This window comes from Ctenopharyngodon idella, chromosome 24 (assembly GCF_019924925.1).
Source record: "Ctenopharyngodon idella isolate HZGC_01 chromosome 24, HZGC01, whole genome shotgun sequence".
NCBI lineage: Eukaryota > Metazoa > Chordata > Actinopteri > Cypriniformes > Xenocyprididae > Ctenopharyngodon > Ctenopharyngodon idella.
The window spans coordinates 9,448,235-9,566,272 of record NC_067243.1 but is presented as its reverse complement, the minus strand read 5'-3'; the positions used below and the strand labels follow the sequence as shown (position 1 = coordinate 9,566,272).

At 36.9% G+C, this 118,038-nt stretch overlaps 7 protein-coding genes, 1 long non-coding RNA gene and 1 other non-coding gene across 13 annotated transcripts; 4 read left to right on the top strand and 5 right to left on the bottom strand.

The window, feature by feature from the left end:
- Window positions 1–5,418: 5,418 nt before the first annotated feature.
- rhcgb (Rh family, C glycoprotein b) lies at window positions 5,419–18,297 on the top strand. The gene is made up of 11 exons (XM_051884846.1): window positions 5,419–6,024; window positions 9,366–9,555; window positions 10,039–10,189; window positions 12,007–12,154; window positions 13,993–14,159; window positions 14,780–14,917; window positions 15,085–15,221; window positions 15,744–15,868; window positions 16,162–16,235; window positions 16,731–16,807; window positions 17,447–18,297. Exons 1-11 carry the CDS (start codon window positions 5,808–5,810, stop codon window positions 17,475–17,477), a joined length of 1,455 nt encoding a protein of 484 aa, XP_051740806.1. The 5' UTR covers window positions 5,419–5,807; the 3' UTR covers window positions 17,478–18,297.
- A 13,108-nt stretch (window positions 18,298–31,405) lies between these two features.
- LOC127507678 (uncharacterized) lies at window positions 31,406–44,617 on the top strand. The gene is made up of 4 exons (XR_007928407.1): window positions 31,406–31,677; window positions 33,203–33,415; window positions 35,073–35,376; window positions 44,153–44,617. It is a non-coding gene; the product is annotated as an uncharacterized LOC127507678 (long non-coding RNA).
- A 3,445-nt stretch (window positions 44,618–48,062) lies between these two features.
- trnar-ucg (transfer RNA arginine (anticodon UCG)) lies at window positions 48,063–48,135 on the bottom strand. Its single transcript has one exon. It is a non-coding gene; the product is annotated as a tRNA-Arg (tRNA).
- Window positions 48,136–48,330: 195 nt separating this feature from the next.
- On the top strand, window positions 48,331–65,967 carry polg (polymerase (DNA directed), gamma). 3 transcript variants are annotated; one of them, XM_051884501.1, is made up of 23 exons: window positions 48,331–48,533; window positions 48,905–49,507; window positions 49,593–49,788; window positions 51,409–51,576; window positions 51,661–51,807; window positions 52,765–52,844; window positions 54,231–54,413; window positions 54,605–54,753; window positions 55,501–55,624; window positions 55,716–55,940; window positions 56,023–56,140; window positions 56,216–56,290; window positions 57,419–57,535; window positions 57,605–57,765; window positions 57,877–57,930; window positions 58,018–58,135; window positions 59,601–59,736; window positions 59,855–60,101; window positions 60,402–60,524; window positions 60,618–60,795; window positions 63,429–63,637; window positions 63,718–63,878; window positions 65,151–65,967. In XM_051884501.1, exons 2-23 carry the CDS (start codon window positions 48,939–48,941, stop codon window positions 65,234–65,236), a joined length of 3,624 nt encoding a protein of 1,207 aa, XP_051740461.1. In that variant the 5' UTR covers window positions 48,331–48,533; window positions 48,905–48,938; the 3' UTR covers window positions 65,237–65,967. The 3 variants fall into 3 exon arrangements, with proteins under 3 accessions (XP_051740461.1, XP_051740460.1, XP_051740459.1); XM_051884500.1 differs by having other exon boundaries at window positions 48,331–48,555; XM_051884499.1 differs by having other exon boundaries at window positions 48,332–48,545.
- fanci (FA complementation group I) lies at window positions 64,780–80,385 on the bottom strand. The gene is given in 39 exon segments (XM_051884498.1): window positions 64,780–65,453; window positions 65,539–65,646; window positions 65,739–65,834; window positions 65,964–66,041; window positions 66,137–66,196; window positions 67,735–67,791; window positions 67,949–68,133; window positions 68,564–68,660; window positions 68,742–68,807; window positions 68,955–69,082; window positions 69,503–69,554; window positions 69,636–69,752; window positions 69,888–69,973; window positions 70,057–70,223; window positions 71,528–71,606; window positions 71,609–71,706; window positions 71,791–71,955; window positions 72,053–72,174; window positions 72,448–72,639; window positions 72,720–72,821; window positions 72,895–72,963; window positions 73,075–73,197; window positions 74,132–74,246; window positions 74,337–74,407; window positions 74,635–74,765; window positions 74,867–74,954; window positions 75,052–75,229; window positions 75,312–75,448; window positions 75,744–75,824; window positions 75,913–76,045; window positions 76,117–76,202; window positions 76,283–76,406; window positions 76,488–76,529; window positions 76,707–76,764; window positions 77,239–77,392; window positions 78,609–78,739; window positions 79,177–79,249; window positions 79,364–79,479; window positions 80,247–80,385. Coding segments are annotated over 38 exon segments (4,014 nt in total). The 5' UTR covers window positions 79,466–79,479; window positions 80,247–80,385; the 3' UTR covers window positions 64,780–65,390.
- A 1,177-nt stretch (window positions 80,386–81,562) lies between these two features.
- LOC127507725 (mucin-2-like) lies at window positions 81,563–94,666 on the bottom strand (the record flags this gene model as incomplete). The annotated part of the gene is made up of 19 exons (XM_051885020.1): window positions 81,563–82,059; window positions 82,542–82,659; window positions 82,935–82,974; window positions 84,236–84,355; window positions 84,459–84,557; window positions 84,803–84,922; window positions 85,014–85,054; window positions 85,259–85,348; window positions 85,788–85,935; window positions 87,002–87,033; window positions 87,125–87,249; window positions 87,351–87,420; window positions 87,510–87,691; window positions 88,099–88,276; window positions 88,509–88,692; window positions 89,500–89,735; window positions 89,875–90,049; window positions 90,178–90,335; window positions 90,451–94,666. Coding segments are annotated over 19 exons (6,498 nt in total), but the record flags the coding sequence as incomplete, so codon positions are not given.
- A 4,563-nt stretch (window positions 94,667–99,229) lies between these two features.
- Window positions 99,230–101,691, top strand: LOC127507723 (uncharacterized PE-PGRS family protein PE_PGRS46-like). Its single transcript, XM_051885019.1, has 3 exons — window positions 99,230–99,948; window positions 101,017–101,570; window positions 101,659–101,691. The coding sequence occupies exons 1-3, from the start codon at window positions 99,345–99,347 to the stop codon at window positions 101,689–101,691; spliced, it is 1,191 nt and encodes a 396-aa protein (XP_051740979.1). The 5' UTR covers window positions 99,230–99,344.
- Window positions 101,692–102,073: 382 nt separating this feature from the next.
- LOC127507722 (mucin-2-like) lies at window positions 102,074–107,781 on the bottom strand (the record flags this gene model as incomplete). The annotated part of the gene is made up of 16 exons (XM_051885018.1): window positions 107,718–107,781; window positions 107,393–107,527; window positions 107,087–107,254; window positions 106,867–106,961; window positions 106,608–106,737; window positions 106,245–106,491; window positions 106,099–106,139; window positions 105,889–105,992; window positions 105,592–105,743; window positions 105,231–105,369; window positions 105,025–105,135; window positions 104,630–104,809; window positions 104,296–104,535; window positions 103,955–104,111; window positions 103,663–103,794; window positions 102,074–103,437 (listed from the first exon to the last, which is right to left on the bottom strand). Coding segments are annotated over exons 2-16 (3,309 nt in total), but the record flags the coding sequence as incomplete, so codon positions are not given.
- Window positions 107,782–107,973: 192 nt separating this feature from the next.
- On the bottom strand, window positions 107,974–112,282 carry LOC127507544 (mucin-2-like). Of its 3 annotated transcripts, XM_051884745.1 has the most exons (12): window positions 112,173–112,282; window positions 111,993–112,064; window positions 110,780–110,815; window positions 110,401–110,665; window positions 110,117–110,228; window positions 109,544–109,631; window positions 109,370–109,449; window positions 109,027–109,240; window positions 108,671–108,796; window positions 108,470–108,587; window positions 108,247–108,385; window positions 107,974–108,153 (listed from the first exon to the last, which is right to left on the bottom strand). In XM_051884745.1, the coding sequence occupies exons 1-12, from the start codon at window positions 112,264–112,266 to the stop codon at window positions 107,974–107,976; spliced, it is 1,524 nt and encodes a 507-aa protein (XP_051740705.1). In that variant the 5' UTR covers window positions 112,267–112,282. The 3 variants fall into 3 exon arrangements, with proteins under 3 accessions (XP_051740705.1, XP_051740707.1, XP_051740708.1); XM_051884747.1 differs by lacking the exon at window positions 107,974–108,153 and having other exon boundaries at window positions 108,213–108,385; XM_051884748.1 differs by lacking the exons at window positions 107,974–108,153; window positions 108,247–108,385; window positions 108,470–108,587; window positions 108,671–108,796 and having other exon boundaries at window positions 109,104–109,449.
- Between the last annotated feature and the right edge of the window lie 5,756 nt (window positions 112,283–118,038).

Genomic DNA, 118,038 nt, shown 5'->3' with positions numbered 1-118,038 from the left:
CGAAAATTATTACATATTGTGCCTTTAAGGCTAGTCTGTGTAACCGGGGGAATAAGTGACAGTGCCATCTACAAACAATAATACAACAAACATTTCAAACAGTTTATCTACGTTTATTTATTTTTAAAGAGACAATGCACATTAATCAATATGAGGCTTGTGTCCATCATGTAAATGTGACAGATTCAGCCATACAAGCTCATTTTCATCTGCAGGCCTTATCACGTGTGTTTAATTCACTGATCATTTCTTGGCATTTATTTTAGCAGATATATTTGGTGATCTGGGTATTCTTTACATACATGCATACAAAAAAAATCATGTTCACAACATGGTATAGCCGATACTACAGCAATAGTAAAAGTACTTCCATTCAGCACAATACTTGAAATCCTTCTCTATAGCGCTCTCTAGTGGTCTGAGGTGGAATCGCGGTTAAAATATTTAGATTTGGGGAATAAAATAAGCATTTGTTTGCTTTGTAGGCTACATTAATGTTTCATTATTTTATTTATATTTTATTTCCAGTTTAAACTCAGTTATTAAATACTTCATGTATTTAATTATAAAATTACATCAACCATTTGTCTCAGGACAAGGCGTGCAGTGGTGTTCTGAAATAAGGAGGCACATTTTTTTATTTTTTATGAATAAAATGTTAATTCATGTGCATTACTTTTAACGTTGACACATCTTCCTTGTTAAATGAACATTACTTTACATCAAAAAAAAAAAAAAAGAAACCAGATACAATTCTATTTTGTAATTTTACATTAACAATGTATTTTAATAAATGTTCTATTTATCAAAACCAAGTCAATCTCATCAAGTTAGTCTTTTAAGCATTTCTACATTCATTCCAAAATAATAACTAAAGGCTGTAACAATTATACAATGTTTATACAAACATGTTTTTCTTTTTAATAGTCAACTTAGGCTATTTTGGATCATCAGTCATGCTCCATAAACACCGTCTGTCACAGACACGAAGATGTATTTTTAATTTCACCAAGCTGATTGCACTAAAACCCGCAGTCATCGTGTTTTCAGTCCATTTCAAGTTTGATTTTGACATGACATAAAGCGGTGATATCTAACTGGGTGATCTGTTCACTTACTTTTCAATTAGTCTTCCCATTGACTCCATCATTTGTTCATTCAAACTGACGCGCGGAACGTGCATGTAAACGAGAGGCGGGATTTATCACACAAACCAATCATATCCAATCATAACCATTTACATCCAATCATAGCGCGATGGAGACATTGCCGCCTCTCACGTGACTTTCCCCCATTCATTCTCAATTACCCAATTATTAGGGGTTCTAATGGTGTTCTATGAGTAGAAAGGGAGGCATGACTCCTGCTGTAACTTTACCTGAGGGTGTCGCTGTTGGGCAGTGTTCCTTCAGAAATACGAGTGACTTGCTCTCTTTTTAATGTCATAATTTGTAATATTTGTGTTGTTTTATATGTAATATGGATTAATTTCTCATCCTATTTTTATTTTTTATTTTTTTTTGAGGAGGCACTGCCTCCCTTGCCTCTTCAGAGGAAACGCCCTTGGCCTACACTATAAACATGATTCCTGATAATATCACGGTTCCATTACAGATTGTTCCATCCCAAACAAACAGTCTGACATCTGAACTGTACATAATGGCAGTATTCCATAGAACGCCAGGTAAGTGGACACCGTTTTGTCTGAATCAGTTCTTGATCAGATCGAACAAAGCTGGTTCTGCTACACGACACGCGCACCGCCCCAACTAACGACGCTCATTCAAGCCAGCTGTGTATGTTTCTTCATTACAAAAGGAGCCTGAAAGAGAAGCTAGTTTGATGGTTAAAAGATATTAATCTTCCCTTGTGGCTCATTATAGTTATTCGACAGGAATTTCACCTCAAAGCGCAGTTTGACTGTCCCATTTACAGCTCACTGAGGTAATATCCCTCCCGCGTGTCGAACCGAAACCGCACGCCCGAGAGGATTCAACCCAGACAACGTAAAGTCACTCTGGCGTCGTTTAAACGCTCTCTGTGGCCTCAAATACCTATTAATTCCAGGTGATGGTTGCTGTAACTAACACTAAACCGGTCTGAGGAGACCTGTGTCATCTGTTTCACACCACAACAAAAGCCCTGCTGTGCATCTTGTGTACAGGTCCTTTTATCTGCCTTCTAACCTGGTACCACAAACACTCAAGAGGTGATATATTAGCCTTTTATCTAGCTGATTCTAGGCCTACTTGTTGCTGTGGGGTTTGACTCAACCAATAGAGGTCAAACCTTGACTTTATTTTAACCTCATTCAGCATCAATCAATGGGACAGTGATGACTAAACATTCAAGGTGAAAATAAGGGTTCAATGGCCCCTCTTAACACTTAAACAGAGGACACATGTTTAAAATGCTCACATAATTATGTGAGATTACCTTACGCAATCAGTAAAACCCATATTTAAATGTTCCATCGTTTAACATTCCAGTCAGTCCAACAAAAAGGATTTTTAATTGGCCAATACTGAAACAACTAAATGGCCGTAATTTATGATTACTTATCATTTTATGCTAATCTCTTAAATCGGGTACAATGCATTACATAAGAGAAACAAATTAAAAAGAGGCATATTATATTATATAAAGACAGAGTCAGAGGAGACATACAAAAAACTAATGATCACTTAACAAATGCTCAACGGAGAGGGGAAAGAGTTTGCTTAAACAGAACGAGCCCCTCTCCTCACAATGACCCTTAGGACTTAAACAAGGGAAAATAGAAATTGAATTCAAATGGAGTGAGTATACATGAACCTTAAAAGCAAATAATAATGCTTTGTTTTTACATTTGCAAAGATAAAGAATACAACAAGAAAAGTCTTACTCATGCATAAAGCCACATATTACATGAATCAGTAACAAATTATATTTAGCACTCAAAGATCTAGGATAACCAGAACGTCCACCGAGTGATGCCTGCAGCCAGAAGACCGTTAACAGAGCGCGACGGATAACATTTACAGTGCACATGTAAGAACACTACGTACTAATTACTATACACGAAACTGGTGGAGGTTTAAACCCTCCAGTGAAAACCTTCAAAATAAACTGTCTGGATCTAATGGGAGCATAAACATGTCAGTGTCTAGGCTGGGTATAGTGGCTACAGCAATTCCCTGAAGCATATCTAGTCCACTTTGTGGTATAGAGCGCAACAGTCGGGTTCCGGAAATAAGAACATTTTCTCCATATAAACCTTTAAATACAGACCTCCTGTGAGCTACGAGGTTGATAATCAGTGTTATTTGCTTCTGTTGACCATGTCAGCCCGCATTATTTCAGCTTATTTTAAAATAATCATGTTTAACAGTAGAATTCTTGGTGAAAAACTACATTACCCATGGTGCTGTTGTCACGCTGGCTGTAATGAAGCGTGCAGCGATGGAGAATTCAAAACAGTCTTTAATAAACAAAATCCAAAGGGAATACGCAGGAGCCGCAGTGACAAGCATACGAAGTGGAGACCGAGGACCAAGGCAGAGTCGGAGGGAAGGCGATGCCTGAAGGAGCAGAAGGGGCGGAGGGATGAAGCGCATCTGAAGGTCTGGAAGTCCACGGTACAGGTAGAGGGACGACTGACCAAGGCGGAGCCGGAGGGACGAGGGAGCCTGGTGGAGCTGTAAGGACGGCGGCCCCAGGTGGAGCCAAGGGAGAGGGGAGCCAAGGCGGAGCCGACTGGCCAACAAGCCAAGGTGGAGTAAAGGGGTTTGGTGGCTGGAGGTGGAGCCAGGGAATCCTGGAGACCGGAAGACCCAAGGCAGATCTAAAAAACTAAACAGACTAGAACATAATCTTGACAGCTGTACAGAAAATTCCACAAATCAAAGCCTCGAAACAAGCGAAAAATGCCAAAGTTGCCAAAAGATCTCTTTAGCTCCACCCACTCCCTCAAAGCACCGCAAATTATGTAATCAAATCGGTCTCCCTACACTCTCAAAATATTTAAATATTTGAATATATGCATATTTTGCAATAATCTTAAAATATATTGTTTTATACAGCCTATATAATCAACATTTTTAAATGAGTAGTTTTATATTTCTCCATCGTTTTTAATTCGATTATGCTGTTTGCAATGCTTAATGGGATTGTAGTTCTTTCCCTCACTAAATCCGTTAAGTACATAGTCTTGTACCTTTATATTTTTGTCCGATTTTCAAAAACTTTTTTTCTTCAAATCAAAGTTGGCTTGGTTCTTAGCTTAAAACATTTTAATGAAGGCTATTTTGAAATCCCCATGGGAGAAATGAATGGACAAAATACTTCAGGAACTAATGCAGCTGAAAAAGTGGACAAGCACTGTTGCACTCTATAACCTCTGCCATAGGAACCGATTAAACATGTCGTCCTAAAGCCTTGCCCGTCCTTCTCCGAGTCCATACTTCGGTAACATAATGCCAAATAGACTGTCAGAACAAATGGGACATTTGACAACCATCGTAAGACCACAAGTACACATTAAGTGTGCCATTTGGGACAATGTCAAATACCCAATGGAGACAGGAAATGGTCCGTTTAAGCAGGATGTGTCCCTTTTCTAAAAATATTTTGAGCCTCAGGAATTACACTTTCATCATGTCAAAGTTCTCAATCTTCACTATTAATTTCAAGGGGCAACAGTGAAAATTAATGGTCTCATTCATGCATACAAGCACATATTCTGTCTGATCAATCATTAACAAGTTCAGCCCACTGACGTCCAGCACTGAGTCAATGCCTGGAGAAAGAAAAGCTTACCAAGCTTAACTGTAACATACATGGACATTGCACAAATGCGTGTATTATGTACCAACGAAAAAAATGCTCCGCAATTAGGGATAATTGCCTCCTTTAGCAAATTAATTAAAAAATAAAATAAAATAAACTGACTCCTCCTTGGCCAGATCCAGTTACAATGACAAGAATCCCAGCAAAAACAAAACGTTCAAATGTTCTATGTGCAGGGATTTTTGTCTGGGCAATTTGTTAATTTATTTGATAAATGTGTTTAAATATTTGAATGCATGAATGAAACAAAATCTGAGCATTGAGTTTATTTGTAGGTTATCTTTCTCTTAAATAAAATAAAAAATAATTCAAGGTTATGTTATGATTTAAGTAAAACCAATCGAATAGTTATGAATCTAAAAGTTGACTTATCAACTCAAACTTAGTTCTTACAACAGAACAATTAACAAAAAAGTATTCTTAATTAACAAAAAATTAATGAATAAAATTATGCTTAATTTAAAACGCCATGTGACACATAAGTGTATAGTATTTCTTTGAATTCAGGATGTAGTACACTAGCTGTTCATTTTGAACGTAGCCAAATAATTTCCCGCGTAAATGGCGACATCTTGATAGCGTTCTGATTTAAGGCATATGGCGTCAGACGTTCCGTGGCGGAAAAAAAATGCGGTTTCGCCGAACAGATTCATTCTAAATTCTAAAATTAAAAGTTTTACCATGAAATATCCAAATACACATATAACAACTGAACTGATTCCAGATATCCCAGCAACAAAACATGTGCTTTAAATTCCAATTCGCATCATCAACCTGTGTCAAAAGCAACATGTGGCATGACTTAGCAATCAGTCATCCAGACGTTTCTCGCAAAGATTTTTTTCTTTTTCTAAAGAAGGGGGCCGAGAGATGGAGATACAGACACACCTCCGCGCTCCCGCTGCGTTTAAAAGTGACTCTAATGCGCGTCCACATCTCTTAACAACATCACCAGTCCTCTCAGTGAACGACCTGCAGACATGGGGAACTTCATTGCGAACATGTGCTACCGGCCAAAGAATACTAACATTAAATTCAGTTTACCTGCCGTGTGTTTCGTCTGGCAGTTGTCTATGATTATTCTTTTTGGGGTATTTATACGGTATAATAAGGAGTCAGATACACACTGGGTTGAACACAAAAAGGACGAAAATATCTCAAGTGATATTGAGAATGACTTCTACTTCAGATATCCAAGTAAGTGCATCATTTTGTTTTCTTTCTTTTTTTTTTATTTTTTTTTTTTTTTAATTATTGCCTATTTAAAGTAATTTATCATTTTATTTCCCTTATTACAATTTTGTTATGAGTGTTTAAACCTATCTAGGATATAGTATTAAACTACAAAAATAATCTACAAAATAAATAAATGATATAATATTTGTTGGTGTAATGTCATGGTCATATTATCAACAAATTCATCACCATTCATTGATTGTGATATTAATATTTATCAGCTTTTCTCTTGCTTATACACTTGGAAACATGCGTACCTCCTTATGCACTTGGGACTGTGGTACAGGGGATGGTAGAGGATTCATTTGCTCTTTGATTATATAAGGATCAGTATCCATTGTCGTCTTTTGATTCTTTGAAGGTGTGGTTGAATTTTTCAGTCATGTATAGATCTTCAGTCGTCTAGCCAGACTCTCCACTGTTCTCCAAATATCAACGTTTCAAGTGTTGGATGACAGGTGGAGTATGAACTCAGACACAAACTATTGTTTGCGGACCGATCAGATGTCATTGAACGAGTTTTGTCATGGTTGAGGTGTGACTGTCGCAGAAGAAGTCTGTTGGAGTTCATCTTCTAGTAGTCCACTTGTGTTAGTTGTAATTGGGTGTAGTTTGGTATAAATACAGAGTGATGATGAGCTCCATGTACCTCATTTGTTGGTGTGAGATTTGATACCATTTAATGTGCCTGTAAACAAATGTATCACACCTGCTATATCCGAATGAACTTGAGTTACTTGGCACAGAAAATGTTCTTTATGTATAAACACCGTCCAGACATCTTGTAATTGATCCAGGCAGATGCTACTGTGGGAGTTCTGGTTGTTTTTTGACACCGAGCTGAAAGCTGGAGTTTTGTATCCCCTGCATCATTGGTTGAGAAGGATTTCAAGGTGAAGCTTCATGCCAGGCCAGAATGAAAGGATAACCTTTCTAAAGAAGCAAAGTGTTGTCAGTTTCCAGAAGAGATTTCATGGTAACAATGGCCAGCAGGCTCTTTTTTTATCTGTGCAAATAAGGGCTTGTTCAGAAACCACAGCACTGTCTGTTGTCATTAGCAGTTTTTTTTTTTTGTGGTGTCACCAGCATCTAGATGTCCTTGCATGTATACTGTGGGAGAAAACATCTCCACAATTACCAGCCCAACCCCTTCCTGTTCTGAGAAACTGTGGTGTCGTTCATTTTCATCTCTGCTACAATTTAGTCAAATTTGCTGCTGCTTTGACCTCCGTTATGTCACCAAAAGGCTCAGATTGCAGTTGTGTCCTTAGTCATATGAGAGTGATGCAACTGGATTTTTTTGTTGTAAATATACATTTTGTCTTAAATCTTTTGTCTTCTTATTGCTTATGGCAAGAAATGCTAAAAGTATTTTCATATTAATGAAATATGCTTTAAAATCATAGTTTATACATTTTACATTCAACGAATTTGGTTAATGGTACTATTTCATTCTGATTTCTAAAGTCTATAAGTTAAAAGTTTAAAAAATAATAAATAAACATAAAATCTGTTTATACTGTATATTCCATAAATTAACATTTTCATTCAGCATGAATGCATTCAATTGATTAAAAGTAACAGTGAAGATATTTAAAAAAAAAAAAAAAAAAAAAAAAAAAAAAATCAAATAAATGCTGTTCTTTTAAAATTTCTATTCATCAAAAATATATCCCTAAAAAATATCACAGTCTCCACAAAAACTGTTTTCCACATTGATAATAATAAGACATTTCTTGAGCACCAAATCAGCATATTAGAATGATTTCTGAAGGATCATGTGACACTGAAGGCTTAAAATTCAGCTTTGCCATCACAGGAATAAAATACATTTTGGTCAGCATAAGAGACTTCTTTCAAAAACATTCAAAAATCTTACTGACACAAAACGTTTAAACAGTAGTTTACATAAATTCTCATATATTATAGAGAGAGAGAGAGAAAGAGAGAGAGAGAGAGATGCCGGTGTATACAATGTTTGGTAAAGATACTTTTAACAGTGATGCGTTACAATATTGTGTTACTCCCTAAAGAAGTAATTAATTGACCCATCGCAAAGACCCGCCCCTTAGTTACTGTTGCTTTGTCCGACAAGCCATGGTGCTGTCATGCCACAGAGTGAAAAATACATCGCGGAGCAAAGAGGACACTGACAACACGTCAACAGACAGGACAGAGCAGGTTACTTATGATATTAAACAAAGTCCCAGCTTTCAAATTGTGTAATTTTTTTTTTTTTAAAGAAATTCGAACAATAAAACCGTTTTGTGGCTCTTTAATGTGTCGTGACAGATTGCGGTAGCGCCTCAGCTCAAGCAGCTCGTGAAACGATCTTCTCTTCCTACTAGTTAATTAATAGCATCAAATAAACATGAATGAACATGAGAAGGAATGTTGTGTCAAACGTGGAAAGACGTCAGTACACACCATTTTTCAAGTTCAAGTCCCACGAGGTTAATCTTCTAACTCCTGACTGCTTTGTCGGACAAAATGGCGGACTCTGCGTTATGATTGGTTAGATCGCTTGTCAATCAAGCTCCCAGCGAAGGGTTAATTGCGTTACTTTGTTACTTTTTACGGAAAGTAATGCGTTACGTTACTTTTTCTCATCTGGGCTGGACTTGCTTGCTTATTTTTTTTTTTTTTAATAACAATGTAAATGTAAAGTCCTTTCACACCAAAAGTGAAATAAATATAAGCCTCAGGCTGAAGGAAATGCAAATTCATGCCTGTACAGTAGGGGGCGCAGCTCTTACTCTTACTTCTGCAATAAAAACAAAAACTGAAATGTGACGTTTTCCAAGTCATTTTTGTTTATTTGTACGGTTGAATTGGATCATTGAAGATTAGCAGCAAAGACATTGGTTAATAAAGTGATTTTAAATACAGAGAGGAGTGGTGTCAGTAAATAAATGGGAAAAACAAAGTAACTTGCGTTACTAATTAGAAAAAGTAATTTGGATATTTAGTTGTGAGTAATTTGTGTTACTTTTAATGCATTACCCCCAACATTGCCTATATATTTTAGGAAAGGGATCATCATATTTAGGGGTCCTTGGCATCAAAAAAAAAAAAAGTTGGTCCAACAAAAAAAATCCCTGGTCTAAAGGACATCCGTCTTAATGGACCTAATCACCATAGAACAAATATTCAGATTATTTTTCAACCGTTCTGGGTTTTTCCTGTTGTGAATATGTGTTTACACCCTTGACAACACCTCTTTCTATTTCGGCTGATTTCCAGTGATTCTCGATATGATCTTGCTTAAGTGAATTGGACATTTTTTGTTTGTTTTCCTGCAGGTTTTCAGGATGTTCATGTCATGATCTTTGTGGGTTTTGGGTTTCTCATGACCTTCCTGAAGCGCTATAGCTTTGGTGCTGTTGGATTCAACTTCCTGATTGCAGCTTTCGGCATTCAGTGGGCTCTTCTGATGCAAGGCTGGTTCCATTCTCTGAAAGAAGATGGAAAAATCCACATCGGTATAGAACAGTACGTTTATTCTCTTTTGTGAGCTATTACGGTTGCCAAAGGGGCCAAAAAAGTTTTATTTAAAACCAGATACATTTATACTGTCCAGCAATTAATACTGGTATTTGATTCTCTGCACCAGAATTAGCTGATTTAAGGTTTTATTTAGAAAAGCAGCAGTTTTTGCATGTGAATCTAGTGTTGATAACACAATACAACTTTGCAGGTGTTATTTCTCTGTGGGAATGAAGAATTTGTTTTGATCCTAGAATGCAGATGCAGGCATTTTATACTGTTTATTTTGTATCCAGCACTGTTTGCTACTTTGTATGAAGGATATGAACCTAAAAAAAGTTATAAAAATGCCAAATTTTTAATCCAGCTCTTTAGTGTGGTTTGTGTACTCTTCACCCTGAATTGGACTGCTTCAAACATAATGCAAATTCAGGGCTGAAAAGAAAGGTAGAAATGTTTCATTTAAGAGTTTGTTTCCTCTGTGTTCAGATTGATCAATGCAGATTTCTGTGTGGCGGGGTGTCTGATCGCCTACGGTGCCGTGCTAGGAAAGGTCAGTCCTGTGCAGCTGTTGGTGATGACGCTGTTCGGGGTCACGCTGTTCGCCATTGAAGAGAACATCATCCTGAGTGTCCTCCATGTGAGTCTGATCGCTGTTCAATTAGGCTGTCAAAGTTAACCTGCACCTAAGATATTAATAAAATGTTTTAACATCAATAAAGTGTTTTATACATATACAATCACCGAATTGTTCATGTTGTCAACTTAAAAGTACAAATATTTTTTATTATATTATCATTAATAAAATAAAATAAAGTATTTTTACTCGATCATTGTAAAAAAAAAAAAAAAAAAAAAAAAATTGAATTGAACACTACTTACCATTAATGCGAGTTTTGGTGCTGCATGGTGCAGTGCGTTGTAGTCAGTTAACATCCATTTTGTCAGCGATGCAATTTGATTTATAAAATGACACAAACCGCAGAAATCGCTCCACAAATGCAGGAGCTACACATTCCAAAAAAGTTGGGACAGGTAGCAATAAGAGGCCGGAAAAGTTAAATGTTCATATAAGGAACAGCTGGAGGACCAATTTGCAACTTATTAGGTCAATTGGCAACATGATTGGGTATAAAAAGAGCCTCTCAGAGTGGCAGTGTCTCTCAGAAGTCAAGATGGGCAGAGGATCACCAACTCCCCCAATGCTGTGGCGAAAAATAGTGGAGCAATATCAGAAAGGAGTTTCTCAGAGAAAAATTGCAAAGAGTTTGAAGTTATCATCATCTACAGTGCATAATATCATCCAAAGATTCAGAGAATCTGGAACAATCTCTGTGCATAAGGGTCAAGGCCAGAAAACCATACTGGATGCCCGTGATCTTCGGGCCCTTAGACGGCACTGCATCACATACAGGAATGCTACTGTAATGGAAATCACAACATGGGCTCAGGAATACTTACAGAATACTTCCGGCTAAAACTCTATAGGTCAAAAAAGAAGCCATGTCTAAACATGATCCAGAAGCGCAGGCGTTTTCTCTGGGCCAAGGCTCATTTAAAATGGACTGTGGCAAAGTGGAAAACTGTTCAGTGGTCAGACGAATCAAAATTTGAAGTTCTTTTTGGAAAACTGGGACGCCATGTCATCCAGACTAAAGAGGACAAGGACAACCCAAGTTGTTATCAGCGCTCAGTTCAGAAGCCTGCATCTCTGATGGTATGGGGTTGCATGAGTGCGTGTGGCATGGGCAGCTTACACATCTGGAAAGGCACCATCAATGCTGAAAGGTATATCCAAGTTCTAGAACAACATATGCTTCCATCCAGACGTCGTCTCTTTCAGGTAAGACCTTGCATTTTCCAACATGACAATGCCAGACCACATACTGCATCAATTACAACATCATGGCTGCGTAGAAGAAGGATCCGGGTACTGAAATGGCCAGCCTGCAGTCCAGATCTTTCACCCATAGAAAACATTTGGCGCATCATAAAGAGGAAGATGCCACAAAGAAGACCTAAGACAGTTGAGCAACTAGAAGCCTGTATGAGACAAGAATGGGACAACATTCCTATTCCTAAACTTGAGCAACTTGTCTCCTCAGTCCCCAGACGTTTGCAGACTGTTCTAAAAAGAAGTGGTAAACATGGCCTTGTCCCAACTTTTTTGAGATGGTTTTTATGCCATGAAATTTAAAATCCAACTTATATATAATATATATATATATATAAATTTTTTTTTTTTTCAAACCCAGCAGGTAAAACTATATGGAATTGCATTCATATCTCATTCACAGTGTTTTATCTGCTCAAGGTTAACTCTGTCAGTATGTTTGTGTACACTAGCATGAACTGTTGATGAGCTCAAAGCTAAGAGCCATTAAAAGTATTGAGTTCAGATGAAGGACATCAAATAGCTTCATGCTAACCTTTGTTTATTGATTCAATCCCTGTTAGGCTAAAGATGCTGGCGGCTCCATGGTGATCCACACTTTTGGAGCTTATTATGGTCTGTCCATTTCATGGGTTTTGTATCGGCCTAATTTGGATAAAAGCAAACATATGAACGGGTCTGTCTACCACTCGGACGTGTTCGCCATGATTGGTAAGAGTCCATAAAGGGGTGATTTCACTTTATTTAGTGTGTAATGTTGCTGTTTGAGCATAAACAACATCTGCAAAGTTACGACGCTCAAAGTTCAATGCAAAGGGAGATATTTTCTTTTAAAGAAGTCGCTGTTTAAGGACTACAACAAACAGCTGGTAGGGACTACAACGAGCTTCTTCCCGGGTTAGTGACATCACAAACCCTAAAATTTACATAAACCCTGTCCCAGAGAACACGCAACAAAGAGGGTGAGGTCATGTTGGGCTGCTTTAGAGAAGAGGAAGATTTGTTGTAGTAGAGTGTTGTTACCATGCCATCATTTAACACAAGACTGCTTCACCGACGAGGGTCAATTCAACCCTGGATTTGCACAAAAGATTAACATGACGGCACATGCTAGTCGATGAGTTGAATCAACTCCACAGCAACTACATAAATTTATCCACTAACCGTTCAGAAACGTCCAGTTTCATTCTAATAGTTGTAACTTCATTCTAATAGTCTCTCCATCAGTGTCCGACTCCAGTTTGAACAATGTAAGAAAAGTCTCATCAAGCCTGCATTTATTTAATCAAAAATACAGAAAGAAACAGTAATATTGTGAAATATTATTACAGTTAAAATAATGGTTTTCTATTTTAATATACTTCAAAATATAATTTATTTCTGTGAAGCAAAACTGATTGAACTTAAGAGACTTTTTTCATAATGCCGCATAATTATCAAAAATGGTCATATAATACAGTCCTTTCACGTCACCATTTCGCCAGCCTACACTTCACATAATAGGCCTGTAGGTGGCACTTGGGCTTCATTAACAATGATAATTTCATCAAATAGTAAACGGTGTATCTATATACATAAATACACTAAATGAATTGAACACTACTTACCATTAATGCGAGTTTTGGTGCTGCATGGTGCAGTGCGTTGTAGTCAGTTAACATCCATTTTGTCAGCGATGCAGTTTGATTTATAAAATGACACAAACCGCAGAAATCGCTCCACAAATGCAAGCTCATCTGTCCATGTAATTTTCAACCGATTAATGAATTAGAATGGAAAACTACCGCTCTACTTCACATTGTCCAATGAAATTTGAACTTCTTGTGCCATATTACGATTGGTTGGTGTATTATACATGACAAACTGGCATTGATGAATTATGTAATATTTTAAAATATATAATGTATAGATTTTTAATTAAATCGACACACTAGCTTTGATTATTGATGGAAAAAAAAAAAAGTTAAATTGTTTGATTAATTTTTTTTTCTTCTCATTTGCATTTAAAGGGACACACACAAAAATGGCATATTTTTGATCACACCCAAATAGGGGCAAATTTTACAAGCTATTATAAACGATCTGTGGGGTATTTTGAGATAAAACTTCACAGACACATTCTGAGGACACCAGAGACTTATATTACATCTTGTGAAAGGGGCATTATAGGTCACCTTTAAGTATATTTAAGATAAATTTAAGCTTTTACAAACGTGCCTTAGAAAAAAAAAACATTACTGGTGTGCATCTGCAAAACAATGGCACTGACATATTTTAAGATACGTCAGTGCAAGTTGCTTTCAGCTCAAACATGCATTTTAGTCTGGGACTAGGCTTAAAGGGATAGTTTACCCAAAAATGAAAATTCTCTCATCATTTACTCACCCTCAGGCTTTTCAAACATGTATACATTTTTTTTGTAATGTTGAATACAAATGAAGATATTTTAAAGAATGTGGGAAAGTGAACAAGTGAAATACACAAAAGGACACTGATGCAAAGATTCACTGAAGGCTCAGATAGTGTTTGCATTCTGGTGTCTTGTGCAGGAACCCTCTTCCTGTGGATGTTCTGGCCAAGTTTCAACTCTGCCATTGCTGATCATGGAGACGGTCAGCACAGAGCTGCCATCAACACATACCTGGCCTTGGCCTCCACCGTCCTCACTACAGTCGCCATGTCCAGCCTGTTTGAGAAAACAGGGAAACTAGACATGGTAAGCATCCTTTATTAATAATAGTTGTTTTTGTTTGTTTTGTTTTTTTTGTTTTTTTTTTTGCAGACCTGACTCACTTATTTGCAAGATGAGACATGATCAAAGTAGAAATATTTTATTTTATTTTTTCACAGGGTCATAAAAAAAACCTGGAAATTTTAGATTATTTTAGAAATGTGAATTCCAGGTCTGGAAAGCTTACAGAAATTAATACAATAAAATATTGTGTCATGGCAATGCCATGGAAATGATTCATATTAATATACTGAATATATAACACATTTTTGTAGTTATGATCTGTTTTAATTATTGTATTGGCTAGATAGTAGTAGTAGTAGTAGTAGTAGTAGTAGTAAGTAGTAAGTAGTAGTAGTAGTAGTTTTTTTTTTTTTATTACTACATGCAATTACTAGCCATGGAAGTTTATTGGAGGCTTGTGGTTGGCCACTGAATTTCCATGGCTTGTCCAGTCAGTAATTCAGTTCCTCATTTAACCTGTTTTGAAATGCAAATGTGAATTTGAAACTAAATGATGCATTTTTAATTTAATGGAAAGAATCCCAATCCTGCCAGAGGTTGATGCTGTTTAAAATGGCATGGGTTTTTTTTTTCCCTTCCAGGTTCACATCCAGAATTCCACACTGGCAGGCGGAGTTGCTGTGGGAACAGCAGCTGAGTTTATGCTGATGCCATACGGTTCTTTGATTGTGGGATTCTTCTGTGGCATCATTTCCACACTGGGTTACATTTATTTATCGGTGAGTCTTACATGTCAGAGGAATTATTCCAGATAATTCTCATAGACAGTGAGAGTTATTTATTTAGCTGGATTTTTTTCAATCAAGAATTTTGTTACAGTAAAAACTTTGCTGAAATTGTCTTCTGTTATGATTGCATAAACCTCTCATTTGTCTCTGCTCCTCAGCCGATCTTGGAGGAGAAACTGAAGATTCAGGACACGTGTGGCATCCATAACCTGCACGCTATGCCAGGGGTCATTGGAGGAATTGTGGGCGCCATCTCAGCCGCTGCCGCCACCAACAGTGTTTATGGAGATCTAGGGTCAGTAAACAGTACAAAAAATAAATATAATATATATATATATATATATATGTCATAGTAATGAAAATACTACTTTTTCTTAATAGTATTTAATACTAATATTAATAATGCTATTTATTATAATTAGCAATATCATCATCATCATCAATATTATTATTATAATTATTATTATTACTAATAGTAATGTTTTAAAGCTCCACTGCTCCTGAGTCGTGTGTCGCGCTCGTCTCTCATTATCAATCACTCCAGCGGCCTCGTTCTGCTCCAAAGGTTTTCAGCCACACCCTGCTTCATACTATAGTAATGTTAATAATTCTTTAATACGTTAGCTCATCCATGAATATGATTTCTGCACGAGTCCCGTTGGATTCTTTTCCACAAGCTGTAGACGTGAAGACAACACGTCCCATGATTCCGCAAAATCAAGGCATCAGCAAGCTACTTTTTTTTTTTTTTTTTTTTTTAATAAGTGACCTCTAGCGGCGAAAAATGTATATATTGTGCCATATTTGTCCATTTCAGGTTGAAAAATACATTTGACTTTACGGAACAATTTGAGAAACGGGTGCCCTCTGTCCAGGGAGGATACCAGGCAGCAGGACTGTGTGTGGCCTTATGTTTTGGAATCGGAGGTGGCATATTAGTTGGTAAGAGTCTTTTGAAAGATTAATCCATTTTAAGTGCATATTGTGATGCAGCAGCACACCTTATAATACTTATGAAAAGCTTGCGGACCTAAGGGCTTTGTTGCAATTGTTTGTCATGTAATGGCACAGGTGTGGTGTTTGTAACATGAAAACTAGAGAAGACAGGGTCGGATGACATTCTACAAACACACCTGATCTTCACCTGACATGAATGGACAGGTGTATTCGATTTCAGTTTGTAATGGAAATGTCACATTTATCATGTTGACATAACTGTATTGTTACACCAACAGGCCTGGTTCTGAAGCTGCCCATCTGGGGTGATCCTGCAGATGAAAACTGCTTTGATGACGAGATCTATTGGGAGGTCAGACTTTATTTAATTTTTTTTTTTTTTTTTTTTTTTTTTTTTTTTTTTTTTTTTTAAATTTGGTGTTTTATTTTGATTTTATTTTTTATTACTTATTAGCTTATTATTAATTATAAATTACTTAATAGCTTTTCATTAAACCCACAAACCCCCTGTCGTTCCATCATGAACCTCATTCTGGGAAACCCTGACATAATGTAATATTTAATGCACTTCATATTGTTGATAACAAAGAACGGAATATAAAATTCTTTCTCTTTGTATTTTTTTTATATCAATATGGTACAAGATTATCCTATTCAAATCAATGTGATAAACGAGTTAGATCAAAAGTCCGATTATATTACCTTAATATAATGTAAGGAATTACATAATCAACCCAGCACAATTATTTATTTATTTGTATTTTTTTGTATGTGTGTGTGTATATATATATATAGCTACATTTTATTTAATTTGTAAATATAATGTATTGTTATTATTTCATTGCAGGTTCCTGAGGATGAAGAAAGTGTTCCTCCCATCCTGGCCTACAACAACCACATGATCCCCAACAAACATGCAAACATGTGAGTACAGAAATAAAGCGGTGACCCCTCCTTTTAAAATGGGACACGTCTTCTTCAGTTACTGTTTCTTCAGTTAGTTGTTTATGTGAGCTCTAGACCTTTTAATCTCTGGCCGAGTAAAATTATAACTGATATCCTAAATAACAATTTCTTGTCATGCATAAAATATCCACCAGGGGGCACATGAGGGCTCAGAATACCAATGGAGGCATTGGTAAAGCATTTAAAGTTCAGGATGCTTTTTGTACTTTCAGAGACATTTGTACACTTAAAAAGTGTAATCATTTAAATGTAACAATTGTTTAAAGCTTAATTATGAAAATGTTAGACATGCATAACAGCCACTGAATTGAAAATGCACAATGAATTAATTCATAGATAAATGAGTATTTATAATTATCTCTTTCATAATAAAATGAGTAATAATAATTTATTATTATTATTTAAATGTTACATTTATTTTAAAGAAAGAAAGATTACATTTAGATGCATAGTATTTCTATGCTGCCATCTCAGATCATGTGACATTAGGAGTCGTTTTCTTCTCTCCACCACAAGGTGGCGCTTAATGACCGCGTTGAGTTTAGGACCAGCAAAATCAAACTGAAAGCTGAAAGTAACACATGGTTTCTCATACAGGACAGAGACAAACTTCGTGGAGCAGCATTAACACGTGGAATCCGATCTGCAGTGATGTGAATCCGTGTCACTGGGAAAAACATCTGCTTTCCTGCTGCTTTCCCTGAAGATAACAATACTCACTACCTGCCAAAATTACAAAGGAGCATTTCTTCTGCTTTCCATGAAGCACAGACCCATACTATCTTAATGATACAGAGAATACATTTATTTTATCCAATTTGCAGATCCAAATCTGATCAGATTAATCAGAATGATAAAATGAAAAAAGATCAATTTTTTTTTTTTTTTTTAAATGAGATGATTCTAGATTAAAGTGACTTTCATGTGAATGTGTTTGTTCAGAGAAAATGTGACCAAAAAAACCCCACAACCTCTAAACCTCCAAGCTGTTACATTTTTAAATGAATTTTACAGGTGTTCATTTAAGCATTTGTTATTCAAACATTTTTTTGGTCATTGTGATGTAATTTTTGTTTTATAAGATTAGAAATTGTTTGTCTTAATATTGTAGGTGAGAAACCACACATTGTGTTCACATTCTTAACAGCAAAATTCTATAATCTCTTATTTATAGATTTTACCCAATAATTTGCCTGTCCATGTCAATCAGCATGCGTGCACATCTCTAAATCAAATATTTATTTTCTTAACGCTTTAACAAACGGCAACAATGTGCAATATCTATATGTAAATATTCCTACATGTTTCTCCTGTCTCTTATAATGTAACATACACATTTAATTTGTTTTCACCTTTCAGTGTGTTATCTTTATTGTAAGATTATTAAAAAAGAAACTAATATTAAATCTTTCACTACTGTCCAGATTAAATTATCGAAGTGATTCTTACCTTAAGTTAATGTGTTCCTTTTTTCTCCACAAATCCACACTCATTTGTAGAAATACTTGAACTTCCAACACACACACACACACACACAAACCAAACGCAAACATGAACTATAGCATATTGGAATTAGTTTTAAAATAAATATGATTATGCCCACCGGTCTTAAAACATTTAATTTATTTATTTATTTTTCCGTTTTGTGCTCAAGGCAACTTTCTAAGGCTGTTCAGACTGCCAGCAAAATTCAGTTTATTTATTTATTTTACATATCCTGATTGTATCCATGTTTTTTTAAATGTCTGGACAGCAAAAAAAAAAAGTGTGTGTGTGTGTGTGTGTGTGTGTGTGTATATATATATATAATCTCATTTATTATTATTATATATTTTTTTTCCCAAAACCTGATTCAAACCACATTTAGAGGTGGTTTTAAATGCAATTCCACTCAGATTTTTACAGATGTGTCTGATTCTGGACACTTTTTACATATTCTGGATGCTTTGGCTGCTCAAGTCAGATTTCAAACGGTCTTCATTCTTAATGCAACACACAACAATAACGTCAAAACCAGCGGCGGAAATGCCGGAAGTGTTCATACTGTATTCAAACGGTATGTCCAAAGATTTCGGCCCTGACTACAGCCTGGAACATAACAATATATACCAGTCTCCTCCATCGCTGAGTTTTCTCAGAGCGCTTATTTGGCGAGCAAGATGATGCACTTGCAGTTAATAGTGCAGACAGTCTGCCTGAAAATTTCTGATTTGAGGAAAAAATCTGATTTGCTTGCATTCTGAACATATGCCTTTGAAGAAAAGGTTCTATATAGAACCTTTAAAGGGTTCTTTTAGGCGCTTTATATGTAGAACCTTTGAGGGGTTCCCATCATGGGATCATTTTATGGATCTCGTAAACATAATTTATCACTAGAAAAAGTTGAAATAACCCATTAAACATGAAAGTATTAAGCAATCGTTTAACACGTTTTTAACCTTTTTGGCATAAAGAGTTCTTTAAAATTGAGTCAAGAACCCTAAAGTTCTATATAGAACCCCACTGAACTTTCTTTTTTTTTTTTATATCCCAGACTGCTGTGTAAACTTTGTTTGAACCCTTTTAAGTAGTCCAGTCCTTTTTGTTGGCCAGTGACCATCTTGATGTCCCTTGTAGACTCATGGTGGGGTGAAAGGTCATGACATTTACTTGTCTGGGGTCGATTGGTTGATGTCAGAGGTGATCATGCCACATGTCTGTCTCATTAAACACAAGACCAAACAGATATCTGTATGTTTGGAGGTCAAAGGGCAGATGGATGCCACAGGTGAATGCAGTATAGAGTATAAGACATTTCAAACCGAAACAGCATAGAGTATATTTTTATTATTTTTACAGGAAATGATATAGTAGAATGATTTCTGAAGGATCATGTGACACTGAAGACTGGAGGAATGATGCTGAAAATTCAGATTTACATTACATGTTAAAATATATTCAAATATAAAACCGTTCTTTTAATTATTTTACAATATTACAGTTTTTACTGTATTTTTTGATTAAATAAATGCAGCCCTAGTGAGCATAAGATACTTCTTTCAAAACATTTAAAAAATTGTTTCCAAAGTTTCCAAACTTTTGACAGGTATTTTATTTTATTTTATTTAAATGTGGTATTTGAAATAAATGAAACTAACAACAGCCGAAAGTTTGGAGACACTTGATTGAATTTGTTTCTCGTTTTGAAACATTTTGATCTGAAGGTTTGTTTTTTAAAGGGATGAAATGGACATTATTGAAGAAAAAAAGCCAACAAATGCCCAGCACATATGAACTCTTTCCTGAAATTGGTTGAAAAGTTAACATTTTGGGTCACTACACAATTCTCGTTCCATTTTGTTTCATTTCAGCTTCAAAACAATAACATATTTCATTTTATGTTTCTTTTTGCTTCATTTCTCGTTTCAAAACAGTAAAATATAAGCAAACTGTCGTCCTGTCTGTATCAGTGAACCTTTAATTTCCCCTCTCTGGGAAGTCAGCATGTGACATACTTAGATCTTAGCTCCCATCTCGTCAAAGGACGTGAGGAACAAACAAACGTTCCAATTAACTGCTTTGGGTTCCTGCGGAGGGAAGCGGGAAACCCCCTCCTTTCTATTTGCACTCACACACCCCTTCTCCACCTTCTCAGCATTCAGAGGCCTCGCTCTCATTCTCTCTTCCCTGCAGGCCTTTCGCGGCTAATGTATATTCATTTACCACTTAAAGGACGGACACAGCACCCTGTTAAAACTAAATCAAGCTCTATTCATGACATGATCCTTTTCGCCGGGCTCAAAGGGCTCCGGTCTGAGGGGGGCCGTGACCCTGAAGACGTAGAGTGGGGTAGAGCGAGGGAGGGGTGGGTTTGATCCTATAGCCTCCTAAAAAAGACAGCACTGTCTGCCTCGATGGTGATTAAGCCGACCAATGGCAGACGCGGCGAGCACGACGGCGGGAATTTAGAGGAGGCGTGCTGGAGATTAAAATATGTCACGCCCATTCAGAGCCGCTGGGATAAAGGAATAAAGGAACATTATAGGAGGGAATGAAGGGATAGTGGGACAAGGTCTTTTCACGGCTGATGACTGATTGCCCGTCTTTTGATTGACAGCCAGTGTGGAGCTGAAGGGTGGGAAAGTTCTGGGTGGGGATGATGTTGAGCTGTGAGAAATGAAGGTTAGGACATTGTGTGCGAGAAGAGAGGCTTTGGTGAGAATCTCCACGCCGGTAATTAGCTGTGACCGTTACAGACGCTCAGTAGCGCGCTGAATATTACAAATAAATGTTTTTATGAAGATTAGAAAGGATAATGTGGAATTAAATGTGTGCATTGTGTACAGTGGCCACAAAATGTCTTGAGATGGCCAAACTATAAAAATGTCATTTATTGCAGTCAATAAAATATCAAAACCAACATTTACCTATATATATATATATATATATATATATATATATATATATATATATATACTGTCTTTAGTGTCTAGTATAATATCTTAAATGTATTATTATGTGAATTTGTGGAGGAACCGACTTCATACATCCAATAAAATCACAATGACACGAGATAATTAAGGGGCCTTTAACACCATTTTCAACTAAAACAAAAAACTTTTTATGCTTTTGGCTGTTTATTTACGCAACAGCGGTGTTTTTGGGGCCTGAAAATGCAAACTTTTGAAAAGCATTATTGTTAGCGTTAGCGTCTCTGTGCAAACTACAAAAACACGAATTTGTGAAAATAAGGTGACGTCTTGCGCATGTGTATTACATGTTCAGTCTATAGGCGCGTAGTGTTTCTTTACAAAGTCAAAAACACGAATTTGTGAAAATAAGGTGACGTCTTGCGCATGTGTATTACATGTTCAGTCTATAGGCGCGTAGTGTTTCTTTACAAAGTGACATCGCCATCTACTGGCTTGGCAGTAGAATACAGCGTTTTTAATCTTTTTTTATAGATCTTTTCGTCTGTACACAAAACATTTTTTTCCGTTTTTAATACATTGTTGTCATGTAAACATACCCTTAGTGTCCAAATACTTGTTGCCGTGGCCTTGATGTAGATGCATAATAGAAATTTGTAGTTATTTATTTAGTTATTTACAACCCGAATTCCGGAAATGTTGGGACGGTTTTTAAATTTGAATAAAATGAAAACTAAAAGACTTTCAAATCACATGAGCCAATATTTTAGTCACAATAGAACGTAGATAACATAACAACGGTTTAAACTGAGAAATTTTACAATTTTATGCACAAAATGAGCTCATTTCAAATTCGATGCCTGCTACAGGTCTCAAAATAGTTGGGACGGGGGCATGTTTACCATGGTGTAGCATTTCCTTTAAAACAGTTTGAAGACGTCTGGGCATCGAGGTTATGAGTTTGTGGAGTTTTGGTGTTGTAATTTGGTCCCATTCTTGCCTGATATAGGTTTCCAGCTGCTGAAGAGTTTGTGGTCGTCTTTGACGTATTCTTCTCTATAGGTGAAAGATCTGGACTGCAGGCAGGCCAATTCAGCACCCGGACTCTTCTATGATGAAGCCATGCTGTTGTAACAGCTGCAGTATGTGGTTTTGCATTGTCCTGCTGAAATATACAAGGCTTTCCCTGAAATAGACATTGTCTGGAGGGGAGCATGTGTTGCTCAAACCTTTATATACACCTTTCAGCATTCATAGTGCCTTCCAAAACATGCAAGCTGCCCATACCGTATGCACTTATGCGCCTCCATACCACCAGAGATGCTGGCTTTTGAACTGAACGCTGATAACTCGCTGGAAGGTCTCCCTCCTCTTTAGCCCGGAAGATACAGCGTCCGTGATTTCCAACAAGAATGTCAAATTTGGACTCATCTGACCATAGAACACTTTTCCACTTTGAAACAGTCCATTTTAAATGACCCACAGGACACGACGGCGCTTCTGGACCATGTTAATATATGGCTTCCTTTTTGCATGATAGAGCTTTAGTTGGCATCTGCAGATGGCACGGCGGATTGTGTTTACCGACACTGGTTTCTGGATGTATTCCTGGGCCCATTTAGTAATGTCATTGACACAATCATGCCGATGAGTGATGCAGTGTCGTCTGAGGGCCCGAAGACCACAGGCATCCAATAAAGGTCTTCGGCCTTGTCCCTTATGCACAGAGATTTCTCCAGTTTCTCTGAATCTGTTGATGATGAGATTACTGTAGATGATGAGATTTGCAAAGCCTTGGCAATTTGACGTTAAGGAACATTGTTTTTAAAGTATTCCACAATCTTTTTATGCACTCTTTCACAGCTCTGCCCATCTTTACTTCTGAGAGACTCTGCCTCTCTAAGACATTCCTTTTAAAGCTAATCATGTTACAGACCTGATATCAATTAACTTAATTAGTTGCTAGATGTTCTCCCAGCTGAATTTTTTTTTAAATTTCTTGCTTTTTCAGCCATTTGTTGCCCCCATGTCAACTTTTTTGAGACCTGTAGCAGGCATCAAATTTGAAATTAGCTCATGTTCTATTGTGAATAAAATATTGGCTCGTGCTCGTCTTTTAGTTTTCATTTTATTCAAATTTAAAAAACGTCCCAACATTTCCGGAATTCGGGTTGTATTTACATTTAACGATTTAATCTTACAATGTTTTCCACTGTATTTGTGCTGGTCTAATGTGTAGGAACCCAGTAAGATTGTGAGGTCATGAGTGTTTCTGTGCTCTACACTCATAAACCAGCCTGTAAATCCAGACACAGCTCCATAAACACATTTACAAAGGCGCCAAACTGGTCTTTCACTGTCTTCGGTCTGAGCCCTTCGTTTGTATTCCAGTTTCATTGAGGAATCTGTTAGTATTATGGGATGTTGTTGTAAATCTCATTCAGGAATAGCTGCAGTAAAACCTTTTACTGATGCTGGCCCGTGTTAGGATGCAGCTGTGGATTCGGGTGAATATACCTTATTAGTGCTAGTTTTAACAGTCTTTACTGAGGTTTTTTCTTTGCTACATTTTTGGTGTGATGGACCAGTATATCGACCAGCCTGATTAATTGGTCAATATTTTGAGATCCAAAACATCAGCTGAAAACTGCCCTTTCATCCAATCAACAGAACCAGTATTACAATAAGCCAAATGCTTTTTATGTTTTCATGTTTTTTAAGTCAATCTTGTGTGGGGAAATTTTATTTTTTAGAGATTTTCATTTCTACCATACACTCTTAAAAATAAAGGTTTCTTACTGGCATTGATGGTTCCATGAAGAACCTTTAGAATCCATAGAACCATTTCCATTTCACAAAATGTTCTTTATAGTGGAAAAGGGTTCTTTAGATTTTTTAAATGTTCTTCACACTAGAAAAAATGTGTTTTTTAAGAACTGTTTACTGAAAGGTTCTTTTGGGGAACCAATATTGCTGTGAAAGCCCCTTTTGAAACCTTTATTTTTAAGAGTGTATATGTGTGTCAGCATTTTTCCATTTAGAGAGCAACAGCAGTTTGTAAAATGCAAATTTAAAGTAAATGTTTACTCTTTTTGATTGTTTATGACGTTTCCTAGCAGGCAACCTAAAGTGAAAAAACTAGACCCTTTGGAAGGAGGATAAAGCTTCCAAAAAAGACCAATGTATAGTTTAAACTAATAAGACCATATTTGATCAATATAATATTGATTGATAACCGTATTAGCTTGGCCGACTGACAATTTCCTCTTATATTAGTGCCATAATGTACCAATAGGCTTTTTCTGTTTTCATTTTAGTGAATTCGAAATTATCAAAAAAAAATTTGTTTTATATACTGTATACTGTATGCATTATATAAGCCATTGACCACCCCGTTTTCTAAATATCATTATCAGCATCTGCCACTGAATAACCTCTAAATCATTCACTAATCAGTTTTTACATGCTATAGATTTTATAGCCTACTATAGTTTGGGGTTGGTAAGATTCTCATGCTCACCAATGCTGCATTTATTTGATCAGAAATACAGTAAAAACAGTAATATTGTGAAATATTATTACAATTTAAAACAACTGTTTTCTATTTTAATATATTTTAAAATGTAATCTATAAAACGGATAGTTCCGGCCCTTGATTCTGATTGGTTGCGCCGCGTTCGAAGCCGTTGTAAAATTCCCGAAAACATACAGCTGACCGCATTACATAAGTATCGCTGCGCCACTGAGTGTGTATGTTGCTGCGTCTGTCTTAGCAACCACTCTTAGCAACGTAAACATATGTTTGTTCTCTATTGATTTTGTTCATTGAAGCGTAATGCATTATGTAGAAGAGTATTGTGAGAGAGATATCGAGTGACCGAGTGTATTACCTGCATTCAAATTTAGCATTTTCCTTCAGGTCGGTCCTATGTTCATAATAAAAATCCGTTCGTTGTCCTTTTAACAGTTAATGTGTTTTCCCGTGCCCTGCTGACACTGACAGCGCTAGTCAAAGCATTTGTCATTTGCGTCTTGTTCCGTATTTCAAAACAAGTTTCAATATAAAAGTCTTCGCGACTGAGTGACTCCCTCATTGCCGCCATCTAATGGCGTAATAACTTCTGTTGCTGTTCACGGTCAGGGACTATTTTTTTCCAGCGGAAGGAAGGCTTTTAATGATTTTACTTCATGAAAGTTGCATTGATACATATTTTTTTTGGCTTTAACATTTGTATTGTGTGGTAACCGAAGTTTTATAAAAGCAATAAGCCCCGTGAAGCCATGGTTTACAGTGAATTTACTGTAATTCACTGTAAACCACAGCTTCTTGGGGCTTATTGCTTTATTATTCCTGTGATCAAAGCTGAATTTTCTGAATTTTGATCAATTTAATGCATCCTTACTGCTATTATATACATTTTTGATTGAAGTTTCTTAGCAAGAATATGTTTAAGAAGCTAGATCCTGTATTGTCATGAAGATGTTAGATGCCACTGACTCCATAAGCTGAGGTGTTCCTGCTTGATTTATTTATTTATTTGTACAATGTCCTCCTCCTGATCTCGTTCCTGACACTCCCCCCCACCTGTCATAATTGGCGACCCGCCGCCGGCTGTGCGTCTCGCACACTCCAGGTATCCGGTGACTCAAAGGGTCGGTAAGTGCCCCTGTCAGCACACCGCGGTGAGGAACAAGAGATTAACCCTAATCCAATCCACTCAATCCTTCTCCTGCGTTCCTCTCGCTGTTCCTTCAACCTGGAGGAGGAGCCGTGGCTTTCAGGTCAGCGTTGGAATCCCTGGTCTGAATAGAAGCCCACCAGAGGAAAAAAGCCCTCGCTTTAGCACGGTGACTACGGCTGGTTGGCTTCTGAATGGCGCTCTGTGACAAAGGGCCTCTTTCACAGGACGCTGGCTGCCAGCAAAGGCAGAATAAATGAGGAGGATGCCACCGCAGATGTCTGAGACGTCTCTGTTAGTGTTTGATTGACATGAGGCTGCACGCTCGGCTCCCCGGCCCCTCCAGACCCGAGGCACCTGTCTGAGAGAGTGTTGCTTTGTCTGACCTGAAGATGGTGTGGATGCCATGTTTCCCATCAGAGAAGGCATCGGCCTGGGCATTGCCTCTGTGATATATGTGGCAAGACTCCTTCCTTGCTGATCCGATACTTCTCTGAAAACACAGGAGCCAATTTGTTTCAATACATCACATTTAGGATCTTCACCATATGTTGTGTTTATAATGCATGCTTGTGTATACAGTATTACATTTAATAATGGAGGCTTGATTTGTTTTTTTATTGCATTTTTATAGGCGAATGCTCTGGTAGTTCTAATAGGAGAGTTAAAAATGTAGGCCTCTAATTTAAAAATAATAATAATAATAAGTATGCAAGAGAACATTACTGCTGCAAGCACAACTAATAATAATAATAATAGATTAGAAAAAACTGTTAAAATGTTTTTTAAAATGATAAAAAGTCAAAACACTATAAATGTAATAATAATAACAACAAAAATTTATAAACAGTTTAAAAAAATTGTTTTTCATTATGTTTTAATATTAACACTCAGGTAATTTAATAATAATAATAATAATAATAATAATAATAAATAATTAAATATTCATTTTAAAGTTTAAATAACATTGAAATGTTTTAAAAATGTATGCTAATATCAAAATACTCAGATAAATCAATGTAATAATTTATAAATATTAATTTAAAGTACTTATTTTTAGATATAAATTTTTCTTAATATCTTAATATCTCAATACACTCAGATAAATGTAATAATAATAACAATTTAGAAACATTGATTTAAAAATGTTATTTAATAATAATAATAATAATATAAATATTACATTTTAAAAATAATGTTAAAATATTTTTGTATGCTAATATATATAAATATATATTACTTTTTTGTATAATATATATATATATATATATATATATATATATATATATATGTATGCTAATATCAAATAAATGTAATAATAATTTATAAATAATCATTTCAAACAATCATTTATAGATATTCATTTTTCTTAATATCTTAATATCAAAACACTCAGATAAATGCAATAACAATTTAGAAACATGTTTGAATATTAAAACACTCAGATCATTAAATACTACTAATACAAATATATAAATATTAATTTTTAAATTTAAAAAAAAATATTTGTCCTAATATCTTAGATAAATGTAATGATAATTTATAAATATCAAATAATATAATAATATTGCAATATTATTAGTAATATTTCAAATAATAATTTATAATTATTATTTTTTTCTTACTATCTTAATACCAAAACAAACAGATAATTTAATAATAATAATAATATTTGTAAATATTCATTTTTTAAAATGAACATTAACATACTCAGATAAATTTGTTACAAAACAATCTGAATTTTAATAAAATATTGGAAACAAATTTGATTTTTTTTTATCAAAATGTATCACCTGTCTGAAAGATTATGACCTCATAAAAAACAGAATATTTACTTAAACATCTGTTTTTTCCTGCATATTGTACATTTTTCAGCATATATTTAAATTATGTAAAATTGAAATTTAATAATTTAATGTTACATTACTGAATACATTCAATGGATACATAAAAAATAGTGGGCACAGTAAAAAAAATTATTATTTTGAAACTTTCTACCATTTTTAGAAAGCATGTGCACAAGAGTCTGATGTAATATACTAATAATGGCTTTGTAAAACTAAACCTCTGCGAGTAATACTGTATTACGTCATATCATTAATATCATGCCATGAATAAATGTAGCTGTTTTCCCATGTAGTGTCAGTGTGTGTTTGCTCTTGTGCTCTGGTGTGTTTGTGTATGCTGATCACACTCATGGTGTCTGGCCCCCGCGCCCCAGTCAGGGCCCTGAGGTGGGGCGTCTCACTCAGACTTGGGGATATATGGGTACCACATTGTCCCGAACATGTCTCCTCTCTCCTCCCTCTACCCAGGCGTGTTCTAGGACTGTCTGGATGGCTTTTCCCAGACAGCCACCCTCCCTACAGGGGCTGAGAGAACCGTGACCCCCTCTGTCACCACAGCCCTCCAGACAGCAGGGGTCAGAGGTCAACACCAGCTGTCACTTTACCCCACGGCTCAGAGTCACTGTTGCATTATAGTCCTGATTAAGGGATGGAGGAATGCAGACGCACATTCCTCGGGACATCTCATCAGAGAGAGTCAATAATACAACTCTTATTTACAACAAATAAACTTGGTCATGAAGTAAGGTCTGTAGGTTAGCCATAAAAATGTAGTGTTTTTATGATGAATAGAAATAGATTTTTTTTTTAATAAAATATGTTCCAAATATAAAATCTGATATGTATTATTCATATTTGATTTGTTAATTTTATTATACGTCCTACGCCTTCCCTATTCACCTAACAGAAAAAACTTAACTGATGCGACGCCAGTTTACACTTTCTTTGTAACTTGAATATGGAAGGCCGTCTGCCGGAAGCTAGATATTTTACTTCATAACTTGTTAAATATGGATATTTTCTTTTTACACAAACGCTTCAGAAGGCCTTTATTAACCCTCCGCAGCCGTGTGAAGTATGTTTATGATGGATGGAGGCATTTTCTTCAGCTCATACTCGTTGGTATCGCTCACTGCCATTATAAAGCTCGGATGCGTCAGGATATTTATTAATATATCTCCGATTGTGTTCATCAGAAAGAAGAAAGTCATATACACCTAGGATGGCTTGAGGGTGAGTAAAGCTTGGGCTAATTTTCATTTGAAAGTGAACTAATCCTTTAAATGAAGTACAATCAACTTGGATGTTTAAGTCATTTCAACTTAAATTACATTAAACTGACTTAGTTTAATCTTGTATAACTTATTCTGATGAGTTAATGCAATGTAAAAACATATGTTGTCATAACTTATTGATCATATATTTTTTACAGTGTATGTAAAATATACATTATCTGAGACATGATACAAAAAATAAATACATTGTTGTTTAATTAAGTGTATAAATCAGTGAAAATATGATTTTTTTCCCTTTTTGTTAAAAAACTACACAGCAATGTGTATCTCTACAAATATAAGGGTTTTTAGTCAAAAGTTACACAAATATGACCACAAAATAAGTCGCACGGGTATATTTGTAGCAATAGCCAACAATACATTGTATGGGTCAAAATTATTGATCTTTCTTGTATGCCAAAAATCATTAGGATATTAAGTAAAGATCATGTTCCATGTAAATTTCCTACTGTAAATATATCAAAAATGTATTTTTGTGAGTGGATATGCATTGCTAAGGACTTCATTTGGACAACTTTAAAGGCGATTTTCTCAATATTTTGATTTTTTTGCACCCTCAGATTCCAGATTTTCAAATAGTTGTATCTCGGACAAATATTGTCCTATCCTATCAAACCATAAATCAGCTTTCAGATGTTGTATAAATCTCAATTTCACAAAATTGACCCTTATGACTGCTTTTGGTGTCCAGGGTCACATATGTGTGTTTTCTATGCATTTGTATGTTGGTTTTAAAACCCTATGATCATTTTTAATCATTTTTATGAATTCTATCCAAACTAAAATTTTTATATACTTATAATATACTTATACTTATACTTATTATACTTATAATATCATACTATTCGATTTATCAGTTACAATATTTTTTGACCAGAGCAATGGATTAATATGTTTCCTTTCACACTTTTGCCGTTTCCTGAATTGTTTTATGATACAATTTTACAATAGGTCAATGTGTATCTGAATTTTTCCCGGGCTTTAACGGTGAAAATGTCCAATAGCTTTTTTTTTAGGCTATGCAGAAAATATCTTTCGGATATAAACCCACCCTGAAAAATATTCACAGGAGTAAAAGTGTGACAACTAGCCCCGGTCTCCCTTACAGCTTGAAGAGCCGTAGTTTTAAACGTATTTCCTTTCATAAACTCCTCCTACTTTTTTCACTCATAATTTTTCTTTTTGATTTTTTTCACCCTCCTCTTTTACCTGGTCAGGCATACGTTGGAAAAAAAAAAATTTTTTTCGATGGTTTTAGCTAAAAATATGATCAACTAAAATGTGGAAATACGAAAGTTTTGACATCTGACCATTTTTTTTCGATCTCTAAATATATTGTTTCTCTCATTTGTGTAACGAAAAAATGCTTAAATTCTGTTTTCAGCACAATTGTTGGTCTTTTTTGTTCAGTCTAAAGCTTCTTAAATGTAATGCTGATGTGTATGAAAGGAAAAGACACGTGTAAGGAAATATATAATATAATAATATAATAATATAATATAATATAATATATAGGCTAATGATTCAAACGAAAACTAATAACGACGTTCAGAGAAAGATAAAATTTAATCTTTTTACGCACAAACTATAAAAATGCTGATAGTCATTGACTTGATAGTTCATACTTAATTTTGGTTTTAACTATTATATTTATAATGTTTTTTTGGTGTTGAATGCAGATGAACTTTTAACAATTAATCCAATTCACACAAAATAACCCCTCACATTTCAACCATTCTTTCTTTTCCTTTTTTAGAAAACAATTATAAAAGATAAATTAGTATATATATATATATATTTTAAAATGTATATTTAAGTAAAATATTATTTTTACACAGTTGTTAAAATCACCCCATGTTTGTCTTCTGTGCTGATTTTAATATAAAAACCTTGTTGATATTTTGAAGAAAGCTGCAAAATAATCTGTTTTGAAATGACACAATCACAAACACTTTGTATAGCCAGTGTGTGTTTATTTTTTAATAATCAAATACGGGATTTTTAATAGATTTGTCCGATTTATCCAGAACATTTTGGCACCGTCGCGTTTTTTATAACCAATAAATTGCGTGTTTATTTCATAACCATTTTTTTAAGCCACAAGAGTGAGTAAATGAATAAACAAGCTCATCAAAGCGCTGCCACATCTGTTCATTAAGAAACGTGCCATCGGCGGAGCCTCGATCACATCGTCTCACACCCGCTCACAAAAGCGACCTGCGTCCTCGCGCTCTGATTGGCCAGTCCGCAGCACTGCGCTCAGCCTCGGCTGTGATTGGCCGGTCCGCGGCTCACGTCACTGCAGGAGAGCACATACTGGGCAGGATGCTGTGGACTGGTACCATAGCTGCGCGACCAGCATCACCATAATCAATATAATCAATGCTGCTGTGGAGAGTTTGCCACCTGTTGTAAATGTTTCAGTCAGCGCGCGTCCAGAAAGAGTAGAGCGGCTTGTTTTGAAGGGAAATCCATTGTTTGGTGAGACATTTATAGGAGACATTGTGGATTACAGACATGCTGCATGTTTCGTGTGTTCCATGTGCGGCTGCACGAGGACGCTGATGGTGATGCCATTTGCACGGAGGGATTCATGAGGTAAACTGTGCACTGTTTCATCTGAAATACGTTTTGTTTTCAGTCCATTTGAATTTAAAAAAAGAGAACCCAGAAATAAATATCATAACCTCATTATCGATAGATTTATCATGTGAACTATTGGCTCTTTACGAATTTATTGGTTAGAATTCAAGTGGATTTCTTTATAAACACGCCTTAATTTGTACGTTTGATAACAAAAAAAAAAAAAAAAAAAAAAATGCAGAAACCCATTGGGTGTCGTTCATCCTTGACCGTTGAGCCAGTGTGAGGTAACCTTCTATTTTCTCAGACATGAAAGTTGACTAATATCCTACATATTGATGGTGGTAATAATAAATGTCATAATTTTTAGTGGTCAAAGGTTGTGTATAGTTCATTTTTAGACCATATCATCAAATATGATTTAATAGAAGGGAGTTTGCTTGTGTTCTTGATGAAAGTCGTAATTATAAACAACTTTCCAAAGAGGTCTATATCATTAAATGATGTCCTCTTAAACTCAAAAATGTAGGTGTGCTAGAAAAACAATCTTTAAGACACAATTGTGGTGGTGTGTTATATAATAATGCCATTAAATATGATAAGGCCTACAGTATTTAAAAGGGGATTTAGTGGTGAGATGACCTGCCATAAGGAAAGTGTGTGTAAGTTTTTTTCTTTATTAAATATGTGCAACAGAGTATAGTTTTTGCAGATCATAATATCATCTTTTTTGGGAGAAAAAATGGCAGATATCTTCTATAGTATGAATCTTGTTTTATTATAGGAGTGGTTTGTTTTGTGATATGTTTAGTCTGCTGAAAAATCTTGATTTTGGATTACAGGAATGGCATTAGATTTCATTAGAATTAAGTAAAGATATGATCAATGTTACTTGAGCACTATAGAAAAAAAACTTTTGAAGTAATAATAACAATATCTATATCAAATAAACATCAACCCTGGACCACAAAACAAGTCATAATTTTTTCAAATTGAGATTTATACATCATCTGAAAGCTGATTCATGGTTTTAATATTTGGTCAAGATACAACTATTTAAAAATATGGAATCTGAGGGTGCAAAAAAATCAAAATATTGAGAAAATCGACTTTAAAGTTGTCCAAATGAAGTCCTTAGCAATGCATATCCACTCACAAAAATACATTTTTGATATATTTACGTTAGGAAATTTACATGGAACATGATCTTTACTTAATATCCTAATGATTTTTGGCATACAAGAAAAATCGATAATTTTGACCCATACAATGTATTGTTGGCTATTGCTACAAATATACCCGTGTGACTTATGACTGGTTTTGTGGTCCAGGGTCACATATATATATTAATGTAGCCATTTTGTCAATTGTTTTAGCAAATATATGATTTTTTTTTACATTTAAATTGCTCTTTTTTAGGATAATTCATTGATAAACTCTGAGGCATTTCATGTGTTTTAGTTCTATAAGGCTTGCTTTTTTGTCATTTCTTTTGGCTGTTGATAATTTATTTAACGAAATGCTTGCAATTTCTTTGTAGATGTGTTTCTGCGGTCATAACATCCAGACCAGCAATGTACGACTAGAGCAACTCGGGCCTGAAACCTCTTTCTGAGGGTTGGTTTCTCTCTTTGGTTATCTAGCTGTATGAGTTTTAACACTTTTCATAAAGCTAGATAACCGAAAGTAGAAATAATTCTCAAAATCTGTTGCAAGTAGCCTGAAAGCTAGAGAACACCTGCTTTTACCTCAGGTAATTTCACATGTTTGTTTTCATTTAAAAAAAAGAATCAAATCAGATTTATTGTCCAGATTGTGATTGGTTTTTCTGAATGTGTTCATTCACAAATGATGTTTCTTAAGTTGCCATTAGTAACTAGTCAACAGTCTAAACCAAATCTGCATTTGTTAGGAGAATCTTTTTGTTTTTTTCTCTTGACAATCTTTTTAAAAGACAGACCTGCACAATCAGTCACAGTGCTTTTAAAACATTTCAAGAGATTCCCATTTTGCAGATTTTCAGCTCATTTTGATCACATCGTCAGGTGAAGGCCATTGATTGTGACTGGTGAGATACTCACTATAGCTCAGCCTTAAAAGAGGTACTTGAGGGCTATTTGTTGGGGTCTGTAGCCTAAACGGAGGCCTCAGGATTGTCCTATAGTCCTATTTAGAATCGTTGTGCTGGATTTCCCCGTGTGAAAGACAGAAACAATGGCAGCAGTACAAACACTTGTTCATTCTCTGTATATACACACAGGGAAAGCGGCCTATCATTGCATTCAGTGGCTGCCTAAATGAGGCTGCATTTAATTCTGTAGGAAAAACCTCTCGATAGAACAGAAATCCATTGCAGTAGGTAATGATACACACTGCTGGCTAATTGGTTAGATTCAATGGAGTGCATTTATAGCTTTAAAAGCCAGTGAGGATATTCCCATGCTTTCTGCAGTTTCTGGATTGGATAAAAATGCATGTTTGTTTTAAATAAAATTAGCTTATATATATTTTATATATATTTTTTTATAATAAAATAATAGAATAGAATTATATATATATATATATATATATATATATATATAATTTTATTTTATATACATGAATTAATATATTCATTATATATTTATTTTATATCTAATAATAGTTTTTGATTTATTAGTTTTAATAAATCAAAAACAACTATTATTAGATATAAAATATTATTTACACATACATACATATATATGTGTGTGTGTGTGTATATATATATACTCTGTCAAATCGATTAATCGCATCTTACATTAAAGTTTGTAGATATATAATGTGTGTGTATATATATATATATATACATACATACACACACACACATGTATATTAATTCTGTCAAATCGATTAATTGCGATTAATTGCATCTAAGAAAAAAGTTTGTAAATATATAATATATGTGTGTATGTATGTATGTATGTATGTATATATATATATATATATACATTACATACACACACACACATATATACATGTATATTGGTTTTATCATATCGATTAATAGCGATTAATCGCATCTTACATAAAAGTTTGTAAATATATAATATATGTGTATATACTGTATGTATGCATATATATATTTATATATATATACAAACACACACACACACACACACATATACAATACATTTACAAATTTTTATTTTAGATGCGATTAATCACGATTAATCGATTTGACAGCACTATATTATACATTATACAGTTCTAGTATATGGGAACAAATTTTCCCTAGTAACCAGCTTGAAACAAACAAGGAGATTGCCATGCCAATAATAACAAAGAGTGTCTTTTAAAGCATGTTGTATCTGTCTTTTTGGTACTTTCCATTTCCTTTTTCTCTCTCTCACTTTCTTGTATTCACTCTTTCCCTCTCGCCTTTCATACAGACTCTTATTTCCATCCACAATATGGCACAATAAAGACAACAAGGGCACAGCCATCAGTGAGAGAGATGCTTGGAGGAACATGGCAGTTTCCATTTGCTACATCTTCCTTCCTCCGCCTATACCCAGAAACCCCCAGTGCCATCTGTACCCCTGTGGGGTGCGGGAGAATTTGTGCCAGTGCCAGCGGCGACAAAAACCTCGTCAGCGTCCTGGAGCCCCGACACAGACGGCACAGGGAGAGAAGGGAGGCCATCTTGACGGAGATCTTACACAGGAAGCTAAGATGGCTGGGCTGGCACATGAGGTGAGTTGCATCATGGTCTGTTTTTGTGCGTGTGTGTGTTTATGGGGGATATTATAGCCCCCTTCATTTGCCCCCCTTGCTTCTAGCCTATCTGATCTTACTACACTAATTAGCGAGAGGGTTTTGGCGGGGGCTTGGCGAGGAGGGGGGGGGATGTGGGGGGGGGGCAAAGAAAATAAATTAACTGGCAATGACTGTAGCAGCGACTGCCATCTTCCTTTGTTAAAGCAGCACTGTGCCTCCTTAATACATTAACAGAGACTGTTCGTTAAGGTCGACATTCAGATTCATCGGCAATAAATCTAAAACTCTATAATTATGTTTGTCTCATTATCCATATATATATATATATATATATATATATATATACACACACACACATATATATATACATATATATTTTCTCTTTCTCTCTTTCTCTCTCTCTCTATATATATATATATATATATATGCTGTGTAGTTCAGTCATCAACATTAAATCCATCTGATGTACCTACAGAAGGGAAAAATGGTACACTTTTTTTTTTGTCCTTTTTATTCCCCACAAAAAGAGAAATGTACTTCTATAGCAGGCTTATTTACAATTCAGATTTGTTCCTTATAGCAAATAGTTTTGTAGCTGAGGACGGATAACGAGGGGTGGGAGGATAAAAAGGAGAAGATAACGAAACTAGGGCTGCTAATGAGTGGTGCTAAGCTAAGATCCTCTTGACATAGATGCAGTGAATGAGACTGAGAGCTGGTGGCGTGTTTAAAGAGACAGGCGACGTCCCAGCATTCTCGTGGGTGATGATCCTGTTGCATTCGGCGGGATTTATTTTGATTTCGATTTCAAAAGTTTAAGAACACTAAATCAGGCTACATAAATGCGAACGAACAAATGCATGAATTGTTAAAAGAATGAACACATTAGTGAATGTATGAGTGAATGTATGTAATCTTTTGAAAAATGCAATCAATCCGAATGTAGATAATACATAATCACATTTTGTCAAATTCATGCAAAATTTAGAATTGCTTTTCTCCCATTCAAAATAGATAATTTCATATTATACCACTTGCCAAAGAAATAAGGAGATATTCATGTTGACGTGAAATACTTTTGGAAACTTGGCCTGTGAGTTGCTATGTGATTTTATATATATATATATATATAAATATAAATATTCCAGATAGTCTCTCAATTGACCTGAAGTCATAACAAAAAGCATGAATCAATATATATATATATATATATACATATACATACATTTATCACATTTTTTCTTTTGTCAAATCAACTTAGATAATTAATGTGGTTCAGATAACATAATATTTTGAGTTTCTGTTGATTAAATCAATCACCTTCATTGTATTAACTCAAAATTTTAATTTCAGTGAACTCAAAATTTTAAGTCAACCAGGTAACTTTTTTAAGTTAAACCAACAATTATTTTTTACATTGGTTCATGCTTTTGTTATGACTTCAGATCAATTGAGAGACTAGCTAGAATATTTGTATTCTAAAATTGCATTTATCACACTTACTTACAAAAATAACCCACACTGTAAAAAATATTTTTTAAAGGTAATAAAACAAAGGTTATTGAGTAGGTTTTACTTCAAAATTTCATGTTTAATTGGTAACACTTTACAATAAGGTTTCATTAGTTAACATGAACAACGAATTGCACTTCTACAGCATTTATTAATCTTAGTTGATCAACATTTACTAATAAATATTAAAATCAAAAGTTGTATAACATTAGTTAATGCACTGTAAACTAACATGAACATGAGCGTTTGTATTAACTAACATTAACAAAGGTTAATAAATACTGTAAAAATATATCGTTCATTGTTTGTTTGTGTTAGTTATTTCATTTACTTACCTTATTGTAAAGTGTTATCGCTGAATTCAATGTGTTACTTGCTGCTTACTAGCAATTTCTGAGTGAAAATGTTTTCTACACCAAATGTTAAAAAGGTGATTAAAAATAGTCAAAAATAATATTTTTACAGCTATAATATTTTAAATGATTTTATATATGCATTCTCTAATATGACTTCTTGATAAAAAAGCTTTTCACTTCAAGTGATTGTGGAAGTCACAGTATCTTGATGTTGCTCTTTGGCCTTCACACAGACACAATGCAATTTTCCAAACAGCATGGGTCTTCCCTCTGCCTCCCCCCAGTCTCAGGCCCTGGCAGAAACGGCACGTCGTGCCCCTGGCGATCTGGTTCGGGGGTTTTATGAAGGGTGAAGCTGGTATGAGGGCCGGCAGCTGCAGCATGCGTGGCTTTAATGAACAGAACGTGGTGTCGGCCATTAATATTCTGCCCAGCTCGCGGCTGGTCCCTCACTCTCAATGGAGGCCCCCGTCCTTTATAAAGAGCTCCGCTTTCCCACCATTGTCAGGGCCGCTGCTCCTGCGGCACGACTGGAGAGGGGGCAGGGTGGGAAACACCGATGCAGACCAGACACCACCAGATGCCAAAGACACGAGACGGTTATGCAGATCGCAGGGCCCTTTGTGTGTGTGTGTGTGTTTGTGTGTACAGGGGTGTGTATGTTTACAGACGGAGGCTGTACGCCACCTGATCATCTTAATTAGTTTGCATGTAGTTAATACGTGTCTGAGTCTGAGTGGGATGCAGATGTAAATGTGCCAAGTGTGTTTTTGTGCGTTACAGAATGTGCTGAAGGTGATTTTGTTCTCTGTCGTTTCTTGATCGCATCCAAATTTAATCATTTTGAGTTGCTTTATTGTTTTAGATGTTTACATTTTACATTAGATACATTTTTTAAAGAAATTAAAAAATGTATAAGCTATAATTCGTAAGTTTAAAAGTTTAGGGTCAATAATATATATATATATATATATATATATTTATAAAGAAATTAATACTTTTATTCAGCAAGAATGCATTAAATGAACTAAAAGTGACAGTAAAGACATTTAAAATGTCACAAAAGATTCAATTTCAAATAAATGCTGTTCTTTTCATCTTTTTTTTTTAAAGTGATAATTATAAGATGTTTCTTGAGCAGCAAATCAGCATATTAGAATGATTTCTGAAGGATTTCTGGATTAATGATGCTGAAAATTCAGCTTTGAATCACAGGAATAAATTACATTTTAAACTATATTAAAATAGAAATCAGTTATTTCAAATTGTAATAATATTTCATAATATTACTGCTTTAACTGTATTTTTAATCAAATAAATGCGGTCTTGGTGAGCATAAGAGACTATAAAACATTAAAAAGTCTGACCAACCCCATTTTTTAACTGTAGTATGTGTGTGTATATATATATATATGAAAAATCATTGCAATACATAACAAAATATTAAGCCGAGTTACATAATTTATTTTACTACACAAATACATTTTTCAAGCACAACTTATCAAACATATTTAAGTGCGACTTAGTTGTCCAAATACTTTTTGGGGCCACTAAATATCATTTTGGCAGTGTATATTATATGTTTTACCGGTACCAAAAAATATAAGTTCAACTGCAGTGATGTACGTATTGTACTACTGCGGGTGAAAATAATTGAGAAATGCCCTCAGATATCGGTCTTTTCAGATACAGTAAAGAGCGACACTGTTTGTTGATGAAATTAATAGACCTCTGGGAAACGTACAAGGCTGCACGGGTTGGTGATTTGCATCGGCACCGTGATGAAGGTCATATGACATCAGAGGCGGGCACCTCGTGCACTGTGAGCTCCGCAGAGTAAAGAAGCCATCAAACAACAAGCCCACCTCAGTTTCACCTCATCAAAGACAGGGCAGAGAGAGACAGAGAGAAGTAAAAGAAAACGATGATGCTGATAATATGGCATTACAGTGATAAAGGTTTGAAAATTAAAAAAGAAAAGAAGGAAAATAGGGACGGGTTTGTAGTGACATGATTCGAGATTGATTCAGAAGGAGGGGCGACACGTGACGAGGAGCCATGTTTGACTTCCTCTGATGCTTACGACTACTGTAAACCACAGTTACTTCCTTTGGTCGTGATTGGACACCCTTAGAGAAGGGGAAAAAACATTTATCAGAATTTCTTTTAGTTAAATTATTTAAAAAGTATGGGTTTGTTAAAATTTTATAATGATTTTTTGAAAGAAGTTTCTGTTATGCTCACCACGGCTGCATTTATTTAATCAAAAATGCAGTAAAACTGTAATAGTATAAACATTTTACTATTATAATAACTGTTTTCTATTTTAATATATTTTATTATGTAATTTATTCCTGTGATCAAAGCTGAATTTTCAGCATCATTACTCCAGTCTTCAGTGTCACATGATCCTTCAGAAATCATTATAATATGCTGATTTGATGCTCAAGAAACATTTATTATTATCAGTGTTTCAAGGATATGAATATTATCAAGGATTCTTTGATTAATAGAAAAAAAAGACAGAATTCATATGAAATAGAAATCTTTCGTAACATTATAAATGTCTTTACTCTCACTTTTGTCCTTGCAGAGTAAAATAATGAAAAAACAACAACTTTCTGACCCTAAACTGTTGAACGTGTGATATGTAATATCTGATAATAATGGTAATCTTCTTTTGAGATTGATTTTAATGGCTGGTTTCCCAGAGACCACAGTGATATATGACTTAAAATAATAATAATAATAGCAATTTTAAATGAACTTCTTATTTGGCCTTCAGATTCTTATAATAAGTTCCTCTGACCTAATTAAAACCCAGCAGGCAGATATTATTAAAGCTTTAACCCTTTGTTTAACCACAGCAATTAGATAATCTTAAAAGAAATACAAGACATGAAAAAGGTTTGTTTGGTTTATATCGATTTCAGTAAACATTAATCATGCTATTTGCATAAAAACGTGCTGTAAAAGCTGTGATGCAGTGAACTGACTGACCTCTCTTTCCTAAAATAATCTGTCTAATATCTAAAATAATAATAAAAACCCCAAGGAAAAAGTCCCAAAAACATGCTAATCACTCAGTATTTCAGGTTAAAAGCAAGTTAAGCTCATTACCACAGATAATTATACTAAACTCTAAACTGTAAAGACAAAAATACATTGACAGTGCACTTGCAGTGTAAAAGAATTGTTGGTTTAACTTAAAAAAGTAAGTTACCTGGTTGCCTTAAAATTTTGAGTTCATTGAAATTAAAAATATGAGTTGAAGGCGATTCGTTTAATTGACAAACTCAAAATATTATGTTATCTGAACCACATTCATTATTGAAGTTGATTTGACAAAAGAAAAAATGTTGTGATAAATCATTTACAGTGTATGGGGAAGCTGCACAACAGCTGCTTATTTTCTTTCTAATTACAATTATTTTAGAAATTGTTTAGTATTTCTCTGTAAACCCAAAGCTTGCTAAAACATGCCTTTCGACAGAGCTTGGCTTGTATTTGCCTAGTGATATTCAATCAAAAAATCCATCCGTCGCCTGCTTGACTAGACAATCGGCACGCTTTTTGATCGTGAGCTGGATTAAGAGAAGCGTCTTGCATTATCTGTTAACACAGTCCAGTAAGATTAAATCAAGATCATGTCTGCTGTGTATTTAGGTCAACAGCCATGAGCAAAAGTCTGTCGTCTTTATGTCTTTGACTGTGTGCTATTAAACTGGGCTAAAGTCACACTCTATCAACTGTATATCTGCTCTTAAACAGTAACAAGGGATGCTGTTGAAGTGTTAAAGTCATTAACTGTAAGTGGCAAAGTTACTTATCACCATAAAATAGTTTTTCTAATAATAATACAAGTTATATTGTGCAGTTCCTTTAAATATCATCAGATCTTTTAGGTGTTTATAATGTAAGATAGATAGATAGATGGATAGATAGATAGATAGATAGACTGCATCTCTTATATATGGACTACTAGAGAGCTATAAGGTTTGACAAATATATTATGAATCTGTCATGTGTCATTCAGAGTCCTGACAGTAATCTTAGTCTCTTAATGCAACTTTGGCCAAGAACTAATCTATCAAAAAGCCCAGATCTTAAGGATCTTTAAAGTAAAGGCGGATATTCCTCCATCCCCAGTTTTTGAGATTATGACACGGGGGGAAACCCTTAAGATGAGCGGCAAAGCAGAATAAGCTCACGACAAGCACTTGACCTGATTTTTGAGTCGGATTTCGCTCAGTTGTCCGATTTCTTCTGGGATAAGGTCATTGTGTCATCCTCAGATGTATGTTGGTTTGTTTATGGTTTAATCGCTGGAAATGTGCTTTAACACATGAGCCAATGAAATTACCAATGCATTAAAAAAGATGTTTATAGTTTATTTATTAGGGCCGCTCATTAGCTGATGCAAAGCGCCTGTAACCCTTGAGGCCCGTGAGTTTAATTGAGCCTCTGTGGTGAAATGCAGGAAAAGCCTGATGAAGACAACAGCTCAAACATCAGCTAAACTAGGATTTAAAGGGATAGTTCACCTAAAAATGAAAATCCAGTTATCATTTACTCATGTTGTTCCAAACCTATATGACTTTCTTTTCCCCCTGTGTTTTGTCCATAATGAAAGTTAAGGGGAACTTTGAGACATTTTTTAAAATGTCTTATTTTGTGGACAACATAAGAGTGAGTAAAAGATAACACAATTTTCATGTTGGGCTGAACTATCCCTTTAAGGCAAGACACTACACTACACATTCACTGGTCAATTTTAAGATTTTGGGCTATTTTTCTTCCCTATAACATGTCTTCTTTCAGACTAGTAGAAAGAAAACAAGTGTTTTATCTATTTGTACCTGTAGATTTCAAATATAATACATATCTTTAGGCTGTTTTCTGAAACTGATTCCCTGTGCATTTTTGAAACGTTTCGCTGACAGGCATCAACATTGTCAAAACGAATCGTGGATCCGCGAAAACGACTAAAAATGTTGTATTATTCATGCCAGGCCAGTAGTTGGCGATGTCACTTTGTAAAAACACACTATGCGCCTATAACCTGAACACATAATACGCATGTGCATAACGTCACCATTTTCACAAATTTGTGCTTTTGTAGTTTACACAAAGATGATAGCGGTATTGTTTTAAAAATCTTGCTTGCCGTTTTCAAAAGTTTTATGTTTTCAGGCCCCCAAAACGCCGTTGTCGTGTAAATGAATGGCCAAAACACATAAAAATACGGCACCTAATACATCAGCAAAATTAAACCAATTTATTTTAATCTTTATCCAATGATAAGATCAGATAGTTCTGGAAATGTATGCAAATTACTGCATTTTTAATGAGATAAATCCTCATTTGCATATTTAAACAACTTAAACTTATAATAATAAAGTTTTATTTTTATAGTGCCTTTCTAAAACCCACCCTTATGAAAATTATGGTTAATTTTTGTAAGCGTGGTTTTTATCATAGTAAAACCATTTTTTTTGGCACATTGACTACCATTTGTATAACCACAAAAAAAAAAAAAAAAACATAGTTAAACTATTACAAAACTATTTGTGGCTACCATGGAATAACTACAAGAACCATGTTTTATTCGTAGTAAAACCATGGTTATTTTTCGTAAGGGCTTTGTTATTTTTACAAAGTTAGATTCCAAAAAAACATACAACTGCTAAAGTATGGTGATTTATTAGTTAAAAATGTATGCTACCCTATCCACCTGTGGTGTCTTGCCTTAACTAATTTAGCTACTTTTGATTGATTTTACGACAGGTGAAATGATGCGAACATTCAATGAAGTTCAAGTTCAAGATGTCTAGACCCGTCCCGTCCTATACCGTCCCTCTTTCTTTACATTCAGGGGGTCTGTTTGCCCTTTGACCCGTGCGTAAGTTGCTATGGAACGACGGCGAGAGGGTTCAGTAATGTTCCCGTGAAAGGGCCGTGCTGTCAGGGCTGTCTTGTGACGTCCCCCCTCCCCGCCTCCCTCCGCAGCTGGGCACGGTCCCGGAGCCTGGGAATCTTCGGGCTCAGACCTGGTCCACCCCCCACCGAGACTCAGTCTAGCCGTATTCTCACCCTGCCATCTGCACGATCCCACTCCGAGTCCAAGTTCAAATCTAGTCCCATCTCCCATAATGCACAACACTGAGGTGCAAAGGTTCAGTTGTAATTGCGATAATGCGTGTTGTGTTTTTACGCACTGTTCAGTAAATATAAATGGAGATCTGCCAAGTAAGACCGGCGTGGCTTGTCGGTTTTGTAATTGGTTGGCGATGCTCTGAAGGTGTGTGTTGGAGTCGGAAAGAGAATTACTGTGTGTAAGAATGTGTGTGTGTGGCTGTCGGGCAGCAGGAGGGTATAATAAAAGGAGTCATTTGCATAAGCTGCATGGAGCCCAAAGAGGGTGTTCGGAGGAAAACAACAAGAAAGAAAAAAGGACAAATCCTACGTTGTGTGGGCAGAAAGAGAAAGCGAGAGCTCGCGTATAGGGGAGAGGGTGGAAATTAACAGAGAAAGACTTGAGGCTGCTCCCCTGTGGTAATGAAAGGCATCAGGAACCTCTATGCATAATATTTGAACACTGTGACAGAGCGCTTACACTGTTTACAAAGACCCATTGAAGAAGAGAGAAAGAAATTGATTACGGATCATTTATTTTGCTTTTGATGAGCGTGAAACGTGAAAATATTAAAATTGTATCATCGTCAGTCTCTGTACGTCTCTGTGTGAAGCTGTAGCGGATTGTGTTTTGAGCGGCAGGTACAACGACACTGATCATTTGACTAATGTCTGTGCAATTAAAAAAATCACTGTTTAAGGAAGTTAATGCACCTCTGGTAAAGCATTGATGTGTTTCTCTTTTACAGATGTGGGCTGAACTTGATGGATACACACACTTGTGGGATGAAAATCGACTAATTATGCATAACGAGAGAACAATGGGAGCCTAAAGCACCTGAAAGTTTAAGAGGCACATAAAATCATGTTGATGGTGAAGTGTGTATATGAGAGCAAAAGTATTATGTCTTTAATAAAAAAAATGTATTGTACTGTATTGTATTTTCGTTTAGATCATGTGAACCATAAGCATACAGTTGCTTAAAGATATACACATATTTGTAGAGTAAAAGTAATTTATTCATTTTTATAAATGTATTTTTTTTTACTCTGACAGGTTTTAAAAATAGAACTATAATGTACATTTTATATACACACATATTTTATATTTTTGACCATGTATTTTTACTTTATTTGTTATATCTATATATAAAATATGTATTCTTTGTATTGCATTGTACTGATAATTTAATAAAAAATAAGTGTGATTCAAACGTGAATTATATAAATAAGAATACATTTTAAGCGTTGTATTTCATTGAGTCAGGTTTTGTCACACCTGGCAAACGTGTGAAGAGTTAATTACTGTAAGATAATTGGTTATTTTTAGGCTAAACACTTGTATAATGTTGAGATGATCATCTTAAACGGCAGTTTTCAACGAGCAGCGATGCTTATGCAAATGTATGTGGGTTATTCACGAAATTTTGTAAAATATTTTATTAAAAACACTTAAAATATAATAAATTATTTTAGCACGATTTATTTAAAATCCAAATTTGTTAACGTTAAAAAAAAAGACTAGCTACACCTTTAAGAAATAGGAAAACACCCTGCAAAAATGTAGCTTATTTTAGCTAATTTGTCATGAGAACGCTGTCTTTATAAATTTAATACTATAAATTGGAGGTTGATATCTGGATTTTTTTGTCTATATTCATTATAAAACAAATTTCACAACAAAGCATGTATAATTTTCTATCTGTGCAAGCTATATCAATTCCTCTCATTCCTCATACATCCGTGCAAATGACTGTGAGAAAGTCTCTATCAGTGACCTCTGAGCCAGCTAGCATTAAGTGTTAATTAGCCAATGAATGGAGGAGATGTGACGACCAGACGCTAAAACGTGCCGGGAATCCCACACGCGAATTCACTAATCCTACTATTGTGAAGGATCGTCAATTAATATTCATAAACCAAGCCTTCGACATTGGAAGGATACCGAACAACCTATTTAGTATTCAAAACACAAACGTTTCCCATTGGACAGTTACGAATCAACGTCAACGAGATCAAATGAATATTCAAAACACAAGCTTTTACCATTGGACGTTTTAGCAAGAGACGTCAGATGTATTTTTTTTTTTAATATTCAGCTTTCGCCATAGTAGGAATCGTAAATTCTCCTCAGGAAAACGATTTTCGTACACAGTTGTGTGTACAGTTGTGGAAATGAGGGAAAAGGGTAACTAAGTACCTTTACACATAAAGAAAATTATCGCCTTTAAAATATTTTACTTACAACGTCAATTTCTTAAAAGAAAATGTCTGAATTGTGTCTCAGTATCCTACCTAAACAAACCTAAATTTGATACACATTCATTCACGGACTGTGTTGACGCGTTTTAACGGTCGTCATCGTAAATCTCGAAAAGTTTTTTATATTTTCATTTTTTTTTTTTAATGTATGTACATATATAACACTATACTTAGTATTGTATTACCTTTTCATCAAATTACAAAAAAAAAAAAAAAAAAAAAAAAAAAGTTGTGAGGGTGTTTCTAATACAGTGGCTGTGGGAGCTCGGTAAAGTTGACATCTTTCTCTCTTCTGACTGCCGTTATCAATCTCTCTCTATTTTTCCCTCTTTTTGAAAGTTCTGAAAACACTGTTGTTGATTTTTTCTTTTGCTATTTGAGAAAATGGGGAATATATTTAATGTATTCTCATTCACCGCAATTGAATTTTACCCAAATATGACGACTTCCGCTTCGAGAAACCCGGACATGTGAAAAGGGTCTATAGTTCAAATAAGTAAAATCTTGAAATTTTAGATTTTGTTGGATCTGTAATGGGTTCTAAACTGAGAACAGTTTGTTGAAATTAGAACAATCACACCTTTCAGGCATTTATAACCTATAACACAAGATTTTCAACCTCACAGACAAATGTAATCTTGTAGAATAAATTACATTATTAATATTACAGATAACAAACTACTAGGCTATTAATGTTTCCTGTAATATATATATATGTATATATATATATATATAAATTTTACAATTGTTATTGTGCTAAAAACAAAACCACAAAGTAAATGAATAAAAACTAACAAAAAAACAACAGAAACATAATAAATACATAAGAAGCATTTTGGTTCTTTACTGGTAATGACCTTGACTCCTTTAGACCAGACCACTAAATGGACACTTAATGGAGTCCAGATGAATGAATATCAGATGGACAGGGACCGGCTGGTCACTCCCTAGAGGACAATAAACTGGACCAAAGCCACAGGTCAGAGTTCAGAGTGACAGGTCGAGAACTGCTAATTGAGTGGCCATTTCCTCTTTCTCCCCAGTGACCAGTGAGGGTGGATGACACCGAGATCCCTAAAACATCTGCATGTCAATGAGCCCATGACCATTACTGATAGATAGATAGATCTTTTTTTCAGCAACAAGGATTTCTGTCTCTTTCTGAGGATATATGTGTATTGCACGTTAGCATACCAATAGAGCCGGAGCCTGTGAACCCCCCTGACCCCTTGACCCCTCTCCCCCAAACATGAATAGCATCACTCAGGGCCCGGACAGGCTTTTCAGCCGGCCTGAGTCGTGCCTAAGCTCCTAAACATGATGATTTAATGTATCCTCAGCCCCCCGGGTAGCTTTTGCAGGGACTAACAGAAGTTTGTTTAAGACACAAACCCCCCTGTAAAGACATGCCTCCCCTTCTAACGCTCTCTCTCAGTTACTCACACACAAACGTCCCGCCCCTCCTCTTCTTCAGACTCCACACTTGGCAAAATTAAGGGTCTGATCTAACAAGGGCTCTTTCATCCGCTGAGAAAGTATCTGTTCTTCTGGCTTCTATACTGGCAAAGAAAAGAAAGAACATTTACTCATTCTGAACTGAACCCATAATAATCTCACTGGAGAAGACATGAGAGAATGACCTGGATGTTAAAGACAAATAGAAGAGAGGAAAAGAGAGAGATTTATAAATATAAGGACATGGTAGAATTGACTGTATTGTTCTAAATTTACAATATTTAGGTTTCACTATATCATTACATTTATTATAAACTCTAGGATTATATGGAATTAAAATATAAGCAGTCTTTATAAATCAAATTTTAATTTTTTTAACCTCTTGTTGCTTTATTCCAATGAATAGGCATGTTATAAATATATAGCTATGCTAACGTGTTGTTATTTTTGGAAAAATATAAAATTATTAAATCGACGAAAAAGAACATTGACAGCTTAGTATAGGCCTTTTTTATTTGATGTTAAAATACATTTTGTTTCAGTTGCTATATTATAAAAATGTTAAGTTATAAAAAAGTTATTGTGCAAAATTTCATAGAGGTTCATTTCCTATGACGATAGCGCCCTCATGCGACAATAGTAAGAATACATTTTGGACATTGAATTCGACTAAAGTTCCTCGACAAACATTTGCAGAGCGACTTGATAAATTAACGCAGTTAAGACTGTTTTAATACAGTGTTTTGTTTCTTTTTTGGGGAGAACTTTGTATTTTAAACTCACCATAAGCTGTATCAAAGCCGAGAAGTGACATAAAAGCGCGCAATATTACTGACTAAAATGAGACGGTTATCGCGCAATTAAACGTTATTTGTTCAATGTGAATGTAGCTCAAGTCTTTTACTGATATGAACAAGAGTACAGTCCATGAAGGCAAAACTGCGACCCCGGCAGGACTCGAACCTGCAATCTTCTGATCCGAAGTCAGACGCCTTATCCATTAGGCCACGAGGCCACTTCCTGTATCATTGAAAATATGATACTCATAACGTTGTTGAAGACGAAACTCTCAGAGACATTACATTATATCTGGAAGAAAAACAATCAACAGAGGATGTGAAAAAAGCGAGGATGCAAACGTGGGTGAAGATGAACGGAAGTAGATTCAGATTTTTTTTTCCCAGCGTTAGCACGTGGTACCAAAGCACTGGGTGTCGCTGTGAGGCAAGTCGAGCTTTATAGAAACACAGTATTTCTTCGAATAACACTGTAGTATGCATGTGTGGTGCATCAGAGTGTTTCTGTTTAGGGTCAGTTGCTGCATTTGAGAGCAAAATGTTTACATTACTATTAAGAAAGTGGTTTGAAAGTACATCAGCACGGACAACGAGGCAGCGTCATATTTATCCAACGGTGGTTAATCAGGTATTCTGATGTAAGGTTGTCACAGCTGAGTTTGTGAATTCTCAGATTAAATAAAATAAGAAAGATGTTTTATCAAAATATTTTAAATCCTAGTATTTATGTCTGTAGTAAATAAAACCGAACTTCTCATTGTAGCTCCAATTATGTTCTTCAACTTTTACCTCAGAAAAATAATAACAAACCATTAACCAATAACAACAACATCATATATTTAATATTATTAAATATAATATAATGTAAAATTAAATGTGAAAATTTAGTATTAATTTTTATATTAAATTTATAAAACATGATTAAACTTATACATAGTTATTTGTGGTCTGTGAGATGCATCTCATTGTTTATTTTTCATTTACCAGGTTCTTCTGAGTATGTTTCATCCAGTGCCCTAAAATGATGCTCCGTCTGATATCATGCCACCGGTGGCGGACCATCGTACAAACTGGAGTTTGGTTAAGGTGTTGCTCCACCTCAGTGAAGCCCAAATCCCAGAAGGGCTCAGATCAGACCCGTCTGAACCCTCTCAACATCCAAATGCTCTCCAGGAACCTGCAGGAGCAGATATTTCGGGGCCAGATACAGGAGTACACGGACGAGGATGTTGAACGCAGTATAAGACACTTGGAGCAACATAAACTCTGGGGAAAAGGAACAGACCTGTTACCTGACGTAGAACTCAAATTACCTGAAATGTACGGCAATGACATTGACGAGCATTTCCGATTACTTGCCCAAAAGCAGAGCCTTCCTTACCTGGATGCGGCCAGCCAGCTTCAGGGAGCACGGCTTCCCAGGATGCCCAAGGAATGGGCTTGGGAAGTGGGTTGGACTCGGTATGGGGCGGGTGGAGAGTGCCACAGAGTGAATTTCCCAGATGAGAATGCTATTGTGTTTGATGTGGAAGTCTGCATGGCAGAGGGACACTGTCCTACGTTGGCCGTGGCTGTTTCCCCAACTGCCTGGTGAGGGTTATTTACTGTAACAGGTCAGTATTTACCATTCATGTCACCACTGACTCCAGACAAACTTTTTAATTTGGTGTTTCAGGTACTCGTGGTGCAGCGAGAGGCTCGTAGAGGACAGATACACCTGGTCTAGTGATCTGACGCTGGCTGATCTCATCCCCCTGGAGACTCCCACAAACTCCAGCCAGCCGCGGGGTGGTGTGTGGCAGGAGAGGCTCGTGGTCGGACACAATGTGAGCTTTGATCGGGCACACATTAAAGAACAGTACTTACTGAAGGTGAGATCCATTTCAGACTCATTTGAGTCTGATTTCAGATGTTTCTTCCTTTTTCTGTTGATTCTAAGGGCGTGAGTATATTAAAATTCTACATTATTTGGTCTTAAAATATTGATAAATTAAAACTGAAACTGTAAAATTTAAAATTCTAATGATTTTAAATGCTAAAAACAAATGTAGGCATCAGAACATATTGTAATGAAGGGTTTCCCAAACTGGTCAATTGGAGTTAATAAAAAAATGAATAATTAATTTAATCAAATGAATAAGTTACTACTTTAAAAATAAAATTATCATAATTATTCACTTGAAATATTTTATCTGTTTTTTTGGATGTCATGTGACCATTAACCAGCATTAGAAAACCGTGAACATACCAACGTTTTGTTAAAATATTTGTTAATATTTTAATAATTTATGTAAAAGGGTTGTTAAATGGTAACTAAAATTAAATTGATTAAAAATCATTGCTGAAGCTAAAATAAAATAAAATCTAAATATATATTATATATTTAGACTTTATACTTTGAAATGTTGCCTTGGCAACTAACTGAAATAAAACAAGTTAAAGTAATTAAAACTGAAATACAAATAGAAATTAAACTAAAATTAAAAACTAATAAAAAAGACAAAGGCACATAACAAAATTACTCAAAATTAAACTAAAACTGAAAATAGAACTGGAAGTATACAATTAATGTTTTTTTTTAATTTAATAAAAATATGAAAATAAAAACTAATTACAAATATTAATAAATAATATAATATATAAATAATATTACATTTAAATATGTTATTAAATTATTAGTATGTTTAAAGAGTAACTTCAAGTGAACATGCACAATTAACACATACAATTAAATAGCGGGACGCGCTGTTTTTATTTATTGCCCTTTTTTGTATCTCATATTTTAGTAATCATCATAAATTAGGTAACATTCGAAAGCTTAAAAACTCAGAATTTATCCTGTGAAAACTTTTTTAAAATTGGTCATTGCTTTACCTTGGAAACAGTACTTTAAATCCTTTTATCAGGCTCCTCCCCCTAGTGGGCGTTGTCATGTTTTATATTACAAAATTTCTTTTAACTACTTTATAGTCAAAACCTGACAAAACACATATCGTCGGAAAGGTCTGAATCTCAGGCTTCCATATTTGGCGTCTGTTTAGTGATAGAACTGATATTTGGACAGAAATGTATTAATTTGTTACAGGAGAATGCATCAAAAAATTTCAATGGAATGTAGATGACACCCGGTGGCTATTTTTGGTACAACGCCTAAACAAAATCTCAAGGGGACTTCAATTTTTGTGATATCAACAAAAAAAAAAATGAGTACAGTACATTTCATTTACAGTAAATTTAAACTTCTATAACTTTTTCATACTTTTATTTTTTGAAGTGCTTTCAGTGTACTTCAGCAACAATCTGCTGAGTGTCTTCTTTAAAACAAGCCCAAACTTAGGTCTGTATTCCAAAGCATTCTTGAATTACATCGATTTAAGTTTGGATACTGCATTTTAACGTCTGTACGATAAATTAGACAAAATCTCTAATATCAGCTGATAACAATATGATTCTGATATATCGTGCATGTGCTTTTGGGTTGGTCTGTGCAGGGCTCCAAGATGCGTTTCCTGGACACAATGAGTCTCCACATGGCGATCTCAGGGCTGACGGGATTCCAGCGCTCGCTCTGGATGGCCAGCAAACACGGCAAGAGAAAAGGCCTACAGGAAGTGAAGGAGCACATGAAGCGCGTCAGCCGTCGCTCCGAGAGCCCGATGGTTTGTGCAAACCTTTTGTCAGATCAGCCTTAATAGTTTACTGTATTGTAGAGAATATTAAATTGTATGTATTTTTTCATGCAGATTGGCTCATGGGAATGGCTTGATATCAGTAGTATTAATAACCTTGCTGATGTTCACGCTCTCTACGTGGGCGGGGAACCGTTGAAGAAAGAACCTCGGGATGTGTTTGTGAAGGGCAGCATGTCTGATGTTAAGACCAATTTTCAGGTAAGCAGGACATGTAAAGAGGCCATATTATGGCAAGTTTTTTTGGGTCCACTAGAATAGGTTTTCATGCTTGAATGTTTCATGATGTCAGAAACGCTCTGTTTAGTTTCTGTCTCTATGAAGCCCCTCCTTTCGAAAAGCACAATGTTCTCTGATTGGTCAGCTGTACCAGTGTGTTGTGATTGGTTAACTGCTTTGAGCGTGTTTCGAAAATGTCACGCCCCTTACCATAACCTCGAGTTTCAGTTTCTCAGGTGTAAACACTAAGGCTGTGTCCGAAATCACATACTTCCCTACTATATAGTAGGCGAAAAACAGTATGTGACAAAAGAAGTATGTCTGAATTCACAGTACACATATAAAAGTAGGCAAAAAGTCCGGAAAGATTCTGATGAGTGCATATGATGGACACTTTACTGTATAAATTTATCCACTAACCATTCAGAAACGTCCAGTTACATTTTAAAAGTTGTAACTTCTTCCTGAGTCTCTCCATCAGTGTCCGACTCCGGTTTGAACAATGTAAGGCTGAACACCGTTACTGACAATCCTCATTTTGGCTGCGTGAGATTCTCCAGCTTTGTTGTTGTTGAGCAACAGAAGCGCGAGCTGTTAAAGCTCCGCCGTCTTCTGGAAAGGGGTCCGGGAGCAGCAGCTCATTTGCATTTAAAGGGACACACACAAATACAGCGTGTTTTTGCTTACACCCATATAGGGGCAAATTTGACAAGCTATAATAAATGATCTGTGGGGTATTTTGAGCTGAAACTTCACAGACACATTCTGGGGACACCAGAGACTTATATTACATCTTGTAAGGGGGGCATTATAAGTCCCCTTTAAGGATGCTGCATGTTATGCTGCATATACAAGTTATACTATTTCATAAATTAATAAAAGTTCAAATAAAGGAATAAATCAATTAATAATGTTTCCTCTGTTTGTTTGATGCTTTAGGAGCTGATGCAGTACTGTGCTCTTGATGTTTTAGCCACACATGAGGTCTTCACAGAGCAGCTGCCTCTCTTTATGGAGAGGTATGGCACTTAATTTACATAAACCCACCCACAGCTTAACATTGTGGCATATACAGAACCATTACACAGGTGTCCAGCAGACAGTTGACTATAAAAGGGTGTTAAAACCCCTTCCCATTTCATGCTGTCAGCAATGGCACCACATGGAAGAGAAATGTCACAAAAATAATTTCTTTACACCAGAAAGGTGAAGGCTACAAGAAGATCAGCAAAGCTTTACTTATCAGTCAGAATACTGTAGCAAAAGTGGTACAAACATTTAAAAAAGATGGAACTGCAACCATCTCACAGAGACGTCCAGGTCATCCACTGAAGTTAACACCTCGACAGCAGCGTCTTCTGATGAGAACGGTTGAAGAAAATCAGCATGCAAGTTCACTGCAGTTATCTAAAGAAGTAGAAAGCCAAACTGGGGTGACTATTTCCCGTGACACAATACGGCGTACACTGCAGAGAAATGGCATGCATGGGTGCCGTCCAGGCACAAAAAAGCCCACCTAGAGTTTGCCAGGGCCCATGCTGAAGACTACTGGGACTCTATACTCTGGAGTGATGAGACCAAGATAAATGTTTTTGGAACTGATGGCTTCAAAACTGTATGGCGTCGCAAAGGTGAGGAATACAAAGAAAAATGCATGGTGCCTACAGTGAAACATGGTGGTGTCAGTGTCCTTATGTGGGGCTGCATGAGTGCTGCTGGTGTCGGGGAGCTGCATTTCATTGATGGCATCATGATTTCACAGATGTACTGCTCTATACTGAAATAGAAGATGCTACCATCACTCCGTGCCCTTGGTCGTCAAGCACTTTTCCAACATGACAATGATCCTAAACACACATCTAAGGCCACTGTTGGATTTCTGAAGAAGAACAGGGTGAAAGTGATTTAGTGGCTCCTGATCTGAACCCAATCGAACACCTATGGGGAATTCTGAAGAGACAAGTTGAGCATCACTCTCCATCCAGCATCCAGTCTCTAAAAGAGGTCATTCTTGAAGAATGGAAAAAGATAGATGTTGCAAAATGTCGCCAACTTGTTCATTCCATGCCTAGAAGACTTGGTGCTGTCATTAAAAATCATGGAGGCCATACAAAGTACTAGATCTTAGTAGTTTTTGTTGTGGGGTGTACTCATTTTTGCATCACCCTAATTTGAGTAAAACTGAAAAATGTGTAATCTAAGTTATATTATTAACCTTACTTTCATGTTATAAGTTAAACAGATGTTATATTAAACTTAGTCTTGTCAACATTTTGGAAATTGTTTTTGTGTTCATTGAGATATTGTTTAAAATGTTACTTTTCAGAGGGGGTGTACTCATTTACGCTGAGCACTGTAATTGTTTAAGTGACTTGCTGTCACTCTTGTCATCTGTATTTTTCTAGGTGTCCTCACCCAGTGACACTTGCAGGTATGCTAGAAATGGGCGTGTGCTACCTTCCTGTCAATCAGAACTGGAGGCGGTACTTAGAAGATGCTCAGGGCACTTATGATGAGCTGCAGAGAGAGATGAAGAAATCGTTGATGATTTTGGCTGACGATGCCTGCCAGTTATTGGAGGGTGATCGGTAAACATGCATTAGTTTCTTTCTCTTTCATTCATAACATTCATTGGAGTCCCTAAAAGAAAAGTATCCACTTCTACAGACCATACAGTTCTTTATTTGCTTACTTATAACTGGACTGGTGTAAAATAGATTACAGTTTTAGTGCTCAGTGATCCAATATTTAGTTATTATTGGTGTGGTCTGCTGTTCAGGTACAAAGATGATCCTTGGCTGTGGGACTTGGATTGGGACGTTCAGGACTTCAAGCAGAAGAAAATGCCTGTAAGCAAGAAGAAAGCCAAACAGGAGGCCGAGGCAACACCAGCAGCCAACGAAAACGTACCCAAAGACTGGGACGAGGGTAAGTGTTTTAATTCGACATTTGATCTTGCATTATGATGATATATCATTGCTTGAACATTTTTAATATTTTTCAGTAGCTGGCTCACAAGATGAAGATTTCAATGCTGATTTACAGTATTTTTCTTTCTTGACATGTTTGAAATAGTTTGCTGTCAAAGTAGTGAAGTAGTTTGCGTTAAAGTTCTTTAAATACACTACAGTTCAAAAGGGGACCTATTATGTCCCTTTCACAAGATGTAATATAAGTCTCTGGTGTTTCCAGAATGTGTCTGTGAAGTTTCAGCTCAAAATACCCCACAGATCATTTATTATAGCTTGTCAAATTTGCCCCTATTTGGGTGTGAGCAAAAACATTTTTGTGTTTCCCTTTAAATGCAAATGAGCTGCTGCTCCCGGCCCCCTTTCCAGAAGAGGGTGGAGCTTTAACAGCTTGCGCTTTGGTTGCTCAACAACAACAAAACAGGAGAATCTCACGCAGCCAAAATGAGGATTGTCAGTAATGGTGTTCAGCCTTACATTGTTCAAACAATGTTTGTATTTGAATATATTTTAAAATGTAATTTATTCCTGTGATGCAAAGCTAAATTTTCAGCATCATTACTCCAATCTTTAGTGTCACATGATCCTTCAGAAGTCATTCTAATATGCTGATTTGGTAACTCTCATTATTATTAAATGTCATGGAAGTTAATTGATCGAATAGTGCATAAGGGTTAACAATAACATTATTAACCCTCTGTTTCAGACCCAGGTCCTCCTTTAGAAGAAGATGAGGCTGGTCTAGACCCCAGAAGAGAGCTTTTACAGAGACTGAAGGAAACCATCAGCTGCCTGCCAAAGAGGAGACAGCACTTACCGGCCCACCCCAGGTGAGTGCCGCCCCCTGTTATCCCATTTTTGTAAAATAGCACAGGGTTCCACATTGCATGTGTGCACATTTTGTATATTGGTTATGGTCAGCTGGTACCGTAAGCTGAGTGTGAAGATGTCTGAGGCCGAGGACTGGTCTCCTGGAGCCAGTCTCATCAGTCTGCAGATGAGGGTCACGCCCAAGCTGATGGGCCTCACGTGGGACGGCTTTCCCCTGCACTATACTGACCAGCACGGCTGGGGTTACCTGGTACCAGGCCGCAGAGATAACCTGGACATCTCAGAGGATAGTGAAGGACCTGTATGTCCATACAGGTAAAATAAAGCAATGATAATAACGTGTTTAGTAGGAATATACAGTGGCTTGACAGCATATTTTCTAAAACTTGGTTTCCAGGGCAATTGAGAGCATCTATAAGGAGTATTGTGAACGGAAGGGGAAGGAGCAGCCCCAATATCTGGACATCCCACCTTCTGATGACTTCATGTTGACGGACAGTGCCGTGTGGCAGACGGTTAGAGTTTTGCATGTTATTAAACAGGGTTTTTAGGACTGGTGTTTTCCGTGAAAGTGTCTTGTTTTTGTGTAGGTTGAAGAAGTGAGTCGATTGGAGGTGTTTGATGATGAAGTGCTGAGTACAGCAGGCCCATCCAAGAAGATCAAGGTTCGTTTCATTTAAACCTCATGATAACCAAAAAGAAAACATTAAATTATTAAAAAAAGTTATTCATAAAAAATTATTAAATGTTATATTTTTTTAATATCATTAATATTACATGATATTAATAGTATTAAACTATAATTAAATATTTTTAAATATTATTAAAAATATGAACATATATAATTAATGTTATGATATATTATAATTTAATACTATCTAGTATATCATTTAATATTAATGGTATTCTTAAGTAATAACATTTTATATTTGTAATTTTTTTCCCCTAATTTAATACTATGATTAAAATATTATTAAAATTATAAAAAAATATTTGAAAATATAATTAATATTAACTTATATATTATAATCTAATGCTATCTAATATATAATTTAATATTAATTATATTCTAAAATATTTTTATAATTTAGATATTTTAATCATAGTATTAAATTATGAAAAAATATTATTACAAATATAAAAAATTATTACTTAAAAATATCATTAATATTAAATGATATAAAATATGTTAGATAGTATTAAATTATCTAATATATTTTATAGCATTTAATATTAATGATATTTATAAGTAATAACTTTTTATATTTGTAATATAATAAATTTAATACTGATTAAAATATTATTAAAATTATAAAAAATATTTGAAAATATAATCATTAAATGATATATTAGATAGTATTAAATTATAATATATAAGTTAACATTAATTATATTTTTAAATATTTTTTATAATTTAGATAATATTTTAATCATAGTATTAAATTATGAAAACATATTATTACAAATATAAAAAAATACTTAAACATAAAAATTAAAATATATAAAATATATTAAATTGTCTAATATATTTTATAGCATTTAATATTAATGATATTTTTAAGTAATAGCTTTTAAATTTGTAATAATATAATCAATTTAATACTATGATTAAAATTTTACATTTTAAAATGATTTACATTATAAAAAATATTATTTGTATTATATGATATATTAAATGGTATTAAACTGATATTTAAAATAGTAATTAAAAATTTTTATGTAAGTTTGCAATTGTTTTTATAAGAGGAATTTCACCTTTTTTTTCAGTAATAATACTTTTATTTGCTTATTAGAAAAAACAAAATTCATTACCCAAAAATGGGAACGGCGAGTGCTCCTATCACCATGGGAACGGACCATACAATGATGTCAACATCCCTGGGTGCTGGTTCTTCAAACTGCCTCATAAGGTACAGGATTGCGTTTCTATCCTCGTCGCACAATACAGTCATATAGACTCAAACTGTTTAAAATCACAGGATGGAAATGAGAACAATGTGGGCAGCCCATTCTCAAAAGACTTCCTATCCAAAATGGAGAGCGGTACGCTTCAGGCAGGACGTGAAGGTACGAACGCCACACGGGCGCTAGAGATCAACAAGATGATGTCCTTCTGGAGAAATGCCCAGAAACGTGTCAGGTTTGAGACTTCCAAATATGCTATTTTAAATATGATGATGTTTTGAAAGGTGTTGAAGGTGCTTATAGCTGATGTTTCATCTGAACTCTCTTATTTTGTCTCTCTATGCAGCTCCCAAATGGTAGTATGGCTCCGCAGGGCAGAACTGCCGCGCACCGTCAGACTGTAAGTTAACAGCGTCTTCTAGTGTTTCTTCTTCATTTGATTACAAACTTTTCAACTTGTCTGACGTTCTCTTTGCTTCTTCATCAGACATCATGACTATGATGAGAATGGACAAAATGGTGCCATTTTACCACAGGTCATCCCAGCTGGAACGGTCACTCGCAGGGCTGTAGAGCCCACGTGGCTGACTGCGAGTAACGCTCGGGTACGACAAATACAGTGGAGTGAGCAACCGATTAAAATGACAATTCACAATTAATGATGATAATTAATGATTTCCATTCATTAACTATTTTAAAATATGTCCACTTCTAGTCAAAGATTGGAATGATTAAGATTTATTATTGTTTTTGAAAGAAGTCTCTTCTGCTCACTGTGGCTGCATTTATTTGATCAAAAATACAGTAAAAACAGTAAAATTGTGAAATATTATTACAATTTAAAAGAATTGTTTTCTATTTCAATATATTTTAAAATGTAATTTATCCCTGTGATGCAAAGCTGAATTTTCAGCATCATTACTCCAGTCTTCAGTGTCACATGATCCTTCAGAAATCAAATATATTATATTATATTATATTATGTTATATTTGGTCCTCAAGAAACATTTTTTATTATTTTGCTGCTTAATATTTTTTTGGAAACCCTGATATACTACCATTAAAAAATCTGAGATTTAAAAAAGAAAAGAAAGAAAATTAAAACTTCTATTCAGAAAGGAAGTATTAAAATAATCAAAAGCGCCAGTAAATAAATGCTGGATAAATAAACTCAGGTCTGCCATCACAGGACTAAATTACATTTTAAAATGTATTCAAAAAGTTATTTTAAATTTTAATCATATTTGGCTAAAAGTACAGTAAAAAGTCATATTATGAAATATGACTGTTTTTACTGTATTTTTAGCCAAATAATTGCAGTCTTAGTGAGCATAAGAGACTTCTTCTTCTTCTTCAAAAAAATATTCCAAACTTTTGATTGGTAGTGTATATAATACATATTTTTTATTGTTTATTATATTTGAATATATATTAATTATTTTTAATATATATGTTGTTTTTATGTAATTGTATAGTTTATCATCATTGCTGATTTAACTCGATTTCGTTCATAATATGGAAGCGCATATCTGCCACAAAAAAAAAAAATCATGCTTTGGTAAATCATAATTATGACAAAGTTATCGAAATTGACAAAAGAAATCTAAATTATGACATAAACTGAGTCAGTTATAACAAAAATTTTGCTTTTTGACAAAAAGTTAACTTTTTAAGTTATCATTTTGATGTTTTATCTCATTCTGACTTATGTCATAAGTTTGACTTTTTGACAATTTCGACATTATGATGTAGTATCTCATAATTTGTACTTTTTCCAGTATTTTTCATAATTTTGACTTTTTTGTCAGAATTTCAACATTTTTGTCTTATAATGTGATCGATTTATTGTTTTGTTTTTTTAAGCTATTTATGTACAGCACTTTGGTCCATTTTTATGGTTTTGAAACTGCTTTATAAATACAATTTGAGTTGAGTTGAGAATTTCTACTTTTTATGTCATAATTATGATTTGCCAAAGGATTCTTTTTTTCCTTATGTGTGGAAATGTGCTTCCATAATGATGACATTGAAGTGGCATTAAAAAGCTAAGCAGTGTGTGTTTGTTTGCAGAAAGATCGTGTAGGCAGTGAGCTGAAGGCCATGGTGCAGGTGCCTCCTGGTTATCACCTGGTGGGAGCAGATGTGGATTCTCAAGAGCTGTGGATCGCTGCCATGCTGGGCGAAGCACACTTTGCAGGAATACATGGTATTCCAGAAGCTGTTTCCTAGCTATTAGATTTCAAGAGGCAAATTCCTTGGCAATTCATGATGCTTCTATGGAACAAACCGCACCCCGTAGATCATTCTTAATCTCTGATTTCCAGGATGCACAGCGTTTGGATGGATGACGCTCCAGGGAAAGAAAAGTCAGGGCACGGATCTGCACAGCCGTACCGCAGATGCTGTGGGCATCAGCCGTGAACACGCCAAGGTCTTCAACTACGGGCGGATTTATGGAGCCGGCCAGCCGTTTGCCGAGCGACTGCTCATGCAGTTCAATCACCAACTGAGCCAACAGGAAGCAGCCAATAAAGCTCGGCAGATGTACGCACTTACCAAAGGACTGCGCAGGTAGGCTAAAAACCTCAAAACATTTCTAAAAATGTACATTCTTAACCTTTGAAGAAATAAAACATACAATTGATTTAAATTACTTTATTTAAAATAACTTGTTTTTAAAAACTATTATTTAAAAAGTATAATTAATATTATATTATGTATTAAATACTATTAAAGTATTTTTCAATTATTTAAAATATAATATAGTATATTAAATAGTATTAAATTCAGAATGTATTGTTTAAAATATTATTAAAATATATTAAAATGTTTTCATTTGGTGCTTTGCATTAAATAATTGAATATGTGCAGATATCACCTGTCTGAGGAAGGGGAATGGTTGGTAAAGAAGTTGGATGTAAAGGTGGAAAGGGCTGAGGATGGCACCATCTCGCTCCAGGATTTGCGTAAAATCTCAAAACTGGCATCCCAAAGGTCTGCTGACTACCCTGGCTGCTACACAAGACATTTTATGAACGTTTATGTTGGACAAATCTGCATGTTATACTTTTGTTTTTATCCTTGAAGTACCACTAGGGGGAGCAAGAGGAAGTGGAATCTCACTGGGAAGCGTGTGTGGACGGCCGGGACAGAATCAGAGATGTTCAATAAGCTGGAAAGTATCGCCCACTCTGAGGAACCAGCCACTCCAGTGCTGGGCTGCAGGATATCCAGAGCTCTGGAACCGTCTGCTGTTCAGGATGAGGTGAGGGAACACTTAAAGGGTTAGTTTACCCAAACACACTCGTAAGACCTTTGTTCATCTTCAGAACACAAATGAAGATATTTTTGATAAAATCCGATGGCTCAGTAAGGCCTCCATTGACAGCAAGATAATTAACACTTTCAGTGCCCAGAAAGCTACTAAAGACATATTTAAAACAGTTCATGTGACTACAGTGGTTCAACCTTAATGTTATCAAGCGACGAGAATACTTTTTCTACCGCAGTTTTATTCGTGCTCCGAACCACTGATTCAAAACAAAAGATTCGTAAAGCTTCAAACCTTCATGAAGCAGTGTTTTGAAATCGCCCATCACTAGATATTGTTGAATAAAGTCGTTATTTTGTTTTTTGGCGCACAAAAGTGTTCTCGTCCCTTCATAACATTAAGGTTGAACCACTGTAGTCACATGAACTGTTTTAAATATGTCTTTAGTAGCTTTCTGGGCATCTGAAAATGTTAATTGTCTTGCTGGCAATACAGGCCTCACTGAGCCATCGGATTTTATCAAAAATATCTTAATTTGTGTTCAGAAGATGAATGAAGGTCTTACAGGTGAGGAACGACATGAGGGTGAGTAATTAATGACAATTTTCATTTTTGGGTGAACTAACCCTTTAAGGTTTTTTTCCTTGAAAAAATATATTTTAATTGTCTTGATTCATTAATACCTCTAAATTGATGTTTCTGACATGAAGATAATGAATTAACTAGGCAACACTTTATAACAACTTTAAGCAATTAACAAACCTTGTAAGATGTAAGATTGGTGATTGTTCTGCAGAATCATGGGTAATGTAGTTTTTCATCAGTAATTCTGCTGTTGAACACGATTATTTAAAGAGTTGAAATAATACGGGCTGACGGCTTCAACAGATGAAATATACCATCGATTAACAACTTCACAGCTCACAGTAAAGGTTTATTTAAAAGTTTTATTCAATTTCCCTGTGGAGCAAATGGATGACATTTTTCCTTCTGGAAAATATCACTGTATTATTAAAGGATTAGTTCACTTTTAAATAAAGTTTTGCTGATAATTTACTCACCCCCATGTCATCCAAGATGTCCATGTCTTTCTTTCTTCAGTCGAAAAGAAATGAAGGTTTTTGATGAAAACATTCCAGGATTTTTCTCCATATAATGGACTTCAATGGACACCAAACGGTTCAAGGACAGTTTCAGTGCAGCTTCAAAGGGCTTTAAACGATACCAGACGAAGAATAAGGGTCTTATCTAGCGAAACGATCGGTCATTTTCGAAAAAAAAATGTAAATGTATATGCTTTATATAAACAAATGTTCGCCTTCTAAGTGCTTCCGCCAAAACCGCATTTCTGTATTCTCCAAAAAGTTTACGCTGTATGTCCTACGCCTACTCTATTCAACTTACGGAAAAAATGTAACTGGCGCTGCGTTCGTTCCGTAAGTAGAATAGGGAAGGCGTAGGACATACAGCGTAAACTTTTTGGAGAATACGGAAATGCGGTTTTGGCGGAAGCACTTAGAAGGCGAACATTTGTTTATGTAAAGCATATACATTTACATTTTTTTTCGAAAATGATCGATCGTTTCGCTAGATAAGACCCTTATTCCTCGTCTGGTATAGTTTAAAGCCCTTTGAAGCTGCACTGAAACAGTAATTTTGACCTTCAACCGTTTGGAGGCCATTGAAGTCCACTATAAGGAGAATAATCCTGGAATGTTTTCATCAAAAACCTTAATTTCTTTTCGACTGAAGAAAGAAAGACATGAACATCTTGGATGACATGGGGGTGAGTAAATTATCAGGAAAAGTTTATTTAAAAGTGGACTAATCCTTTAAGTGTCGTTACGAGTTCTCAACTGACTCCTTCATTGAATTGCAAGTCCTTTAACGTTAATGTGTAATTCAAAATGAACTGGGCACCATTACTGATGCAGTCCTTATGTTCATGAAACTATAATATATATGACAAAAATTGTTTTTGTAAAATTGTGTATCATTTTTTTTTTTTTTTTCCAAAAACAGCCAAATGATGCAGTATGTAAAATAATGTTGTAAACCAACCATCTTTAAAGGAACCTATTATGACCTTTTACAAAGTCTTGATTCCCAGTCTGTCAGTAACACTCTGTTCAGTTCCTGTTTCTATGAAGCCCCTCCTTCCAAAAAGTGTAATGTGCTCTGATTGGTCGGCTAGTCCAGTGTGTTGTGATTGGTCAACCACTTTGAGCATGTTTGGGAAATGTCACGCCCCTTACCATAACCGCGAGTTTGAACAAACTACTAGCACAACTCAACCAGGCCTCGCCCCTTTTTTTGCGTATACCTTGGGTGGGAATTATTTAAATGAGGAATATTGTGACATGTACATTCCCAGAAGAAAACTCAAGACTACAATCGAGGCATTTAAAGGAGTTCAGAGATACAGAATAACTCCCTTTGGAGTGTCTTAGTTTGCAGACCTTTTTTATGCTAAAACAGCAACATTACACACTAAAGAAAGCATAATAGGTCCTCTTTAAGACAATATAAGAATTGTTTATCTTTTAATTGTTCACATAAGCCATAGTTTCCATTGTTTTAGTTAATTTAGTTCACATTTAATTCATGTTAGTTCTATTATGCTTTAGTTCATTACCAGCAGAGTCAACTGGGTGGTTCAGAGTTCAGCGGTGGATTATCTCCATCTGATGCTGGTGGCCATGCGCTGGCTGTTTGAGGAGTATGACATTAACGGGCGCTTCTGCATCAGTATTCACGATGAGGTGCGCTACCTGGTGATGAGCGAAGATCGCTACAGAGCTGCGCTGGCCCTACAGATCACCAACCTGCTCACCAGGTGAAGACCAACCTTTGATTCATGTTATATGCGGCATTATCCTGTGAAGTCCATGCTTGAATATTTATCTCCGTTCTCAGGTGCATGTTCGCATATAAACTGGGAATGATGGATCTGCCGCAGTCAGTGGCTTTTTTCAGTGCGGTGGACATCGATAAGTGCTTACGGAAGGAGGTGACCATGGACTGCGTGACTCCATCCAATCCCACAGGAGTGGAGCGGAGATACGGGTTACTACAAGGTAAGACTAAGCCTTAAAGGATTAGTCCACTTTCAAATAAAATTTTCCTGATAATTTACTGTCCATGTCCTTCTTTCTTCAGTCGAAAAGAAATTAAAGTTTTTGATGAAATCATTCCAGGATTATTCTCCTTATAGTGGACTTCAATGGACTCCAAACGGTTGAAGGTCAAAATTACAGTAACAGTGCAGCTTCAAAGGGCTTTAAACGATATCAGATGAGGAATAAGGGTCTTATCTAGCGAAACGATCGGCCATTTTCTAAAAAAAATACAAATAAACACCAAATGATCGCCTTGCGAGTGCTTCCGCCTTCCGTATTCTTCAAAAAGCTTACGCTGAATGTCCTACACCTTCCCTATTCAACTTACGGAAAAAATGGAACTGGCACTGCGTTCGTTCCATAAGTTGAATAGGGAAGGCGTAGGACATTTAGCTTAAACTTTTTGAAGAATACGGAAGGCGGAATGGCAGAACCACTTGCAAGGCGATCATTTGTGTTTATAAAGCATATAGTTGTATTTTTTTTTTTTTTTTTGAAAATGGCCGATCGTTTCGCTAGATAAGACCCTTATTCCTCATCTGGTATCATTTAAAGCCTTTAGAAACTGCACTGAAACTGTCATTTTGACCTTCAACAGTGGAGTCCATTGAAGTCCACTATAAGGAGAAAAATCCTGGAATGTTTTCATCAAAAACCTTTATTTCTGGAACTGAAGAAAGAAGGACATGGACATCTTGGATGACATGGGGGTGAGTAAATTATTGGGAAAATTTTATTTGAAAGTGGACTAATCCTTTAAAGTGCCCCTATTATGCTGTTTTAAAGGTTTCTAATTTTGTTTTGGACGTCCCCTTCAATAGTTTTACATGCATCCAAAGTAAAAAAAAAAAACACTAAGTTTCTCATAATAATTGAATGATTTATTTTGGAATTCTTTTTCCACAGAAAAAATATCACTTTTATATGACAACATTGTATGGGGAAAAAGTCTAAATATATTTTTAATTCTACAGAAAAGTTGTATAGGTAACATGAGGATGAGCAAATGATGACACTATGTTTGGCTGAACGGTTCCTTAAGAAATTCATTAGATCACATGTGGACATTTGTTTATTAAGATTATAGCAGCATTTTGTGAACATCAATAACTCATTAAGTCTAAATCACTTGTATTAAGACCACAATGCATTCATTTAGCAAGATTAAGGCAGGTATTCTTTAAATATTGTCGATGTGCTACCGTGAACAAAGTGTTTTTATATCAACAGGTGAGGCGTTGGACATTTATCAGATTATAAAGATCACCAAAGGGTCTTTTGCCAAACAACTACAACAAGCTGCAAAGTTAAAGTAATATCTGTGGCATGAAAAGAATAAATGCAGGCCATGCGGACCGTCTCAACACATTAATGGCCAGCCCTAGTGTGAACTCAAAAAAGGGTGGTGTTCTCCGTTGAAATGAATGGACGGGGGTGAAAAAAGTGCAAAAGAAGGACTGAACGCATTTTTCACTGCTTCCTCCTCTTTTTCTTTGGTGCTTGATTTTCCTCTGAAGGCTGAGAAGCTTCAGTCTAAGGAAAGAAAGACACCATTGAAGATTAAGAAACCAATCCCAGAGTTCTGTTGGAGAAAGAACATGTTTAAACAAAGACAAACCTGTTGGCTTTCATCCTGCTGCTGTTCCTGTAGTGCAGCGTCCAGAGTGGCTGCGTTGATTCGGAAGTCTCTGGAAGTGCTCAGCTTCATATACTGCATCAGATTGACCTGTGTATAGACATTCACAGATGTGCCTCAGTGTTTCAGAGGTTTTTGTTATTGTATTTATGATTTATGGGCAAAAACTTAAGAGATTTTACCTTGGATTTCTTGGAGAGAAGAATGAGAAACTTCTCATACTGTTCAATGTTGAAAATGAGGTTCGGGATGGCTTTGGTCTCACGAAGAACTTTAGCCTGAAATCAAATCAGATGTACAAAACATTTAAGTAGACGTTGCACTCCAAGGCCTAAATTGTTACCAAAATATTTGTATTAAAATAACTTGTTTTTCAGTCTCAGGTAATAAATTTAAATAGTTCTCACTGAAGCAGCTGCTACTGCCTCATCTTCTTTTTTCTTCTTCTTCAACTTTTCCAGGCCTCCAGCCGTCAGCTCTCCGCTCTGTACAAGGAAACATTTAATAATATGTTTAGACACTGTGGTGAAGGTTAAAAAACATCAAACAGAAAGAAAATTTACCATTTATAGGCACATACCTGTACATATGTGATGAAACAGTAACACTGAGGAGTGAGATGAGACCCTGACAGCTTCACCTGAACACATGAGATGTTTGTGAGTTTATTTAGTAATATAAGTCTCTGGTGTCCTCAGAATGTGTCTGTGAAGTTTTAGCCCAAAATATCCCACAGATCATTTATTATAGTTTGTCAAATTTGCCCATTTTGGTGTGAGCAAAAACACACCATTTTTGTGTGTGTCCCTTTAAATGCAAATGAGCTGCTGCTCCCGCCCCCTTTCCAGAAGAGGGCAGAGCTTTAACAGCTCGTGCCTCGGTTGCTCAACAACAACAAAGCTGGAGAATCTCACGCAGCCAAAATGAGGATTGTCAGTAACGGTGTTCAGCCTTACATTGTTCAAACCGGAGTCGGACACTGATGGAGAGACTCAGGAAGAAGTTACAACTTTTAAAATGAAACTGGACATTTCTGAATGGTTAGTGGATAAATTTATGTAGTTGCTGTGGAGTTGATTCAACTCATCGACTAGCATGTGCCGTCATGTTAATCTTTTGTGCAAATCCAGCGTTGAATTTACTCTCGTTTGTGAAGCAATCCGGCGTAAAATGACAGCAACACTACTACAACTCTTCCTCTTCTTTAAAGCAGCCCAATATGGCCTCGCCCCCTTTGTTGCGTGTTCCTGGGGGCGGGGTTTATGTAAATTTTAGGGTTCGTGATGTCACTAACCCGGGAAGAAGCTCGTTGTAGTCCTTAAACAGCGAATTCTTTAAAAGAAAATATTTCGCCTTGCATTGAACTTTGAGTGTCGTAACTTTGCAGATGTTGTTTATGGTCAAACAGCAACATTACACACTAAATAAAGTTGAAAAAGTGAAATCATAATCAAGGACCCTTTTAAGAAAATAATAGCATTTCGGTTAAATGACAGTTTAGGATGTCACAGGTTGAATCTGGATCTACAAAAAAAAAAAAAAAAAACGGCTTAAATATTATTTTTATCTCACTGTGTTTTAGTTATGTTAAAGATTTTTAATCTACTTGGTAATAATGGCTGTTTGGACCAAATGATGGTTCCTTTGGTATGAAATTGTTAAAAGGTTTGTTTTATCCCAAATCAAAAGGTATAAACATTGACAGAAAGAGAAAATTTTACATCTTTGCAACATTTCAAGATAAATGTTGTAACTGTCATAATTGTCGGCAAGATTTTTTAAATGTATCAAAAAAGTCTCTTATGCTCACCTAGGCTGTATTTATTTGATCAAAAATACTGTAAAAACAGTAATATTGTAAAATATTATTACAATTTAAAATACTGTTTTCTATTTGAATACATTTTGAAATGTAATTTATTCCTGTGATCAAAGCTGAATTTTCAGCATCATTACTCCAGTCTTCAGTGTCACATGATCCTTCAGAAATCATTCTAATATGCTGATTTGCTGCTCAAGAAACATTTATTATTATCATCAGTATCTAATTTCAGTGGTTTAATCCACTTGAAATCAGATTCAGGATTTAAACAGACTCATCATATGATACAGATCATTTCAATATCACACTTAAACGGTTTATTTCTTGCCACCCTCTGTAACTCTAAACAATCTTACCAGTTTCTCCACACGTGCAGGGAGCTGGCCAGGTTGGGTCGCACACAGCTGAATATACTGAAAAATAAAATAAAGAAGTGTTTTTTTTTATTATTACTTTAATTTTATGTGCAGCACTTTTACTTTTTTGTGTGAAGTTCTTGAGCTGTAAAGATTCCCCAGACCATAATAAAGATTATGAATCATATTAGTCGTAAATCAGGAAGAGGCTCACATATTTGGTAAGTGTGGTGAGGATGCTGTAGGTTCGGCTGAGCTCTCGCATTAGGGTGTCCGTGCAGGGCCCCGTGGGCAGAGCGGTCTGAACCAGCTCATGCAGAGCTGTCAACAGCGTGCCTAACTGAATCGTGACGGCCTTCTCGATCGGATCCTGCTGGCCCAGTGGCTGCTGGGTATTTCCTAATGCACATACAGGAAGTTAATGCTCTTTATCCTATATCAGGGGTGTCTAGTTTAGCTCTAACCCCAATTAAACATACCTGAACCAGCTAGTCAAGTGCTGGATTTGGAACCAGGTACTAGCATACTACTCTTACTATTGTTACTATATCGGTATATGCTAGTATGCCATTCAGCATTTCAGCAACTGTCTTACTAAGCATACTAGAAACTTCCAAGCTGGTGTGTTAAGATAAGATGGAGATAAACTCTGCAGGACAGTGGCCCTCCAGGAGCACTCCTGTCCTAGATTAGAGAAATCCAGTCCTGGAAGGCTATAATCCTGATTAAACACACCTGAGCAAGCTAATTAAGGTCTTCAGGATTGCAAGCAACTTGGTGTGTTGGAAGCCTTACAGGAAAAATATAGATGATTTTTGGTGCGTTTTACCTGAAATGGTTCTGTCTGAGCTTATCTGGCCTTTCTTCTTGGCGATCAACCAGTCTACTTCATCCAACACCTTTCCAACCTGAGACAAGACTAGAAGCTGGGAAGGAAAAAGGCAGATGTGCTCTTTTAACAGGTATGAAGATTTAAAACTTTGTTTCTGAAGTGTGTCCGTTCTTACCGTGGTGGATGCAGCTGTTTTCATGCTGATGATGGCAAAATGAGACTGTTTCTCCACCTCCACGTCCTGTTCAGAAACAGAGATAACTGTTCTAGTGACGTAAGATCAAATGTAAAGTCTTTTGTCAGTTGTTTTCCTGCACAATTTTGCTGTCTTGAGAAAGACCTGAGCACACTAGAGAGATTTCATTCGTTTTAAAAGAGACAACAGTACCTGGTCGATGTCTCCCAGCTGGCTGTGTATGTCCTGGCACATCTCCCAGAGCAGAGACACTGGGCTTTTATGCAGGACATGTAGGTTGAACAGCAGGGACAGCAAGCCCTTAGTGAGAGAGATGTCCTCTGAAAGAGAGAATATGGTGAAAGAAGGGTTGGGGATACAAAATTAAGCAGCAATGTGGATATTGTGACAATTTTAACAGGCTTTTATTTGATCATCACATTTCCTGAAGACTGCGTTATTAGACAATTCTCTCATTGGTTCCATCAAAACTCTGATTCAAAATCCATTTGTTTACATACGTTTGAGTCATTTTTCATATATTAAAATTATTTTAGTAAGTATACTGTTGTATTGTACAAAATTGTTCTTTTGCTATAAAAAGATTTTTTCTCAAATGCATACATTTTGAAAGAGATATCATTTTTTTTTCATTCTTGTGACAATATAAATGCAGAGATACATGTTAGATCCCTAATGGTTTGAAAGCATCCCATCTGCCCCTAATGTTTCCTCTTTGTCTCTGAACATGAATCACTTACCGAAGTTGGTTTCCTTACAAATTTTCACAGTCCAGGTGAGCATTTGCATAAACTGCACATAAAAACAAAAAGAAAATGTATTGAGATTCCTGACCGCCAATACTGCCATAGCAAGAGTGTTTTGAAGAGTTACCTGCTGAGAGGAAGGATTGAGCTGTCGTGACAGAACGCTGAGGATGCTGACCAATAACTGAGCTTCTTTACTGTTGAACTCCTCCTCTCCCCCGCTGAGCTGGTTCATCAACGCTCGCTGGACAGAAAAGATCAGCTTACAACACCTGCTGGAGTGTTTTGTCTCTAACTTTCTCTTACGGTTAATATGGACGGATTTAGCAGAGCAAATGTAACGTTATGATCATTCTGGGTTTGAAAGGGAAGCTGGTACCTGAAACTGGCGGATGTAGAAAGCCGTTTGCGCCGTCAGATCAGAACCCTCGCCCTCTGCCTCTCCCTCTGCTTCCCCTGAAACATCTTTAAGACAGATTATTTTCATTAAAACACCAGAAACATACAAAACTGTTATTCAGAAGTCACAGGAACGCTAAGACACCCACCGAGAGAAGACAGGAAGTTGCTCATGCGTGTCGGGTATCGCTGTAGCACTGTGGTGAAGACTCGCAGCAGACCCTCCAGACATAGTAACGATACACTCTGGCCCTTCTCCTTCTTCCCAGCATCCTCCACGGTGGACGGCACGTTGGTGTAGCGCCACATTAGCACACTGCATGCAGGGAAACCAGAAATTAAGAAATTCAGCTTCTTTCAAGCACTAAACACATTAAGCTTTTATGAGGTATTTAAAGTCACTATGAAATCAAAATGGATGATTCTTAGTTTTTATGGAATTTCGCAGTATTTATTACAAATAATTTATCTGTTCACTTCTTTTTTTTTTTTTTTTTTAAATTCTCTTCTCTAATGACGTATTTACTGGCGCGAGGGCGGGACAACCTGTCACTCACATGAGACCGACCAATAGCAAACCACAACCATCCAATCAATTCCAGATGGACAAAATCAAGTCCCGCCCTACATTCTTTCTTGTTCAAGAAGTCGTTTCACTCGGATATACATCACAATAAGGAAGAAAAGACTATCACAACATCCCTTTCAATGCCAACTTTAACAAATGTTTCTTTTTTTGGGGTTCAAAATTTACTCACCCTCATGTCATCCAAGATGTTTTTCTTTCTTTCTTCAGTCGAAAAGAAATTAAGGTTTTTGAGGAAAACATTCCAGGATTTTTGTCCATATAGTGGATTTCAACAGGGACCAATGGGTTAAAGGTCCAAACTGCAGTTTAAATGCAGCTTCATGATCCCAGCCGAGGAATAAGGGTCTTATCTAGCGAAACGATCAGTCATTTTCTAAAAAAAATAAAATAAAAATGTATACACTTTAACCACAAATGCTCATCTTGCACTGCTCCACGCATTACGTAATCACGTTGGAAAGGTCACGCGTGACGTAAGCAGAAGTACCGAGGAAGTGTTTACAAAGTGAACATGCAAAGACTAAGTCAAACACCCTTCACAAAAAAAGGTAAAACGATGTCGGTTGATTTTGAAGTTGGAGGAGAAAATGAGATGGGAGTTTTCACTCTACCTTCTGCCTACGTCACACGTGACCTTTCCAATGTGATTACGTAATGCGTGGCGCAGAGCAGTGCAAGATGAGCATTTGTGGTTAAAAAGTATATACATTTTTATTTTTTTTAGAAAATGACCGATCGTTTCACTAGATAAGACCCTTATTCCTCATCTGGGATCGTGTAGAGCCCTTTGAAGCTGCACTGAAACTGTAATTTGGAGCTTCAACCCGTTGGTCCCCATTGATGTCCATTATATGGAGAAAAATCCTGGAATGTTTTCCTCAAAAACCTTAATTTCTTTTCGACTGAAGAAAGAAAGACATGAACATCTTGGATGACATGGGGGTGAGTAAATAATCAGGAAATTTTAATTCTGAAGTGAACTAATCCTTTAAGACCAGTTGTTTCCATAATAAAATGTGTTGCCCAATCACCTGGTGATGTCACAGAGGTGGCGGAAGGTCTTGTCAGGGCTCTGTCCCTCCGGTCCGTCTGTGTGTCCGGTCTCCTCAGCTGCTGGATCTTCTGCAGGGCCACGCTCACACAGTACCGCAGGAAGTCTCCACTGGAACGCAACACAGACAGGCTCTCCTCACGGCTTTGAGTGCTGTCTCTAAAATAAATAATACTTTTATTCAGCAAGGACGCATTAAATTGTTCAAAAGTGACAAAGACATTTATAACATTACAAAACTACCTGAAGAGAGCAGTGAGTAACATGGAGATGAATCCTAGAGACAGCAGGCTGCGAGGGGTTTTGCTGGAGGACGTGGAGCGGCCCTTCCCTGCCCGCTCCCTCAGGATCTCAGACACCTTATGATACCGCTTGAACAGCTCCAGAATGTCCTCAAAATGGTTCTTACTGCTCAGCATGTGCACCATAGAATATGTTAAACACATCTAGCATGTTTTAAAAGTATTTAAAAGTATTCAGAAACGAGGCTTTCACAAACACACACTTGTAATTAGCAGTGATGAAGTTGTACTCCATGAGAACCTCGTTCAGACCCATCACCAACACAGCGTAGATGCTGTTCTTTACTCCAACACTGGAACTCGTTGAAAATTCAGCACACTTATCCTGAGACGCATGAAAATGAAAACATGAAAACGGCAAAAATGTGGTTCTGTTTAATGTTTTTGTGTACTTTTTTTTTTTTTCCAGGATTCTTTGATGAATATAAAGTTCAAAATAATGAATTTATTTGTAATTGAAATTTTTGTAACATTATAAATGTCCTTACTGTCACTTTTGATCAATTTAATGCATCCTTGCTGAATAAATGCTATTATCTAAGTAAATAATTTTAATTGTTTGACATTTTCAGCTGTATTAGACATTATTATGACGTACCAACTCAAAATCCTCCAGTTCGCTTTTAATCATGCGCTTCGTTATGCTTTCTAGTATAGCGTGCAGTTCACTTTGGACTCCACCCTCCTCATCTTCATCATCATCATCATCATCATCATCGCTCACACTGCAACCTGACTGTACATTCTGGTTCCACAGCAGGCAGTGAACCGTGCAGCAGAGCAAGTGGGCCTGGAGAAACATACATGACCTGAATTCTCATACATGTTTAAGTGCAGCGCATCGACGTGATTGAGGCATGGCATCAGTACCAGAGGCTCCTGGAGGAACACCTGATCTCCATGTGCGCTGATACAGGACTCCAGCTTCAGAGGTGGAAGCAGATCTTGCTCAGGTTCAAAGTATCGCTTCAACTGGTAAACACAATTGGATCAGTACATAAGAAGGAAGGCATAAGAGCTTGATTTAATAAAGGATGATACACACTTGTGACAGGAGGGTCTGCATGATGGAACTTGCAAGCTGAGAGTTACGACGAAGGACATCGTGGAAACCCTTTAAAATCAAACAAATCACTTTCTCAGTACAGCACAGATGTCAAACGGTGAGGATCACTCAATATTCTTGCACTCCTTTATTTGTAAATGGGAAATGAGAAGGTCAGACCTCATAAAGCATGAGCCGGACGTCAGCCTGCTGGTTGAGGCACCGCCGTAGACTGCTCAGGATCTCCAGGCAGAAGGCTTCATTAGCAGCAGTGTTGTAGCGCGAGTGGACGTCCGCCTGGACCTGCAATGGGAATCAGTTACGGTCACACAGTTAGAGGATTCTTAAACCGGATTGGCAGGTGTTGAAGCGACGTCACAATGTAGTAGCATTATGTAGACCAATAGAAAGCTTCCCGAGGGGGGAATTCAGGGGTGTTAATAGTGTATAGCAAAGGTACCACCGTCATGTCACAACTTAGCACTATTGGAACATATTCAAATGACTTACAGATAGAAATAAATTTAGACTTTTTTATTATTGGCTGCTTGTTGTTGCATCACCACAAACTAGCATGCTTACTATTAATGATAATTAAAATTCAAATTAAATGATATGAATCTAATTTTATAATGCAATTCAAAATGTGTTTTTCCCTCCCGGTTTCCTGTGCTTGCCAGCAAGCTTCTCTTTTGTTGACAAAAGCCACCATTTTGATTTTTTTTTTTTTTCAATTAATCATGCAGCCCTACCTACAACTACATTCAATAATTTTAAAGGCAACAAGTGAATTTAGGCATCACAACATTATGTACACTATGAAAAATAGAGATTCATTTTGAGATTTGCAAAATATTGCATTTAACAGTATTATTAATAATTTATTAGTGTTTGAAAAGATTAACTTCTAAATGAGCGTTAGATGAATATATGTGAATAAAAGCCTAAATTAAATCTGTTCATCATATAAAGCGATCAAATCTCTTCAGAAAGTTTGGACTAAAACACTCAATTCATATGGATTAGTTTTACGATCATTTTGAAGCATTAAAGTGGTAGTTGCGTAGCTGTCAATGGAGGGACAGAAAGCTCTCAGATTTCATCAAAAATATCTTATTTTGTGTTCCAAAGATGAACGAAAGTCTTACGGGTGTGGAATAACATGAGGGTGAGTAATTAATGACAGAAATTTTATTTTTGGGTGAACTAACCCTTTAAGCAGATGTTTATACTTTACCTGGCTGGATGTAATGGCCTGACTGGCCTGGCTGGAAGCTAGACTGCCCAGAATACGGAAGTTCTTCAGTAGCAACAGGAAGCCCGCCACTGCTGACTTCCTGCCATCTAAATGACTTCAGAGAGAAGAAGATCCATTAGTACTTTAAGTCATCGTTTAACACAGAGGAAAATACATCTGGATGTGCGGACGTTCCTTACTGTACCTGGAGAACATGGCCTTCCGGAGGACCAGGATCAGGGCATCCTTCATAGACATGCTCACTTTGAGCAGGGGCTGAGCAGAGGAAACATTAAACGCATCACACAGCTGATCAAGTGACTACAATGGAGGTGTTTCAGCGAGTTGAGAAACAGTACGCATTGATATAGAGAATCACTCCGTTTCAAGTGACTTTGTAACTTCACAGACCTTTTTTATGCTCAAACAGCAACATTACACACTAAACAAAGCTGAAAATATAAAAAAGCATTACTTTAATGTCATGTAGATTGAGATGTTACCTGCACAGCTTTGAGGAGCCCCTGTACAGTGCTGAGAGGCAAGTATGAGAGCTGGTCAAATGTTTCTGTGACCTTAGAGGAAGATTCCAAGAGGATCATGGGAGCAGACATCACAATGCTGGAAAGAAGGTCTGTGGCAGTGATAAAGACAAGAAGAACAAAAAATTTAGATATAAATGAAACCTTCATTAGCAAGCTTGAATTAAAAATCTGCAAAAAGACAACTCCTAACCAATGAAATGGGTGACAGGTGAGGCTGTTTTAGTCACCAATCGGTTCAAGACTTGTTCTAGGATCTCTCCTCTTATTGGTTCATGCATCTGTACAAAAAGAAAACACAAAGGCTCAGCTTCTTGTCACATATTTGCAATAAATGGAGCATGATTTATGTATTACAAGTGGAAAACTATACTGTGCCTTGAAGCTCTCAAGAAGAACTTGTCCACCAAGTCGACACGCTTGCTGGTTTGGCGTTTTAGTGGTGGATGTTCCTTCTGTGACCTTCCCAAATGCTCCAGCTTTAGGCCCAAATGAGTCCATAAGTATAAATCCCAGTTGCACCAGACCTTGAGTGACATGATCCCAGCCAAACACACTGTAGATGACACATAACTTCACACTGAACAATACTACAAAATAAATGAAGGAACAAAAAAAGCACTGCAGTTTAACCAGACCTGTTTTTGACGGTGTCCAGAATCATGTTGGAGACGCTGTTACACTGAGGCAGCAGTTCCTGCAGAAACTTCGAGCTGTGCTGAATTTGATCATCTTTAAAGTTCTTTGTGATGGCACTCTTCAGGAACTCAAATACCTAAGCATTATGGGTAATATTAAAGGGATAGTTTACCCAAAAATGAAAATGATCCCATGATTTACTCACCCTCAAGCCATCCTAGGTGTATATGATCTTCTTTCAGACAAACACAATCAGAGATATATTTAAAAATATGCAAGCTTTATAATGATAATGAATGGGGGACGCAATTTTGAAGCCACCCCCCTCCAAAAAATGCATCCATCCATGAAAAAATATCCATTTTTTTTTGCTACATCACCCAGCTCTACTTGGTAGACAGCTCACTAGGAAGAATGAATCCCAGACGTACCTGCTCCTCGTACCGTTGGATGCGAGCCACAGAGAGCAGCAGAGCGATACTGAAAGGACACAATGGATCACTCTGGGCCACCTACACAGGAAGACAACCAGCTAGCACTCACAGATGCTCAAAGAAAAGGTTATGTGGGTAATTATTCATGAGGCAGGCAGACGTTCACCTTGAGGTTTTTAAAAAACTCCCTGCCGAGCTCATGGTCAAGACGAATGGCAAACACTATGTGGAGGATGACGGTTCCCTCTACGTGTCGCAGCTGATCCTGAGGGATGGTCTGCACCTCCACATCTTTACTCCTAACACAGATACATAGATAAAAATGACCGGTCAAAATAAACAAAACCATTTGATCAAGTTGGATACTCACTCTGCATTTCTCTGCTCCTCTTTCTGAAGTTGGTCTTGCTTCTTGAAGTAACTGATGATTCCCTCTAAAACCAACTTCTTACAGCCCTGTTGATGAAAAAATAAGAATCTGACCATATAGACACACTGTTTAAAGTGCTTTTAAAACATATAAACTGATGTCAGACCTTGGCAGACAGCAGCAGCAGCTGATAGACCAGAGGTGGGATCTCCTGTAGATCCAACTTGAGGAACATCCGTAGAATCTTCTCAATCAAAAATTGAAGCTCCTCAGCAGATAACGGAACATCCCTGACACAAAAAACATGGTGTTTTTTGTGTGTGTGTTCAAGACACAAAGTTGACAACTAGCCAGTAAATGTTTCGACATACCTGAACATAGTCGTAAGGTGTATCACACACTGTGGATCCCATCTGCGTGAATTGGAGATATGTTACTAAAATGTTGGTGCAGTATAGTTTATAGATTGAAAATTGTCTGCTTTTTGTGTTCTGATTTTACTTGGACAGCACCGTCACTTCATTTCTTGATTGTCTTTATGGATTATTTATCGAAAAACAATATTAAAGCACTTAAAATGCTGATTTCACCTGCTAGAGCAAAGACTGTTGATCAGCTGCTTCTTGTATTCATCTCCACTCAGCTCACCTGAAGTAAAAGAAAAAGTAAATGTGTATGTACACTACTATGTAATAACATCAAATAAAAATAGTAATATAGAAGAGTCAACATCCTTCAGAAATCATTCTAAAAAGCTGATTTGGTGCTTAAGAAATATTTTCTTATTAGTGTTGAAAACCGTGCTTAATATTTTTGTGGAGACCGTGAAAAGAACAGCATTAATTTTAAATATTTTGTAATATAAATGTCTTTGCTGTCACTTTTAATCAATATGTATTTGCTTAATAAAAGTATTAAAAAAATCTTACTGTCCTCAAACTTTTGAACAGTAGTGTACATACATTTTGTGAAAAATGAAAAGCTCAAAAACAAAAGAAATTAAAGCCAAAAAAGATCTTATCATTTAACATTTTTGAACAGATATAACTGTTGTTTTTGTTTGACTCTACAGAGTTATTTCCTTTTTTAACAGAAGTTTGGGCTTAGCAAATATCAGCTTACCTTCCCCATAAGCCAATGTTTCTGTAGCGGCAAGAGCTGTTAGGATTGTAGGGAAAAGTTCCAGCGATCTGCCACTGTTCATCTCACCCACTTTGATGGCATCCACATATAGAGATGCTAACGTGGCTAATGCGTGACCGGGTAGACTGTGTGTCTATGGCACAGAAGAAAAATCCATATTATACAGGTATAGTATTAAAGTCAATAACTCTTATTTTTATGGAATATAGCAGTATTTATTATTAATAGTTTATCTGTGCACATCATTTTTGTTTTTTTAATTCATGTGCCCTTGTAATCATTAAAGGGTTAGTTCACCCAAAAATGAAAATTCTGTCATTAATTACTCACCCTCGTGCTGTTTTACACCCGTAAGACCTTCGTTGATCTTCGGAATGCAAATTAAGATATTTTTGTTTAAATCCGATGGCTCCGTGAGGCCTACATAGGGAGCAATGACATTTCCTCTCTCAAGATCCATTAATGTACTAAAGGAAGATTCGGAGCGTAATGAATCAGCGTGTCGAATCATGAAACTGCTGAAATCATGTGACTTTGTCGCTCCGAACTGCGGATTCGACACGCTGATTCATTATGCTCCGAAGCTTCCTGAAGCAGTGTTTTGATATCGGCCATCACTAAATAATTCGTTATTTTGTTTTTTTTGGTGCACCAAAAATATTCTCGTCGCTTTATAATATTAATACTGAACCACAGTACTCACATGAACTGATTTAAATATGTTTTTAGTACCTTTATGGATCTTGAGAGAGGAAATGTCATTGCTCCCTATGTAGGCCTCATGGAGCCATCGGATTTAAACAAAAATATCTTAATTTGTGTTCCGAAGATCAACGAAGGTCTTACAGGTGTAAAACGGCACGAGGGTGAGTAATTAATGACAGAATTTTCATTTTTGGGTGAACTAACCCTTTAATTAGAATAACTTCTCCTCCCTCTTGCAGCAAAATCTCTTCTCTGATAACGTGTTTACTGGCATGAGGGCGGGACAACCTGTCACTCACATGAGAACGACCAATAGCAAACCACAACCATCCAATCAGTTGCCAATTATCAAATTCAAGTCCCGCCCTACATTTTTTTCTTGTTCGAGAAGCCTTTTTCTCGGATATACGTCACAACAGGGAAAAAAAATTCATAGTCAAGTTCAGGTTTGTGAAGTTTGAACCATCAAATATTCATTATCTACAAATAATAACATTTATAATCTAGAAAACACTTTATTTATAAGTTCAGTCCCATCGATCTCCCCATATTGGGTTTGAACCTTCAACCTACTGTTACCAGCCAAGACCTTTAACGACTACGTCACTATTAATTTGTGTACAACGGTATGGTAAGCAAGTCACCTCCAACATCAGAAGCCCAATGATATCTGACGCCACTTCTGTCTGCAGGTCTCCAGATTCACACAGTGGAATACAGTGCTTGTACACAAGCAGTCTTCGGTTAGCGCCATGTGATACACTTACCGGTGAACCTAACATCACACACAAACACAATTTGACATTTAGCACTTCTTGATGAAGCAGCACAGAGTCATTTTTAGTTTATGGTTCTTTACACTGACACCTATTAGACATGGATGAAACATTATGCGAAAGAAAATGTTTTTGTTTGATGATACCAGCGTTATTTTGAGTATTATTGAGAGATTATTGATTCTCCAGGTTTATTTTAATTTTAATTTATTTTAATACACCAAGATAAACTAAATAAAACTAAAAAATGTTGCCTTGGCAGCTAACTGAAATAAAATAAGTTATTTCAGTTAACATCCATTTTATTTCAAGTAATGAAAATGTTTTTAATGGTTTTAGTTAACTATAATATCCCTGGATGATACCATTGTAGAAATACCCTATTCACAGGTGTATTTGGTACTTTAAAATTAAATCAAATGAACACTGTCATTACCTTTAAATATGGCTTTGATCAGGACGCCTGTATCCTTCCCTTTCAGAGCACTATTAGTAAGCATGGTGGTGAGCTGTAGAGGGACAAAAAACACATTTGAAAGTCATCTGCACATAATTGAAAGCTGATGCCTTGTACATAACATGATTAGAGACTAATATTCACTACAGTACACAGAAACACAAACCTGATCATCAGACAATAAAGTGAGATGCTTCTGTAGCTCATCTACACCATCACTCTCCGATAACGATATGATCTTATCCACAGTAACCTTCATCTTGGACATCTATGTGCCCGGACCTGTGAGGATAAGGTCACATAAACACATAAACAAGAGGAACACAACATCCTAAAAAAAGAGAATTTGATCTGCATAATTTCTGCATTTATGGCATTTTTTTGCCCTTTTTGGAGCTTCACATTTCATAATCACTATGAACTGCCATTGTATCTCTGCAAAAAGTATTTTCTTTTTGTGTTCTACTGAAAACTATCAGCCTACAAGAGAGAACAAATATGAGAAAATGCATTTTTAGGGCGAATTATTCCTTAATATTCTCTGCTTACTATAACGTTAGTTATTTGGCGGTTCAGGGACGTTATAACCTATAAAAAATACTAATAATAACCATTTATAATGTGAAAAGAATAACTCAACGGTGCAAGAACACGGTTATTTATGAAGCAACTCATGCTTTTATTACATATGCACACATACATTCATTCATACATACATACCTGTTCATTATAATTAGTGAATGTAAAATATTAAAATATGTAACAGGCTTCTTTGTGTAAGCAAAAATAGTCATATCAATAGAATATCAGTAAGATATCTCGTTGGCTAACACAGCAAATATGAATATGGAAAAAAAAAGTCATTATCGTTGTGTTTTAAAAGCGATATTTGGATTAGGACAACCTAATAGAAATAAAATCAATAAGAAAATAAGCAAGGAAAACAGAACATCAACTGTCAGATTCGCATTTAATAAAACAGACATTTTGAAATCTGAACGTTTAAACGCGTGAAGTGTATAGACTAACTTTACAGTGTAAACACTTGCCTTGTTAAGCGAATTTTATGTAGGATTTGTTTATAAATGTTCTTTTTCAGAAGCACTGTTGCGTGATAGCCTTTTGCAGTCGGTAACCCGTTACCTTGTTTAATAACAACCGAAACTCCCGCCAGTATGTGCATGAAACACTTCCTAATACGTCATGTCGCTTCTGTACATTTGATTGGCCCGTATGGGCGGGGTTAGCAGCCCAGTCGCTTTTATCATTACATTTTTTTACTATTCACTGTCTATTTTCAGAGTACTTTTTGCTATTCATTTGCACTAATAAGGTTAATCATTAGGTTAAAATTATTATCCATATCTGTTTATAGATTGCATTCAAATGTGGTACCAGTAACTTTTCTCAGCGATTGATAGAATTGACCAATCACAATCGTTTTTGGTGATTACAAGATCGATTTTGTAAAATCATTTATTACTGCGGAGGATTGATGAAATGAGCAAGTTCTTGAAATAGAAGATTTAAATTTTTAAACGATACCCATCTGACTTTTTCTTAGTCCAACGTATCTGTTTTCGCTGCAATTTTTTTCAATTCTATTTGGTGCCGCTAGAGGCAACCTTTCAGAGCTCCTTGCTGGCAACAGGTGAAGCCAAAATATTGATGTACGAACATGTTGGATATAATATGAAATACTCTGCGCATAGGAGTGGATAATGGTGAGTTGTTTTTAGGTGGAGGGCTCTCCATTCATTTACAATTATTTTATCTGTCATAGTCTGACAATGGTTGATGTCAGGTATTGGTTTCCTATATTAACACGAGCTGATTTAGGGATCGGAAATGTTGATTATTAATAATGAGAAAACAATACACGATGTTAAGCCTATTGTAATATTGTATTGTTGCAATAGTCATATAGATTTTTTTTTAAATTACCCCTTACAAACTGAAGCATTGACAAAGATGTTGTCAAGCCAGTGTTTACATATATGATGTATGATGTGGCATTATATGGGGTATTGTATAAACTGTATATAAGTACATAGGTTGTGACTTTTTTTTTTGGCTTGGACTTTCTTGAGAAGCCTTTCTAGTAAATTTGGAGGCTGAAATTTGGATACATTAGTGTCAGAACAAGTTTTATGATTTTGAGATATATATACATCTTGCTGACTGCAGTAAAGTACCTGGAAATTCACATTTACAGTAGATGATTACAGTTGTTTGTCCTTTTACAGTTGCTTGATATTTTAACTTAAACCTTTTGTCAATTTCGTCTGGAGTAGACAAAATCATTTCTAAGCACAACTGAGAATGAGACTACAACTTCACTGACACAAAATGGAAAGCAATAAACTTTGTTGCAGGTTAACTTTTTATTGTGTTCATCAAAATTATATAGAATTTTTATTACATCATAGAAGAAAGCAAAAAAGCTTGAAAACAAACAAACAATTGAAATAGTCCCGTTACAGACATTTTAAACATTTCATAACATATTTAAAGTGAAAACCATAGCCATAGAATAAAAGCATGAATTAGTTTTTGTTAGATTATTCTGAACACAACTTCAGTTGTTGTTGTTCAGTTCATTACTTAAAAATGTCAAGTAATTTAGCTCAAATTAGCAATAATCAAAGGAAAAGCTTTGATTAAGATCAGCATCTTTTATCCAGTCTTCAGATCTTCTATTCTTCACACTTGGTAGGAGTGCATGTGCAGCTCTCAATGTAAACATAGTCATGAACGATCTCGCTGTCATCGGCACACTTCAGCGTCACCTGTCGACTGCTGAATTTCTCTTCTCGGCAACAAGAACAGCTGTGCATCATGATGTTCTTTTCCATTGAATACCTGTGCAGATTTCCAAGATGAATACACTTTTATTAACTTGTTTTTTCATACAAACAAAACATTTAATAATCAAATACTGCTATATTGATGACTGTGGAGGAAACACTGATTTCTTTTGGGTGATTTGGTAGTTATGAGTTATCTGATCTGCTAAAGATGGAAAAGTCCCAGATTTATCTGCTGTGATCTAAGATATTCAATGTGTGCTGTCAGTTTCTCAAATCTTAGATGCTTGTGTATGAAATATGATGTCACTGTGGAACGCAGTTAGTAACCAATTTTACTTCTCTTTTTGGTGGATTTAATGTTATCCATTGGGAATTTCATATGATGCATTCTGATGCTGACTAAAATTATAAAAGGAAAGGAAATGTGGCCAATTTCTAATGGACTTTAGCTATGAAATGATTGCATAATCAAGGTCATCTCAGGATTTAAAATGGAGTATTTTCATGATCAATTAGATATGCATGTGCTCTTACATTGATTGGGTGCCACAGTGACCACTGCAGGACGTCACTTCTATGGGATAGATGGATTTGCAGTCGTTTGCATTCACATGGGTGGTGTTCTTCAGAACAATGCAGGTCTTGGGCTCACCTAAGATATTAGAGAGAAAAAGAGAGAGAGGGGGGTAAACTTGTGACTCAGGAACAGTGCATCTGATCCATTGTGTTTTATGTAATATTTATATGCTCATGATGGATTTCTTCTTTAATCTTTAGTACAGTTGAGGGAGAATGGCAATGAAATCATTTTTACAATTCTTTATCATCTACAATTTGATCTGCTGTAAATATGGTAAGATGACAATAATTTCTCAAAGCATTACTGGTAGCAGGTAATAAATAGACAATAATTAAAGAGTTGCTTACAGATCTTGCAACATCCATCTGCATCATATCTCTCAGTTCCCTGTATAAAAACAGTCACACATTTTAGCATTATAGTGGAAAGTAACCAAACCATAATACAAAATGTTGAAGCTTATTATAAACAAGTTATTGGTTATGTAATATGTGTGTGTGTGTGTGTGCTTGTTTTCATGATTTATGAGAACACAAATTTGTATAATGACATGGGTATTGCACTGGTATTACGACATAAACATGTTTTATGATGACATTTTTATGAGTCCTCATATTTAAAATAGCTTTAAAAATGTAAAAATGCAGAATGTTTTCTGTGATGGGTAGGTTTAGGAGTAGGGGTAGTGTAGGGGGATAGAATATACAGTTTGTACAATATAAAAACCATTACGCCTATTGAATGTCTTCACTAAGAAAGGACATATTTTGCTGGGTCAATGACGTGACAGGTCTTTTTTTTTTTTTTTGTCCAAAGGCCTTAATAATAATAAAAAACAAAGATATGATATCCGAAGTATGTAAGGTAGTTCAACTAGATCTCTTATATTGAATCCAAAAGGTTTTAATTATATTTTGCTACATATAAAGGTATTTTAAACATTTTGAAGTGTCAAAAGGTCATTCGGTTTAACCGTCCGAAGGCCAATACAGCCATTTTTGTTTGTGATTAAAATATCTTAAAATGTACTAAATGTATATATTTTTTCATGGAAAAAATTTATTTCATTGATGTCATTCGGAGTAACCAATATAAAGAGACCATTTTCACATCATTCAGACACCTGCAAAGGACCACATGGTCATGAAACAAAGTAACTAACTCTCTATTAACTATTTGAAAAATTCATGTTTTTTTACTTGCTCACATGCATATCCCGAAACATCAGATCATTCGGTATAACCATGATAAAACATGGAAAATATTGTAATATTTTAAAAACTTGTACTAAATATAAAATGTTTGATTGTCCTTTTTAGCCTGCAAGCTAACTAGCTAGGTAGCTAGATATCAGTCTGTTAGCATTGTTTGAAAATATCGTCATTCGGTATAACCAAAAATGTCATTCGGTAAAACCGAAATTTTAGTTAAGCTGAATGACTTTTTTGGTGACAAATTTTCTCCATCTTGTAAAAAATGACAAAAGCAGTGTTAATTCATTATAAAAACCACAATCTCATTGTTAACACTCAATCAAACTTCAAAATTATATCGTCATTATGTTTTTTTACACTTTTAAAAACCTTATTCGTCAAGGACCCATATATAAGTAAAAACATATAAAACATATAGTATATATTCGACTTACAGGCTCACAGTCATCTGGATTAAAGTCAGGGCATTTTGGTGTGATCTTCTCTGTTACGAACAAGCCATTAGTTTCACTGCAGGTAACACTCTCGCATTTGTAATTTTGCACTTCTCCAACCTAAAAGAAAAAAGAAAGACAGGCAACATGAGGATCGAAAAACTACGAAGATTCATTGAATTAGACGGTTTAAGAAGAAGTTTGAGAATGTTTTCAAATGTACTTTGAGAGTATGTGTGGTGTTGTCTGGCGCAGTATAAATACAGGCAGTTTGCTTGCATGTTCCGCAGCACTCTCCTTCTTGTTCCACACGCTCAAAGCCCTTGGAGTGCAAAAAGAGTACTTTAAATTTCATTTAAAGGGTTTATATCATAAGGAATCCATTTTTACTTGATCTTTTGAGATAACATGATGCAGGCTGCTATGAAAACATACTGTAACGTTCAGAAATCAAAACTCCCAGTCCAAATAGGCTTTACTAGAAGTTCAGACACTTGATGTATTGTTTAAGTTAATATAAATCAAACCTAATGTATTCTAATCACAAGCATAAATTGTAAATATTACCTCAGCGCAAGGTGTACAGATTTTATTAACACAATTCACAGCATGTAGTTCAGTCTGTGGGTCCTTAGCCATTTCACAGTAACATTCCAAACAAGGCTCCGTAGGGATTTTAACTCCAGGCTAAAAAAGAGATTTTTTAATAGTAAAAAAGCATATAATGTAATATGTTATAATATGCAATTAGTATAAACACATGAACCCAGCAGCTCACCTGGTACTCAGAGTTATTGTATACACAGACTTCTTTGGGCACTGAATTGAAAAAGAAAAACAATACAGTCAGAAATGTTTTATTAAGTTAAACAACTATATTGTAATTAATTTAGCAGCCTTTCTAGTTGTGGATTACACAAAATCCACATAAATACCAAACGCTTTTTTGTAGAAAAAGAAAATAATGTGAACAATACTTTGAAGTTTAATATTAGTAGTCTAGATATGAAATTTGAGACTTACCACAGGGTGCACAACAACTGTTCTCAGGTATATTTGCTGCTAACTCATATCCCACATCACATTTCGTAGAACACAGGCTGGTATCACACACTGAATGGGCAGAAGGGGCAGGGAGTCTTATTTAAATTATTATGGAAAGTTTCTTCAACTAGATTTTTTTCCCCCCATTAGGAATTACATTATGAATTTCTATAGGAATGGAGCCAGACATGCACAAGCCCCACCAGTACCCACTTTCAAGGAAACTTTTTGACTCTGACATTGAGACTGAAAGTTACATTCACAGTATGTTTTTCAAATCTATTTCTTTATTATATTAACATTACCCTGCATCCAATTACTATTCATTATTGGCAAGATTTTAGAAAAGCTTAAACACCAACCTAAAACAATGATTAATTAGCTACATGGCTTTTGGTTTGCATTTCCCCCCAGAAGTGTATATTAGGACAGTAAATGAGTTGTGTTGTCATGTTTATTTAATTTAGTCTGTTTAGCACTCTGATTGTCATTGTGCTTGGTTACTTACCGCAGGTTGGACAGCAGTTTTTAATCACGCTTTTGTATCCGTAGCCACAGGGCTTTGAGGTCGGACAATTCATAGGCTCCTGAACAACACCAAAGCTCTCATTGGAGCACTTGTATGTTGTGCAGTTAACGATCCATGTATCTCCAGGCTATAGAAGAAGAAGTAAGGTGATAATAGTTATATGCAAGTTGGGATTATAAATGATGGTATGATTGGGTTGATTGTTTTCAAATGCCATTTTAACTTTGACTAAATGAGTATCTTTATACAGCCATTTGTATGAATTTCAGCGTAGCTTTGCAGTAGTGTGATAGTTACGCTCTGCTATTTTCACATGTTTCAATAGCTGCGTTTTCATTACCCTTCAAATTGCGAATTGAAAATATGCCCAATTTAAACACGTCAATTTCACAAAAACTCTCATATACCGCAAAAAAGTTTTTCGCTCGCGTGAGGTGGTTTTCCGGGCAATTTAAAAAAAGGAATATTTCGCAAAACTGCAATGGAAACAGTTTTTTCGCATTTACAGGTCACCTGGCATACATAAAATATTCGTCAGAAGACGAGACAGATCTTTATTAAATTCATAAAAGACAAAATAATTATGGGAATACTGGATTCTAAACAACAAAGAAATGCCACAATTTATCAAGACCTCAAAGCAGATATGAAGATGAAACACCTCATGGCCGCTCCCAAGTATAAGAGGCTTTCCTTGCCATTAATGCTTGGATAACACGCCTACGTCTCCTTCGATTAAAAATAATGACTAGTGTAGTGGATGCGATATAACATCCGTTGCCATGATTTTTGGATTGACTTATCGCGAGAGGAAAAAATGACATTTTAGTCGCATAACATCGGTTAATGGAAACACCGTCATTTAGCAATAGTTTTTTATCGACAATTAGAAAATATTGCAAAGTTTTGCTCAAATCTGTAATGGAAACCCACCTAATCATATGTATTGGTAGGGCTCTTAATATAGGTCCACTTTCCTGCAGAATTTTGTTCCAACCCTAATCAAATACACCTGGACAAGCTAATCAAGGTCTTCAGGATTACTATAAAGTTGTAGGCAGGTAAGTTTGGTAAGCTAAACTCTACAGGAAAGTGGAAGAGTTAAGAACCCCTGGACTAAATTTAAGTTCACAATCCTAGTAAATATCATGTAAATTGTTTTATTGCTATTGCTACTACTAAAAGATGCATACCTGTCTTGGTATTCCATCAGGGCCGATGCAATCTACATGTAGGGAATGCAGAATGCATCAATAAAATTTGACTCAAAGACACATTAATATAACAGATATCGTAAATGAAGTAAAATTGCTTACCGCAAGTAGGTGTACACTTATCTGTTGTTGAACTAACTAGATATGTGTTGTCGGGACAGAAACAACCTTCCATGAATGTTTGATGGTCATTTTTGCTTTGGTTTTCCACAAACATCTCATTGTATCTGGTTGTAAACCAAGCGCATATGACATGAAGATTGTTAATGGAGTAAAGTCAGTATTTTATTTCCACTTATGGATATGAATTGTCATAGAGAGTGGTTACCTTGTACTGCAGGTTTTTTCCACTTTAGGCCCACATGCCTTGTAGACTTTGTGATCGGCACATTTGTATGCTATTAACCAATGACAATCAAGAGATTCAGGTTACTATCAGATAAAAGATCCAACATTGTGTTATGGTGGGATCATTCTGCTCTCTTACCGCATAGTCCGTTGAGGTCGGCTGAGTCTCTCCAGTCCACACAGATAGACTGCTGGCCACATTGCTGTGCATAGGCCTCCACACTGGCACAGGCCATGGAGTCATTTTTGTAGCACACATCATATTTACATGCCTCATAGTAGCTTTGATAGGGAATGATGTCATGACAGCTCTTGAACAAACTGAACAAAATACAGAAGTTTAGGGAGAAAATGTAAACTGAAGCATTACATGGCTCAGTGGTATGTTTGATAGCACTACCAAAAGTAGATAGCCAAAAAAAGACCTTTGAAAACCTTTTTTTTTTTTTTTTTTAATTAATTTAAGGTAAAGTGTAATTTCTGTGCCATTTGTGGTATCAAATGGAATTGGAATTTGTTTAAGCGGTCTGAGTGGACTGGACACAAAATCACATTGGCTCAACCAATGGTGTGAGTTTGGGGCACAGCTACCATTTTGCCGACCAATGGTGGAAAGAGGGGGTTTTAAAAAGTCATTATTTTTGCCATTCTATTTGGTGTAGCTAGTGGCAGAGAAATTCCCCAATTTCTGAAAATTGACAATGTGATTGTTGTTAGCTTTCTCTTACTCGCTCTTGATGACCTCACAGATTTGTGCTGTGCAGGAAGGAGTAGGTTCGCTTGGATTTGGTGGAAGGATTTCACATCCTGGAGAGTCTGCCCACAATGCTGCCGTTTGCTCACATGATTGGTCAATTGTTCCATCAGGACGTCTACAGTCATTTGTGGCATCATTGTCACAAGTCCCTAAAAATAATGACAGCATTTCAAAATTTTAATTGACAGAAACACTAGACATTCTTATTAAGGTATATTTAATTTCAATTATTCTACAACAGAACATTCTAGATAATTTTGACATACTAGACTTCATATTTTGAAATATTTCTATCTGAGAAAGTTGTTGCGTTGTCTCACAGAAGAAATATGGTTTATCATGGTTATATTTATTGCAACAAGGGCACCAAACCGTACTCACCGCACTGTCCCTCTGTATTACCATGGAAGTAGGAGAACGGAAGATTGATCTCAAAACCTTGATGACTGACTAAAATTTCAGCTTTGATTTCATTGATGTTCAGAATTACTGCCATGCCAGAAGTGGTAATGCTGAAGTCTTCATTCAAGAAAGTTGGGACCTTTACAACATCATTGACATAGACCTGTTGGCAACAAGAGTTTTTGAGTTGTAATGAATATTGACCCTTAGATTACATTTTTGCTGTTTTAGTGGGTGTTCTAGCAGTGTTAATTAAGGCTGGGCATTGACACAATATTCACGATTATTAATCACACACGTTATCGCAGGCGCATAATTAACACATTAGCAGGATTGTTTCATATCGGGCCGATGCCGATTATTTCATTTTAAGCCTCTATCGGCCGATTCCAAATGTTAGGTGACATTGTTTACAAGTTATTTTATTGACATCTTTCTGCTGTTGAAACACTGATTGAACGATTACATGAGACGTTATACATTTCAGGAAGTTGTACTATGTTGTATCTTCCAACATACCTTCTGATGTTAATGTTTATTCCTTGCTATAACTAGTAGTAAAGTGCACTCCGTGATGTCGCTTAGCTTGACCTGAAGCGGCTACAGTGATCTGTTGCTCCACATTAAAGAGCAGCAAAATGGTATTCATTGTTTGAATTTTGTAATAAAATTGACATCAAAAGTAACAAAGCACAAAGCTTATTGTGATTTATTGGATGGGAGGCATGTTACAAATAATGTTTAGTAAAGTTTTGTTCATGCATCAACTGAAAACAGCACACTAAAAATTTAAGTTCGGGGTTCATCATTGGGGAAATCAATATTTTCAACCCAGCCCTAGTGTTAAGTCATATTAGCATTGAAAATGTATTAAGTTGTCATTTTCTTAAGTCAGTATATTTCAGAGCTTGTCTTTCAAGAGTATTTGAATTTCGTGATCAAATTTGGCTGACATAGTCGTGACACTCACCTGCATTTCTTTACTGTTACTGGATAGCTTGATTTCATAGGATTTGTACTTCACAATCACATACTCCGGGCAAGCAAAATTATTTGTAACATCGCAATAATAGTTTTTAACATGGACACTGATATTGTATTTTGGAATGATTTCTCGGACCAATACATAGTCGCAGTTTCCTTGGAAAACATAATAAGTTCCATCAAAAGTATTGTAATGAGGGTCACCCCAGCCACTGCATCGACCTGTTATTTCAGAAAAAAAGTTAAAGCAAAATTATAAATAGAATAAATTGCCAAGGACATAGTTAATTATTTGCTTTGTAGAACCATTATGATTAATATTAATAAAACATCAATTTCCTAGAGCATTGTTTAAACTCACATTGACACTCATACTTAGTGCAGCAGCCATTGTTATAATAAACCTTCTCAGGTTTAAGTCCATTGACACATGTAGGTATGACAGAATCAGCTGGATCACACTGTGCAGGGCTTGTGGTGACATTCCCATTTATGCAGTTTTTAGTGGTACATCCTTCATTCCATGACTCTCCATTCTGTTAAAAAGTCAAACAGTATTGATGAACAAAGAATAATACAATGGGCTTACCTATTTCAGTTCCATTGTAATTGAGCTAAAATTAATTTTTTGAAAAAATGTAAATTGTAATTGAACATTTTTTACCTTTCTGTTGACATCAGTACAGTCATTTGGAACAGTTGAAACTGGAACTGTAGTAGTCTGAGGGCATGGTTTCTGTGTTATTTCACTAACACAATTGGAGTTGCAGTAAGCAAAGTAGCACCATCCTGCTTTATCAGTTTTGTTGTAGATCACAGACTCTATAATTAGAATGTGCATCATTGATATGCTTAACAATTGTTCATAGATTTAACAAACTGTCCAATCACAAAATTGTATGAAAAAATTAGAAATTGTCATTCATGTATTACTTACCGGGTGGGAATGTTTGATTTGCATATGTGCAATGGCAGCTCGTTGTGATGACAATTTGAGGTGATGTGACAAGTGTCATTTTAGTTGTTGATTCTGTATGCACCGTGAACATTGTTGATGGTTTTTGTGTCACTGGAGGTGTTGTTGTCAAAAGTGATGATGTAACAAATGTTGTAGTTGGTGGTGTTTCTGTTCGTACTGGAGGTGGTGTTTCTGTGGATGGTGTTTCAGCAGTAACAGCAGTAGTAATTTCAGGTGATATAGGTGTTGGTGGAACAGCAGTTGTAGTACCTGTTGGTGGTGTTTCTGTTTTTACTGGAGGTGGTGTTTCTGTGGATGGTGTTTCAGCAGTAACAGCAGTAGTAATTTCAGGTGATATGGGTGTCGGTGGAGCAGCAGTTGTAGTAGCTGTTGATGGTGTTCCTGTTCGTATCGGAGGTGGTGTTTCTGTAGATGGTGTTTCTGTAGATGGTGTTTCAGTAGTAACAGCAGTAGTAATTTCAGGTGATATGGGTGTCGGTGGAACAGCAGTTGTAGTAGCTGTTGATGGCGTTTCTGTTCCTATGGGAGGTGGTGTTTCTGTGGATGGTGTTTCAGCAGTAACAGCAGTGGTAATTTCAGGTGATATAGGTGTTGGTGGAACAGCAGTTGTGGTAGCTGTTGATGGTGTTCCTGTTCGTACTGGAGGTGGTGTTTCTGTAGATGGTGTTTCAGCAGTAACAGCAGTAGTAATTTCAGGTGATATAGGTGTTGGTGGAACAGCTGTTGTAGTAGCTGTTGATGGCGTTTCTGTTCCTATGGGAGGTGGTGTTTCTGTAGATGGTGTTTCAGCAGTAACAGTAGTAGTAATTTCAGGTGATATGGGTGTCGGTGGAACAGCAGTTGTAGTAGCTGTTGATGGTGTTCCTGTTCCTATGGGAGGTGGTGTTTCTGTAGATGGTGTTTCTGTAGATGGTGTTTCAGCAGTAACAGCAGTAGTAATTTCAGGTGATATGGGTGTTGGTGGAACAGCAGTTGTAGTAGCTGTTGATGGCGTTTCTGTTCCTATGGGAGGTGGTGTTTCAGTAGATGGTGTTTCAGCAGTAACAGCAGTAGTAATTTCAGGTGATATAGGTGTTGGTGGAACAGCAGTTGTAGTAGCTGTTGATGGTGTTCCTGTTCGTACTGGAGGTGGTGTTTCTGTAGATGGTGTTTCAGCAGTAACAGCAGTAGTAATTTCAGGTGATATGGGTGTTGGTGGAACAGCAGTTGTAGTAGCTGTTGATGGCGTTTCTGTTCCTATGGGAGGTGGTGTTTCTGTAGATGGTGTTTCAGCAGTAACAGCAGTAGTAATTTCAGGTGATATGGGTGTCGGTGGAACAGCAGTTGTAGTAGCTGTTGATGGTGTTCCTGTTCCTATGGGAGGTGGTGTTTCTGTAGATGGTGTTTCTGTAGATGGTGTTTCAGCAGTAACAGCAGTAGTAATTTCAGGTGATATGGGTGTTGGTGGAACAGCCGTTGTAGTAGCTGTTGATGGCGTTTCTGTTCCTATGGGAGGTGGTGTTTCAGTAGATGGTGTTTCAGCAGTAACAGCAGTAGTAATTTCAGGTGATATAGGTGTTGGTGGAACAGCAGTTGTAGTAGCTGTTGATGGTGTTCCTGTTCGTACTGGAGGTGGTGTTTCTGTAGATGGTGTTTCAGCAGTAACAGCAGTAGTAATTTCAGGTGATATGGGTGTTGGTGGAACAGCAGTTGTAGTAGCTGTTGATGGTGTTCCTGTTCCAATGGGAGGTGGTGTTTCTGTAGATGGTGTTTCAGCAGTAACAGCAGTAGTAATTTCAGGTGATATGGGTGTTGGTGGAACAGCAGTTGTAGTAGCTGTTGATGGCGTTTCTGTTCCTATGGGAGGTGGTGTTTCAGTAGATGGTGTTTCAGCAGTAACAGCAGTAGTAATTTCAGGTGATATGGGTGTCGGTGGAACAGCAGTTGTAGTAGCTGTTGATGGCGTTTCTGTTCCTATGGGAGGTGGTGTTTCTGTGGATGGTGTTTCAGCAGTAACAGCAGTGGTAATTTCAGGTGATATAGGTGTTGGTGGAACAGAAGTTGTGGTAGCTGTTGATGGTGTTCCTGTTCGTACTGGAGGTGGTGTTTCTGTAGATGGTGTTTCTGTAGATGGGGTTTCAGCAGTAACAGCAGTAGTAATTTCAGGTGATATAGGTGTTGGTGGAACAGCAGTTGTAGTAGCTGTTGATGGCGTTTCTGTTCCTATGGGAGGTGGTGTTTCTGTAGATGGTGTTTCAGCAGTAACAGCAGTAGTAATTTCAGGTGATATGGGTGTCGGTGGAACAGCAGTTGTAGTAGCTGTTGATGGCGTTTCTGTTCCTATGGGAGGTGGTGTTTCAGTAGATGGTGTTTCAGCAGTAACAGCAGTAGTAATTTCAGGCGGTATGGGTGTTGGTGGAACAGCAGTTGTAGTAGCTGTTGATGGCGTTTCTGTTCCTATGGGAGGTGGTGTTTCTGTGGACGGTGTTTCAGCAGTAACCGCAGTAGTAATTTCAGGTGATATGGGTGTTGGTGGAACAGCAGTTGTAGTAGCTGTTGATGGTGTTCCTGTTCGTACTGGAGGTGGTGTTTCTGTAGATGGTGTTTCAGCAGTAACAGCAGTAGTAATTTCAGGTGATATGGGTGTTGGTGGAACAGCAGTTGTAGTAGCTGTTGATGGCGTTTCTGTTCCAATGGGAGGTGGTGTTCCTGTGGATGGTGTTTCAGCAGTAACAGCAGTAGTAATTTCAGGTGATATAGGTGTTGGTGGAACAGCAGTTGTAGTAGCTGTTGATGGTGTTCCTGTTCGTACTGGAGGTGGTGTTTCTGTAGATGGTGTTTCAGCAGTAACAGCAGTAGTAATTTCAGGTGATATGGGTGTTGGTGGAACAGCAGTTGTAGTAGCTGTTGATGGCGTTTCTGTTCCTATGGGAGGTGGTGTTTCTGTGGATGGTGTTTCAGCAGTAACAGCAGTAGTAATTTCAGGTGATATGGGTGTCGGTGGAACAGCAGTTGTAGTAGCTGTTGATGGTGTTCCTGTTCCTATGGGAGGTGGTGTTTCTGTAGATGGTGTTTCTGTAGATGGTGTTTCAGCAGTAACAGCAGTAGTAATTTCAGGTGATATAGGTGTTGGTGGAACAGCCGTTGTAGTAGCTGTTGATGGTGTTCCTGTTCCTATGGGAGGTGGTGTTTCTGTAGATGGTGTTTCTGTAGATGGTGTTTCAGCAGTAACAGCAGTAGTAATTTCAGGTGATATGGGTGTTGGTGGAACAGCAGTTGTAGTAGCTGTTGATGGCGTTTCTGTTCCTATGGGAGGTGGTGTTTCTGTGGATGGTGTTTCAGCAGTAACAGCAGTAGTAATTTCAGGTGATATGGGTGTCGGTGGAACAGCAGTTGTAGTAGCTGTTGATGGTGTTCCTGTTCCTATGGGAGGTGGTGTTTCTGTAGATGGTGTTTCTGTAGATGGTGTTTCAGCAGTAACAGCAGTAGTAATTTCAGGTGATATGGGTGTTGGTGGAACAGCCGTTGTAGTAGCTGTTGATGGCGTTTCTGTTCCTATGGGAGGTGGTGTTTCAGTAGATGGTGTTTCAGCAGTAACAGCAGTAGTAATTTCAGGTGATATAGGTGTTGGTGGAACAGCAGTTGTAGTAGCTGTTGATGGTGTTCCTGTTCGTACTGGAGGTGGTGTTTCTGTAGATGGTGTTTCAGCAGTAACAGCAGTAGTAATTTCAGGTGATATGGGTGTTGGTGGAACAGCAGTTGTAGTAGCTGTTGATGGTGTTCCTGTTCCAATGGGAGGTGGTGTTTCTGTAGATGGTGTTTCAGCAGTAACAGCAGTAGTAATTTCAGGTGATATGGGTGTTGGTGGAACAGCAGTTGTAGTAGCTGTTGATGGCGTTTCTGTTCCTATGGGAGGTGGTGTTTCAGTAGATGGTGTTTCAGCAGTAACAGCAGTAGTAATTTCAGGTGATATGGGTGTCGGTGGAACAGCAGTTGTAGTAGCTGTTGATGGCGTTTCTGTTCCTATGGGAGGTGGTGTTTCTGTGGATGGTGTTTCAGCAGTAACAGCAGTGGTAATTTCAGGTGATATAGGTGTTGGTGGAACAGAAGTTGTGGTAGCTGTTGATGGCGTTTCTGTTCCAATGGGAGGTGGTGTTCCTGTGGATGGTGTTTCAGCAGTAACAGCAGTAGTAATTTCAGGTGATATAGGTGTTGGTGGAACAGCAGTTGTAGTAGCTGTTGATGGTGTTCCTGTTCGTACTGGAGGTGGTGTTTCTGTAGATGGTGTTTCAGCAGTAACAGCAGTAGTAATTTCAGGTGATATGGGTGTTGGTGGAACAGCAGTTGTAGTAGCTGTTGATGGCGTTTCTGTTCCTATGGGAGGTGGTGTTTCTGTGGATGGTGTTTCAGCAGTAACAGCAGTAGTAATTTCAGGTGATATGGGTGTCGGTGGAACAGCAGTTGTAGTAGCTGTTGATGGTGTTCCTGTTCCTATGGGAGGTGGTGTTTCTGTAGATGGTGTTTCTGTAGATGGTGTTTCAGCAGTAACAGCAGTAGTAATTTCAGGTGATATGGGTGTTGGTGGAACAGTCGTTGTAGTAGCTGTTGATGGCGTTTCTGTTCCTATGGGAGGTGGTGTTTCAGTAGATGGTGTTTCAGCAGTAACAGCAGTAGTAATTTCAGGTGATATAGGTGTTGGTGGAACAGCAGTTGTAGTAGCTGTTGATGGTGTTCCTGTTCGTACTGGAGGTGGTGTTTCTGTAGATGGTGTTTCAGCAGTAACAGCAGTAGTAATTTCAGGTGATATGGGTGTTGGTGGAACAGCAGTTGTAGTAGCTGTTGATGGTATTCCTGTTCCAATGGGAGGTGGTGTTTCTGTAGATGGTGTTTCAGCAGTAACAGCAGTAGTAATTTCAGGTGATATGGGTGTTGGTGGAACAGCAGTTGTAGTAGCTGTTGATGGCGTTTCTGTTCCTATGGGAGGTGGTGTTTCAGTAGATGGTGTTTCAGCAGTAACAGCAGTAGTAATTTCAGGTGATATGGGTGTCGGTGGAACAGCAGTTGTAGTAGCTGTTGATGGCGTTTCTGTTCCTATGGAAGGTGGTGTTTCTGTGGATGGTGTTTCAGCAGTAACAGCAGTGGTAATTTCAGGTGATATAGGTGTTGGTGGAACAGAAGTTGTGGTAGCTGTTGATGGTGTTCCTGTTCGTACTGGAGGTGGTGTTTCTGTAGATGGTGTTTCTGTAGATGGGGTTTCAGCAGTAACAGCAGTAGTAATTTCAGGTGATATAGGTGTTGGTGGAACAGCAGTTGTAGTAGCTGTTGATGGCGTTTCTGTTCCTATGGGAGGTGGTGTTTCTGTAGATGGTGTTTCAGCAGTAACAGCAGTAGTAATTTCAGGTGATATGGGTGTCGGTGGAACAGCAGTTGTAGTAGCTGTTGATGGCGTTTCTGTTCCTATGGGAGGTGGTGTTTCAGTAGATGGTGTTTCTGTAGATGGTGTTTCAGCAGTAACAGCAGTAGTAATTTCAGGCGGTATGGGTGTTGGTGGAACAGCAGTTGTAGTAGCTGTTGATGGCGTTTCTGTTCCTATGGGAGGTGGTGTTTCTGTGGACGGTGTTTCAGCAGTAACCGCAGTAGTAATTTCAGGTGATATGGGTGTTGGTGGAACAGCAGTTGTAGTAGCTGTTGATGGTGTTCCTGTTCGTACTGGAGGTGGTGTTTCTGTAGATGGTGTTTCAGCAGTAACAGCAGTGGTAATTTCAGGTGATATGGGTGTTGGTGGAACAGCAGTTGTAGTAGCTGTTGATGGCGTTTCTGTTCCAATGGGAGGTGGTGTTCCTGTGGATGGTGTTTCAGCAGTAACAGCAGTAGTAATTTCAGGTGATATGGGTGTCGGTGGAACAGCAGTTGTAGTAGCTGTTGATGGTGTTCCTGTTCGTACTGGAGGTGGTGTTTCTGTAGATGGTGTTTCAGCAGTAACAGCAGTAGTAATTTCAGGTGATATGGGTGTTGGTGGAACAGCAGTTGTAGTAGCTGTTGATGGCGTTTCTGTTCCTATGGGAGGTGGTGTTTCTGTAGATGGTGTTTCAGCAGTAACAGCAGTAGTAATTTCAGGTGATATGGGTGTCGGTGGAACAGCAGTTGTAGTAGCTGTTGATGGCGTTTCTGTTCCTATGGGAGGTGGTGTTTCTGTGGATGGTGTTTCAGCAGTAACAGCAGTAGTAATTTCAGGTGATATAGGTGTTGGTGGAACAGCTGTTGTAGTAGCTGTTGATGGCGTTTCTGTTCCTATGGGAGGTGGTGTTTCTGTAGATGGTGTTTCTGTGGATGGTGTTTCAGCAGTAACAGCAGTGGTAATTTCAGGTGATATAGGTGTTGGTGGAACAGCAGTTGTAGTAGCTGTTGATGGTGTTCCTGTTCGTACTGGAGGTGGTGTTTCTGTAGATGGTGTTTCAGCAGTAACAGCAGTAGTAATTTCAGGTGATATGGGTGTTGGTGGAACAGCAGTTGTAGTAGCTGTTGATGGCGTTTCTGTTCCTATGGGAGGTAGTGTTTCTGTGGATGGTGTTTCAGCAGTAACAGCAGTAGTAATTTCAGGTGATATGGGTGTTGGTGGAACAGCAGTTGTAGTAGCTGTTGATGGCGTTTCTGTTCCTATGGGAGGTGGTGTTTCAGTAGATGGTGTTTCAGCAGTAACAGCAGTGGTAATTTCAGGTGATATGGGTGTTGGTGGAACAGCAGTTGTAGTAGCTGTTGATGGCGTTTCTGTTCCTATGGGAGGTGGTGTTTCAGTAGATGGTGTTTCAGCAGTAACAGCAGTGGTAATTTCAGGTGATATGGGTGTCGGTGGAACAGCAGTTGTAGTAGCTGTTGATGGCGTTTCTGTTCCTATGGGAGGTGGTGTTTCTGTAGATGGTGTTTCAGCAGTAACAGCAGTAGTAATTTCAGGTGATATGGGTGTCGGTGGAACAGCAGTTGTAGTAGCTGTTGATGGCGTTTCTGTTCCTATGGGAGGTGGTGTTTCTGTGGATGGTGTTTCAGCAGTAACAGCAGTAGTAATTTCAGGTGATATAGGTGTTGGTGGAACAGCTGTTGTAGTAGCTGTTGATGGCGTTTCTGTTCCTATGGGAGGTGGTGTTTCTGTAGATGGTGTTTCTGTGGATGGTGTTTCAGCAGTAACAGCAGTGGTAATTTCAGGTGATATAGGTGTTGGTGGAACAGCAGTTGTAGTAGCTGTTGATGGTGTTCCTGTTCGTACTGGAGGTGGTGTTTCTGTAGATGGTGTTTCAGCAGTAACAGCAGTAGTAATTTCAGGTGATATGGGTGTTGGTGGAACAGCAGTTGTAGTAGCTGTTGATGGCGTTTCTGTTCCTATGGAAGGTGGTGTTTCTGTAGACGGTGTTTCAGCAGTAACAGCAGTAGTAATTTCAGGTGATATAGGTGTTGGTGGAACAGCAGTTGTAGTAGCTGTTGATGGTGTTCCTGTTTGTACTGGAGGTGGTGTTTCTGTAGATGGTGTTTCAGCAGTAACAGCAGTAGTAATTTCAGGTGATATGGGTGTCGGTGGAACAGCAGTTGTAGTAGCTGTCGATGGCGTTTCTGTTCCTATGGAAGGTGGTGTTTCTGTAGATGGTGTTTCAGCAGTAACAGCAGTAGTAATTTCAGGTGATATGGGTGTTGGTGGAACAGCAGTTGTAGTAGCTGTTGATGGCGTTTCTGTTCCTATGGGAGGTGGTGTTTCAGTAGATGGTGTTTCAGCAGTAACAGCAGTAGTAATTTCAGGTGATATGGGTGTCGGTGGAACAGCAGTTGTAGTAGCTGTTGATGGCGTTTCTGTTCCTATGGGAGGTGGTGTTTCTGTGGATGGTGTTTCAGCAGTAACAGCAGTGGTAATTTCAGGTGATATAGGTGTTGGTGGAACAGCAGTTGTGGTAGCTGTTGATGGTGTTCCTGTTCGTACTGGAGGTGGTGTTTCTGTAGATGGTGTTTCAGCAGTAACAGCAGTAGTAATTTCAGGTGATATAGGTGTTGGTGGAACAGCTGTTGTAGTAGCTGTTGATGGCGTTTCTGTTCCTATGGGAGGTGGTGTTTCTGTAGATGGTGTTTCTGTGGATGGTGTTTCAGTAGTAACAGCAGTGGTAATTTCAGGTGATATAGGTGTTGGTGGAACAGCAGTTGTGGTAGCTGTTGATGGTGTTCCTGTTCGTACTGGAGGTGGTGTTTCTGTAGATGGTGTTTCAGCAGTAACAGCAGTAGTAATTTCAGGTGATATAGGTGTTGGTGGAACAGCTGTTGTAGTAGCTGTTGATGGCTTTTCTGTTCCTATGGGAGGTGGTGTTTCTGTAGATGGTGTTTCTGTGGATGGTGTTTCAGCAGTAACAGCAGTGGTAATTTCAGGTGATATAGGTGTTGGTGGAACAGCAGTTGTAGTAGCTGTTGATGGTGTTCCTGTTCGTACTGGAGGTGGTGTTTCTGTAGATGGTGTTTCAGCAGTAACAGCAGTAGTAATTTCAGGTGATATGGGTGTTGGTGGAACAGCAGTTGTAGTAGCTGTTGATGGCGTTTCTGTTCCTATGGGAGGTGGTGTTTCTGTGGATGGTGTTTCAGCAGTAACAGCAGTAGTAATTTCAGGTGATATGGGTGTCGGTGGAATAGCAGTTGTAGTAGCTGTTGATGGCGTTTCTGTTCCTATGGGAGGTGGTGTTTCTGTAGATGGTGTTTCAGCAGTAACAGCAGTGGTAATTTCAGGTGATATGGGTGTTGGTGGAACAGCAGTTGTAGTAGCTGTTGATGGTGTTCCTGTTCGTACCGGAGGTGGTGTTTCTGTAGATGGTGTTTCAGCAGTAACAGCAGTAGTAATTTCAGGCGATATGGGTGTTGGTGGAACAGCAGTTGTAGTAGCTGTTGATGGCGTTTCTGTTCCTATGGGAGGTGGTGTTTCTGTGGATGGTGTTTCAGCAGTAACAGCAGTAGTAATTTCAGGTGATATGGGTGTTGGTGGAACAGCAGTTGTAGTAGCTGTTGATGGTGTTTCTGTTCCTATGGGAGGTGGTGTTTCTGTAGATGGTGTTTCAGCAGTAACAGCAGTAGTAATTTCAGGTGATATAGGTGTTGGTGGAACAGCTGTTGTAGTAGCTGTTGATGGCGTTTCTGTTCCTATGGGAGGTGGTGTTTCTGTAGATGGTGTTTCTGTGGATGGTGTTTCAGCAGTAACAGCAGTGGTAATTTCAGGTGATATAGGTGTTGGTGGAACAGCAGTTGTAGTAGCTGTTGATGGTGTTCCTGTTCGTACTGGAGGTGGTGTTTCTGTAGATGGTGTTTCAGCAGTAACAGCAGTAGTAATTTCAGGTGATATGGGTGTTGGTGGAACAGCAGTTGTAGTAGCTGTTGATGGCGTTTCTGTTCCTATGGGAGGTGGTGTTTCTGTGGATGGTGTTTCAGCAGTAACAGCAGTAGTAATTTCAGGTGATATGGGTGTCGGTGGAATAGCAGTTGTAGTAGCTGTTGATGGTGTTCCTGTTCCTATGGGAGGTGGTGTTTCTGTAGATGGTGTTTCAGCAGTAACAGCAGTGGTAATTTCAGGTGATATGGGTGTTGGTGGAACAGCAGTTGTAGTAGCTGTTGATGGTGTTCCTGTTCGTACCGGAGGTGGTGTTTCTGTAGATGGTGTTTCTGTAGATGGTGTTTCAGCAGTAACAGCAGTAGTAATTTCAGGCGATATGGGTGTTGGTGGAACAGCAGTTGTAGTAGCTGTTGATGGCGTTTCTGTTCCTATGGGAGGTGGTGTTTCTGTGGATGGTGTTTCAGCAGTAACAGCAGTAGTAATTTCAGGTGATATGGGTGTTGGTGGAACAGCAGTTGTAGTAGCTGTTGATGGTGTTTCTGTTCCTATGGGAGGTGGTGTTTCTGTAGATGGTGTTTCAGCAGTAACAGAAGTAGTAATTTCAGGTGATATAGGTGTTGGTGGAACAGCAGTTGTAGTAGCTGTTGATGGCGTTTCTGTTCCTATGGGAGGTGGTGTTTCTGTGGATGGTGTTTCAGCAGTAACAGCAGTAGTAATTTCAGGTGATATGGGTGTCGGTGGAACAGCAGTTGTAGTAGCTGTTGATGGTGTTCCTGTTCCTATGGGAGGTGGTGTTTCTGTAGATGGTGTTTCAGCAGTAACAGCAGTGGTAATTTCAGGTGATATAGGTGTTGGTGGAACAGCAGTTGTAGTAGCTGTTGATGGTGTTCCTGTTCGTACCGGAGGTGGTGTTTCTGTAGATGGTGTTTCAGCAGTAACAGCAGTAGTAATTTCAGGTGATATGGGTGTCGGTGGAACAGCAGTTGTAGTAGCTGTTGATGGTGTTCCTGTTCCAATGGGAGGTGGTGTTTCTGTTGATGGTGTTTCAGCAGTAACAGCAGTGGTAATTTCAGGTGATATAGGTGTTGGTGGAACAGCAGTTGTAGTAGCTGTTGATGGTGTTCCTGTTCGTACTGGAGGTGGTGTTTCTGTAGATGGTGTTTCAGCAGTAACAGCAGTAGTAATTTCAGGTGAAATAGGTGTTGGTGGAACAGCAGTTGTAGTAGCTGTTGATGGTGTTTCTGTTCCTATGGGAGGTGGTGTTTCTGTGAATGGTGTTTCAGCAGTAACAGCAGTAGTAATTTCAGGTGAAATAGGTGTTGGTGGAACAGCAGTTGTAGTAGCTGTTGATGGCGTTTCTGTTCCTATGGGAGGTGGTGTTTCTGTGGATGGTGTTTCAGCAGTAACAGCAGTAGTTATTTCAGGTGATGTGGGTGTCGGTGGAACAGCAGTTGTAGTAGCTGTTGATGGTGTTCCTGTTCCTATGGGAGGTGGTGTTTCTGTAGATGGTGTTTCAGCAGTACCAGCAGTGGTAATTTCAGGTGATACAGGTGTTGGTGGAACAGCAGTTGTAGTAGCTGTTGATGGTGTTCCTGTTCGTACTGGAGGTGGTGTTTCTGTAGATGGTGTTTCAGCAGTAACAGCAGTAGTAATTTCAGGAGATATAGGTGTTGGTGGAACAGCAGTTGTAGTAGCTGTTGATGGTGTTTCTGTTCCTATGGGAGGTGGTGTTTCTGTGAATGGTGTTTCAGCAGTAACAGCAGTAGTAATTTCAGGTGATATAGGGGTTGGTGGAACAGCAGTTGTAGTAGCTGTTGATGGTGTTTCTGTTCCTATGGGAGGTGGTGTTTCTGTGGATGGTGTTTCAGCAGTAACAGCAGTAGTAATTTCAGGTGATACAGGTGTCGGTGGAACAGCAGTTGTAGTAGCTGTTGATGGTGTTCCTGTTCGTACTGGAGGTGGTGTTTCTGTAGAGGGTGTTTCTGTAAGTGGTGTTTCAACAGTAACAGCAGTGGTAATTTCAGGTGATACAGGTGTTGGTGGAACAGCAGTTGTAGTAGCTGTTGATGGTGTTCCTGTTCGTACTGGAGGTGGTGTTTCTGTAGAGGGTGATTCTGTAGATGGTGTTTCAGCAGTAACAGCAGTGGTAATTTCAGGTGATATGGGTGTTGGTGGAACAGCAGTTGTAGTAGCTGTTGATGGCGTTTCTGTTCCTATGGGAGGTGGTGTTTCTGTGGATGGTGTTTCAGCAGTAACAGCAGTAGTTATTTCAGGTGATATGGGTGTTGGTGGAACAGCAGTTGTAGTAGCTGTTGATGGTGTTCCTGTTCGTACTGGAGGTGGTGTTTCTGTAGAGGGTGTTTCAGCAGTAACAGCAGTGGTAATTTCAGGTGACACAGGTGTTGGTGGAACAGCAGTTGTAGTAGCTGTTGATGGTGTTCCTGTTCGTACTGGAGGTGGTGTTTCTGTAGAGGGTGTTTCTGTAGATGGTGTTTCAGCAGTAACAGCAGTGGTAATTTCAGGTGATATAGGTGTTGGTGGAACAGCAGTTGTAGTAGCTGTTGATGGCGTTTCTGTTCCTATGGGAGGTGGTGTTTCTGTGGATGGTGTTTCAGCAGTAACAGCAGTAGTTATTTCAGGTGATATGGGTGTCGGTGGAACAGAAGTTGTAGTAGCTGTTGATGGTGTTCCTGTTCCTATGGGAGGTGGTGATTCTGTAGATGGTGTTTCAGCAGTAACAGCAGTAGTAATTTCAGGTGATATAGGTGTCGGTGGAGCAGCAGTTGTAGTAGCTGTTGATGGTGTTTCTGTTCGTACTGGAGGTGGTGTTTCTGTAGATGGTGTTTCAGCAGTAACAGCAGTAGTAGAAATTTGTGGTGCTGTAGGTGTTGGTGGAACAGCAGTTGTAGTAGCTGTTGATGGGGTTCCTGTTCGTACTGGAGGTGGTGTTTCTGTGGATGGGGTTTCAGCAGTAACAGCAGTAGTAGAAATTTGTGGTGCTGTAGGTGTTGGTGGAACAGCAGTTGTTGTAGCTGTTGATGGTGTTTCTGGTACTGTTGGTGGTGGTTTTTCTGTCAATGGTGTTGCAGCAGTAACAGTAGTAGTAGTAATTTCAGGTGATGTAGGTGTCGTTGGAACAACAGTTGTAGTAGCTGTTGATGGCGTTTCTGTTCGTATCGGAGGTGGTGTTTGGGTCAATAATGTTGCAGTAGTAACAGCAGAAGTAAAAGTTTCTGGTGATGTAGATGTCAATATAGAAACAGTTGAAGTAGCTGTTGAAGGCATTTCTGGTGTTGTTAGTGTTACTGTTGTAGGTGTAGAAGTAGAAGTCTTGTTAATCGTTATTGTAACTGTTGTTTTAGTAGTTTGTGGTGGAGTTGTGAAAGTGAATGGCGTAGTTGTTGTCATGCATTTTGTAATAGTTCTTATTATTGTGTCATTGGATCCACATACAGCAGTAAAACATGTTCCATTCCCATCTGTAGTATCATACACCACTTCTCCAGTATTATATATCTTCCCATCATAGGTACACAGAGAAACACATTCTGCCTCTGTAACACATTTCCTGGTGTCCTCCCTCAAAAATGGCCTGTCTGAAGGGCACTGAGGAAAACACCCTAGGAGAATAATAAAAGGACAGATGGAATAAACAAGAGACACGCATTTCTATTGACTCAATGTTTCTTGACTCTAGGAAAGAAATAATTCATATTAATAAAAATATATGAATTCACTCATAATTTTGCAGTTACTCTGCAGTTTGGGCTACATTTACCCCAAGTATTAGTTTATTCAATTCTGCACAAAAGCCTATTTTCAAAGGTTTAAAGATTAATTCATACCCTCTAGGAGTGGAATTTGATTAGAGCAGGTTCCTGATGGGTTTCTGCAAGTTTTCATGCAGGTCGATCCACAGGTTTTATAGTGCCACTCACATTCAGTTGGAGGGTTGTTGTAGTACTCACAGAATAATGCTGCAAGAACAATCAATTCAGTCAGCATGACAATGTTTATAGGAGATAAAATAATAGAAGGTGATTTTTGGTAGGCCCAGGCAAAATCTGAGGTTGCACATTTTTTGTGGACTTTCTTTTGAATCCAATGAATACAATTTATAACAGTATTGGGACTTACGGCAAATGCTTGGGCTCCGCCATGCCACACAAGCCCCTTTTTTACGGCATTCAGCAGCATAAGCTGCCACTGCAGTACAGAAACAATCACAGTCACCCCCGCTGTCACATGCACAGGTGTCCCTTACACAGGCATCATAGTATGGGCTAGAGTCCACCTAGAGACAGAAAAGTCAGTAGAACCTTCTGGGTAAGTAGTTTTATGTGCTATGCTGAATTGTAAATTGGTAAGAAACTTTTTTTTTATTATTTCAGGCATAGAACCAACAAAGGCTGACAATTTAAACAAAGTCCAGAAGACCAACAATTTTCTGAATTCACAAAGTTTATAATTTTACATACCCGTGAATGGCAGTCTGTAAAGACTGGGCTTGTGATGATGCTGCATTGTTTGATAGCCCAGGCACTCCGATGTGGATTTTTTTCACATGGGTTAATCAAGTTGCTCATTTCTGGGCAGCTGGGATTCACCTTCCAACTATTCCCAAATGCCACTGCATCAGTGACCTCTTCTCCATCATGCTTTACAAAGTCATTGTTCGCATTACCATCAAAGTTTCCACACAGTCCACACACCTTGCCCTGTCATAGAGATCATGTGTATGTTAAGGTAAGTGGATGAAAAGGAACGTGTAAAGGATGATTGAGTGTTTGTGTATGTTGGGGTAATGCTTACCTTAAATGTAGGATGGAGTTGGAGCATCAGACTTGTTTTATTGTCCCAAATTAAGTTCAAAAGTCCTTTGACCTCTATGACATTGTATATCCCAGCAGTATGGATTTGATATTGGTAATCAGTGCCATTGCTTTCAACAACTTTGATCCCATTCTCCTCGGATAAAATCATCTTGTATCTCTGCAAGATTTTAATAGTCAGTATGGAATAAAAGTTATCCATAAACAGCATAAATAATTAGAACTCTCTTATAATGTTATGATGAAGTCAAGAACAAAAATGAAACTACATATTCTACATATTCATCCTCTTTTTTTATATACAATGTCTGCATAATTGTACATTTTAAAATACTATTATACTCAATCTGATTTTGAGCTATGAAATAGCCTCACCCCAAAGAAAAGATTGATGGACTTGGAGCAAATGGTGCTGCTGCTGCCACAGGGAATGTTTTCTGTGACCAGGCGTAAAGAATATGGACTCTGGTCTTTATTGCAGTAATCCTAGAGGGGTTGCACAAATGAATCGTGTGTTAGGTCAGAATTGGACTTTTTTTGTTCTTAAATTAGGCAAGAACCCAAATTGATGGAAAACATACATGGGCTAAGATGTGTTCACAGTCTCCGTGGAAAGAATATTTCTTGCCATCAAAAGTCATGAAATGACCGTCACCAAAAATGGTACAGGTGCCATAACACTCTTTATCTGTACAAGTCCACATCCCGTTTGTGCATGTGCTGAAATATAAGAGAAATTCACAGATGAACTCTTTAATGCACAGTAGTTATGACCTATTTTCTTTCTTACCTCTCATTTTGGGTGAGAATTAAATGTAGTAATCGTGTAATGTTTTGATAATTGCTTATTGTTTTGGGCAGAGAAAAAATAATAATAATAAGTGCACATGTGGTGATGGTATAGTCGTAATTCCTCTCCTTCTGCTATCAATTCTGACTCACCAGGTGTTACAGTCCTCTAGAACTTGCTGTCCAGGTGAATAGTTGAGTCCATTATGGACACAGGGGCAGTCTTTACTCTCCACACACCCACCTTTCCCATCAGCCAGAAGGTCATCTGGACACATACACCCTGATACACACCCAGTGCTCACCTACAGCCAAAACAAATCAAGAGAATCCAGCAATGTTAATCCCCCTTTTCTTCATAGCTCTGCTTTTACAAATCCATTTGCGACAACCAAAACAATATAGAAACTTTTAAAAGATGCCAGTTATGCTTTCACCATCCAAACTCACGCAATTGTTTTGGTCTTGGTTCTGACATGTCCTTTGACATTCTGTCCCTTTTTTTCCTGGTTCATAGTTTGAGCATTTGAAGAAGACCATCGGAGCCACACAGTCTAAAAACACAACAGGCACATGGATGGGAAACTTGCACAATTCATACTAGTAATAACTCAAATTAGAATCTGACTAATGGAATTGCAGAATTAAGTTGCAAATTACCTTCTGGACTGGAGCAGTGCAATTTGCCAAGGTTACAGGTGCTGTAATATGACAGAATTGTACAAATCAGTAATTACTAATAGTCTTCAAGAGTTATTGATATTTTGTCAACAAATCATTGGGTGTGAAATGAGGAACTCATATACCATGCTTCACCATCTATGTAGGATACTCCCGATGACTCAATGACCTTGTCGTCTTTGTAACAAGGACACTGGTGAGCAGGTACACAGCTGCCTTCTTCATTGAGATATGTTCCCTCAGAACAGACACAGCCATCTACAGGTGTGAAGGACCCTTGGCAGGTGTTATCTTGTTCACTGAGAGAGCGGCAGGTGCTGCCACAGTTGGTCACGCTGTAGGAGTACTTCATGTTTTCTGAACACTCGGATACTAAGCAGAGATAAACACATTTTTATTATGAATCATTGTCTCATTTAATTTCAAATCAACAGAATGTGATTCAACTACATGAATTATATAGAACTGTATAAACAAAATGTTCCCACCACAGGGGTCTGAATCCATCCAGCCCTGGAGAATGACTCCTTTGGCAGCACATGCGTGGGCATAGGTGGACACAGCCGCACACATACACTTCCTAATATCTGCACACTTGCATGTGTCATAGACGCACCACTACAAAGGATGAAACCCAGATGCAATTATATGGCATTCATATATATATATATATATATATATATATATATATATATATATATACAGTTAATTTCAAAAGAGAAAAGTGTTCTGTGCAAAAACACTCACTTGGTAGTAAATCTCAGGACATATTTCTGAATGACATAGGGCGAAGGTGCCATTTGGGTTTGTGAGACGGGAACACCAGTCTTTAGCAAGTTTCTCTGAATGGAAAGAATAAAGGCTTGACATAGTTCTGTAATATTTGCAACATAAATTATTGCATATATTATTATTTCTTCACTATTTTTGTATTGTTATTTCTTAATGTTTGTAATACTGTGTATACCTGTGTCCACACTCATACTACAGGGGTTGTCAAATGTGTTTTCAAGATCTGGACAGCTGTATGGGTTTTTCTTCCAAAAGTTGACAAAAGTTATTGGCGTGCCCTCAATGATGCCTGATTCTGTTTTAAAGTCATCTGTTTGGACATCATTATAGTTTCCACACAGACCTGCAATGTGTAAGCAATGTGTACAATTAAAAATAGTGAATGATTTATACAATGCCTGATTTTATAAATGACCATTTTCACTCCTTTTTTACCTTCTGTAACAAAAATTGATTCTAATCATATTTTTTGACAACTTACCACTCAATTTCCCTTTCTCTTCAGTGCTGGCTACAATATACAACTGCATGACTGGAGCCAACTGGATCTCTAGACGAAGACTCTTCAAATCAGCAATAATGTAGGAGGAAGAGGGCTGGAAGATGCTCACAAGACCTGGGACAACGAAATGGGTGGTTGGGATACAAAACATCTAGTCAACAATGACTTTTGTTAATGCTAACATACAGGATATCTACATTTGAAAAATAGAGGCTTGGGTTTTTCAGAGAAATTCATTTAATTATGTTTAATTTTATGTTGAACATGCTTATAATAGAACAATTCCCCATTTTGGACAACCCACCTATGGTAGTTGGAAGCGTAAATGGGCTGTTTCCATTCAGTGTCACAACTCCACTGGAGGAAAAACTAATCTGTTTTATACATAAAACAACAAAAAGAAAACAAAATGATGTTTTGTAATTGCTTCTTGGATGATTTTGCAGATTTTCTTTTAGTATAAAAGTAGTGAAGTATGCAGTATGTTCTGTTCGCTATGCTGAAAGCAAGTGTGCCATTCTGAACATGTGTGCCGTTCTCCCAGAAAAAAAGTATTTTGGTTATTTTCGAATAAGAAATGAAGAAAACATGCAACATTCATTAAAAATAGGACAATTAAACCCAGTACTTACAGTGGTCCCCGAGATGACAAGGGTAACTGAATTTAGACATGTTTCTGTTCGGGCTGGATCACACTTTGCCAGATTTCCCACAACAGCGATATCACTGTCATTAGAGTGCTGGAATAAAAAAAAGTACAACTGAAGTGAAGACTTTCATTTATCTCAACCCTGACAGAAAACATCTGTGGATCATCTGCTATCCTGACAGACCTTAGTGAGGATGTAGTCACAGTTGCCGCTAAAGGTGAAGCTCTTTCCATCATAAGTGGTGACGTGAGACCCTCCCACAACAGAGCAGATTCCAGGACATTCCAGGTATGTACAGGTCCAGTGTCCCGCGGCACACACACTGACACAGAATTACATCAGTGTTAACATGAGGAAATGTATAAAAAAAATTTAAATGTAAAAAATATTTAAATGTAAATGTTACCATTTTTTACAAGCTTGTTTGTAAGACTCTCCTGATTGATATACTGTGCCATCGTGAACACATGGGCACTCGTTCACAGGAACACAGCCACTCTGACCAATGTCATCTTCCACCGTGCCTTTATAAAAAGAAGGCATGATACCATTTATTATGAGGAAGGAAAAAAAACAGTGTCACAAGCACATCTCTGTGTGAAATTACCTTCAGGGCAGAAACAGCCGTCCACACAGTGTTCTTTACACATTAGACTTGCGTCTGGATCTGAGCAGATGTTCTTGCACGGACCACCACACTCCAGGTATTGCATGTTTAGAGGACATGACTTTGCTGCTCCACAGAATAAGACAATTTGTATATCAAACATACCGTACAGTATCATGTATCCAAATTGGTAGTGTATGTATAGTGATTTTTATACCACAAGCATATAACTAATCATACTCATACATTTTGAAAATTAATGTTCAGTTCAATTCTGAGCTATAAGTGGTGTGGTGGTAATGGCATTTTATTCCCACTGATTTCTTTTCTATTCATCTTCCAGAAATGATACTCACGGCAGAGCTGCTCTGTCCTCCATGTTCCTGGTTTTCCTCCAGCATGTGTGCACTGTCGTGAAATCTCTGTCAGCGTGTTGCAGAGACAGTCGTAATTGCCGTAACATTGACACAGGTCGTCTACACAGGCTGTTTCAAATGAACTCATGTCCATCACATTATAGCAGTCACTAAACCCTGGACTGCTGAGATACTGCTGGCAAACGCTTGCATGCTAAAAGGAAATAAGTTATTGAAAGCAATGTTTCAATTGGCAGATGAGGTAAAACAATATATATATATAAAAAATATCAGCCCAAAATCTGGTCAAATGATTATAAAACTCATGATTTATTTCTCATACCTGGTCACACTGATCCCCGGGTGGAAGTATAACATCCTCGCAGGATTCAGTTGGTGTGGAAACCTTCCATGTGGCCGGACCTGAGAGGGATTCGGCTGGTTACATGTCATACTAATACTACATATATATGGCTGTCAGGTGTTTGGATTCAAAAGCAAACTTGATCAGGTTTACCGTTTTCAGAAATATCGTCCTCCTTGTTGCCGTTGAAGTTTCCACAGAGTCCACAGGTCTGACCTTGGTACTTCTCTGCAAGTTCAATCTAGGGAACATCATTTAATAAGGTAATGTCAGTGATACAAATACAGTTTATTTTCTCAGACTTAGTCTGTCATAATGTTTATTTATGGCAGTACAAACACACTTAATAAAATCAACATTGAGCTGTCAGATATATACACAAAACCTGTTGGTTCACTGTGGATTATTTAGATGATTAATATTTGCTTTATGATATACAGAACTGATATCCTGTTTGATGTTTAATTTTCCAAGCCTTACTTGTTGTGTGCAAACAAATATAATGGCTTAAAGGGTGTGTGTGATTTCATTATAGGGTTCATCTTGACTCATTCTAAAGAAGAACCTGCACGGAAACTCACGTACACTTGGTCGGGTTTGCTTTGTTTTTCTTTAATGCTATCAACAGATTTCATCAAATCAGTTGTACGGTTTTCATTGGAACTCATTATCTCACAGATTCAATCACACATATTATAGTAAAAGTGTTTACGCAGCAAATCATACCAGTATAGAGTTGTCTTCTTCCCAAAAGACAGTCAATCCATATTTAGAGATCTTAATACTTGTTGGGTTTCCTTCGATTTTAATTCCATTCTGATTGATTGGAATAGATACCCTGTAAGAAAAAAGTGTAAGAACGCATTTGTATATAACTTTATATAATTGTAGAAGATTTTAGGTGCACTAATCAGCACTAATATACAGTGTTGTCTCCTAATTAATATGAGTTTACAAAAGCTGCACATTGCAGCAGTTACTCGTGCAAAACTAAGTATATATTAACTCACGCTTGATCGTCCATCGTGATGTCGCCGTTAGTGAGTTTGATGAGTGCCCCCTCCAGCTTTATTGTGACTGTGCTAAAAGTGATTGAGTTATTTACAATCTCTCTTTGCATTTGGATGTTAAAATCAGAATTCGTGGTGTCACACATCACCGCCAGAACGTAGTTGCACGTGTCTGGCACTTGAAAGAAATGACCATCAAATGTCTTGAAGTGGAAATTTCCCCATGTGCTGCAGATCGTGGACTGGTGATCAGGATTCGGTTCAGCTGAACCAAGAGATAAAGTTTATAAATATAAAAATCTGTACTTTCAGTGTGCAAAAATACACAATTTAGTTTTCTAAAGTGTACATGTACATAAATTAAATTGTTTTTAAATACCTTTTGTTACCATCACAGTCGTCATAGTGGTAAACACTATATATAAAAGATAAAAAGGAAAAGTGTTTTCATATTTTATTAAAATTTATTAAAACATTTTCCTTCTCACACATGTTGCAAATGCCTCATTATGGGGGCAATTGTTACACTTAAGAAATATTTGGTAACACTTTATTTTACAGTGTCATTGTTACATGTAGTTACTATAGTAATAACTATAAATTTTCTAACCCTAAATCTAACCTAATCCTAAACCTATAGTAAGTACATGTAGTTACTTAATATTACTCGGTACTTAAATGTATAATTATATTGTAACAAAGACACCATAAAATGAATGTGTCCGTGTTACAGTGTAATTACACATTTATGTACTGACTAATAATTATTAGTAACTACATCTACTGTAACTATAGGGTTAGATGCATGTAATAATGCATAATTTATAGTTATTACTACAGTAACTACATGTAACGTTTAACGAGGACACTAAAATAGTGTTACCAATATATTTACCCACTCAAATAAGAGTAAACCTTAAAATACTAATGTGTTTGATGTATGAATATTTCTGAACATGTTGTTACTGAACTTTGTATGTCCTGAATAATGTGTGTTTATAGTAAGTTTAAGTGGTATATTCATCATAATTATTACTTTATTCATAATTAGATACATAATTAGAAAGAATGTGAATTACATGTTTAAAAGACTATTGCATAACTAGTGTTACAATTGTCACTGACCTTGCAACCATGGTAAAAATCTTGAAAGGTTATGATTTATTATCATTCATATTAAATTAAGTTTTTTTTTTATGTCAAATGTTATATTTTTGTCATTCAGAAAAAAATACGATACACGTACACGTAGTTACTTAATATTACTCAGTACTTAAATTTATAGTAAGACACCGTAAAATAAAGTGTAACCAAAAATACATATTAGGTTGTATTTTTATTACTGCACATTTTTATACCTCGAAATCATTTTTTCTCAAACATATTTTTTATTGATGATAAATTTAAACTTAAATACTTTGCTACATCATTGTTAAATATATTTGTATTTACTTTTCAAAGTTTTAAGGCTTGCTTGTTGTGGATCGTGAGATCTATTATATCTATCTATTATATGAATTTGACACATTGCAAATCTTTGCAATCAGTATGTCTCATATAATACATACATGTAAACACAATTCAATATTTACCTGGTGTTGTTGTTGGCGGCCAGGTAAAGTCCATAGGATCCTTCATACTGTCCCCATAATCTAACATGAAGTCTGTAAGCATAGAAAGGCAGATGTTTATACAATATTTTGAATGTTATTTTTTAAGAATTTTGAGCTTTTCTTACATTTTTGTTCTTTTTTCAGTTGTAGTATGCTTACCTGCTTGTACGGACTGCAGCCCGACCATTACGATGACCCATCTCAGCATCCACATCTGGGACATCCTCACAGTCCCCATGGAGACAACTTCCATCCTCAAGAGCTAATGTGAGCTGTCTTTCAGAACTTGCTCTTTTATAATGGCTATTAGTTTGCTTTAGAGGAATGTAGTTTGTGATCAGAGGGTGGACCCACGACTCGAATTTGGCCTTGGGCTTGGTAGATACTTGAAACGAATAAATATTTAATGTCTTCTTTGGTGTTTGAGATTAAACAAACTATCTGAATTATGAGAACATTCAGTCACACAATGATTCATTTATCGCTTGTTTGAAATGGGCTGTACAAGGATGTGACTCTTGACTCATCCACAATATGAAATATATTTAATTAAGCTATTTAATTGATTTAAGAAAAATTTGCTAGTGTACTGTTTTTACTATTTTTGGTCAAATTCAGTCTTTCTGCTGTTCTAATAACAGAATAGCTGTAACACTTTACAATAAGGATTCATTTGTTAACATTAGTGAACTACATTAGTTAACCTGAACTTGTTAGTTCATTTATTAGAACAAAGGTAAATAAATCTGCAAGAAATAAGTATAGGGCCAAGCACACCACAGTCTTAAATGACATACATTTTATTGAATATAGCATACCTAATAATGATTTTTGACAAGTGGGATTAAAAGCCATACTGTAAGTATAATTACTTATAACATCATATAATTGTTAAAGGATTAGTTCACTTCAGAATTTAAATTCCCTGATAATTTACTCACCCCCATGTCATCCAAGATGTTCATGTCTTTCTTTCTTCAGTCGAAAAGAAATTAAGGTTTTTGAGGAAAACATTCCAGGATTTTTCTCCATATAGTGGACTTCAACAGGGTTCAACGGATTGAAGGTCCAAATTTTAGTTTAAATGCAGCTTCAAAGGGCTCTACATGATCCCTTATGTAGCAAAATTATTGGTCATTTTCTAAAAAAAAAAAAAAAATTGATATACTTTTTAACCACAAATGCTCATCTTGCACTGCTCTGTGATGCATCACCCATTACATTGTCACTACAAAAGGTCACACGTGATGTAGGCGGAAGTACCGCGGTAGGGCGAAAAAATCCATCTCAAAATCGTCCAACTTCGTTGTTTTACCTTTTTTTTTTTTTTTTGTAAAGGCCGTTTGGCTTAGTCTTTGCACGTTCGCTTTGTAAACACTTGCTCGGTACTTCCGCTTACGTCACGCGTGACCTTTCCAACGTGATTACGCAATGCGTGGCGCATCGCAGAGCTAGTGCAAGATGAGCATTTGTGGTTAAAAAGTATATAAAAGTATATTTTCTTTTTTTTTTCAAAAAAATGGCCGTTTGTTTTGCTAGATAAGACCCTTATTCCTCGTCTGGGATCATGTAGAGCCCTTTGAAGCTGCACTGAAACTGTAACTTGGACCTTCAACCCATTGGTCCCCGTTGAAGTCCACTATATGGAGAAAAATCCTGGAATGTTTTCCTCGAAGACCTTAATTTCTGAAGAAAGAAAGACATAAACATCTTGGATGACATGGAGGTGAGTAAATTATCAGGAAATTTGAGTTCTGAAGTAATTCTTTAATAACATTTGACCAGTTAGTTGTGCTGTCATCAAATTAATATAGTCGTCAAGGCATTGTTACCATAACAAATCAAACTGTTGCCTTGAGACATTTTCAGAATTATTGACTCTGCATGACTGAAGAAACTAAGGAGCTCAGGCTCACAACAACTTAACAAATTAAGGAAAATGTATATTTTTATACATTTTGTTCCAATATTTTTTAACCTCTTGGTGGCACTGTGCCCATTTTCCTCAGGTACGTTTGAGGCATGATTCAGATGATATGTACCAAGTTTGGTCCCAATGCCCCAAAGCGTTGGTAAAATACAACGTTTTTTCATGGCAAAACTCAAAATCAATATGGTTGATTCAGAAACACTGGGTATGATCAAACTAGTCATTCTGTCCTTCCGTGCTAACAAATTTTCCTGTCATCAGACCAATTCAGGCTTGAAGTGCCACCTTCATGTTTTGTTTAATTGTGATTATTTTGATTTATTAATCAGCTAAAATTTTAATCAACTGACAGTCAAACAATTCTTACGTCTTAAATCAATACTATGACAGTCCAAAGGCATATAGGTACAGTAGTTGATTCAATAGCCTTTCATCAGAGTTGTGTGCTCAGAGCTTCATCTCGGCCTGTTTGACATGTTTGAGGGTTGATCCTTTGAAATCTCTTACGACTGAAGATCTTTCTGGATGCAACAACAAACATATGGGAATCATCTTAATGTGTAAACATTTGTCTTTTCACTGTTTGCTTCACGTCAGAGTACTGCTCTTATTGAAAGACGAATTTGATCTCACTATATTAAAGTAAGTTAATAGCTTTATTAAATTATTAAAAAGGTTCCTTAAACAACAGGCTACACTTGTTGGTCAAATACACTTTAATATAATGGGTATGTGTTGGTATTACATATCTGAAAAATTTAATTTGATACGTATAAAATGATTAATCACGGATGGGTGTGCAAATATATGTTTAGGTGTAGTTTCAGTTGAAGTTGTCTTTTAAAATGTAAACGTTAAAGGATGAATGCCAGGCATGTTCAAAGATGTCTTGTATAGGCTTAGAATTGTATACAGTCTAAATTCACTACAGTTTCACTTTCACAGTTTTGAGCTTCTGGGTTTTCTTCACAGTATTCATTGAGTGTATTGCATAGAGGTTTGATGGTAATTTGTTAATGTTAGTTAATGCAGAGGTGCCCAGTCCTGTTCCTGAAGATCTGCCTTCCGCTTCAACACACCTGCCTTAAAATATCAAATGTTTCTCAATATCTTATTGTGTTTGATTAGGGTTGAAACTGAACTTTGCAGGAAAGAACATCTCCAGGAACAGGATTTGGCATCTATAGTTATTGCATTAGGTATCATGTGCTAAAAATTAGAGTTGTTTGCAGCATTTATTCATCAAGGTTAATGTTAATTTATAAAAAAATATTAATGTTCATTGCTAATTTATGTTCTTAAAATTTGGTTTAAAATGAGAAGGTAAGTCGCATTAGTTAATGCATTAAACTAACAAGAAACAATACATTTGTTACAGTATTTATTAATCTTTTTTAATGTTCAACAGCTGTAATTATTTGTTAGTTCATGTTAGCTCAGGTCCATTAAATAATATTAACAGATACAACTTTTGAATTTAATAATGTACTAGTAAATGTTGAAATTAACATAAGCTGAAAATGCTTTTGTAAAAAGTATTTGTTAATTCATGTTAACTAATGGTAACAAATGGAACCTTACTGTAAAGTATTACCAATTAAATTAATAAAATCAATTAAATGAAACGATATTTAAATTTTAAAAATGTAGAAATTAAGGTCACACTTTAGACAAGGGTCCAATTCTCACTATTAACTAACTATTAACTACGTTTGCCTCAATAAACTCCTGATTAATGCTTATTAATAGTTTGTAAGGTAGTTGTTCAGTTTAGGTATTGGGTAGGATATAGAGTACCTCAGGGATGACGTGTTTTTGTAGGCCAACCCGTAAGTTAGCGGCGCACGGGTTCCCTCGATCGAAAGCCTATTCATTTTTCCCATAGGCTTTTGGAAAATTGCAAAAAACAAGCTCTGTGTTTAACAAAGGGTTATGACACTTACATCTTTTTTTCTATCAAGATAATCTTTACAAGTTAACACAACATTTATACATTTTGAAGCCTAAATAAAGTCGTCAGATATAAAAAGCTAACAGTAGCTTAGCTATAAACGGACTACAGCACACCATGGTCGGGGATCAACATCACCACCACCAAGCTTCCTCACACTTTATTTAAAAAACAACTTTATTTAAAAACATGCTCGCTGATTATGATGTGAACAGTGTATGAATAATTATCCACTTTATCATGAGAAATGCTGTCCAAATGTCCTGTTTGTCATGATGACGTCTAAAGTACCCGCCAAAGGAAGTAGTCCGTTTTAGCAATTTGTTAGCAACCGCCGTTTTTAAGACACAATAAAGGTTTAAAAAATCTGGTGTGTTTCATGTCATAGATCAAAACGTGAAAATATTTAGAGGCTTTGTTAACAACAGACCTTATTTCAGGCGATTTAGCGAAAACCCATTCAAAAAACCCATTGACTTCAGTGCAATGGAACCGGAAGTCCTAAAATGCTAAATCGCTTCCGGGTTTTGCCTACAAAAACACGTCATCCCTGAGGTACTCTATAGACCTTATGTAGCCCCGCCCCTTTTCGTTGTCTTTTGACTTCTGGCTTGTATTTCCACAGCGATCTTATGTATTTATGAAAGAACTGCTCATTTTAAAATCTTCCCGGGCTACTGACATTTGTTAAGACATCTGCTTTAAACATAACAATAACTTTCATTAACTCTACAACAAGTAAATCCACTTAACCAGCTAATTTAATTATTCTTTGACAGCGATGCCATAGAAATGTACAGCGCTACCGCAAAACGGAAGTTCAAAGACAATTTTATAAAGATGGCGGCGCGCTTGTTTCTCTGGCGCATAAGGTCTATAGTCATGCAAAATAAGGCATTAATAAGTACTAATAAACGGCCAAAAGAGGGTATGCACGTGACGTCACCGTCGGCCGTTACGACTGCGGTTACGCCCATTAGTTTCAGCGTGAATGCCGCGAAAAACACACAAAACACATCCAAAACGGAAAAGAGCTTTGCGATTGACTGTACAAATAGATTTGAGAGAAAATCTGAGGTATTTTTACAGACTGCCGAAAGCTATAGAAAAGAGAAGCAAATGGATCGCTGCAATTCACAGAAACACCTGGACTCCAGGCAGAGAAACATGGATTTGCAGTTATCATTTTGTTTCAAAATGTTGGATTTGGGGGTAAAATCATAACCTATCAGGGGCGTTTCCTCCGAGGAGGCAAGGCTGTGCTTCCTCAAAAAAATCGGATGAGAAAATAATCCATATTACATATATAAAACAACACAAATATTACAAATTATGACATTTAAAAGAGCGCAAGTCTCTCTAATTTCTTAGGGAACACTGCCCAATAGCGACACCCTCAGGTAAAGTTACAGCAGGAGTCATGCCTCCCTTTCCACTCATAGAAAACCATTAGACCAGTGGTGTAGTCTAGTTTTTTGTAGTGAGTATACTGTGATTTTTCCCTCCCAGCCTCATACTCACCTGTCCCAGAGCGACACCACATAATCACCGCCACACTCACTAATGCATATAGTATGCAACTGATCTAAGCTACATGTAATTGAGAGCATTCTGAAAGACTGCTTATGTGTGTTTCATCAAAATGTCAATTATATAATCAACCAAAGGAACCTGCTGGGTAACCAACTATTGTGTAAAAACTGCTGCATTGCTTGCTTAAAATGAACCCAAAATATGTTGGACATTAACATTTATTAATATTAAATATAATAATTAAACAATAAACATTTATTAAATTGTTTATTAATAAATGTTCACCTTTGATTATTATTGTTGCCTCTAGTAATTATGTGTCTGATTTTCAATTTCCAACCTATTTTGGGTTCATTTTAAGCCAGACATACAGTCATTTTTAAATAAAACTACCCAGCAGGTTGGGAAATTTAACCCCACTACTGGATTAAAACAACCCAATCGCTGGGTTTGTCCATTTTCAACCTAACTTGGGTTGTTTTTAACCCAGCATTTTTTAGAGTGTAACAATAATGGAAAGATGAGGCTTATCACTCTGTTTCTGTTTTGCACCATTTCCTGTCAGTCTGCCATCATAGTTATGCATTTCAATTCACTAACTTGCAATTCGA

Coding starts and splice junctions, on each gene's coding strand:
- LOC127507544 (XM_051884745.1), bottom strand. CDS start 112,266: ATGGAAGTTGTCTCCATGGGGACTGTGAGGATGTCCCAGATGTGGATG. Junction 112,065..112,172: donor GCTGCAGTCCGTACAAGCAG/GTAAGCATACTA, acceptor CTATGCTTACAG/ACTTCATGTTAGATTATGGG. Junction 108,154..108,246: donor GTGACTACATCCTCACTAAG/GTCTGTCAGGAT, acceptor TTTTTATTCCAG/CACTCTAATGACAGTGATAT.
- LOC127507723 (XM_051885019.1), top strand. CDS start 99,345: ATGGGTGTTGGTGGAACAGCAGTTGTAGTAGCTGTTGATGGCGTTTCT. Junction 99,949..101,016: donor AGTAATTTCAGGTGATATGG/GTGTCGGTGGAA, acceptor CAGGTGAAATAG/GTGTTGGTGGAACAGCAGTT. Junction 101,571..101,658: donor CTGTGAATGGTGTTTCAGCA/GTAACAGCAGTA, acceptor TTCCTATGGGAG/GTGGTGTTTCTGTGGATGGT.
- rhcgb (XM_051884846.1), top strand. CDS start 5,808: ATGGGGAACTTCATTGCGAACATGTGCTACCGGCCAAAGAATACTAAC. Junction 6,025..9,365: donor CTTCTACTTCAGATATCCAA/GTAAGTGCATCA, acceptor GTTTTCCTGCAG/GTTTTCAGGATGTTCATGTC. Junction 15,222..15,743: donor AGTGTTTATGGAGATCTAGG/GTCAGTAAACAG, acceptor TGTCCATTTCAG/GTTGAAAAATACATTTGACT.
- polg (XM_051884501.1), top strand. CDS start 48,939: ATGATGCTCCGTCTGATATCATGCCACCGGTGGCGGACCATCGTACAA. Junction 57,766..57,876: donor AATGCCCAGAAACGTGTCAG/GTTTGAGACTTC, acceptor CTCTCTATGCAG/CTCCCAAATGGTAGTATGGC. Junction 57,931..58,017: donor CTGCCGCGCACCGTCAGACT/GTAAGTTAACAG, acceptor CTTCTTCATCAG/ACATCATGACTATGATGAGA.